Source organism: Ovis aries, chromosome 8, assembly GCF_016772045.2.
Source record: "Ovis aries strain OAR_USU_Benz2616 breed Rambouillet chromosome 8, ARS-UI_Ramb_v3.0, whole genome shotgun sequence".
In the NCBI taxonomy this organism is placed as follows: domain Eukaryota; kingdom Metazoa; phylum Chordata; class Mammalia; order Artiodactyla; family Bovidae; genus Ovis; species Ovis aries.
In genome coordinates, this window is record NC_056061.1 from 11,170,259 (window position 1) to 11,314,437 (window position 144,179).

The 144,179-nt window shown below is 39.3% G+C and overlaps 3 protein-coding genes and 1 non-coding gene across 18 annotated transcripts in view; 3 read left to right on the top strand and 1 right to left on the bottom strand.

Annotated features, from left to right (window-relative positions):
* The window catches only part of LOC106991542 (Y-box-binding protein 1-like), a 1,514-nt gene extending 88 nt beyond the window's left edge, over positions 1–1,426 (top strand). The window contains 2 exon segments of the mRNA XM_042253196.2: positions 1–92; positions 94–1,426. The exon segment at positions 1–92 is cut by the window's left edge and continues 88 nt beyond it. Of these exon segments, the coding sequence (XP_042109130.1) occupies positions 52–92; positions 94–1,009 (957 nt within the window). The 5' untranslated portion in view covers positions 1–51 and the 3' untranslated portion in view covers positions 1,010–1,426.
* Positions 1,427–36,587: 35,161 nt separating this feature from the next.
* Positions 36,588–106,781, top strand: ECHDC1 (ethylmalonyl-CoA decarboxylase 1). Of its 11 annotated transcripts, XM_060419413.1 has the most exons (8): positions 36,723–36,952; positions 37,116–39,970; positions 57,822–57,894; positions 59,365–59,586; positions 64,314–64,456; positions 72,334–72,386; positions 78,017–78,097; positions 91,788–93,142. In XM_060419413.1, exons 3-8 carry the CDS (start codon positions 57,867–57,869, stop codon positions 92,194–92,196), a joined length of 936 nt encoding a protein of 311 aa, XP_060275396.1. In that variant the 5' UTR covers positions 36,723–36,952; positions 37,116–39,970; positions 57,822–57,866; the 3' UTR covers positions 92,197–93,142. The 11 variants fall into 11 exon arrangements, with proteins under 11 accessions (XP_042109133.1, XP_060275396.1, XP_060275398.1 ...); XM_060419415.1 differs by lacking the exons at positions 57,822–57,894; positions 91,788–93,142 and adding an exon at positions 100,418–106,781; XM_042253197.2 differs by lacking the exon at positions 37,116–39,970 and having other exon boundaries at positions 36,723–36,975.
* TRNAS-AGA (transfer RNA serine (anticodon AGA)) lies at positions 85,888–85,969 on the top strand. The gene has a single exon. It is a non-coding gene; the product is annotated as a tRNA-Ser (tRNA).
* RNF146 (ring finger protein 146) lies at positions 93,606–116,075 on the bottom strand. 5 transcript variants are annotated; one of them, XM_060419410.1, is made up of 4 exons: positions 116,015–116,075; positions 106,878–106,977; positions 101,412–101,661; positions 93,606–95,343 (listed from the first exon to the last, which is right to left on the bottom strand). In XM_060419410.1, exons 3-4 carry the CDS (start codon positions 101,573–101,575, stop codon positions 94,287–94,289), a joined length of 1,221 nt encoding a protein of 406 aa, XP_060275393.1. In that variant the 5' UTR covers positions 101,576–101,661; positions 106,878–106,977; positions 116,015–116,075; the 3' UTR covers positions 93,606–94,286. The 5 variants fall into 5 exon arrangements, with proteins under 5 accessions (XP_060275393.1, XP_060275392.1, XP_060275394.1 ...); XM_060419409.1 differs by having other exon boundaries at positions 106,878–106,982; XM_060419411.1 differs by having other exon boundaries at positions 106,878–106,982; positions 108,017–116,075.
* Between the last annotated feature and the right edge of the window lie 28,104 nt (positions 116,076–144,179).

A 144,179-nucleotide genomic window follows, 5' to 3' on the forward strand; every position in this document is an offset into this window, starting at 1 on the left:
CGGGAGGAGCCGCAGCTGCCGCAGCCGGCCCCAGTCACCATCACCGCAACTATGAGCAGCGAGGCCGAGACCCAGCAGCCGCCCGCCGCCCCTCAGCGCTGCCGACACCAAGCCCGGCACGACGGGCAGCGGCGCAGGGAGCGGCGGCCCGGGCGGCCTCACATCGGCGGCGCCTGCCGGCGGGGACAAGAAGGTCATCGCAACGAAGGTTTTGGGAACAGTAAAATGGTTCAATGTAAGAAACGGATATGGTTTCATCAACAGGAATGACACCAAGGAAGATGTATTTGTACACCAGACTGCCATAAAGAAGAATAACCCCAGGAAGTACCTTCGCAGTGTAGGAGATGGAGAGACTGTGGAGTTTGATGTTGTTGAAGGAGAAAAGGGTGCGGAGGCAGCGAATGTTACAGGCCCTGGTGGAGTTCCAGTGCAAGGCAGTAAATACGCAGCAGACCGTAACCATTATAGACGCTATCCACGTCGCAGGGGTCCTCCACGCAATTACCAGCAGAATTACCAGAACAGTGAGAGTGGGGAAAAGAATGAGGGATCGGAGAGCGCTCCCGAAGGCCAGGCCCAACAGCGCCGGCCCTACCGCAGGCGGAGGTTCCCACCTTACTACATGCGGAGACCCTACGGGCGTCGACCACAGTACTCCAACCCTCCTGTGCAGGGAGAAGTGATGGAGGGTGCTGACAACCAAGGTGCCGGAGAACAAGGCAGACCAGTGAGACAGAACCTGTATCGGGGCTACAGACCACGATTCCGCAGGGGCCCTCCTCGCCAAAGACAGCCCAGAGAGGACGGCAATGAAGAAGATAAGGAAAACCAAGGAGATGAGACCCAAGGTCAGCAGCCACCTCAACGTCGGTACCGCCGCAACTTCAATTACCGACGCAGACGCCCAGAAAACCCTAAACCACAAGATGGCAAAGAGACAAAAGCAGCCGATCCACCAGCTGAGAATTCGTACGCTCCCGGGGCTGAGCAGGGCGGGGCTGAGTAAATGCCGGCTTACCATCTCTACCATCATCCGGTTTAGTCATCCAACAAGAAGAAATGAATATGAAATTCCAGCAATAAGAAATGAACAAAAGATTGGAGCTGAAGACCTTAAGTGCTTGCTTTTTGCCTGTTGACCAGATAACTAGAACTATCTGCATTATCTATGCAGCATGGGGTTTTTATTATTTTTACCTAAAGACGTCTCTTTTTGGTAATGACAAACGTGTTTTTAAAAAAAAAAAAAAAAAGCCTGTTTTTTTCTCAATACACCTTTAAAGGTTTTAAATTGTTTCATATCTGGTCAAGTTGAGATTTTTAAGAACCTCATTTTTAATTTGTAATAAAAGTTTACAGCTTGATTTTTTCAAAAAAAAAGTCAACAAACTGCAAGCACCTGTTAATAAAGGTCTTAAATAATTGTAAAAAAAAAAAAAAAAAGAGCTATGATAAGATCTCTATAACCTGCATACTGCACTAAAGAAATGAATTGGGTCAGATTGCAATTTCATTGTTCAATAGAATCAGGGTCTATTACTCTATTCCCAAATTTACCCAATCTTTGTATTCTAATGCTACTTAACTTAATATACACTATTGCATGCTGAGAAGCATAAAATCATGATTAAATCATGTGATAGAAAGATCACATTAAGAAAAACAACAGGTGGTGCTCCAAATTGTTTAAAAATCAGTGATGAAAGCCAATTTCAACAGTTGACAGTGGTGGCAGGTGCTAAGCTACATCACCAGAACTGTTGGGTGTACGAGCTAACGAGCCGCAGATGTCCAGCAGACAAATGAAGACACCACAGTTGCTCCCATAATGTGAGCAATATATATGATTATCACCTTAGTCCTGTTAACATGCTCTAGAGGCCAAGGAAAGTATTCTAATCCAGCATGTTATTCTCTGATTTACAAGTTCTATCAGAGATTTCTTAATGATTTTTTAAAATCATTGATTGAAATCATTGATTGAATCATTGGTTGATTTTTTTTTTTTAACCCACCAAAGTGTGATGATATTTTAAAACGAGACTCACATTTGTTAAAAAGAGAGCATTTTAGTATTTTTCCTTAGTGGCAGAGCAAGCAATAATGAGGAATAGATCCAGAATGCCAGAGTAAATCTTTCATTTATGTTTTGAATGTTAAAAAGTAAAATGTTTTAAATGGCTCCATGTGGGCTAAATCAATTCAGTTGTGTCCTACTCCTCGCAACCCTATTGACCATGTCAGGCTCCTCTGTCCATAGGATTCTCCAGGCAAGAATACTGGAGTGGATTACCAGTCCCTTCTCCAGGGGATCTTCCTGACCCAGGGACTGAAACTGAGTCTCTTGTTTCCCTTGCATTGGCAGGTGGGTTCTTTACCACTGGCACCACCTGGGAAGCCCCAAATGGCTCCATGGAGCTGATAAAATATGAGTTAACTGATTGCAGAGCTGGGGTAAGGAAGGTACAAGATGAATATGGAACCCATTGTTGTACCAGAAATTAAGGATGAACTCATGAAAAAGGGAAAAAAATAGAATAGGGGCACAAATAAATCTACAGAGGCCAGCTTCTTAATATGCTAAGTTGGTCATAGTTTTTCTTCCAAGGAGCAAGCATCTTTTAATTTCATGGCTACAGTCACCATCTGCAGTGATTCTGAGCCCAAGAAAATAATCAATAGATGGATATGAAAGCAGGGGTTATGGAATGAGTTTGATAGGTTTGTTGAACAGCAGAATGGTTTCAACCCCTTGGACTGTTTATTAGTCTCAAGGAGGAAGTTAGTAAGAATATAGTGGAGAAACCAGACAACAAATTGACCAGTGATTGAAATTAACATCACCAAGGAGGGATTAGTGGACATCATGTGATTCTAGATATGACACTCTGAAAAGAACACAACATCACTTTCTTAGCATTCTGGCCAGGAAGGCATTACCTGAATATGTGAAAAAAAACCTCAGGCAAATAAATATTTAGGAATATTCTATGGAATAACTTTGCTATAGCCTTCAAAATATCATAGACTAGTGAAATATTTCATATGATAGAATACAGAGATGTGACAACTTCTTGAAATGTATGAGCCTAGACTAGTCTTGGTCTTGCACTGAAAGGAAAAAGACTATATAAACATTATGAGAAAATTGTTCAAAGTGTAATACAAATTGTTGATTTGATAAAAAATGTTATATCAATGCTAAATTTACTGAGTGTGATATTGTAGCAATATAAGCTATTCACATTTTTCTTATAACTTTTCTGTAATTTGGAACTATTTTAAAATAAAAGGTTAGAAAAAAGAAAACTATAAGAAATACATTATATTATTCTATTCCAATAATTCATAGTACTTCATAATAGATTGCTACATGTAGATACATACATAGAAGAATACATATCTACACCACATTTACACCAAATTAGAAAACCAAGTTGGTAATATAAATCAGTTAACTTTTTAATATAATTAATAGATTTATTTCCCCCACCATGATCTAATTTATTTTTAATACGGGCATTGCAACTTTGTTCTGACCTATCCATCTGCATCCACTCTAATTTCAATTGTTTTAATAACTAGCATTTTAAGTTATGGGCTTCCTGGGTGGTGCGGTGGTAAAGAATCTGCCTGCCAAACTGGAGACCCAGCTTCAGTTCCTAAGTTGGGGGCGGGCAGTCCTAAGGTAGCAGAGGAATAGGATGGGGAGACCACTTTCTCCCCCACAAATTCATCAAAAGAACACTTGAACACTGAGTAAATTCCACAAAATAACTTCTGAATGCCAGTAGATGACCTCAGGCATCCAGAAAAGCAGCCCATTGTCTCCAAAAGGAGATGTTTTATCAATGGTGCTGTATAGATGGAGAAGTCTTGAGGCTACTGTAAAAATAAGACTGAAAACCAGAAGCAGGGGGCTTAAGTCCAAATCCTGAGAACACCAGAGAACTCCTGACTCCAGGGAACATTGATTGAGAGGAGCTCATCAAACGCCTCCATACCTACACTGAAACCAAGCACCACCCAAGGGCCAACAAGCTCCAGAGCAAGACATACCATGCAAAATCTCCAGCAACACAGGAACATAGTCTGAGCTTCAATATACAGGCTTCCCAAAGTCACTCCAAACCCACTGACATCTCATAACTCATGACTGGACACTTCATTGCACTCCAGAGAGAAGAAATCCAGCTCCACCCACCAGAACACCGACACAAACTTCCCTAACCAGAAAACCTTGACAAGCCACTCGTACCACCCCACCCACAGTGAGGAAACTCCAAAATAAAGAGAACTCCACAAACCACCAGAATACAGAAAGGCCACCCCAAACACAGCAATATAAACAAGATGAAGAGACAGAGGAATACCCAGCAGGTAAAGGAACAGGATAAATGCCCACCAAACCAAACAAAAGAGGAAGAGACAGGGAATCTACCTGATAAAGAATTCCAAATAATGATAGCAAAAATGATCCAAAATCTTGAAAACAAAATGGAATCACAGATAAATATCCTGGAAACAAGGATTGAGAAGATGCAAGAAAGCTTTAACAAGGACCTAGAAGAAACAAAAAAAGAGTCAATATATAATGAATAATGCAATGAATGAGATCAAAAACACTCTGGAGGGAACTAACAGTAGAATAGGATAGGATTATGAGGTAAAATATAGAATGGCAGAAATAAATGAATCAGAGAGGAAAAAAGAAAAACTAATTAAAAGAAATGAGGACAATCTCAGAGACCTCTGGGACAATGTTAAATGCCCCAACATTCGAATCATAGGAGTCCCAGAAGAAGAAGACAAAAAGAAAGACCATGAGAAAATACTTGAGGAGATAATAGTTGAAAACTTCCTTAAAATGGGGAAAGAAATAATCACCCAAGTCCAGGGAACCCAGAGAGTGCCAAACAGGATAAACCCAAGGCGGAACACCCCAAGACACATATTACTCAAATTAACAAAGATCAAACACAGAGAGCAAATATTAAAAGCAGGAAGGGAAAAATAACAAATACCACACAAGGGGATTTGCATAAAGATAATAGCTGATCTTTTAATAGAAACTCTTCAGGCCAGGAGGGAATGGCAGGACATACTTAAAGTGATGAAAGAAAATAATCTACAGCCCAGATTACTGTACTCAGCAAGGATCTCATGCAAGTATGAAGGAGAAATCAAAAGCTTTATAGACAAGCAAAGAATTCAGCACCACCAAACCAGCTCTCCAACAAATGCTAAAGGATCATCTCTAGACAGGAAACACAAAAAGGGTATATAAACTCGAACCCAAAACAATAAAGTAAATGGCAATGGGATCATCAGTTCAGTTCAGTTCAGTCACTCAGTCATGTCCGACTCTGCGACGCCATGAATCACAGCACACCAGGCCTCCCTGTCTATCACCAACTCCCAGAGTTCACTCAGACTCATATCCATTGAGTCAGTGATGCCATCCAGCCAGCTCATCCTCTGTCGTCCCCTTCTCCTCCTGCCCCCAATCCCTCCCAGCATCAAAGTCTTTTCCAATGAGTCAACTCTTCACATGAGGTGGCCAAAGTATTGGAGTTTCAGCTTTAGCATCATTCCTTCCAAAGAAATCTCAGGGCTGATCTCCTTCAGAATGGACTGGTTGGATCTCCTTGCAGTCCAAGGGACTCTCAAGAGTCTTCTCCAACACCACAGTTCAAAACCATCAATTCTTCAGTGATCAGCTTTCTTCACAGTCCAACTCTCACATCCATACATGACCACTGGAAAAAACATAGCCTCGACCAGATGGACCTTAGTCGGCAAAGTAATGTCTCTGCTTTTCAATATGCTATCTAGATCGGTCATAACTTTTCTTCCAAGGAGTAAGCGTCTTTTAATTTCATGGCTGCAGTCACCATCTGCAGTGATTTGGGAGCCCCCAAAAATAAAGTCTGACACTGTTTCCACTGTTTCCCCATCTATTTCCCATGAAGTGATGAGACCGGATGCCATGATCTTCATTTTCTGAATGTTGAGCTTTAAGCCAACTTTTTCACTCTCCTCTTTCACTTTCATCAAGAGGCTTTTAGTTCCTCTTCACTTTCTGCCATAAGGGTGGTGTCATCTGCATATCTGAGGTTATTGATATTTCTCCCGGCAATCTTGATTCCAGCTTCTGTTTCTTCCAGTCCAGGATTTCTCATGACGTACTCAGCATAGAAGTTAAATAAGCAGGGTGACAATATACAGCTTTGATGTACTCCTTTTCCTCTTTGGAACCAGTCTGTTGTTTCATGTCCAGTTCTAACTGTTGCTTCCTGACCTACATACAGATTTCTCAAGAGGCAGGTCAGATGGTCTGGCATTCCCATCTCTTTCAGAATTTTCCACAGTTTATTGTGATCCACACAGTCAAATAATTACCTTAAATGTAAATGGGTTGAATGCCCCAACCAAAAGACAAAAGACTGGCTGAATGGATACAAAAACAAGACCCCTATATATGTTGTCTACAAGAGACCCACCTCAAAACAAGGGACACATACAGACTGAAAGTGAAGGGCTGGAAAAAGATATTCCATGCAAATAGAGACCAAAAGAAAGCAGGAGTGGCAATACTCATATCAGATAAAATAGACTTTAAAACAAAGGCTGTAAAAACAGACAAAGAAGGACACTACATAATGATCAAAGGATCAATCCAAGAAGAAGATATAACAACTATAAATATATATGCACCCAACATAGGAGCACCACAATATGTAAGACAAATGCTAACAAGTATGAAGGGAAATTAACAATAACACAATAACAGTGGAAGACTTAATATCCCACTCACACGTATAGATAGATCAACTAAACAGAAAATTAACGAGGAAACACAAACTTTAAATGATACAATAGACCAGTTAGACCTAATTGATATCTATAGGACATTTCACCCCAAAACAATGAATTCCACCTTTTTCCCAAGCGCACATGGAACAGTTTCCAGGATAGATCACATCCTGAGCCATAAATCTAGCTTTGGTAAATTCAAAAAAATTGAAATCATTCCAAGCATCTTTTCTGACCACAATGCAGTAAGATTAGATCTCAATTTCAGGAGAAAGACTATTTAAAAATCCAACATATGGAGGCTGAACAACACGCTTCTGAGTAACCAACAAATCACAGAAGAAATCCAAAAAGAAATCAAAATATGCATAGAAACGAATGAAAACACAACAACCCAAAACCTGTGGGACACTGTAAAAGCAGTGCTAAGGGGAAGGTTCATAGCAATACAGGCATACCTCAAGAAACAAGAAAAAAGTCAAATAAATAACATAACTCTACACCTAAGGCAACTAGAAAAGGAAGAAATGAAGAACCTGAGGGTTAGTAGAAGGAAAGAAATCTTAAAAATTAGGGCAGAAATAAATGCAAAAGAAACAAAAGAGACCATAGCAAAAATCAACAAAGCCAAAAGCTGGTTCTTTGGAAGGATAAATAAAATTGACAAACGATTAGCCAGACTCATCAAGAAACAAAGGGAGAAAAATCAAATCAATAAAATTAGGAATGAAAAAGGAAAGATCACAACAGACAACAGAGAAATACAAAGGATCATAACAGACTACTATCAGCAATTATATGCCAATAAAATGGACAACTTGGAAGAAATGGACAAATTCTTAGAAAAGTACAACTTTCCAAAACTGAACCAGGAAGAAATAGAAAATCTTAACAGACCCAATCACAAGCATAGAAATTGAAACTCTAATCAGAAATCTTCCAGCAAATAAAAGCCCAGGTCCAGACGGCTTCACAGCTGAATTCTACCAAAAATTTAGAGAAGAGCTAACACCTATCCTACTCTAACTCTTCCAGAAAATTGCAGAGGAAGGTAAACTTCCAAACTCATTCTATGAGGCCACCATCACCCTAATACCAAAACCTGACATAGATGCCACAAAAAAAGAAAACTACAGGCCAGTATCACTGATGAACATAGATGCAATAATCCTCAACAAAATTCTAGCAATCAGAATCCAACAACACATTAAAAAGATCATACACCATGACCAAGTGGGCTCTATCCCAGGGATGCAAGGATTCTTCAATATCCACAAACCAATCAATGTAATTCACCACATTAACAAATTGAAAAATAAAAGCCATTTGATTATCTCAATAGATGCAGAGACGGCCTTTGACAAAATTCAACATCCATTTATGATAAAAACTCTTCAGAAAGCAGAAAAGGAACATACCTCAACATAATAAAAGCTATATATGACAAACCCACAGAAAACATTATCCTCAATGGTGAAAAATTGAAAGCATTTCCCCTAAAGTCAGGAACAAGACAAGAGTGCCCACGTTCACCACTACTATTCAACATAGTTCTGGAAGTTTTGGCCACAGCAATAAGAGCAGAAAAAGAAATAAAAGGAATCCAAATTGGAAAAGAAGAAGTAAAACTCTCACTGTTTGCAGATGACATGATCCTCTACATAGAAAACCCTAAAGACTCCACCAGAATATCACTAGAGCTAATCAATGAATATAGTAAAGTTGCACGGTATAAAATCAACACACAGAAATCCCTTGCATTCTTATACACTAATAATGAGAAAATAGAAACAGAAATTAAGGAAACAATTCCATTCACCATTGCAATGAAAAGAATAAAATACTTAGGAATAGGACTGGAAAAGGTCAGTTTTCATTCCAGTCCCAAAGAAAGGCAAAGCCAAAGGATGCTCAAACTAACGCACAATTGCACTCATCTCACATGCTAGTAAAGTAATGCTCAAAATTCTCCAAGCCAGACTTCAGCAATACATGAACTGTGAACTCCCTGATGTTCAAGCTGGTGTTTGAAAAGGCAGAGGAACCAGAGATCAAATTGCCAACATCTGCTGGATCATGGAAAAAGCAAGAGAGTTCCAGAAAAACATCTATTTCTGCTTTATTGACTATGCCAAAGCCTTTGACTGTGTGGATCACAATAAACTGTGGAAATTTCTGAAAGAGATGGGAATACCAGAGCACCTGACCTGCCTCTTGAGAAATCTGTATGCAGGTCAAGAAGCAACAGTTAGAATTGGACATGGAACAACAGACTGGTTCCAAATCAGGAAAAGGAGTTTGTCAAGGTTGTATATTGTCACCCTGCTTATTTAACTTCTATGCAGAGTACATCATGAGAAATGCTGGGCTGGAATAAGCACAAGCTGGAATTAAGATTGCCGGGAGAAATATCAATAACCTCAGATATGCAGATGACACCACCCTTATGGCAGAAAGTGAAGAGGAACTAAAAAGCCTCTTGATGAAAGTGAAAGAGGAGAGTGAAAAAGTTGGCTTGAAGCTCAACATTCAGTAAACAAAGATCATGGCATCTGGTCCCTTCACTTCATGGGAAATAGGTGGGGAAACAGTAGAAACAGTGTCAGACTTTATTTTTTTGGGCTCCCAAATCACTGCAGATGGTGACTGCAGCCATGAAATTAAAAGACGCTTACTCGTTGGAAGAAAAGTTATGACCAACCTAGATAGTATATTCCAAAGCAGAGACATTACTTTGCCAACTAAGGTCCATTTAGTCAAGGCTATGGTTTTTCCTGTGGTCATGTATGTGAGAGTTGGACTGTGAAGAAGGCTGAGTGCCGAAGAATTGATGGTTTTGAACTGTGGTGTTGGAGAAGACTCTTGAGAGTCCCTTGGACTGCAAGGAGATCCAACCAGTCCATTCTAACGGAGATCAATCCTGAGATTTCTTTGGAAGGAATGATGCTAAAGCTGAAGCTCCAGTACTTTGGCCACCTCATGCGAAGAGCTGACTCATTGGAAAAGACTCTGATGCTGGGAGAGATTGGGGGCAGGAGGAGAAGGGGACGACAGAGGATGAGATGGCTGGATGGCATCATAGACTCGATGGACATGAGTCTGAGTGAACTCTGGGAGTTGGTGATGGACAGGGAGGTCTGGTGTGCTGCGATTCATGGGGTCGTAAAGAGTTGGACACGACTGAGCAACTGAACTGAGCTGAAAAAAAAAAAGACCTATATATAGAAAACTATAAAACACTGGTGAAAGAAATCAAAGAGGACACTAATAGATGGAGAAATATACTGTGTTCATGGATTGGAAGAATCAATATAGTGAAAATGGGTATACTACCCAAAGCAATCTATAGATTCAATGCAATCCCTATGAAGCTACCAACGGTATTTTTCACAGAGCTAGAAAAAATAATTTCACAATTTGTATGGAAATACAAAAAACCTCAAATAGCCAAAGCAATCTTGAGAAAGAAGAATGGAACCCTGCCTGACTTCAGGCTCTACTACAAAGCCACAGTCATCAAGACAGTATGGTACCGGCACAAAGACAAAAATATAGATCAATGGAACAAAATAGAAAGCCAAGAGATAAATCCATGCACCTATGGACACCTTATCTTTGACAAAGGAGGCAAGAATATACAGTGGAGAAAACACAATCTCTTTAACAAGTGGTGCTGGGAAAACTGGTCAACCACTTGTAAAAGAATGAACCTAGAACACTTTCTCGGAGAAGACAATGGCAACCCACTCCAGTACTCTTGCCTGGACAATCCCATGGATGGAGGAGCCTGGTAGGCTACAGTCCTTGGGATCGCTAGGAGTTGGACACGACTGAGTGACTTCACTTTCACTTTTCACTTTCATGCATTGGAGAAGGAAATGGCAACCCACTCCAGTGTTCTTGCCTGGAGAATCCCAGGGATGGCAGAGCCTGGTGGGCTGCCATCTCTGGGGTAGCACAGAGTCAGACACAACTGAAGTGACCTAGCAGCAGCAGCAGCAGCAGCAGCAGAAGAAGAACACTTTCTAACACCTTACACAAAAATAAACTCAAAATGGATTAAAGATCTAAATGTTAGACCAGAAACTATAAAACTCCTAGAGGGGAACCTAGGTAAAACACTCTTTGACATAAATCACAGCAGGATCTTCTATGACCCACCTCTCAGAATATTGGAAATAAAAGCAAAAATAAACAAATTGGACCTAATTAAAATTAAAAGCTTCTGCACAACAAAGGAAACTATAAGGTAAAAAGATAGCCTTCAGAATGGGAGAAAATAATAGCAAATGAAGCAACTGACAAGGAATTAATCTCAAAAATATACAAGCAACTCCTGAAGCTCAACTCCAGAAAAATAAACGACCCAATCAAAAAATGGGCCAAAGAACCAAACGGACATTTCTCCAAAGAAGACATGCAGATGGCTAACAAACACATGAAAAGATGCTCAACATCACTCATCATCAGAGAAATGCAAATCAAAACCACAATGAGGTACTATTTCACACCAGTCAGAATGGCTGCTATCCAAAAGTCTACAAGCAATAAATGCAGGAGAAGGTGTGGAGAAAAGGGAACCCTCTTACCCTGTTGGTGGGAATGCAAACTAGTTCAGCCACTATGGAGAACAGTGTGGAGATACCTTAAAAAACTGGAAATAGAACTGCCATATGACCCAGCAGTCCCACTGCTGGGCATACACACCAAGGAAACCAGAATCAAAAGAGACACATGTATCCCAATGTTCATTGCAGCACTGTTTATAATAGCCAGGGCATGGAAGCAACCTAGATGTCCATCAGCAGATGAATGGATAAGAAAGCTGTGGTACATATACAGCTTTGCCATTCTTTTGCCATTAAAAAGAATACATTTGAATCAGTTCTAATGAGGTGGATGAAACTGGAGCCAATTATACAGAGTGAAGTAAGCCAGAAAGAAAAACACCAATACAGTATACTAACACATATATATGGAATTTAGAAAGATGGTAACGATAACCCTGTATGCGAGACAGCAAAAGAGACACAGATGTATAGAACAGTCTTTTAGACTCTGTGGGAGAGGGCGAGGGTGGCATAATTTAGGAGAATGACATTAAAACATGTATAATATCATATGTGAAATGAATCACCAGTCCAGGTTTGATGCATGATACAGGATGCTCAGGGTTGGTGCACTGGGATGACCCAGAGGGATGGTATGGGGAGGGAGGTGGGAGAGGGGTTCAGGATGGGGAACACGTGTACACCTGTGGCAGATTCATGTTGATGTACGGCAAAACCAATACAGTATTGTAATTAGCCTATAATTAAAATAAATAAATTTATATTTTAAAAAAGTTCCTAGGTTGGGAAGATCACCAGGTCAGGATGATCCCCTGGAGTAGGAAATGACAACTGACTCCTGTATTCTTGCCTGGGATAACACCATGAACAGAGGAGCCTGGCAGGCTATACAGTCTGTGTGGTTGCAAAGAGTTGGACACGACACCACTTAGCAACTAAACAACAACAACAGATTCCAAGTTATTTGTGTAACTGCTTCAACTAATTTAAAAATGGATAATACTAGAAAGCTGGACCACACTTCTCTTTAAGCCTCTGGGTTAATTAAATAAGTGTGGTAGAAATACGGTCCAGATTTCCAGTATTATCATCTACAGTCTATAGTGTATACTCTCACTCTGCCGTGTCCAATTCTTTGCAACGTTATGGGCTTTCCAGGCAAGAATACTGGAATGGGTTGCCATTTCCTCCTCCAGGGGTTTTTCCCCGCTCAGGGATCAAACCCACACTCATAGGTCTCCTGAATTGCAGGCGGATTCTTTACCGCTTTGCCGTACAGAAAGCCCTATTATTATCAGTAGCAGGAAATAAAGTCTTTCTTTTTTTTAAAAGCTAGTGGCTGCCACTGTATTTTCCTATTCTTTTATTTCCTGACTATTTAGAACAAAACAAGACCATCTGTATTGGTGGAAACTTCTTTTAACTACTGGAAAAGCAGAATAAGAATTGTTCTACAAATGACCTCAGGGTTTTATACATTCTCAGATGTTCCAAACTGAACTCTATGCTATATTCTTAGACTTGTTTAAACATATATATATATATATATATTACTATATGCTGTATTTATTCTATTTCCTGAGCTAGAAAACCTGGAGTTTCTTTTCCCAGTGTTCATCCAGTTAAACCTCTTGATTACATCTGAGGTTGATTACATCTTTATTCTGCCCACATGAAACTGTTCATCATTTCCCAAATACTTTAGAACTTTGTGCTTTTGTACATGATGTTACTTAGAAGGAAGGATTGTTTTTTCTGTCTGGCCAACTTTTCTCATCCTTTGTGCTCTGTCTCAAATGTCCACAAGCATACTATACAACACCCTCCCATGTATTCCAACAGCAATTCTATCATTTTTGTGGTATTCTGGTATTTTAATTTATCTATTTCCAGGCATGTCTGACACAGGAGATTGTGAAATCCTTCAGAATAGGGAAAGTCTCTTACACATCTTTATATCTCACCCAGGGTGTGGAATGTGCTTCATATAAGGCAAGTGTTCAATAACTGTGGAATGAATGAATGCAAGAATGAGTAAAAATAAACAAACAGATGGATAAACAACGCTAAAATGAAATTAAAGAGCTAACCTCTCTGGGGGAATCAGGGATGATGTAAGACTTTAGGAAATAAAGAGCTATAGGAATGTTTGGTTATTTTGAAATTTACAGAATATTAATATATGTATGTGTCTGGTCATATGTACACTGCATTTTTTTTTTGAATGGAAGTTCTCTGGGGCCCAGAAGAAGAGATTGTAGATCACACTTGAGAATGACTCAAGTTATTGGCAGAAAGAAGGCCTAAGAGTTTAGTTATGATGAGGTGAAATGTGTCACTCAGGTCCTGGAAGGAAAGACTCTTTTCAACAATGACACCCCTGTTGCACAGGAACTCGCTGTGAGCTGTCTTTCAGCCTGTGACAATTCTTACCCTCTGGGATTTTCCTGGTGGCTCAGATGGTAAAGAATCTGCCAGCAGTGCAGGAGACATGGGTTCAATCTCTGGGTCAGGAAGATCCCCTGGAGAAGGGAATGGCTACCCACTCCAGCATTCTTGCCTGGAGAATTGCATGGACAGAGGAGCCTGGTGGGCTATAGTCTATGGGATCGCAAAGAGTCAGACACGACTGAGCAACTGACACTTCCACACTTTACATGTTTCTATGGTGTAGATGATCTTTCTGTCATCATCCTTCTTTGTCCACCACTTTGAGTCCTGTGGCTAATAATTACATGGCCTTGTTCTGTATAAAACTCTATGATTTCACTTTGGTTCATGGGATAGACTTGTATGACCACCACTGGCCTGGACTCAAGTTCCTCCTATCTAAAATAAGAGAGAGGAACTCTAATAGCCCAGAAGCATCCTTCTAGGTCTCAAATTGTGTGATTCTAGAAATAATCATGATATTATCAGGCTATACTTGTGACAGGTTACCTGATGGGTTGCCAGTTGAAAATCACTAGTCCATCCCATGGATGAAAACTCTGAAGCTGGTAGTGACATCATAGCTCAAGGGGACTTTTTCAGTGGTTGAGCTGAGCGAAATCACCCTTCCAGTGAGCCTCCAGGGCTAGGTAGGCAGCCCTGTCACTGACAGCATGCCGAGCTTGACTGCAGAAGACTAACCTCTCAGATGTCCTTCAGCCCACGTGGCCAACAAAGCTAAAAATTCTAAATAGCTCCTAGGTCTCCTAGGCTCTGTTTTCACCAGTGTAAAAATAGAAGAACATTGTGGATGAGTTCTTTTATAAACCACAAAAATTGGAAAGACCAAGGCACAAGCTTCCACTGGAAAGAAAGAGTAGGAGTTTGTCATCCGCCTGGCCTGAGGGAGGCCACAGGATATTTGATATTCCCGTTATTTATAGCCAGGTGATGATATCAAGCTGGCCATTTGAGCTGTTTAAGAAAAGAATGTTTTTAATTCCTGAGTAAGTCCTGAATTGTATTTAAACGATATCAAGCATCCAAATGAGAAAAACAATCTTTGTGTGGTAAATGAATGGGACTATAAAGGAATGCCAATCAGCTTGATGTTATGCAGGCAAAATAGCTTATAATTTAATGGAGTGTTACACATCCACACAGATCATGCTTGACATTACACAGATGTAGCCTCCAGCTTTGTCAGAGGTGACTCACTCAGAAAATTAGGAGCTTTGGGAGACAGGGTGGTGAATGAGTTGCCTGTGAACCGGTTGCATTGTTCATACACATGCTATTTCTATGAAGTTTTCATTTAGCAGACCAAGCCAGCAGCCAGAAGACTGCAGAGCTTCCCACCCTTGTCCTGCCAATTAGTCTGTCTGTACATAAGGAGTTCCTGGCTGCATGATGACGCCAAGACACTGGACTGTTAGTCACGTAAATAGCTACAGAATTGCAAAAAATGGGTGATACTCTCTACCTCACATTATAGTTAGTGCTTTATCTGTTTTTATTCAGTCACATTAAAGTGTCCAGAGATTTCTTGGCCCTATAAAATGTGTGTTCTCATCCAAACACAATTTCTGGCTTGACTCTGTCCTCTTTTCACAAAAGGTATTCACTTATGGTATTAGTTCTAGTAGAGAAGAGAATATCAAAATCTGTCTACTCTGCTGAATTAAATTCTAAGGGGAGTGCTAATATTACATTTTTAAAATAACTTTATTTATTTTTGGCTGTGCTGGATCTTTGTTGCTACGTGGGCTTCTCCCTAGTTGCAGCAAGTGGGGGCTACTTCCTAGCTGCAGTGCGCGGGCTTCTCATTGCAATGGCTTACCTTGTCCTGGAGCGCAGGTTCTAGGGCACATAAGCTTCAGTAGTTGCAGCACATGGCTCAGTAGTTGTAGCTACTTAGGACTCTAGAGCACAGGCTTAATGGTTGTGGTGCACAAGCTCAGTTGCTTCACAGCATGTGAGATCTTCCTTGACCAAGGATGGAACCCTTATCTCCGTATTGGCAAGTGGATTCTTACCCACTTAACCATCAGGGAAGTCAAGTACATTTTTCTATAATGGAAATATTAAATAAATTAAGATGCCATATATCTCTTCTTCAACATCTTTAAAAAACTGGTATGTTGAAGTTTCCTTCTTCATTTTTGCTAATTTATGTCACCAATGATATAAAAATGCAGCTCTTAAAAATACTGCTTTATGAATTTGCATTTGCCTCTTACAGAGAATTACCAGTGAATTGGTAACCTATGAAGCTTGGAGATTCCTTTTTTTTTAAAAATGCATTGTCTGTTTTTATTTTGCTTTCCACAAAACATACATTCACCAGGGGCTGTGTGATGATGGTGAAATGGAGAATATATCTTCTTGAAGGCTATTTATAACTCGATGCTAAATAGTTTAATTACAGTGGAAATTCTGTAGTTTAAGGTATGGCTCTGAACTAGTAAATATGGACCAGATTTGGAAATGAAACACTTTTTTCAAGTAAAAAAGGAAACATTAATTTAAAAAAAAATACAAGGAAGGAGAAATGAAGAAAGAAAACAAGGAAGGAGAAATGAAGCTCAACTCAACAGGTTTTCCTGGAGTGAAGTTTCATCATTGCGGTAAACTAACAAAAACACAGGTGAAACCTGGAGATTCCTTTAAACTGAGTTTTTTTAGCTTTTGAAAGAAACTAAAATCAAAACTAAGACAAAATCTTTTAAGAAAAGCACATGGTTGAAAGAGTATGATTTTAAAACTTGACATCTCTAGTTGGAATTCTAAGTGTGCTCCTTACTAGCTTTGTGCAGTGGGAACAGTTGAATGTCTGTTCCCTCACCTTTGATATAGGTAAACACTTTGCATGGGGAATATCTTTTGAAAATTGAATATGATAACCTGTCCAGCTCCTAGCACAGAGAGTCACAGACTAGCCACCAGTAAATATTAGTTCCTTGTCTATTCCTCCTTCCTTCTTCATAAGCTTAGATTATATATATATATATATATATATATATATACACACACGTACATATATTATCCCTTTTATTTTCTAAATCCAGTAGAATATTAACTGTTTCTAGACTTTACCCATTATTTTATTCCGTTCCAAAATGCTTCACAGAAGCATTTAATTTTTTTTTCTACATCCCTTTTATTTTCTACATCAGTAGAATATTAACTGTTTCTAGGCTTTACCCATTATTTTGTTCACTTCCAAAATGCTTCACAGAAGAAATTGGTTTGAAGCAGATATCAAGCAAGTGAGCCTAGAGAACACGGAGTCACCATTCTATGGAGAACTTGCTCTGTGTTAGGGGTTCTTATACTTGCCCAGTCCTGATGTGCAGCTGCACAGTGAGAAGAAAGAGAATGAATTACAGTCTCTCCACTGAGAAAATTCTCAGAGGCATTTCCTTAAATGGTATTGTTATGGTTTCTGGCCCAACAGCTCTGTGAAGCCAGTTTCTTATGACTGAATTGCATAACTGAGAATCTCTTTCAAAAGGCATTTATTCAGCCTCCCATACAATGCATTCTTTATAAAGTTTTGCTGTCAACCTAAGCTCTGACCTGGGGAAACTAGACTAGGAAGGGTGTTATTTTCCCACACAGATATACTCAGTTCTACAGGAAAAGACCAGTTAGTGACCATTTTGCCAGAGTGTGGAGGTTAAGGATAAGAAGAGAGACTATTACTGCTTCTTCTGCTGGTACTACTATTCTTGATGCAAGCCAGAGAGCAAGACAGGCCCAGCTGACATGCCAATTCATCAGGTCAGTTCAGAAGCAGGAGATCTCTCTGAACTTCACCATTAAACACTCAAACTTTCTGATTTTCTCCTGAACAATAGAGGGGAGCTCTAAATCAGCTCAACTAAATTCTCTTTAAAATATATTTCTACCCGTTGAATGAGGATAGAAAATAAAATTTTGTAAATCCCAAAATATTGCATATATGGTATAAAACATATATGGAAATATGGCAATTTCAGTTTTCTGTCAAATCGTAACTAACCTGCACCTAAGGAATAGGGCACACTAACAAATCAAGGTAATTATTTATATTCAATTTAGTAAGGGTAAAAGGTTGAAAAGATTTCTTGCCTTTGAGTAGTGTATCTTGAGATGCTTTTTAACATGTGAGCATTATATGTAAGATGATACTTCCTTGCTCCCAGGTAAGGAGACTGATGCTGAGTTATATAGACTGGTAGGACAGGATTATAAAGTCTATCTATATAACACTAAACATTATTCTGAGGGGAACAGAGAGCCTTTGAAGACCCAACTAAATGTCACAGTATGGATATCCGACATGACAGATCTGGTATTTGACTATTTCAGGAAGGAATAATCAGTACTGTAGTCATTCATAAATTTCTGTCATTTTATATATAATACATAAAATCTGATTAGTCCAAACTAGTTCTTATCCCTGTGCTGTAGATGCAAAGAAGTTTGTGAGTGTGAATTTTCTGACATCTACCTTTGGAAAGCAGGACTCATAGTGTGAGGAATTACAAAAATAAACAGAGGTATTCAAAGGAGTTGGCCAACCACAGATGAATGTCCACTCAATAGCAGATTGGGGGAATAGGTGAAGTGGATTTTCAAGGCAAGATGAAATTTCATCTGGAAATATTACATTTAAATGTTAGGTTAAATAGATAGGAAGACATACTTAATAGACTCTTTGGAACCTAGGTGTGATGTCCGAACTACCGGTGTTATTGTCATTGTTTACTCTCTAAGTAAATGGACTCTTTGAGACCCCAAGGACTGTAGCCTGCCAGGCTTTTTCGTCCATGGAATTCCATTTCCTTCTCCAGGGGGTCTTTCTGAACCAGGAATTGAACCTATATCTCTTGCCTGGCAGGTGGATTCTTCACTGCTGAGCCACTAGGGAAGCCCTGAAGTACAGGTATAGAGGTGAGAATATTTGTATATAATCTACAAATGTTGAAGATAAAATGTTGCAGGTAAAGCTGCCTAGAAAGTGATTAAAAAAAAAAAAGGCAGGGGAGGGGGAGGGAAGAGTGGGGTGAAGGTGTGGGGAGCTAATAATGGAGCCTTATAGAAGAGTTGCTCCCAAAAGAAATTTAGCAATTAGTAAGAACAGTTTCACAATGGAGAGAACAGAACTCAACTTCCTTTGGAAGAACATAGGGAATATTAGGAGGTAAGGAGTTATGCAAGGAAGAAGAGAAAAAGTTTTACATTACCCGTGATTGTCTGAGGAGTTTTTCTGACCCTACACACCATGCAGAGGAAAGGACTTGGGCATTAGCTGAGTGGCCACTAGCAGGCCCACTGCACTGTTTAGAATGATAGCACAGGCAAAGATCTTAACAGCAGATTTGAAGAATTCACACCCCAGGTCCACACGGTTTAATACTGTTAACAGACATGAATTGTGTTTTACACAAGGGTTTTGTCTCTATAATTTCTTCTCTTCAAGTGTGTGTGTTGTTGCTTTTTGTTTTTTTTTTTTAATGTGAATTACACTCACCTGCAAAAAAAAAAAAAATAGATTGAATGAACTGAGTTGGTCTAAAGAACACAACTGCTATTGAGGAGGAGACACAATAAACTCTATAAGCTTGTTCTGCTTCTTCATTAAAAAACAAATGGCACCAGAAATTACAGCCTCAGTGACAAAGCCCTTGAACATGGCTAATTAACAGATCATTCTTGGGGGCCTAGGAATGAGAGTGCTAGTCATGGAGCCCTTCACATGTATTCAGGCTGCTTCAACTCCTGCTAGCTTACGGGTTTATCTGCCCCTTTTATCTGCATGCGTTTCTAGTAGTTTTGGAATTTCTGTCATGTTCCCAGGTGGTGCTAGTGTTGAAGAACCCACCTGTCATTGTAGGAGACATAAGAGACATGGGTTCAGTCCCTGGGTTGGGAAGATCCCCTGGAAGAAGGCATGGCAACCCACTCCAGTATTCTAGCCAGGAGAATCCCATGGACAGAGGAGCCTGGTAGGCTACAGTCCATAGGGTGGCAGAGTCAGAGATGACCGAAGTGACTTAGTACTCAGTCACGTGCTTATTACCAGACCCACCTTTCTCTGGGACCAACTCTAACACCAGGAAGTATGGGTTCCTAAGGGCCCTTATCTACTGAAAATGTCATTGGCAACATGCATACATGCATTCTCAGTCACTTTAGTCATGTCTGAATCTTTGCACCCCTGTAGATTGTAGTCTGCCAGGCTTCTCTGTCCATGAAATTCTCCAGGCAAGAATACTGGAGTGGGCTGCCATTTCCTCCTTCAGGGAATCTTCCCAACTCAGGGATCAAACCTGAGTCTCTTATGAATCCTGCATTGGCAGGCGGGTTCTTTACCACTAGCGGTAAAGACAATGGGGAAGCCCCCATTGTCAACATAGCCATAGCTATTTGATCCAAGGATGGATTCCACAAACTGGGATGTACTATAAAACCTTACATTTCCTGCCTCCCGTTTTTAATGCAAGTGCCTGACTTAAGCTTTGATTCCTGAGGCATCCACTTCAAAGACACTTTCTAGAATAAACACATTGGCATCCATAGGACTAGATAAAGAGCCGGGCCACCTCCTCCTACTAAGATCCCTTTGTTTTAAAGATCTTTGTTGATTTCAATAAGCGACTAATTGGACCATTTGTTTTTTTCTCTTCTCAAACTTTAAATTCCAACTCCTATATTTTAAATATTCTTCAATAAAGTGTATATCCCTGAAACCCTAGGCCCCCATCCTTGACCCCAATAAGAGGAGTTCTCCAGGTCCATTCTCTCTCTTTCTCTTCCTCTATCCCTCAAAGGACTTCACCATGAGGCCCCAGGGGTTCCATGTACTCTCCAGGAACCATGGTTAATAAACCTTTTCCCCCTCAAACTTTCCTGATGGTTATTGCTGAAGCGCCTCTTACAGTAGTAAGAAGAACCACAGGGCTGGTCCAGCCACATTGGTTATTGGTTTTTGATAGGCTGGGTTCCATACAAAACACCTGGTCAATCAGGAGGAAGACTAGAAGGCCTGAGAGTTTGTTGAGCTGAGTTCTTTAAATGGCACAAAACGTGTATAATCTCCTGCTCCTGGGTTTCTGGATCTGCCTTCTTCCTTTTTTTGCATCCTCATTTTCCTTTTGATTTTGTGAGAGATGTCCATCATCTTCCAACAAATTCCCCACTTTTGCTTATGCTAGTCAGAATTGGATCCAGTTGCTCCCAACCAAAAGAATTTAAAGAATGCTCTTTAAATTGAGATGACTTGATGTTACAGAAAGGCACATTTCTTGGAGACTGCATGGGAGCATTTGCAGTCTCTGGTTTTCCTAGGAAGCTTCTGGCAGTGCTTGTGTGCTGCCGCATCAGAGCACCTAACCATACCCTATACTTTGTCTATTTCACTGTCAGCTTCCCCAGAAGACTGTGAGTTTCATGGAGGTAGTGATTTGCACATCAACGAATCCCATGCAATCAGCTCAGAGCCTGACATTTCATAGTTGTGCCGATATTGAGTGAAAGAGTTAGTGATCTAGGTACCTCATCATCCTTACCATGGTCCATTTAGCAAAAGTGGGTAATTCATTTTGTATTACCACCAGATAACTGGTAATATTATTCTCTTTTGATATATTGTAGGGCTTCCCATGTATACTGACATACAGTTTTCTTCTACTAAATCTTAAACCTAGGGCAATTCCATCATTTTGTCAGGGGAGTTTGCAATTTCCTTGGTTCTGTCTCATCACAACAAAAATTTGAAGCGACAGATGGGCCGATGTTACAGCCCTATGTAATTTCCTCAGATGGACCAGTGTTATAGCTCCATGTTACAGCTCAGTTTTATTTAGAAAGCAAAGGAAAATACACCCTCAAGGCGTGAGGGTGGGCTGACCCAAAAGACGCAAAGAGAAGAGAAACCCCTGTTTCAATTTTGGCTCCTCTTTTTATGTGTGTGTTTTTTTTTTTTCTCTCCTCCCCCTGAGCCTGCCTTATGTAAACTGTGCTAGCCAGGAGGGCTGTTTGTTTTACCTGAGGTCCTCACTCCAGTCCTCAGATCTTTCTTTGTTCTGTTTTCATGGGCTTTTCCCTTCTTTGTCTTTTAGCCACCACCATTTTGGACTCCTTTTTCCTATTCTAACTACCTAACAGCTTTATAGGGCTAAATTCATCCTGAACTCATGAGCATAAGATCATGACTTTACTTGGAAACTGAGTTTCAAACATGGAAAATAAAGAAAATGAAGTGCTGACTGACAAAAAAATAACAAAAATGTAACTTGCAAGGAACTACGAACAGCTGACCCAACAGATTATTCATTCATGTGAGAAAGAGGAGCGATCCGTTTCCAGCTGAGCCTTTCATTCAATGGAAAGCCAGTAGTCATCTGCTGGTGGACATCTAGTGAAACAGGTATAATAATCTAATGTTAGTCTTTCAGTTGTGTCCTACTGTTTGTGACCCCAGGGATTGTAGCCCACCAGGCTCCTCTGTCCATGGGGTTTTCCAGGCAAGAATACTGGAATGGGTGGTTGCCATTTTCTTCTCTAGGGGATCTTCCCAATCCAGGGATTGAGCCTGGGTCTCCTGCATTACTGACAGATACATTATGTCTGAGCCAGCAGGGAAACCCCAAGTGAAGTGAGAGCAGTTTGCAAAGCATTAGAAGCAGAAACCTCACATCCTGGGCTTAACTCAAAGGAGAGAGGGAGGTTAATGTCTGGTGAGTGATCCAAGTCTAGTTTAAAACAGCTACAAGTCGAATTTTTGAAGAATCTAAGCTACTCCATTTTGTTAACAGAAAAACTCCATTTTGTAAGATTCTGGGAAAAGAGCCTTTGGAAATCCCCTGACCTCACCCCACCACCCATGAGCCAACTGGACCCCAGACCAGAATCTCCTGACTTAACGTTCAGGAACTTGTGGTCTACCTAACTAATAGGGATCAATAAAAAACCAACATACAACCCTTCGAAAGAAAGTGACCAATCAGATGTCCCCCTACCTAGAAATTCTTTTTTTCATGAACACTCCCTATATAAGCAATGTAATCCAAAACCCGGGGCTCCTCCCTATAGCCCCTGCGTCTGTAACGGTGGGAGCCCCAGCTCGAGCTTGGTAATAAAGACTCTCTTGCTTTTGCATCAAATATCGGCTCCCTGGTGGTCATTGGGAGATTTTGCAACTTGAGCATAACATTTTAAACCAGTTTTAGCCTAGTTTTAAACAGGATCCTGCCTTGCCTATTCACAAAATTTCCCTTCTTCCCAGGATGTAGCGTGTATTGAAGGGAATATGCTATGCACAGGCCTGTACTATAATTAACGGGGATTCTTTGAAAAATAAGAATGATTTTCTCATCACCCCCAGGCTGGGAGCAGTAAAAAGTACATCGTGGAAAGACATCTTGAAAACAAGATGTTGAAGTAATGATGTGACTGATGGAAAACCATTAGCGACTGTTACCATAACCAGAGCCTTGAAGGAGTTGCTGAGAAAGGCTAAACAACGTCATGAATGGCTTGAAGGTTTGACATTGAGGACTGTACATTGTATATCTTTATCCCCGATCTGAGACTGTAAAGAACAGATACTCTAGAGCATGAATAAGGAAGTAGAAGTTAACAATAAAAGTCATGCAAGGATTAAGATCTGGGCTTTTGCCTGTGAATGGCATCAGCCCCCTGCTGCTGCTGCTGCTGCTGCTGCTGCTGCGTCGCTTCAGTCGTGTCCTACTCTGTGCGGCCCTGATCCCCACTTTATTTCTGAGTCTTCTTTTTCTTTATTCTTCTGCGGCACCGCTCCCTCGGGTCGGTTCACTGTTGGGCTGGTCCTGACATGTATAAACATCTGAACTAAAAATTGGAGTTCTGAATGTGGGTGCTGGTAATTGCTTTACAATTGGTTTTCTGGGGGAAAAGAACCCGTAAAAAACAAACAAACAAATACTCTGGTTGTCGCATTTGCTGATTTCCATGGTCTACATTGTTTCTAACATGCCCAATTTCCAGATACCAGTATGATATCAAGTAGCTCACACAATTCCTGAAAATTTATCAGTTGATAAATTTATCAGCTCTCAGGAGCTGGTACAGGTGAACTCCTACACACCACTGATTCTCTTCCTTGGAGGGTGTATATCACATACCTCTGTCCATTTACTGACACAGGCATACTTATATGCATTTACTAAACTAACACCTATGAAGTAAGTGTCTTGGACTTCTCTGGTAGCCCAGCTGGTAAAGTAAAGAATCCGCCTGCAATGCAAGATGCCCCAGTTCAATTCCTGGGTCGGGAAGATCCCCTGGAGAAGGGATAGGCTCCAACTCCAATATTCTTGGGCTTCCCTGGTGGCTCAGATGGTAAAGAATCTGCCTGTAACGTGGGAGACCTGAGTTCAGCCCCCAGGGTTGGGAAGATCCCCTGGAGGAGGGCACGGCAACCCATTCCAGTGTTGTTGCCTGGAGAATCTCCATTGACAGAGAAACCTGGTAGCCTATAGTCCAGGGGCTCACACAGAGTCGGATACAACTGAATGACTAAACACAGCATGTGAAGTGTCTTGTGACAGAAATGGGAGGTAAAAAGGCTAACTCTACCCTTTCAGGGTTACTAGTCTAACAGAAACAATTTGAAAAAAAAAAAAAAAAAACTAGTACAGGTACTATTAGAGGTACAGTCTAAATGGGCCACAAACAGGAAAGTACTTAAGTCTGTATGAGGAGGCAAAGGAATATAATATTAACTATTTAGCCATTTACTGAGTATGCTTTCAGCAATGAATATGTACCAGGAACTGCAAGCATTTGATCACACAGAGGGAAATTAGTTGCTTCTAGAGAGACCTTCATCTATAGGCGACACAGAGTCGGAAACGAGTGAAACAACTTAGCAGCAGCAGCAGCAGAGAGACCTGCACACGACAGCAGGAAAGATTAGGAAGCAAATGATCAGATTCTGGTATAATTACAATAAATACAATTACAGAAGTGGATACTAGAAAGAAGGATGGCGTATAAAAAGCATAAAATCTACACTACTTAGTGTAGGCCACAAGACCCCAGTCACAAGGCCCATTTATGTTCATCTATACTCATTTCTGACATACCATGTAACCTATGCTCTAATCTAAGTGTCTTGAAGATGCTCAGATGCCTCTAAAATGCTCATTTCTTGCCATTGAAACTCATGCTTTCCTCTTCTGGATTCAAGTGGTCCTGAGCATTTCCATATAACTTTTTTGAAGGGAAATATACTAGAGCACGGAGGTTTTTCTGGTGTCTCAGGCAGTAAAGAATCCTCCTGCAATGCAGGAGACCCAGATTCGAACCCTAGGGCAGGAAGATCCCCTGGAGAAAGAAATGGCAGCCCAGTCCGGTATTTTTGCCTGGAGAATTCCATGGATAGGGATGCCTGGTGGGTTGCAGTCCATGGGGTCGCAAAGAGTCAGACATAACTAAATGACTAACACACACACACTTACTAGAACACTCTTTATCTTTTTGTTAGACACCACAGGGAGCAAGGAACCTTCTTTTTACCACCTACCATCCCCACCTATATTTCTATGTGTATCCACCTTTGGAAAATTAGACCCTAAGGGTATGCCTTACCATCTTCTATTTAGTCTTTCTTGAAAAAATATTCTCAAAGATTTCCAAAAGCCGAGGAAAAATTATGCTTTTTGTTGTTGTCATTATTATTCCATTTGTAATCTTTTTTCTTTCACCATTCCAAAACGTATATATTTTAGAATAAACTAAAATTATTTCTAGATAACAAGAATTTGTCCAGGGCCTATGATATCCAGATTTGTACAGGGTATCATGAAATTTAATAAAGCAATTAATAAAGTTCAATAAAGATGAAAAGTATACAAAAATAAGCAACCCAAATATAATTCTAGAGGTGAAGATATGCGATATAAGCAAGATAAAGAAGTATGTCTCCGGGCATGAAGTAAAATGTTGATGGGTGAGTTGGCATTAGTCAGAGAGTGTAGCATTTTAATTGATAGTGGAAAGGCAGGAGTTCAAAGAACAAGGACATCTCCCTCTCTCTCACTGGGAGAACAGGATGAGCAGAGAACATGCAGGGGAGAGAGAAGGAGGGTGATCTCTCTGAGAAGTCTGTCAGGGAACAAGGGATCACACACAGGCTACAGCAAGGTAAGGGGAGTGGACAGGGCCACAGCATAGTGGTTAAGAAGTTCAGCTCCATAGCCATGTAGCTTGACATAGAGTCTCCGAGGTGTATGAACAGAGGACTTGAACTTTAGGCTGGCACTTCTGAAAGATCATAAGGGATAATATTTCACTTAATTACATTTCAAAGTGGGTGGTGGTTATATTTTCTGTTCGTCTCTCCGTCTTTTAAAATATAAGTTGCTACAGTCACCTAAACAAAAACAGTTGGTGATCAATTTAAAGACATACGGCACAGACATTTTACCTTCCAAGTGTGACTTTTTTCCAATTGTGATATTTTCTTTCCTGAAATTCAAAGTTTAAAACTCTCAGTGGAAGCATTTCTAAAATATAAATGATGACGGCAGTGGAGAAAAATAAACATAGTGATTACTGAGCTTAATTATAAGAGCAAATGAGTTCTGGTGGGGTACAGATTGTGTGACGACATGTAATCTAGCCGTGAGGTCAAGAGGCCATGACGTCAAAGCCACCCTTACTTGTCTGAAGAGTCACTGGCTGCCTAGGCAATGTTCCTATAGGGACAACAGAAAAGGTGCCTGTCACTCAAAACAACTCCCCTGTCTACGGACTGACTTCCGACATCTTTAAAATTTCTCTAAAGAGAGGACTTTTAAGTGAATATCCTCTGTGAGATATGGGCTTCCCAGGTGGCACGAGTGGTAAAGAACCCACCTGCCAATGCAGGAGATATTAAGAGAGGTGGGTTTGATCCCTGGGTTGGGAAGATCCCCTGAAGGAAGGCATGGCAACCCACTCCACTGTTCTTGCCTGGAGAATCCCATGGACAGAGGAGCCTGGGGGGCTACAGTCCATGCGATCGCAAAGAGTCAGATACAGCTGAAGCAACTTAGCACACACACGGGCACTCTGCACAATATAAGGAGTTGGTTTACATTTACTTGAAGATACAAATGAATGAGGTTGTTTCGGTCATGCCAGTCTCATGAGTGCTCATTTTTTATCTAATGTGATAATCTGACCACATATCACGGCACTCTTTCCCCAGGGTGAGTTTGCATAGTATACTTATATACTCTGTATGGTGTGGAATAGCAGGATTCACTCTGGATCACTTCTTTACTTATGTAAATAACTTACTGAAGTACATTAGCAAATGCAGCTTCAGTTTTTCCTACCACTCTTCATGGTAGAATTTGTGTTTGGAGTAACATTTAAATTGCAACCCCTTCCATGCCTTCCGATTTAAAATAAATAAATAAATAAATTCACAATTCTAAAAAGTATAGTCTCTGATATTTAATAAGCACCATTTCTTGGATATCAAGGGCTTCATGCTATTTTAGGAAGATAAAACGTCATACAAGAAAGCATCTAATAGATTCTATATCTATTTCTGTAAAAGATAGTTACAGTAGTTATCTAAAAACCACACAGCTTTCAAACAGATTCCATCTGGAACTGTGAGTAGTTTCCTCCAGGCAAAAGAAATGAGGGGACAATTTAACAGAAGCAGCAGAGGAAAACAAGGAAAGTTATTGTAACAATAACACATGCATGTCCGTCAATTTGGGCTTCCAGGTAGCACCAGTAGTAAAGAGCCCATCCGCAAATACGGAAGACTTAAGAGCCGCAGGTTCAATTCCTGGGTCAGGAGGATACCTTGGAGGAGGGCATGCAACACACTTCAGTATTCTCACCTGGAGAATCCCAAGGACAGAGGAGCCTGGAGGGCTCCAGTGCATAGGGTCACAAAGAGTTGGACACGACTGAATTGACTTAGCCCGCATGCATGTTCATCAGTTTGGCAACTATCTTAGTTTCTTGTTACAACACAAATCTAGTATATATTTTATGAGCAATACCTGTACTTTGAGTATTGCAGGTTGCAAACATGAGTTTCTTTTTTAAAACTGAAGTAAACACACCCAGAAATTACAGAAGTGAGACAAACATGATCATGTACTGCTGGTGGAAGAGTAAATTGGTCTAATCTTTCCAGAAAACAAACGAGTCAAATATCAAATGCCTTTAAAACTTGTTCATGGGACTTCCCTTGTAGTCCAGGGAAGAATCCACCTTGCAATGTAGGGGATACAGGTTCAATCCCTGGTCAAGGAACTAAGATCCCACATGCCACAGAGCAACTAAGCCCACATGCTAGGACCAGAGAGTCCTTGCACCACAACAAAAGATCCAGATATGATACAATGAAGCCCCTGCATGCCACAACTAAGACCCGAGGCAGCCAAATAAGTAAACAAATATGGGGGAAAAACCACTTTATTTGTAATATTTTAACACTTTCAGCAATCTCTCTAAGGAACTTGTCAGTGATCTTTTAAAAAGAGAATATGGATGTTTTGCCCAGTACTCTTCTGAAGAGCAAAATTTAACTCTACAACAGGGGAATGGTTAAATAGATTGTTCCATTTCCACACATAATATTGTGGAGCCTATAACTATGTTTTGAAAACCTAGTCTTATTTTTAAAGGCTTATGAGTTAATGATAATTTTTTGCAATGTGAGTAAAATTTTACATATGTGACCATTAAAGTTTATTAAAAAAATAAATCGAATGATGATATTTCAGTTCTTCGTATTTTCCACTGCCAGACAACAGCTGTAATATTCACTGATGGATCAGTCTTAGTCCCGCTTATTTATGTCACGTAGAACAAATCTATTTCAACTTCTTCACCTTTCAAATATTCAAAACTAGGTAAAGACAGCTGTCAGATAATGTCTACTCATTCCCAATTCTAACAAAATGTCACAATTTCTCCAAGTTAAACATTCCTGACACTATCAGCCACTCCCTACATGACATTTTCTATTTATTTACTCGATTGTATTTATATGAAATGCTTTCTATCTGCTGGTCACTCTTTTGTGTGCTTTACAAAGGCGAGTTAAAGTAGCCTTTATGGTATTCGCTGATCTAGGTTACTAGAGATTTGTGTTTCTAGTTCTGGAATGTAAAGAGAAATGAGACCTTGGGACCATTCCAGGCGGAGAGTTAAACTGAGTCCTGCCCTCCCGCCCCTGCATGAAGTTGTGATCTTTGAAGGGCTGTGCCTTCTGAAAAATGATAAATGAGGCAAAATCTGTACAGCAAGAAAATGTGCCTGTCTTAACTTGAGCTATGAGTGAGGAAAGAAATTTCCCTTAAGAATTGGTAAACACAGGCATAAGTCAGGCCATCTTAAGGCTTTACCTTAAACAACCAGGATGGTTAAGTGCCAAATTGAGAAATATACTTGCACTAGCATCTTTCAGAGCCCAAGCAACATGCCCTGACAGTATGTCTTGCAAAACATAATCCATAAGGATATAAATTTAATGCAAGTTTGTGGATTAAATCTTGCAGTCTCAGAAGCCCTAAAGTTAAGCAGATAAAGTCAGAGTCAGCATGACCTCACATGTCATAATTACAAAACTCTCATAGTCAAAAGTGTTTCAAATGCTTGAAGAAATAGTAAGACACAAAAACTGAGTAATTAACCAGGTATTATGCATATACATGTCTATATACCCAAAAAAGACAATTTTAAGGATAGCATTCATAATAGCAACAAAACAAAAAATAGCAAGGAGGAGTAGCCCTAATAATATGAATGTATAACTTCAGTGGAGAAAATATGAACACTTTGCTGGAAGATATTGAAGAGATAAATCAAGTACCTGCAGGAAAGATTTCTGCTGAGCAGGAATAAACAAAGCTGATGAACAAAGCTGTTTATTATCATAGCTTAATTTATAATTCTAATGTGAACTCCTTTGAAAATTCCATACAAGTTTGTTATGCAATTTGACAAACTGGTTTGAAAATGCAGACGTATCAGCTAATGGCCATGCACAGCCCAGACAATTCTGGAAATGTAGAACTAGAAGAGGATTTGTCCACTTATATACCAATGCCTATTACAAAGCAATAATAATTGAGACAATGTTGTGCTGGCTCAGAAGTAAACCCAAAATCAAAGGAACAGAATAGTAAGCCTAGAAACTGAACCACACATAAACAAACTTCACACATGACAAGTGCCATTGCTAATCCATAGTGAAAATAGGGACAATTCAATAAATGGTGCTAAATAATTGGTTACAAACATGGAAGATAAATTATATCTGTATGTCACACCACACCCAAAACTCAACATCCATTTCTAGTCTTAAATACAAATAAGGAAAAGCATAAGACTTTTGAATAACAAGGCAGTATTGTATGAGTTCAGGACAGACAAGAATAAATAAAGAGGTTTATCTACTACTGTGGACAGGAATCTCTTAGAAGAAATGTAGTGGTCATCATGGTCAACAAAAGAGTCCAAAATGCAGTATTTGGATGCAGTCTCAAAAACGACAGAATGATCTCTGTTCGTCTCCAAGGCAAACCATTCACGATCACAGTAATGCAAGTCTATGCCCCAACCAATAACGCTGAAGAAGCTGAAGTTGAATGGTTCTATGAAGACCTCCAAGACCTTTCAGGACTAACACCCAAAAAAGATGTCCTTTTCATTATAGGGGACTGGAATGCAAAAGTAGGAAGTCAAGAAACACCTGGAGTAACAGGCAAATTTGGCCTTGGAATGTGGAATGAAGCAGGGCAAAGATGAATAGTTTCGCAAAGAAAATGCGCTGGTCATAGCAAACACCCTCTTCCAACAACCCAAGGGAAGACTCTACACATGGACATCACCAGATGGTCAACACCGAAATCAGATTGATTATATTCTTTGCAGCCAAAGATGGAGAAGCTCTATACAGTCAACAAAAACAAGACCAGAAGCTGACTGTGGCTCAGATCATGAACTCCTTATTGCCAAATTCGAACTTAAATTGAGGAGAGTATGGAAAACCGCTAGACCATTTATGAATGACCTAAATCAGTTCAGTTCAGTTCAGTCACTCAGTCGTGTCCGACTTTCTGTGACCCATGAATCACAGCACGCCAGGCCTCCCTGTCCATCACCAACTCCCGTTCACTCAGACTCACGTCCATCAAGTGAGTGATGCTATCCAGCCATCTCATCCTCGGTCGTCCCCTTCTCCTCCTGCCCCCAATCTCTCCCAGCATCAGGGTCTTTTCCAATGAGTCAACTCTTCACATGAGGTGGCCAAAGTACTGGAGCTTCAGCTTTAGCATCATTCCTTCCGAAGAAATCCTAGGGCTGATCTCCTTCAGAATGGATTGGTTGGATCTCCTTGCAGTCCAAGGAACTCTCAACAGTCTTCTCCAACACCATAGTTCAAAAGCATCAATTCTTCGGCACTCTGCCTTCTTCACAGTCCAACTCACATCTATACATGACCACTGGAAAACCATAGCCTTGACTAGACGGACCTTAGTCGGCAAATGTCTCTGCTTTTGAATATGCTATCTAGGTTGGTCATAACTTTTCTTCCAAGGAGTAAGTGTCTTTTAACTTCATGGCTGCAATCACCATCTGCAGTGATTTTGGAGCCCCCCAAAATGAAGTCTGACACTGTTTTCACTGTTTCCCCATCTATTTGCCATGAAATGATGGGACCAGATGCCATGATCTTCGTTTTATGAATGTTGAGCTTTAAGCCAACTTTTTCACTCTCCTCTTTCACTTTCATCAAGAGGCTTCTTAGTTCCTCTTCACTTTCTGCCATTAGGATGGTGTCATCTGCATATCTGAGGTTATTGATATTTCTCCTGGCAATCTTGATTCCAACTTGTGTTTCTTCCAGTCCAGTGTTTCTCATGATGTACTCTGTATATAGCTTAAATAAGCAGGGTGACAACATACAGCCTTGACGTACTCCTTTTCCTATTTGGAACCAGTCTGTTGTTCCATGTCCAGTTCTAACTGTTGCTTCCTGACCTGCATACAGATTGCTCAAGAGGCAGGTCAGGTGGTCTGGCATTCCCATCTCTTTCCGAATTTTCCACAGTTTCTTGAGATCCACACAATCAAAGTCTTTGGCATAGTCAATAAAGCAGAAATAGATGTTTTTCTGGAACTCTCTTGCTTTTTCCATGATCCAGCAGATGTTGGCAATTGGATCTCTGGTTCCTCTGCCTTTTCGAAAACCAGCTTGAACATCAGGAAGTTCACAGTTCATGTATTGATGAAGCCTGGCTTGGGGAATTTTGAGCATTACTTTACTAGATGTGAGATGAGTGCAATTGTGCGGTAGTTTGAGCATTCTTTGGCATTGCCTTTCTTTGGGATTGGAATGAAAACTGACTTTTTCCAGTCCTGTGGCCACTACTGAGTTTTCCAAATGTGCTGGCATATTGAGTGCAGTACTTTCACAGCATCATCTTTCAGGATTTGAAACAGCTCAACTGGAATTCCATCACCTCCACTAGCTTTGTTCATAGTGATGCTTTCTAAGGCCCACTTGACTTCACATTCCAGGATGTCTGGCTCTAGATTAGTGATCACCCCATCATGATTATCTGGGTCGTGAAGATCTTTTTCATACAGTTCTTCTGTGTATTCTTGCCACCTCTTCTTAATATCTTCTGCTTTTGTTAGGTCCATACCATTTCTGTCCTTTAACGAGCCCATCTTTGCATGAAATATTCCCTTGGTACCTCTAATTTTCTTGAAGAGATCTCTAGTCTTTCCCATTCTGTTGTTTTCCTCTATTTCTTTGCATTGATCACTGAAGAAGGCTTTCTTATCTCTTCTTGCCTTTCTCTGGAACTCTGCATTCAGATGCTTATATCTTTCCTTTTCTCCTTTGCTTTTCACTTCTCTTCTTTTCACAGCTATTTGTAAGGCCTCTCCAGACAGCCATTTTGCCTTTTTGCATTTCTTTTGCATGGGGATGGTCTTGATCCCTGTCTCCTGTACAATGAGGTCATGAACCTCATTCCATAGTTTTTCAGGCACACTATCTATCAGATCTAGGCCCTTAAATCTATTTCTCACTTCCACTGTATAATCATGAGGGGTTTGATTTAGGTCATACCTGAATGGTCTAGCAGTTTTCCCTATTTCTTCAATTTGAGTCTGAATTTGGTAATAAGTAGTTCATGATCTGAGCCACAGTCAGCTCCTGGTCTTGTTTTTGTTGACTGTATAGAGCTTCTCCATCTTTGGCTGCAAAGAATATAATCAATCTGATTTCGGTGTTGACCATCTGGTGATGTCCATGCATAGAGTCTTCTCTTGTGTTGTTGGAAGAGGGTGTTTGCTATGAGGGTGCATTTTCTTGGCAAAACTCTATTAGTCTTTGCCCTGCTTCATTCCACATTCCAAGGCCAAATTTGCCTGTTACTCCAGGTGTTTCTTGACTTCCTACTTTTGCATTCCAGTCCCCTATAATGAAAAGGACATCTTTTTTGGGTGTTAGTTCTAAAAGGTCTTGGAGGTCTTCATAGAACCATTCAACTTCAGCTTCTTCAGCATTACTGGTTGAGTCATAGACTTGGATAACTGTGATATTGAATGGTTTGCCTTGGAGACGAACAGAGATCATTCTGTCGTTTTTGAGACTGCATCCAAATACTGCATTTTGGACTCTTTTGTTGACCAAGATGGCTACTACATTTCTTCTGAGGGATTCCTGTCTGCAGTAGTAGATATAATGGTCATCTGAGGTAAATTCACCCATTCCAGTCCATTTTAGTTAGCTGATTCCTAGAATGTCGACGTTCACTCTTGCCATCCCTTGTTTGACCACTTCCAATTTGCCTTCATTCATGGATCTGACATTCCAGGTTCCTATGCAATATTGCTCTTTACAGCATCGGACATTGCTTCTATCACCAGTCACATCCACAGCTGGGCATTGTTTTTACTTTGGCTTCATCCCAAAACTTCTTTCTGGAGTCCTTTCTCCACTGATCTCTGTAGCATATTGGGCACCTACTGACGTGGGGAGTTCCTGTTTCAGTATCCTATCATTTTGCCTTTTCATACTGTTCATGTTCATACTGACCTAAATCAAATCCCTTAAAATTATACAGTGGAAGTGAGAAATAGATTTAAGGAACTAGATCTGATAGATAGAGTGCCTGATGAACTATGGACTGAGGTTCGTGATATTGTACAGGAGACAGGGATCAAGACCATCCCCATGCAAAAGAAATGCAAAAAGGCAAAATGGCTGTCTGAGGAGGCCTTACAAATAGCTGTGAAAAGAAGAGAAGTGAAAAGCAAAGGAGAAAAGGAAAGATATAAGCATCTGAATGCAGAGTTCCAAAGAATAGCAAGGAGAGATAAGAAAGCCTTCCTCAGCAATCAATGCAAAGAAATAGAGGAAAACAACAGAATGGGAAAGACTAGAGATCTCTTCAAGAAAATTAGAGATACCAAGGGAACATTTCATGCAAAGATGGGCTCGATAAAGGACAGAAATGGTATGGACCTAACAAAAGCAGAAGATATTAAGAAGAGGTGGCAAGAATACACAGAAGAACTGTATGAAAAAGATCTTCACGACCCAGATAATCATGATGATATGATCACTAATCTAGAGCCAGACATCCTGGAATGTGAAGTCAAGTGGGCCTTAGAAAGCATCACTATGAACAAAGCTAGTGGAGGTGATGGAATTCCAGTTGAGCTGTTTCAAATCCTGAAAGATGATGCTGTGAAAGTACTGCACTCAATATGCCAGCACATTTGGAAAACTCAGTCGTGGCCACAGGACTGGAAAAGGTCAGTTTTTATTCCAATCCCAAAGAAAGGCAATGCCAAAGAATGCTCAAACTACCGCACAATTGCACTCATCTCACATGCTAGTAAAGTAATGCTCAAAATTCCCCAAGCCAGGCTTCATCAATACATGAACTGTGAACTTCCTGATGTTCAAGCTGGTTTTCGAAAAGGCAGAGGAACCAGAGATCCAATTGCCAACATCTGCTGGATCATGGAAAAAGCAAGAGAGTTCCAGAAAAACATCTATTTCTGCTTTATTGACTATGCCAAAGACTTTGATTGTGTGGATCTCAAGAAACTGTGGAAAATTCGGAAAGAGATGGGAATGCCAGACCACCTGACCTGCCTCTTGAGCAATCTGTATGCAGGTCAGGAAGCAACAGTTAGAACTGGACATGGAACAACAGACTGGTTCCAAATAGGAAAAGGAGTACGTCAAGGCTGTATGTTGTCACCCTGCTTATTTAAGCTATATACAGAGTACATCATGAGAAACACTGGACTGGAAGAAACACAAGTTGGAATCAAGATTGCCAGGAGAAATATCAATAACCTCAGATATGCAGATGACACCATCCTAATGGCAGAAAGTGAAGAGGAACTAAGAAGCCTCTTGATGAAAGTGAAAGAGGAGAGTGAAAAAGTTGGCTTAAAGCTCAACATTCATAAAACGAAGATCATGGCATCCAGTCCCATCACTTCATGGGAAATAGATGGGGAAACAGTGGAAACAGTGTCAGACTTCATTTTGGGGGGCTCCAAAATCACTGCAGATGGTGATTGCAGCCATGAAGTTAAAAGACACTTACTCCTTGGAAGAAAAGTTATGACCAACCTAGATAGCATATTCAAAAGCAGAGACATTTGCCGACTAAGGTCCATCTAGTCAAGGCTATGGTTTTCCAGTGGTCATGTATAGATGTGAGTTGGACTGTGAAGAAGGCAGAGTGCTGAAGAATTGATGCTTTTCAACTGTGGGGTTGGAAAAGACTCTTGAGAGTCCCTTGGACAGCAAGGAGATCCAACCAGTCCATCCTAAAATAAATCAGTCCTGAATAGTCATTGTTTGGACTGATGCTGAAGTTGAAACTCCAATACTTTGGCTACTCGATGCAAAGAACTCATTGGTAAAGACCCTGATGCTGGGAAAGGCTGAAGCCGGGACGAGAAGGAGAGGACAGAGGATGAGATGGCTGGATGGCATCACCGACTCAATGGACATGAGTTTGAGTAAGATCTGGGCGTTGGTGATGGACAGGGAGGCCTGGCATGCTGCAGTCCATGGGGTTGCCAAGAGTCAGAGAGGACTGAGTGACTGAACTATAATGAAGCTTCTTGGTGGCTCAGACGATAAAGAATCTTCCTTCAATGCAGGAGACTCAGGTTTGAGCCCCTGGGTCCAGAAGATGCCCTGAAGGGAATGGCAACGGATTCCAGTATTCTTGCCCAGAGAATTAGATGGACAGAGGAGCCTGGCGGACTACAGTCCACGGGGTCGCAGAGTTGGACATGACTGAGTGTCTACTACTGACACACAGACACACAGAGACACACACACACACAATGCCCTTATCATATGTGGTATATATGCTCAGTCTTTAACAAATCAACAACAAAAAACCTCTTTCTGCTCAAGAACGCAGAAGAGATGTTTAAGAACGTACAGCCTCGGTGACTTCTCTCCCCTCCCCTTTGGAAATTCTCCTGAACTGTCTTCTCCTCCACGTTTACATGGAAACCTGAAAAAAAGCAGGACTGCAGGATTTCAGAGCTTAAGGGCCCCAGCCCTGCGTAGCGAAGCTCGGGCCCAGAGGCCCGCTTTCCGAGCTCGCTTACTACACGAGCACCTGCAGAGAGCGGGGCGCTCCGCGTCGGGGGAGGGGCTCCTGGGTCTGGGGTGCCCGCCGAGGAGCGGAAAACCCAGGCGCCGGGAGAAGGAGCAGACACTTAACACAGGAACCCGGACGCCGCGGGCCAGAGACAGCGGGGCCAGCGCGTCCCGGGCCAGGTGGGAAAGCGGAAGGGAAGCCGGGCGGAGCGGAGGAGGGGCATGACGGGGCGGAAGGGGAAGTCGTCGCCAGTGTGGTCTTCAGGGCCGTGTGGCTGCGGGGGCTGCACTTTAAGGACCAGGTCTTGGCGAACCCGAGCAGTCACTGTGTAATGGACTTTAGCGTTTCTTCACTGGAATTCCAGATGGCGACCCGCGGGGCTTCGGCGGCGCTGTCCGTGTGAGGCCGTGCCGCAGGTCCACTGCCCTGTGCTGGGCGCGGGGACGCTGTGCAGAGCGACGCAGAGCCCTTTGCCAGGTGAGGGAACGTGACGGAAAAAGGTCAGTGGAACTTTCCTGGGAAGGTGAAGAAATAGCTGATGTTGACGTTTTCAAAAGGATAGAGACGCGTGCTTTCAGTGCTGAATTTATTTATTTAAATTTCATTTAAATGCTGACTACTTCCCAATTCCTGTACTCAGTTGTTGTTCAGTGGACAAGTCGTGTCGGACTCTCTGGGACCCCGTGAACTGCAGCACACCAGGCTTCCCGGTCCTTCAGTATCTTCCTGCTGCTGCTGCTAAGTCGCTTCAATCGTCTCCGACTCTGTGCGACCCCATAGACAGCAGCCCACCAGGCTCCCCCGTCCCTGGGATTCTCCAGGCAAGAACACCGGAGTGGGTTGCCATTTCCTTCTCCAGTGCGTGACAGTGAAAAGTGAAGTCGCTCAGTCGTGTCCGACTCTTAGCGATCCCATGGGCTGCAGCCTACCAGGCTCCTCCATCCATGGGATTTTCCAGGCAAGAGTACTGGAGTGGGCTGCCATTGCCTTCTCCTGAGTTTGCACAATCTCACGTCCATTGAGTTTGTGATGCCATCCAACCATCTCATCCTCTGTCGCTGAATTCTTTTGCCCTCAATCTTTCTCAGTAGTGTTAAAAAGATGAAAGAAGATAATTTAGCTGATACTTTTAAGTTCATACTGCGGGCTCAGACGGTAAAGCGTCTGTCTACGATGTGGGAGATCCAGGTTCGATCCCTGGAATTGGGAAGATCCCTTGACGAAGGAAATGGCAATCCACTCCAGTACTCTTGCCGGGAAAACCCCATGGACAGAGGAGCCTGGTAGGCTACAGTCCATGGGGTCACGAAGAGTCGGACACGACTGAGTGACTTCAGGTTCTGCCATGAAGTGGGCAGCCTTCTTTTGGAGAAGTGCAAAATAAAGTGGAAGGCCTGAAGCTTTCAAGATAAAAATAAAACAGCCAGTTCTTTTACCAGCAAAATGGGCTTATTTCTGTGTAGCCAAGGAATTGGAATTGGGACAAGCCAACTATAGCAAAAGCCGTAGATAAGTTCAACAAACAAAGGAGAGTCCCATTATGTTAAAGAGAAGGAGGAAGTTGACAGGAGTTGTTCCGAAGAAAGTCCCTGGGTTGAGGTGAGAGTTCAGGTAGTGATGGTTTCTCATAGGCTAAGTAGCTAGGTACATAGGAAATGTTCCCTTCTAGTGGGTCTGTAAGTGATGCTCTCTTGTTGGAGCATGTAGTTAACAAGGAGTAATTGATGCCTCCTTTGGTAGTGTGTCCTTCCAACTATTTAAAATGATGTTTGTTTTATTCAGTTTGACGTTTTCTACTTTTCTCTGAAAGCATCACTGATCAAGAGGCAGGTTTTCTAGTTTCAGTGGCCTTTGTCCTTTGGTGCCAGGAAGGACTTCTTGCTGGGTGTTGTGCCCCACCTTGGAGGGAAGGTGCACCGATTGGAAACCTATTGAGAAAACCTAACAAGGATTAGGAGGGAGAAATTGTGGTCTGATCCTCTTAAGATCTTAAATCGTTTGAGATTGTTCTGATCATTTTGAAATGTGGAGCAAGCATCAGCTTGTTGGACAAACTGGTTTTACAAAGATTTGACAGGCAACAAAATACAGAACTTAAAATAGTTATACAAAGCAGAATTAGAAGTTTAGAACCAAATTGTGTGATGGTTCTAACCTAGGACCTTAAGCCTGAGAGTAGCCAATAGAAGAAATCATGTTGGGAAAGGGGGAGGTGACCCTTTTGCAAGTGGTCTTTCTCTCTGATTCTTCTATGCAATTGAGTTTCTGCTTCTCTAATCATGTTTTCTTTGACATTTACTCAGACCCAATGGAAAAAAGGCTCTTCCTACTGAGGCAAACCTGGAGTCAGATATGCTTCCTGGAAGTTCCCACTCAGGGTGACCATGCATGCATGCTAATTCGTTTGAGTTGTCTCTGACTCTTTGTGACCCTATGGACTGTAGCCTGGCAATTTCTTCTTATATGATTCTCCTGACAAGAATAGTGGAGTGGGTTGCCATGCTCTCCTCCAGGGGATCTTCCCGACCCAGGGATCTAACCCACATTTCTTACGTCTCCTTCATTGGCAGGTTTTTTATTACTAACACCACCTAGGAAGGCCATTAAAATAGTATTGTTATTTCAAAATAACTGTTCAGAACCAAATGTATTACCCAATAATACAGGCTGTAAGGTTGCAAATTCAGAAACCATGAATCTAGGTGAGAATCCAGAATAGTTAATAGTCCAGACAAAGAAAAACTTAAGTGAATTCCGAACCTTCTAACTCTTAAAATAAAGAAAAACAAACAAACAAAAACACTGGCAAGTGAAAAGATTAATTTGTCATGGAGATTCTGAAAGGCCATAATCAAAAGAAGAGGTTGTCCCCTTTCAGTATAATTTGAGAAATACCAGTAAGGGTGTTGTCTTTCTGTGAAAGAGAGAAAGAGAAAAGCAACAGTGACAAAATGGGTTTACAAGCCTAGTCAGGTCATCTTTGGAACGCTGTCTGCCTCAGTTATTAGCTGCTGCTTTTCCTACTCAGTTTGATTTGGGCGTTTCCATTGTTTGAAGTTTGGTTACCTTCCAGGTCGTGAGGAGGACCTGGTATAGACCGTTCTAAGGAAATTCAAGAGCAGTCTTTTTTTCTTACTGATTTCAAACCAGAAAAGTGGAAAAAAATTGAAAATATGAGTTTGAAGAGGAGTAGCCAGACATTTAAGGATAGTAAAAATATTTGACCAAAGAGTTACTTTGGCCACCTGCTGCCAAGAGCTGGCTCATTGGGAAAGACCCTGATTCTAGGAAAGACTGAGGACAGGATGAGAATGGGGCGACAGAAGTTCAGATGGTTGGCTTCAATCACTGACTCAATGGACATGAGTTTAAGCAAACTCTGGGAGGTAGTGAAGGACAGAGAAGCCTGGCGTGCTGCAGTACATGGGGTCACCAAGAGTCAGACATGGCTGAACAATAACAGCAGAAGAATTTGGAATCCAGTCCAGCGTACAGGTATGTAACAAAACCTTGAAGATCACCGGTAGGAATAGAACTTAATACCTGTGTAAGTGAAAACATAATTTATTTCTCCCATGCTTATCCTTTTATTAAAGACAATCATAGTAAAACTAACTTGTTGGTATTAAACTTGGGTTATTTACATAAATGCCATGAGAATAGTGACTGACCATATAAGCTGTTTTTCAGGTTTGTTTTGCTTGAACCTTGTAAACAAGATACCCGGCCCATTTCTTTATTTATTTTTCTTTTCTTCCTTAAAGCTGTCTGGTCACATCTGAGTCTATGTACACCTTTCCTAAGTATGATAATACAACCAAGGCCATGGTAATATAGCCAGTATTTCCAGTGGTGTCTTGTTATGAGGAGAACAGATTCCCAGTGAATTTATGCAAATACACATATTGTCATGAAAAAAAAAAATACTTAGGTTTTTAAATTCTGGAGGAATCAGGAAGGGAGGAAAAAAAATAAATGTTTTAACCCTTGTTGTAAAGATACATTTTCTTAAAGGAGAGGAAAAAAAGGGTCCTTTAAATCCAGTTCTGTGCAATATCTTAAATTTATCTAATACTGCTGGGGTCCAGCACCAGTGGATCCAGGGAATTCGAAGCGGGGACGGCGTTGGCGAGGAAAGACTTATTTATTTATTAAAATAAGATTAGATCAGGAAGAAATCGTGTAGTAGGAAAATTAAGTGGAGAAAAGAGGCTGATTAGCTTGGTTTATGTGGAAAACCAATAAAATTCCAGACAAGGAACTTGCATGTCTACGTTAGGCCGGCCACTGGCACCGGTTTGAATATCAGAGAGTGCCCCGCCTTGGGCTCTCTCTCTTACGGATCTTAGAAACCGGGACAAGTAAGTAGACACAGTGAGCCTCCACGTTCCAAAGGATCAGCCTTAAAAGGAGAGGGAGGGAGCAAGAGAAAGAATCGACAAGGGGGAGGCCAGGCTTGTGCAAAAACCCCCTCCAACTTTATTATTTAAAAGGTGTTTATATACCCTAAATTTTACATAATGGAAGGTATAGAGTCACGTAGGGGCAGCAGTCCTGACCCTTTCTGTACATCTTTTTCATATACAAAAGGTCTCAGGTGATTTACATTATCTTCTGGCCTGGAGGCTTGCTAACACTTTTTGGCTCTCTTTCTTAATGAATGTTAATCTGTTTCCTCTGAAGTGTTTTTCTTTAATCTGCATCTCCTTAAAGCACTAAAGTTACATCTCTATAGAACAAAGGTGCAGTGGGTTATAACATAACAAAGAAGGTACTTAACTCAAAGATCTAATGTTGCTAATACCAGGTCTACTACTTGTTTTTCTATATACCAACTATATCTAAAAATAAAGGATGTGAAAATTTGGCAGCAAGTATTGGCTCAACAAATGAAACTTTTAATCAGTCCTATTCTAATGATTTTGACTGCTCGGAAGCCCCTACATTCCTAGGATGTTTTAAGCTTCCTGTGCCTCCTGCAGTCAGGAGGCCTCAAACAATCACATGTGCAGCTGTACGAGTCCTGCAGGCAGGCTAGAAAGCCATCAGAGGGGTTTTTGGATTGAAACACTCTTTCAAATGCAGAAGACTAAAGCCCTGAATTAACTTTTTCCAGAGAATGTCAGAAGAGTGGAAAAGCAGGCAGATTCTTATTTTTGGGGGTACATGCTCAGAAAATGCCAGGGGGAAAACCTGAGATCTGACTCGACCCTGCCCATCAGATCTCTGCCGCATGACCTTGTCACGGGTGGAATTCCTCACGCTGGCTTCCGGCATAATACTTTCATCCTAGAGTATTTGTCAGGATCTTTTCCATGAATTTCTTTGAAGATAAATACATTTGCAAAAGCCTTGGTGTATAAACAATAATTGTCTATAAATGACAAAAGACTTAAAAATAGTAATAATTAAAGGTGAAGGTTCAATTTAATGTAATCGACAAGTCTATTTGGTCATTTCTGTGACCACATCTTTAAAACCATGGCTGTATATTGTCAGCCTGCTTATTTAACTTATATGCAGAGTACAGCATGAGAAATGCTGGGCTGGATGAAGCACAAGCTAGAATCAAAATTGCCAGGAGAAATATAAATAACCTCAGTTATGCAGATGACACCACCCTTATGGCAGAAAGTGAAGAACTAAAGAGGCTCTTGATGAAAGTGAAAGAGGAAAGTGAAAAGTTTGGCTTAAAATTCAGCATTCAGAAAACTAAGATCATGGCTTCTGGTCCCATCACTTCATGGCAAATAGATGGGCAAACAGTGGAAACAGTGACAGACTTTATTTTGGGGGGCTCCAAACACTGCAGATGGAGACTGCAGCCTTGAAATTAAAACCATTTGCTCCTTTAAAGAAAAGGTATGACAAACTAGACAGCATATTTAAAAGCAGACACATTACTTTGCCAGCAAAGGTCCATCTAGTCAAAGTTATGGTTTTTCCAGTAGTCATGTATGAATGTAAGAGTTGCATTATAAAGAAAGCTGAGTGCTGAAGAACTGATTCTTTTGAACTGTGGTGTTGGAAAAGACTCTTGAGAGTCCCTTGGACTGTAAGGAGATCCAACCAGTCCATCCTAAAGGAGATCAGTCCTGAATATTCACTGTTAGGACTGATGCTGAAGCGGAAACTCCAATACTTTGGCCACTTGATATGAAGAACTGACTCATTGGAAAAGACCCTAAAGCTGGGAAAGGTTGAAGGCGGGAGAAGGGGACGACAGAGGATGAAATGGTTGGATGGCATCACTGACTTGATGGACATGAGTTTGAGAAAGCTCCTGGAGTTGGTGATGGGCAGGGAGGCCTGGTGTGCTGCAGTCCATGGGGGTCTCAAAGAGTTGGACATGACTGAGCAACTGAACTGAACTGATAACATTATACTAGAACACATGAGAATTGTCAGAATTTTCATACAATATTTAGAACATTTATTTTAATAACATTCATTTTAATAACATTCATGTATACAAGATAACCTAGGAAAGTTTATTATAATTTCTTTGACAAAGCTTCCCATAAAATTTGACATATCAAATAAACCTAATTACCATCTCCTTTTATAAGAACAGAGAACATGTCCTTTAAGAAGTTCTAGGGGCCCCTCTGGACATTCCCAAAGTTATTTTCAGGTCAAAAAAACTTAATTTAGAGTTTGAATTTTGGGGGGAAACTTTTCAAAAATATCAAAAGGTTTTGAACAATTCAACAAATAAGATTACAGAAGATTACAAAATGCTAAGTATCTGTTTAATCAAAATGACAAAAAGATTTCAGAAGATAAATAGAGAAGGTTACATAGCTGCAAAACAAAAAAGCCAAACCAAACCCTTAGCTCTTCTTTATAAAAAAGACAACTTTTAACTTAAAGCACCTGAGATAATTTTGATTAATGCTTTGCCAAAAGTTTTCACTTTTGTCTCAGGTTCAAAGTGTTTGTTAACCTAATAAGCCACTCATTCTATACAAACTAAATAATACCAATATTTATTAGAGAATTTTCTAGCTTACTTTCAATATATAGTAACATTAAAAGAAAAGAGAAATAGAAATAGCAGAGGATACGTCATCAAATTGGGTTTTAACCAACATCCAGACTCAAACAGCGCTGGGAAGTCCCGTGACACAGCCCATCTGGAGTCCTAACTGGGAAAAGGTCCCAGGCAGCGCATCCACTCCGTGGAAGAGACTTCAAAGACTGCAGTTCAGGGTTCCTGCTTATAATCCTAGGATGCAAACTGATATCATCATTAACCTATGAGCAAGTTGCAGCTCTGAGTTCCTGTTTATTCTTTAAACTTGGAATGTTGTTAAGCCCGGGGCTTGATTGGCCACCCTGTCTTGAGGGGCTCAACAGTCTCAAGATTCTTCCCCAGTCTTATCTATGGTGCTGCAGTTCTTACAGTCATAGCTGTCACTCACAGCCAGGGCAGTGTCGAGGCAGGTTAGAAGCAACGTCATAGGTCTGCTCTGCTTTGTCTCTGAAGCCTAAACAAAACTAATTTCTCTAACAATGAAATGGTCTCTTGAGGAAAATGAGAGATACCAAGGGAACATTCCATGCAAAGATGGGTACAATAAAGGACAGAAATGGTATGGACCTAACAGAAGCAGAAAATATTAAGAAGAGGTAGCAAGAATACATGGAAGACCTATACAAAAAAGATCTTAGCAACCCAGATAACCATGATGGTGTGATCACCCACCTAGAGCCAGACATCCTGGAGTGTGAAGTCAAGTGGGCCTTATGAAGCATCACTACAAACAAAGCTAGTGCAGGTGATGGAATTCCAGCTGAGCTATTTCAAATCCTAAAAGATGATGCTGTTAAAGTGCTGCATTCAGTATACCAGCAAATTTGGAAAACTCAGCAGTGGCCACAGGACTGGAAAACGTCAGTTTTCATTCCAATCCCAAAGAAAGGCCATGCCAAAGAATGTTCAAACTACTGCACAACTGCTCATTTCACATACTAGCAAAGTAATGCTCAAAATTCTCCAAGCCAGGCTTCAACAATACGTGATCTGTGAACTTCCAGATGCTCAAGCTGGATTTAGAAAAGGCAGAGGAGCCAGAGATCAAACTGCCAACATCCGTTGTGTAGAAAAAGCAAGAGAATTCCAGAAGAACATCATCTGTTTCATTGACTATGCTAAAGCGTTTGACTGTGTAGATCACAACAAACCATGGAAAATTCTGAAAGAGATGGGAATTCCAGACCACCTGACCTGCCTCCTGAGCAACTTGTGTGCAGGTCATGAAGCAACAGCACCGGACATGGCTCAACAGACTGGTTCCAAATTGGGAAAGGAGTATGTCAAAGTTGTATATTGTCCCTTGTTTATTTAACTTATGTGCAAAGTACATCATGTGAAATGCCAGAGAAGATGAAGCACAAGCTAAAAGCAAGATTGCCAGGAGAAACACCAGTCACCTCAGATATGCAGATAATACCACCCTCATGGGAGAAAGCAAAGAGGAATAGAAGAGCCTCTTGATGAAGGTGAAAGAGGAGAGTAAAAAGGCTCGCTTAAAACTCAACATTCAAAAAACTAATATCATAGCATCCAGTCCCATCACTTCATGGCAAATACATGGTAAACAATGGAAAAGGTGAGAGACTTTATTTTGGGGGGCTCCAAAATCACTGCAGATGGTGACTGCAGCCATGAACTTAAAAGATGCTTGCTCCTTGGAAGAAAAACTGACTAGTCTAGACAGCCTATTAAAAGCAGAGACAAAGGATGAAACAGAAGCGTTTAGAAAAGACACATGTAGGTGGGAAATTAGTGTGTATGATAAAAACAATTCTAGTCAATCATGTAATTTATCTTAGCAAAACTCTGACATTTTAAGTTACCTCAAAAGATTTCAGTATGCTATTTTTAAGTACATATATCATAAAATATAATTGTCACACCTAAAAACTCTTATCCCATTTTCATCTACCTGAATTATTTGTTCCCAACATTTATGTTTAAGTTACTCACAAAAGCTTAATGAGTCATTAGACAAAGTCAGCCATCATCTCAAGCAAATTTTTTTTCTGACAGATTTGCAGCAGAGATAATATGAATTTATCTGACTAGTAAACGCATGTGGAATTAAAGTATTCAGTGCTGATGACTCTAAAAACGTTCCTGTTTCAGTTAGACTAACAAATTTAAACTATCACATGAACCACAAAAGCATTTGTGTGAGTTGCTCTTATATTTCTGATAATTTATGTAAGTAATATTTTAGACCAATTAAATGGAGCTCTTTTTATAAATTAATTTTGGCAGTACCATCTGGCAGTATAAAAATAAGACATACCTGTGACATAGCATATAGCCATACACAGAGATCTTTTAGCCTGGTACAAAACTCAAAGGAGAATATTTAGATACAAGTTGTTCTTCTGACAGATGAACTAAGTTAAGCCTACCTGTTTATTTGCATGCTATAAGGACCCTCTTAGAGCTCTTTTCAGACTCCTTTGTCTTTTTAGAAATTTCTACATGCCAGTGAAAGAAAGAATTCCATCGTCTTTGAGATCAGGTGCCCCAAATATCAAACCTGAGTTTGAGCAAAACTACAGTTGTTTTGAAGATTTATATCCCCTTGAGGCCAAATGTTTTAAAAGGTGCTGTCTTTCTATGAAGAAATTGAGAAATTTCAGGGGGTGGGGCGGGGTGGGAAAGAAACAGATTATTTACATAGTATAACAGTAGAGAATAGAAGACTTTATCGAAAAATTTGATCTCAGTAGGAATGGATGTCAGTAGCATGTAAAAGGTGGGAACAATCAAGTGTCAAGGGATAACAGTGTTATTTATTGCTCTGAGGTTCTGGGCAAACCTATCCCTCTGGCCTTGGATTTTTTCACGGGAAAAATAGATGTATTACAGGGAATGCGTTTATTGCTTTGAAAGATATTTATCTACTATCAAGTTCTGGAATTATTATTTCCTTTTTGGGGGAGAAAGAAATCCCAGCATGATTCTTTTCTAAAAAGTCTTGGCCTAATAAATGAACAGGGCTGAGGAAGTTAAGGAGAGAAGAGTGGGTATCTCTCAAATGGCCTGAAAAGGAATAGGCACAGAGGTAGGAACCTAGGGTACAGACTCCCACAGTCTGAACCATATTAGTACCTGTCCTGGAGAAGGGAAGGAGGAAATTGGGACTGGAGGCAGGGCCTGAGACAAAAGAAAGTGAAGGAGGGGAAAGAGACCACAGAAGACATGTTGTTTTTTTTAATTTGTTTGAAATGTTCATGAGGAAGAACTGCATTAAAAAAAAAATTATTGATTTGGCTGTGCCAGTCTTAGTTGCAGCACCCAGGGTCTTTGACCTTCATTGTGGTATGCAACTCTTCGTTGCAGATGTGGGATCTAGTGGCCTGACCAGGGATTGAACCTGGGCTCGCTGTGTTGGTAATGCAGAGTCTTATCCACTGGATCACCAGGGAAGTCCAAGGACTGTAATTTTTACATGTAACACCATCCAGCTATGATAGACCTAGACAGCATTCTAAACAGCTCAGACATCATTTTGCTGACAAAGGTCTGTATATTCAAAGCTGTGGTTTTTCCATTAGTCATCTACGGATGTGAGAGTTGGACTATAAAGAAGGCTGAGCACCAAAGAATTGATGCTTTTGAACTGTGGTGCTGGAGAAGACTCTTGAGAGTCCTTTGGACTGCAAAGGAGTTCCAACCAGTCAATCCTAAAGGAAATCAATCCTGAATATTCATTGGAAGGACTGATGCTGAAGCTGAAGTTCTAATACTTCAGCCACCTGATGCAAGGAGCCAACTCATTGGAAAAGATCTTGATGCTGGGAAAGATTGAGGGCAGGAGGAGAAGGGGATGACAGAGGATGAGATGGTTGGATGGCATCACTGACTCAATGGACATGAGTTTGAACAAACTCCAGGAAATGGTGAAGGACAAGGAAGCCTGGCTTGCTGCAGTCCATGGGGTCACAAAGAGTTGGACACGACTGAGTGACTGACAGCAACAAGAGTCCCTGAAAGGGGAAAATTCCTAAACAAATTGCAGGTCATAGCCCAGTACAGTTCCAGTGGGAATAGCTTAATTTCAAAGGAGTTGGGCCAAATGCTAAATGCGTGAGTGCTCACAGGAAGGATAAAGCCTTTAATACAGAAAGTTATCTACTGGAGGTTGTGTCAGTTTCGATTTGCTGAGGAGGCAGCCCTGGCAGCAGTAGCTCTATTTTGTGCCTAGAAATTGATTCCAACCATCAGTAATGTTCTCTGGGAACTCTATAATTGTCCTTCTCGCTGCCCATATTAAGTTATCTTAAGTAAAATTTGCATCATTAATTTCACACAGCCAGCTTTTCAACAACAAAAATGAAAAACTCATTTTTGGTAAATGTTCTTTCATTCTAGTATTCTTTTTGAGCCTCAACAATTCTTTTAATACTGCACACACACATGTAATTGTGAAATCAGCTGGGGGAGGGAGGAGCATAGTAATAAAACAGCTGAACTTTTCTTGATAGTTTATTGGTCTGACCTGAAAGATGAGTAGATCTTAGTTAGCTGGTGAGTTGGCAGTGATCAGCATTCCAAGAAGAGAGACCAGCTTGCATAGAAGAGTGGAACTGAAACAGGGTAGGTAGAGTTGACTTATGGACAGATTCTTAGCCTTGTCTCCTGGTGTGGATTCTCAAGCCTTGTGTGCCAGATTGTTATTGGCAAATATTATTTGTCAAGTACTGTACCAGGCATTGCAAATGTCCTCTTGCAGCTAAATCTAGTGGGAAGATTTTTTTAAAGGACTAGTTACAGCAAAGTGTGAGTGAGGGTTAATGAAGGATCTAAACATTGTGAGAGCAGACAGAGTATTTTGTGTAGTTGAGAGTATTAGAGGGGTTGATTTGGAGTTGCTCTGAGGAAGAAAAAGGTGTAATAGGGAGTCACATACTCAGAGGGTTGGAATGAATAGAGTGACTGAAGGATATGAACAACTGAAAGAAGTTCATTTTGGCTGGGAGGAAAAACGGTATGTGTGGCATACTCAGTACACACACAGTAGTGTATGACTTAAGTAGTGAAACTCGAAAGGTATGTTAATTAAGAAAGAAAGAAAGTGAAGTTGGTCAGTCTTGTCTGACTATTTGTGACCTCATGGACTGTAGCCTACCAGGCTCCTCCATCCATGGGATTTTCCAGGCAAGAGTACTGGAGTGGGGGGCCATTTCCTTCTCCAGAGGATCTTCCCAACCCAGGGGTCGAACCCAGGTCTCCCACATTGTAGGCAGACGCTTTACTGTCTGAGCCACCAGGGGAGTGAAGTGTTAATTAATGACCGCCTCAAACCAAATTCAAATGCCAAAAACGGGTCATATGCTGACAGTCTGAAACGGAATAGTTCTGATCTTTTGTTGTTTACTCCCTGCCTTATGCTTATTGTTTTCTTGCTCAGTATGTATTTGTGTTTACTTTCTGGATATTTCCAGCACCTGATGAAACGGGTTACAGCTTCTAAGAGAACAGAGAGCTTAGTCTCTGTGTAGGGAAGGGAGCTTACTTGTTTGCCTTTGAAAAAGTTAGAAAACATGGAGAGAGTGAAACCTTTGATCTCGGATCTCTTCTTTTTCCCCTTTCTGATGGCATGGTTGTGAGCTGGTTCAGCTGGGCTGAATCTGGTTGTGGTAGGACAGCAAAGCAACCAGCAGGATGGGTTAGCAATCCTGACAAGCTATGGGGTCAGGGGTCCATGCGGTCACAAAGAGTCAGACATGACTGAGCAACTGAACTGAACTGATCCATGTGATTTGTAATAAGTTGCTCAGTCGTGTCCAACTCTCTGCAACCCCAAGGACTGTAGCCTGTCAGGCTCCTCTGTCCGTGGGGATTCTCCAGGCAAGATACTGGAGTGGGTTGCCATGCCATTCTCCAGAAAGTATTCATAATAGGCTCTTATCCAGTGTCAAAGGATTGGACCCCTAATCTTGGAATCAGCAAACTTGAGAGGCTTAGCAGTGTACTTGAGTTTCTCAGGTACTGCTCTCTGGCACAGACAAGGCGATCTGTGGAGAGAAAAGAAGGGAGAGTTAGTGGAAGGAGGACAGGAGTTTGGGGGGCAAAAAAAAAAAAAAAAGGAATCAATAGAGAAAAGGATCCATGAGGTTTTTATTAAGAGGTTTCCATGGAAAAATGAGTATATCAAAGATGTCCAATGAGGCAAAAATATTAGTGACATAATGTTTAAATTTGGTAATGATTTAAGTGTAAAAAGGTACATCTGATGATGTCTATACTCATTGCCCTTGTTTTAGATATTGGAGTGGGGTGCCATGCTAAGTCACTTCAGTCATGTCTGACTCTTTGCAACCCTATGGACTGTAGCCCAGCAGGCTCCTCTGTCTGTGGGATTCTCCAGACAAGAATACTGGAGTGGGTTGCCATTTTCTTCTCCAAGGGATCTTCCCGAGCTCGCGTCTCTTACATCTCCTGCATTGGCAGGCAGATTCCTTTACTACTAGTGCCACCTGGGAAGCTTCATTGGAAGTGGTGGAGTGGGGGGGATGTATGTGAAGACGGAACAAACAGACTCCTTACAATGAGAAAAGATATGTTGTTTATTGATTCTATTATCCCTTCATAATAATTAAAAATGCTAATGATTTTACAAGTCTTACTCCTTATTTTCTAGTTTAATTCTTTTTTTTTTTTCCCTAAACAGAATACTATGGAAAACATAGGCAACTTTTTTCTTTTTCTTTTTTTTAAATAGCCATCTAAGTTCTCATCAAGTTTCTTTGGCACAGTTCTCTTACATTAAAGTCACGGTCAACGTGGAAAAGACCTCACCCCCAAATGAATTTTACATTTAATTGTTTCTTCTATATATGACTTATGCCTTGGGGCAAAACGTGCAGAGAGCATATTCTAGGTAAAAGCCAGCTTGGTCATGTTGTGTTTGGCTCTTTCTGTGTAGGCCTCTCAGTTTTGTGAACTGATCTGGCCAGGGACCTTGAGAGCTTATTTTTCCTAGACTAGAAGCAGGCCTAAGGAACCCTGAGCCCTACAGCTTTAATCTTCTTCAGATGCCTTCCCAAGATAAAGGCAGCCCCTGGTTCCATGTCCCACACAAGCTGAGAGGCAGAGAGGGGAATGTGAGAGAGAAGGCAGTGGAGACGAAAAGGAGGAAAGAAGGGAAATCAGAACAAAGAAGATTCAAAGTGGCAGCAGTACCAGTGGAAATAGTTTCACTTTGTTGCCTTCTATGGAAAGCTGTAGTGCTGTGACTGAATTGCTTATCTTGGCTCAAAACCAATAGTTTCGTTCTTTGGAAGAAGGACTGGGGAAAGTAGATCAAGTCATGGGTTCTCTGCTTGTTTGCCGCTAACAGTTACTAGGTCTTAGGCTCACTACTCCCTGGGTAAAATGCCTCTGATTCTGAGAAAGTCAGAGAACCGAACTGCCTCGCTCTACCCCTTGTGAGAGAAATCATTATATAGTTAAAATATGAAGTACGCTACTAACCAAATCCTTGTAAAATGTGAATCACTAACCATAGACATTATAAGTAGGTAATGTCTTATCTATAACTTAACCTCATTTCTTAAAAAGTGTCAGTACTTTTATTAATGATGTGATAAAGATTGTGTTGTATGCAAACCTGATTTGTATACCTGGAAAAAAATAAAAGACCCACAGCTCTTATCCTTCTTGTGAAGAGGGGTAGGGACTCCATGAGAGTGGAGTGGTGGTTCTGCATCAAACTGACCAGGGGCCAGTGAAAGGGAGACCTTCTTCTCTGGCTGACTCTAATACCTTTAAGCACTTGGAGCTACATATTCTGGACTTGGAATTCCTAAAATCCCTACAATGAAATAAAATTTTTCTGTCTGGAAGATAGAGATCTTTTATTTAGTTTGGGAAATGATGGTTAGATATACAGTAATCACTGGGCTTTCTAGGTGGCTCTGGGGGTAAAGAATCCTGTGCCAGTGCAGAAGATGCCAGAGATGCTGGTTTGGTCCCTGGGTGGGCAAGATTCCCTGGAGGAGGAAGTGGCAACCCACTCCAGTATTCTTGCCTGGAAAATTCCATGAACAGAGGAGCCTGGAGGGCCAACAGTCCGTGGGTCACAGAGTTGGACATGACTGAACATCAACAATAACAACAACTATAGTAATCCCTATACAGTAATAACCACATTAGGTATCATTTAGTACCACAAATGTTAAATGTAAAAACTCTGTGCGCTAAAACCATGAATAAGATGTGGTCCCTGCCGACAGCAGTTTTTAAATTTACTGGAGGCAGGAGCGTCATTATGGGTCATTATAATTTACTGGAGGCAGGAGCGTCATTATGAGTCATTATAATTTACTGCAGGCAGGCGTGTCTCTAATTCTTTCTTACCTGGTTTCTGGTCATACATCAAGTTTTAAGAAATATTATTACCTTTAATGAGGACACTTCTTAGTTTTCAGAACTTCCAGAGACTCCAGATACCTGTGTGGCCACCTATAGCAATATGTGTGTTCTTTATTAAATATCTTCTATACAAAAAACAGAATACTTAGAAAAATTAGTTTTGAAATTAGTGTTTTAGAAGATTGGGAGAGATTATTGGCAAAGGCAGAGATACCTCTCCATTCCAAATTTGAAATGGTATCATTTAATAAAAAAAAGTTTAATGAGAAATGTAGCATACTTGCACATAGTTTAAAAAGCATAAGAAGAGTTTAAAGAACAGCAAGAACAAAAATAAATAACCCGTGTATCCATTGTCTAGGTTAACAAATACAACACACTCATTCTGAAACCTAATTTTTTCAGAAGTAGGTTAGCTTTCTTCATGTCTACGTTTATTTAGCCGCTGTACTAAAACCTGATTTCAAGTTTAAGACAACAGTCTTTTATAGAAGTAATTTTGGAATAATAATATCATGGTTTCATAACATAAATATTTTTATTTCATCAGATATATATTTTATGTAAAATATATTCTTATCTATTAAAAAATTTAATTCTGGGCAGCTGTTTAGTTACTTGAAGTGATGCCTCAAGTTTTAAAGCTTTTGAATAAATTAATATTATGCTATAAAATATATGTATTTATTTAGAGAAAAAGAGTAAGAACTTTGAGATCTTTCCTGTTGCTTCAGAATTTGACAGTAAGTAGGTGACTCCCTAGAGGAAAGCTTCACATATAGGTAAGCTTTCATTACTTGTGAAATGGAAATATGGGCCTTGTTTCTTGTTTTCCTAGATTTGTTTTGGAAGGGAAGTGAGGCTGTATCATTCTCATTCTAATTGATTAGTGCTAATTTGACTGTGTGCATCACAATAAACTGTGGAAAATTCTGAAAGAGATGGGAATATCAGACCACCCGACCTGCCTCTTGAAAAACCTATATGCAGGTCAGGAAGCAACAGTTGGAACTGGACATGGAACAACAGACTGGCTCCAAATAGGAAAAGGAGTATGCCAAGGCTGTATATTGTCACCCTCCTTATTTAACTTACATGCAGCGTACATCATGAGAAATGCTGGGCTTTAAGAAGCACAAGCTGGAATCAAGATTGCCGAGAGAAATATCAATAACCTCAGATATGCAGATGACACCACCGTTATGGCAGAAAGTGAAGATGAACTAAAAAGCCTCTTGATGAAAGTGAAAGAGGAGAGTGAAAAAGTTGGCTTAAAGCTCAACATTCAGAAAATGAGGATCATCGCATCCGGTCCCATCACTTCATGGGAAATAGATGGGGAAACAGTGGAAACAGTGTCAGACTTTATTCTTTTGGGCTTCCAAATCACTGCAGATGGTGATTGCAGCCATGAAATTAAAAGACGCTTACTCCTTGGAAGGAGAGTTATGACCAACCTCGATGGCATATTCCAAAGCAGAGACATTACTTTGCCAACAAAGGTCCGTCTAGTCAAGGTTATGGTTTTTCCGGTAGTTGTGTATGGATGTGAGAGTCAGACTGTGAAGAAAGCTGAGCACCGAAGAATAGATGGTTTTGAACTGTGGTGTTGGAGAAGACTCTTGAGAGTCCCTTGGACTGCAAGGAGATCCAACCAGTCCATTCTAAAGGAGATCAGTTCTGTGTGTTCATTGGAAGGACTGATGCTGAAACTGAAACTCCAATACTTTGGCCACCTCATGTGAAGAACTGACTCACTGCAAAAGACCCTGATGCTGGGAAAGGTTGAAGGCAGGAGGAGAAGTGGTTGACAGAGGATGAGATGGCTGGATGGCATCACCGACTCGATGGACATGAGTTTGGGTAAACTCCGGGAGTTGGTGATGGTCAAGGAGGATTGAATATAGTTAGGTGAAGAACTGATACTCTGGAAGTATATAAGGTGAGAGTTTCTTAAGGTAGCCCACTCTGCCAATATTTTGGCCACAAGACACTGTAGAGAAAAGCTAATCTGAGTTTACTTTTTCCTTTCATTACTCCCCAGCAAATTAGGATGTTGCTTAATTTTTGTTCTACTTCTGCTTAAAATGTTAAAACTTGAAAAGATTGAAGGGAAATAAAATATCATAATCCTATGCACTGATTTAGTATCTTCAGGTCCTTTTCTGCCTATAGAAAATTCTTAGACTTCATAATAAAAGTTTACTGGTGAAGAGAGGAAAAAAATCAGGTCTCTGCTGCTGCTGCTACCAAGTCGCTTCAGTCATGTCCAACTCTGCAACCCCATAGACGGCAGCCCATGAGGCTCCCCCATCCCTGGGATTCTCCAGGCAAGAACACTGGAGTGAGTTGCCATTTCCACAAGGCATGAAAGTGAAAAGTGAAAGTGAAGTCAGTCAGTCGTGTCCGACTCTTAGCGACCCCATGGACTGCGGCCCACCAGGCTCCTTCGTCCATGGGATTTTCCAGGCAAGAGTACTGGAGTGGGGTGCCATTGCCTTCTGCACAGGTCTCTAATAAAGCTTAATAAAAGGAGGAATTTTGTTCTGTTTTCAATTAGAGAATTGAGTTATTTTTGCTTAGTACATACTTCATTTCTTTGATAAAACTGAAAATTTGTTGAGGGTAAAATTTTTTTTTCCCCTGAAATAGCTAGTTAATGAAGGGGAGATGACTAATAAGAACTCAGTTAATTTACATTGAACTGTTACCAATTATATCTTACCAAATATATCTTATCATATGCACATGTGTTTATATACTAGGACCCCAGTCCTATGAATTTCTTGACTATAAAAACCTACATGTAGTATGTAATTTACTTAATGGCTCTTACGCACAGAAACTCTTCAACCCATTTTTTATTCTTAGAATGAAACTATTGTCTATCTTAAATAATCCAATAAAGAATCTTGTCCTGTTTTAAAAGATTTATCTTAATTGCTAATCTAGTCATTATGTATGTATCTCAAATTTCATCTTCAAAAAAGCGAAAAGGCTTCCAAACTCATTTTGAAATGATGTACAGTAATTTGATCTATTTCTTTACTTTTCCCACAAACATTGATCACTGAACTTGAATCTGGGGATAGTGAAAGGGGAGATGAAAAAGAAAGAACAGTGTTTGGGGTCGAGATGGATTTTTTATGCACGTGGCTGGAGTTGTGAGCTTATGTATGTTGCAGAAAAGGGTCTGCAGCAAGGGAGATGCCTTCCAGGGTGCAAGAGTAGGCTCTTGTCTAACACTTAGAAATGAATTATTCCAGAAGATAAACGTGTTGACAAAGCAAGACACTTCATTGGGAAGTGGCTCCCAGGTGAAGAGCAGCAAGGTAAGGAAACCCAGAGCTGCTCTGCCATGTGGCTTGCAGTGTTGGGTTTTATGGTAATAGAGTTAGTTTCTGGGTTGTCTCTGGCTAATCATTCTGACTCAGGTTCCTTCCTCGTGGCCTGCACATTGCTCAGCCAAGATGGATTCCAGCAAGAAGGATTCTGGGAGGTTGGCAAGACATATGAATTGGTGTCTCACTCCTTTTGACTTTTCCCGAGTTCTTCTGGTTGGTGGTAGCTGCTTCCATGTTCCCTACCAAGGTCTCCTGTTGTAAGATAACTCATGCAAGTAGTTACTGTCTACCTTGGCCGGGGTAGGTGGTTTTGGGCAGTGGTTCCCCTAATATATATGTATATAGTATATAGGCATGAGAAAAGTTTTGTTTGCTAATTTAATTTGTTTCTAGCTCCATTGCTTGTCATTTCTCAACAACTCCTGAAATTTTTAGTGTAGATTTTCTCTGCTAGCTAAGAGACTCTTGAGAAAACTTGATATTTACATTTAGCCAATAATTTAGAAAGCCTCTAAAATCCTTTATTTTTTCATGGCTATTTCATATTTTAGTTAGTAAAAATATTATATTTTTGAACTTCACCTTCCATTTCCCATAGACCTAAGTTTATCAACCTTTATCACTTTATTTCTTCTTCATGTTCATTTTTTAGGTTCATGCTCAAGTCCTGAGAAGTCACCCTATTTAAAATCTTTTCAGTTTCTTTGAAAATGTGTTTGTAGATTTGTGCTTTTAGGAGCATACAGTAGAAAGATAGCTCTGATTTTAAGGACTAGTGTGAAACTAATGGTGGCCATTGTATTCATCCAGAGACAAAGGTTTGAACTTTGTTGTAGGGGAAACAAAGGATTGGGAAAATAAAAAAGGTAGGTTGCACATGAGATATGAAGGAGGGGAAGGAGGTTGGGTTTTCTGCTCTGGCTGTCTGTGTTGTTGATACTACAGATAGTTAAGGGAAGGAATAAAGTAGTTACAGGTTTTAGTAGGGCGAGTTCAGGTTTAAACTGATTTTGAGAAGCCCGTGGTACATCTAGAGGTGAGGAATACGGAAGTAGATTTTTGTTTGATTTAGGAATACACAAGCATAGCATTTCCAGTGGAGATGGAAATGCAGGATTTATTGTCATAAGAATTTTAAAAAGCTATAGGCAAATGAATAAAAGAATTTCTACAAGTTAGTAGTAAAAGGTTCAGTTCAGTTCATTGCAGTGCAGTTGCTCAGTCTTGTCCGACTCTCTGCAACTTGGAAGAGGCACTTTACAAAAGATGATGAGCTGCAGCACCCCAGGCCTCCCTGTCCATCACCAACTCATGTCCATCGAGTCGGTGATGCCATCCACCCTCTCATCCTCTGTCATCCCTTCTCCTCCTGCCCTCAATCTTTCCCAGCATCAGAGTCTTTTCAAATGAGTCAGCTCTTCGCATCAGGTGGCCAAAGTATTAGAGTTTCAGCTTCAACATCAGTCCTTCTAATGAACACCCAGGACTGATCTCCTTTAGGAGGGACTGGTTGGATCTCCTTGCAGTCAAGGGACTCTTAAGAGTCTTCTCTAACACCGCAGTTTAAAAGCATCAATTCTTCGGTGCTCAGCTTTCTTCACAGTCCAACTCTCACATCCATACATGACCACTGGAAAAACCATAGCCTTTACTAGATGGACCTTTGTTGGCAAAGTAATGTCTCTGCTTTTGAATATACTATCTAGGTTGGTCATAACTTTCCTTCCAAGGAGTAAGCGTCTTTTAATTTCATGGCTGAAATCACCATCTGCAGTGATTTTGGAGCCCAAAAAAATAGTCTGACACTGTTTCCACTGTTTCCCCATCTATTTGCCATGAAGTGATGGGACCGGATGTCATGATCTTCATTTTCTGAATGTTGAGCTTCAAGCCAACTTTTTCACTCTCCTCTTTTACTTTCATCAAGAAGCTCTTTAGTTCTTCACTTTCTGCCATAAGGGTGGTGTCATCTGCGTATCTGAGATTATTGATATTTCTCCCAGCAATCTTGATTCCAGCTTGTGCTGGAATAAAAGGTAAATAAATAGAAAAAATGGGTAAAAAAAACTTGGAAGAGGCACTTTACAAAATGTGATATACAAATAACAAATTAGCATATGAAAATGGAGCTTCACTTCATTAGACATCATAGAAATGCAAAGTGATACCATAATGACTGTACCACTATCTAGAATACTTAAAATGGAAAGAAAGGAAATAAAAAGACATTAGCAAATGATTAATAAGATCGTGGAGCAACTGGAATGTTCACTCTCTGTGGATATGAAAACTCTTATTAGCCAGTATCTCTTAAAGTGGAACAAATGAACAGATATGATCATTATGGCCAGTCCTTGGAAAATGGCAATATGTGTATGATGTGTGTGAGTATAAGAGGGAGAGATTGATATGTAGAGTTTGCTAATACTTTTCACCATGAGTAATTTCTGTTGGACATAAAGCCCACTGACCCAGACTGAAAGAATGAACTTGGAGACACTAGGTGCAGCTAGAAGAGAGGATTTAATGACGGTTTTGCAAGATCTGGTGTCTGGTGGGCAGGCATACCCAGTGTCATTAAAACAATTTTATCCCCTAGCATGCAAGCCCTTCCCCAAGTTCCTTCCTGGCTGAGTACTGTGGGATGAACAGTCTTCCTGGATGTTGCCTAGGTTTGTTCCCTCTCTCTTTATGGGCTTGCCCCTCCCTGACATCTTGTTTCTTCCTTTCCTGTGCACCCATTCCTGTTTTCTGTTTTGAATTCACCAGTAGAATGAGCCTCCATGAAAATCCTAAACATTCCACCCTCCCTTTGTTTTCCTGGACTTTCCAGTTTTATAACCCTTATGGTTATTGCATCAGTAAGCTTTTAGGCCACTTTGGCTGGTAGTAATTTTTCCACCCAAAGCCAGCACCCTTGAAAATGGACCATTTTAAGTTTTTTTATTTCTTACAATTTTCAAGTTACCAGTGGTTTAAAAAAAACAACTTGCAAAATTCTTCACTGTTTAACAATCAGTATCCACTACTTCTGTTTTTAGATATAGCCAGCAGAAGTGCATATGTGTTGACCCAAAGACAGATACTAAAATGTTCACAGCAGCTCTACTTGTAATGCCAAAACCCAGAAACAACCCTAATATCTATTTACATTGGAATTGATGAGTAGTGGTATATTCATATAATGAAATGCAACAATGAAAAGAATGGACTATTTAGAATCTCATTACACATGATAATAGTAATAGGTGTCACAAACATAGTTGAAACCAGACAAAAAAAGATATACCATGTTTTTCAATTTATATAAAGTTCAATAGTAGGCCAACTAATCTTGAAGAAGTCAAGATAGTTGTTATCCTTATTTGGAGTCATGACCAAAAAGTGGCACAATGAATGGTGGACCTTGTAAGGTTCATGTTCTGTTTCTTGATCTGAGTGCTATTTACTTGAATGTATTTGCCTTGTGAAAATTCATTGAACTGTAACTTATGATTTGTATCATTTCTGAGTGTATTATTTATGTCAGCAAAAATACTTACAAAAAAGCATTTGAACAAATAGGTGATTACTCGGAGATGAGATATATAAAATGAGAAGAGTTGACAGAACTTTGGGGGATGCAGAAACCTTACGTATGTGTTCCTATTTCTTTCCCTGTTTTCCTCAGGACTCCTTCCAGCTGTTTCTGTGAGAGCATTACATAAGATAAGGATAATACCAAGAATACTGCTCTGTTGTACTTCTGCCCCGAGGTTGTTTCCAAAGGGACTTTTGGACTGAATTTTTTCTTAGATTTAGAGTTAGGAGAACTGCCATCATGAAGAAGACTCCCTGAAGGCAGGAGATGGTGCAAACTACAGAACAGCAACAGCTTTCTTAACCCTCCTAGTGTGTTGGATCTCAGTAAATGTCCTGTAGCTATGTCATCATCTCCCAGTGATGTACTGAGATAATGTACTTTGTGAATTGTTTGGTTTGAGAAGCTGGGAGAAGGGAAGCAATCTGGTACTTAGGGTGCTTTGAGAAGGAGGGAAGTCCTTTCAGTAAACAGAAAGGTCTCTCGCTAAAGACCGTTAATGTATTATATTAGAAAAGTGTCTGTTTAGCTAGACTACTGCATACTTCTCTCTTTTTTCCAGAAATGGCAAGAAGTCTTTTGAAGACATCGCCTAACCCTGTAAAGACAAAATTGCTACATCAGATAGGATTGTCACTTTATAATACTTCTCATGGCTTCCATGAAGAAGAAGTGAAAAAAAAACTTGAACAGTTTCCTGGTGGATCCATTGACCTTCAGAAGGAAAACAATGGCATTGGCATTCTTACTCTGAACAATCCAAGCAAAATGAACGCCTTCTCAGGTATAGAGATCTTTCTTATGTTAAAGAATGATAACCAAACCTAACCTGCTATCTTGTGATTTTTATTCTTAAACTCTGTAGACAGAATCCTTGAAAGTCATGGTACTCTTTGTAGAACATGTAAAAACGAAAAGTTGTCACATGAACCAGGAATATTTTTAAAATTTATTTATTTCTAATTGGAGGATAACTATGTTGTAATATTGTGTTGGTTTCTGCCATACATCAGTCAGCCATAGGTATACATATGGCCCCTTCCTCCTGAACCCCCCTCCCACCTCCCACCTGACCCCCTCTATGTTGCCACAGAGCACTGGTTTGAGCTCCCTGCATCATACAGAAAATTCCCGCTGGCTGTCTGTTTTACATATGGTAGTGTATCTGTTTCCATGCTCCTCTCTAAATTTACCCCAGCTTCTCCTTCCCTCGCCGTGTCCACAAGTCTGTTCTCTATGTCTGTGTCTCCTTTGTTGCCCTGCAAATAGGTTCATCAGTACCATCGTTCTAGCTTCCGTGTATATGTGTTAATATATAATACTTCTTGTTCTCCTCCTGACTTAACTTCACTCTGTATATTGGGCTCTGGCATCCACCTCATTGGAACTGAACTGACTCAGATGCATTCCTTTTTATGGCTGAGTAATATTTCATCGTATGTATGCACCACATCTTCTTTATCCATTCGCCTGTTGATGGACATCGAGGTTGCTTCCACGTCCTAGCTCTTGTAAATAGTGCTGCAGTGGACATTGGGGTACTTGTGTCTCTTTCAGTTTTGGTTTCCTCAGGGTGTATGCCCAGTAGTACGATTGCTGGGTGATATGGTAGTTTTATTCCTGGTTTTTTAAGAGATCTCCATACGGTGCCCATAGTGGCTGTACCAGTTTACATTCCCACCAACAGTGCTAGAGGCTCTCCTTTTCTCCACACCCTCTCTTAACATTTATTTTTTGGTAGTTTTTTGATGATGGCCATTCTGACTTGTGTGAGGTGGTACCTCATAGTTTTGATTTGCATTTCTCTAATAATGAGTGACATTGAGCATCTTTTCATATGTTTATTAGCTATCTGTATATCTTCTTTGGAGAAATATCTGTTTAGGTCTTCTGCTCACTGTTTCATTCAGTTGTTTGTTGTTCTGGTATTGAGCTGCATGAAATGCATATCTATTTTGGAGATTAATCCTATGTTAGTTGTTTCATTAGCTGTTATTTTCTCCCATTCTGAGGGTTGTCTTTATACCTTGTTTATAGTTTCCTTTGCTGTGCAAAAACTTTTAAGTTTTATAAGGTCCCCCTTGTTTGTTTGTTTTGGTTTGTTTCCCTTAATCTAGAAGATGGGTCATAGAGGATCCTGCTATGATTTATGCCAAAGAGTATTCTGCCTATGTTTTCCTCTTAAGAGTTTTATAGTTTCTCGTCTTATATTTAGTTCTTTAATCCATTTTGAGTTTATCTTTGTGTATGGGTGTTAGGAAGTGTTCTAATTTCATTCTTTCATATGTGACTGTCCAGTTTTCCCACCACCACTTATTGAAGAGACTGTCTTCTCCGTTGTATATTCTTGCCTCCTTTGTCAAAGATAAGGTGCCCATAGGTATGTGGGTTTATCTCTGAGCTTTCTATCTTGCTCCATTGGTCTGTATTTCTGTTTTTGCGGCAGTACCATACTGTCTTGATGACTATAGCTTTGTAGTGTAGTCTGAAATCAAGAAGGTTGATTCCTCCAACTCCATTCTTCTTTCTCAAGACTGTTTTGGCTACTCAGGGTCTTTTGTGTTTCCATACAAATTGTGAGATTTTTTTTTGTTGTTCTAGTTCTGTGGAAAATGCCATTGGTACTTTGACAGGGATGCATTGAATCTGTAGATTGCTTTGGGTAGTATAGTCATTTTCACAATATTGACTCTTCCAATCCAAAAACATGGTATCTCTCTCCATCTGTTTATGTTGTCTTTGATTTTTTTCATCAGTGTCTTATAGTTTTCTGTATACAGCTGTTTTGTCTCCCTTAGGTAGATTTATTCCTAGGTATTTTATTCTTTTTGTTGCAGTGGTAAATGGGATTGATTCCTTAATTTCTCTTTCTGATTTTTCATTGTTAGTATATAGGAATGTAAATAATTTCTGTGTATTGATTGATTTTGTATCCTGTGACTTTACTAAATTCACTGATTGACTCTAGTAATTTTCTGATAATATCTTTGGGATTTTCTATGTATAGTATCATGTCGTCTGTAAGCAGTAAGAATTTTTACTATTTCTTTTCCAATCTGGATCCCTTTTATTTCTTTTTCTTCTCTGATTGCTGTGGCAAGTACTTCTAGAACTCTGTTGAATAATAGTGGTGAGAGTGGTCACCATTGTCTTGTTTGAACTAAGAACATTTTTTACTAATTGTGTATATTTTAATTTTTTTAAAATATATGAATACAGATGTTGATAAAATTAATCAAATTGAGCTTGGTTATTTTTTCCATGGAAATTTTAAGTGCTTAATAACTTCATTTGTGTTCAGCTGTCACTAGGAGACAAAAGGAAGGATATTTCAAAGATTAAAAACTAAAGAGAAAAGCCTAAAATGAAAAAAAAAATTAGTTTAATTTTTTTGTGAACTAAAATAGACTGTCATTTTAACCATGTAATTCTAATAATCAGTGAAAGCACTGCACTTGCCTATTTGCTGCCCCTTTTCTAACTCTGAAATACAGGTAAATACTTTGTATTGCTAGGCAACACTCTTGGCATATAAGAATTTTACATTTAAGAGACCTCAAAGTCCAGGACCTGGATAATTTGTAATTTTTTGCCAAAGCTCAAATTTGTGTTATTCTACCATGATGTAATACAGAAGCCAATGAATAACCTTGCTGACTGCCCAGCACTTATGTTTCAAGGTGATTTTGGCAGTCTCTGTTTATCAGTTATATGCTTCATGGAAGGAGGGGGTTGTGAATTATATTTTGTAGTAGCATTTGAAATGTTGGGTTCAAAAATATCCCAATAAAGTTTTATGTGTCTTTATATAATCATAACTATAGACATAATTCAATAGACTGTAAACTTTGTAAATTATCAATGATGAGTCTTTAAACATAAGATGACTTTTCTTTACACTCAGCAGAATTCAGAAATATCTCTTGCTATTAATGTTAACGAATAGAAATATAATGTAGGATACAAGCGTCAGCTATATATATCATTTAAAATTTTCTGGTAGCCCTATTTTTAAAAGGAAAAAGAAGGGTTAAATTAATTTTAATAATATTGTGTTTAATCAGTGTATTCAGAATATTGCAACTTGTGATTGATATAAAAAGTATCAATGAGATATTTTCCTCTTTTTTTCATACCAAGTCTTTGAAATCTGCTGTGTATTTTACACTACTGTTAGCAAATTGGGTCTGGCTGCTTGCTACTCAAAAATCAGCATTCAAGACAAGTGTTATTAGGAAAGAAAGTTGCTTTTAGTCAGAATGCTGGCAGTTTGGGGAGATGGTGGACTCAGTGTCCCACAAAAACCACCTCTGAAGATTCTGTTGAGCCATGAAAGTTTTAAAGGAAGAAGGGGACATAATCTCAGTCTCTGAGATAAGGTGTCTGAGTCATTGCCATCCCACACTGTGTGCTGGCTTGTTGACTTCTTGTGATTTTTCTTTAGATGCTCTCGTTCACTCAGTTTGTTTGCACAGATTTGTTCTTGAGATTTCTGAAGAAGCAGCTAGGGAAGAGATCTAGTCCTCTGTTACTTATTCTTCATCTCTACTTCTCTGATCTATGGAAAGAACCAACAGGTTAGGCAATGTATTGTGTCATCCAGAGATCTGATAGTTGTGCCTAAGGCCAGAGATGAGTAGAGGATGGGGTTGCCTGGCCTAAGGTTAGTGACAAGGCAGAAGGGGCTTCCTGTCGAGAGCTCTTTCCTACCATAAACTGTTTACACTACCGCACATCTCAGTTTAGACTAGCCATATTTCAGGTGCTCAGGGACTTCATGTGGGTGGTGGCTACTTCATTGGACAGTGCAGCTCCATACCTTCAATTGGTTCAGAGAATAAAAGGCAACTTTTACATGAGCCTAGAAAAAAATTAAATTAGAAAGGTAAGACTGTTGTAGAGATTTTAGAGTAGCTAGCTACTAATTTTTACTGACTACTGAATAGCTGTACTTTATGATTTATATCAGTAAAGCTTTTCATCCAAATGGAAACAAGTATTAATTTGATGCCTCATGTTTAAAACTAATACAAGCAGAGCTACTTTGATTAGAGTGATGGGGTTGGGTTAGGTTGAGAGATGATGAATGAGCCCTACACTCACAACTGTCAGGTCCTTGCCTGAAGATCACCCAAGCAGATACTCTTCATGGTCCATTTCATCTCTTATGTTTATTTCACAGAGTCAATAAGATTAGTTTAACTACTGGTATATGTCTCTCATACTCAGGGCCAGCGTTTTTTCCCTACCTAACCACATATTTATGTGGTTTCTTAATTAAGGGGGAGAGAGAGAGAGATCACTAACAAATTGTAAATTTTTAAAGCAGAGAGACTGTCATGCTTATCTTTTTCATATATACTCAGTACCATCATTATGGGCATTTGATAGACATTCAGTATTTGTAAAATTTGTGATCTTAAAGTCTTGTTTGACACCTTACAGTTTCTAAATTATTTTTATTTGTCCAATATTTTATGTGTCTGTGATACCCCCTCCCCTCTCTGACAGGTGTTATGATGCTACAACTTCTGGAAAAAGTGATTGAATTGGAAAATTGGACAGAGGGGAAAGGTCTCATTGTCCGTGGGGCAAAAAATACTTTTTCCTCAGGATCTGATCTGAATGCTGTGAAAGCACTAGGAACTCCAGAGGCAAGTATTATATCAGTTATGCAGTAGATTCTACATGTTTGTCAGCCATCTATGGCTAAGATATTTATATTCTACTTATTGGTTATTATGATGACAGCTATTTTCTAATAGTTTTCCAAAGATCAGAGTTTTTCTTTTGCATCTTAAAGATTAGCTTGTAATAGTGTGAAGAAATGGGGAAAAAATGAAGGATAGGAAGGTTAGCAATAAAACGTCCACTATTAAAACCAGCAAGGATGTGAATTTTTAAAGGGGGAGCCCTTTAGCATCTCATGATATGGAGTTTTGCACAAGGTACATATATAAAATACTTAGCAAGGCTTTGGCACTTGGTAGGCTCCAACAAATGCTGGGAGTTGAAACATTTGCTTTTGAATTATGGTGACAGAAAAGCAGTCTGAATCATCTGTCAGTATTTGTCCTCCACGGAAGCTGTTTTTCTTGAATTCAACCCTCCACTAACATTCCCTAGGCAGGAAAAAGTAAAAAAAAAAGCAGATGAGAGAGAGAGGAAAAAGGGAGAAAAATGTATCTGTTACCATTTAATGATAAATGTGAACTGTATGTAGGTAATAATGTTTTAATGTTATTGGACAGCTCTTGTACCACTCTGTGTAGTATAAGGATTTCAGTTTGCATAATATCTATGAGGAAAGATCTCTCTTTTTGTAATTTTGATAGATTTGTATTTGAAAGTTGGTTTCAGCATTTTCCGGCAGGCAGGAGGGTGCCAGCCTAAGAACCGAGTGGGCTACAGTTTTATAATCTAAGGAAAAGTGAAGACAGGGAGAAGACCCCCGTCTTCCTTATAGTTCCTCTTCCATGTTGGGTGGGGGATTTTTCTTGTCCCTGTGTGGTCAAACTGGCACTGTCATCGTGCAATGGAAATGAGCAAAAAGGTGCTAACATATGCTAAAGTATGGTAAATCATCTCAGGTTTCAGTGTAATATCACCTTTTCCTTATATTTTTGTTTTTACTGTGTATAGAGAACCGCATCATAGAAATCATTAACTTACTGAGCTTACTGGGCAGGAGGTGGGTCTCATTCCACCGTTATTTTATTATTTTGGGGCACATGTTATGTGTCTGTTGCATGGTTTTGCTGCTAAGGAATCCTGTTTGGTTTCGTGGTGAAGCAAAACTGCTGTGTTAAATGATCATTAACTTACTGGCTCTCCCACACTTTGGTCTTATTTACAATCCCCTCCTGGGATTAAATATTTAACCACTTGCTTTGTCCCTTTACTCTATCCCTATCAAGAATACTAAGCCGGCAATCTGAATATATGGATTCTTACCCAGGCTTTACAGGTAATTTTACTATGGGGCCTGCAGGTCATTTGATTATAATTTTTCACCTCTAGAATGATTCTGCAGAGAAGGCAATGGCACCCCACTCCAGCACTCTTGCCTGGAAAATCCCACGGATGGAGGAGCCTGGTGGGCTGCAGTCCATGGGGTTGCTAAGAGTCGGACACAACTGAGCAACTTCACTTTGCCTTTTCACTTTCATGCATTGGAGAAGGAAATGGCAACCCACTCCAGTGTTCTTGCCTGGAGAATCCCAGGGACCGGGGAGCCTGGTGGGCCGCCGTCTATGGGGTCGCACAGAGTCGGACATGACTGAAGCGACTTAGCAGCAGCAGCAGCAGAATGATTCTGTTGCTAGATATCTTATTCTGTTCACAAAAGACACTATAAAGATAGAATGAGATAGTAATGGTAGATAATTGTGGGTCTGGTATAAGTCAGTGTTGGGCTGTACTCTCAGGCCTGGAAAGCCTGCACTTGCCCAGCCACAAGACCAAAGAAAGAGCCTGGAGTCAGTGACAGCTGTCAGTGGGCCAGTGGAAAGGGGGAACTCACATGTCTGAAGCAAAGTCCTGAAGCAGCACCCCACCAGCTGTGGCAGACAGGGCAGGACAGTCTTTGCTTCATGGAAAAGGGGAGCCCCTTATAAGGGGAATTAGCTTCATGTTGGCTCATTGGTTACCAGGGAAACTAGCAGAATGCCTCTCACCACACCTTTGAGGACAGTGACTTGCAGGGATGCAGGAAGGCCAGCCATGTGAGTAGGGTGTAAGTGAAGCAGGCAGTGGTTGAGGAAGGGACGTACAGAGAGCCAGAGAAGAGCCACCTTGAGTGGCCTGACCTTTTCAGTCAGATAGGAAATCATCCCTAAAAATGCGAAAAGTTATTTTTATTTCTTCTAGTTAGAAGGTTGTTTCTGTCTCTTTAGATCATGTGGCCAGCATTTTTTTTTTCTGCTATATATGTAAAAACTACAAGTGGAAACATGCTAATTGTTTCACATATATATAGTGGGCCTGATGTAAATCAGGTAGGAAAATATCAGACTTCAGATGAGATATCACTTAATAAAGTTTATTCTTTCCAGTGAGGACCTTCTCCAGATAACTTGTTGAATGTTTGCAGTAGAGTGAGTGTGGATTTTGATCTACAGCTGGGAACTCGGGTGCTGTGACCCCAGTGCTTAAATAGCACTGCAGGTGTCCATCCCTTGTAGTCACGCACATCTGCCAATATCGATAAAAAACACACAAACAAAACCCACCTGGAATTGTGATTCTGCTTCACAGTGTGTTATTTTTCAGGCCTAGATTGGCTTTAAAATGCCTTATTTCAAAATATTGTCTTGTGTAGGTGAATCCTTTATTGTACTTCTATGAAATATCTTTAGTCATGGTTATAGGAAATATATAGCGTAGAAATAAATAATTTGAATAAATTCTCTTTATGAACAGTATTGGGCTTCCCAGGTGGCATGGTAATAGAGAATCCGCCTGCCGATGCAGGAGATGCAGGAGACATGGGTTCGATCCTTGAGTTAGAAAGATCCCCTGGAAGAGGAAGGGGCAACCCACGGCGGTGTTCTTGCCTGAAAAATTCCATAGACAGAGGAGCCTGGCAGACTACAGTCCATGAGGTCGTAAAAGAGTCAGACATGACTTAGCACACACGTGTAATGTACATGCATGCATGGTGTCTTTGTCACATGATGACTTTCAAATTAATGAGAACTAGAAACAGTTTAAATAAAATTCCTGATAACTGTTTCCATTTCTCGTATAGAGCTTATTCCTATATGCCTGAAAAGTAACTATGAATGTGTAAAACTGAAATCTTAAATGGCCTTGGGATTTTTGAGGCTCATACATGTTTATGAGCTGCAGCTGCACATATGGACATTCCTGTCCCTCACAGCTAAGAGATTCTGAGATGCTTAACATGACTTAAAGTTATAGACAGCCTTTTTCTGAACAAAGCTCTTTTTATCTCGCATACTTACTCTTTGTTCTCAGAGACATGTCACTGCATCTGCTTGTTTGGTGAATTCACTCTTCTGAGGATGGATAAGTACAATAGATGATGATTTTAGTAATTAAATTGCTTTTCTTTCAGATTATTAATAAGGCACTCAAAAGTGATTATTAAATGCTTTTTGAAAAAGATAATTATGTTGATGTTTTTGCCACTGTGTTTTTTCAAAGCTTTGAAAAATATTTTGCTAATGAAAATTACCAAATACTAAAAAAAGTAGACTTATTAACTGAAAGAAGATGGGCAACCTAGAAGTTGCGAGTTAACATTTTATTCTGCAGACATTCTTAGGACTTCAAACCTAAGGGGAGACAGTATCTCATAACCCTGAGAAATCGCTCTGAGGCTGTGAAGGGGAGCCAAGATATATGGGTGTGTTTGCAACAAAGTGCAAGTAGTCAGGAGATTCTTGTTAATTAAAGAAAGCCAGACATCTGAAGTTAAGGAATCCAGCGCTTTTCTGTGTATGGGTGGGTTCGAGAGTCTGGGCCCACTGAAATCATTTCCTTTAGTATGTACCTTCAGCTGTAGGGGCCAGTATCCTGTTTTCTCATCCTGCGCTCCCTCAAGCTGCACTGTTGGGAGTGGCGGCTGCTCGATGGGGGTACATTCCCTGTTCCCATGCTAAGCTCCCTCAGGGCTCACCGTCAGGGTTGACTGTAATCGCTGATGATTGCTCCATCCTTTGTTTACCGATAAGATAGGCAGTATTTTATTTTTCAGACTAATATGTTGAAACCCTCCTGTACTCAGAATCAACAGTCATCAGTATTGTATTTGCTTATCTATCGGTAGTTTTTTTCGTTTTTTTCTTTAGGACCTGGTCTCAAGAGGTTGGTTTCATTTTGATACCCTTTTGTTAATGAGCAGGGAAAAAAAGCTCTCATTGTTCCAGTGAAAGAAAGTGAAAGTCACTCACTCCTGTCCGACTCTTTGCCACTCCTATGGACTATACAGTCCATGGAATTCTCCAGGTCAGAATACTGGAGTGGGTAGCTGTCCCCTTCTCCAGGGGAGCGTCCCAACCCAGGGATTGAACCCAGGTTTCTCGCATTGCGGGCAGATTCTTTACCATCTGGGCCACCAGGGAAGCCCCTAAATATTCCTATTAGATAGTTAATCCTTCATTAAGATGGTCCAAGCAGAGAGATGAATTAGCCCTGAAAAGTTATGGAGCAGAAAAAAAGAATAAAAGAGGAAAAAAGTCTAGTGCAGTATTAACCCATTTCTCAGATGTGACTTGATGCAGCAGATGTGCTGCAGACTCTGAGAAGTCTTTTTTCACAGGGCAGAAATAATAAAAGTCCAGTTGAAGCTTTCAGATAGGGGGAAATAAAAACCTTCTTACTCTGCAGTGAATGGGTTTGATGCCTCGAGAAAAGTTTGGCCTTTTAGAAACCTGTATATTTCTCTATGTACCTTGAAGACAGTAAGTATCCTCCTTTGTCCAGTGACTTCCCTTGTTAAGTTTCTGCCAGTCTGTTGCCCCCTATTTCTCTGTTGCCTAAATTTTCGCAGCAGCCTCAAAGTTCTTGTCTAACTTCTTTGCTTTTGCTGTGGTTATTGTACAGTTCCGTTGTGGCCTTATTGACTTGTAGAGAAGCTGTTATAAATTTCTCAAAACCCTTCTGTGTATTTTGAGGAAATTAGTAAATTCATACAACAGGCACTTAGGGAAAAAAAGGAAGGCTCATTTATGGTTCTCTTACTGGAAGGGGGACCACTTCCAGAGCCCAAGAGTGGGCTCCTGTCTAGCACTCGGAAATGAATCGTCCAAGGAGACACACATACTGACAAAGCAAAATGCTTTATTGGGAAGGGATGCCAGGCAGAGAACAGCAGGGTAAAGGAACCCAGGAGAGCTGCTCTGCCACATGGCTCTTGGTCTCAGGTTTTATTGTAACTGGGAGTTAGCTTTCCAGGTTATCTCCGGCCATTCATCTTACTTATATCCATATTTGGTCTGATTCCTGGCAGCACATACATCTCTCAGTCTCAATAGTGTCCAGCAAAAGGATTTCTGGGAGATTGGCAGAACATATTATGGGCTGGCATCTCCTCCCTCCTTTTGGCCCTTCCCAAATTCTTCCCAGCTGTATCATACTGTTTTTTACTACTCATTGATTGCCTTTGTTTTGTGAAACAACGTAGTTCTCCATCTCAAATTCATCTGAGTCAGTTAACTTCAACAAGCACATACTATATGCAGAACGTTGATTACACTGCTAGCTTCTGAGGATAAAGAATGCGTTTTGTCAGTCTCAAATTATCTAGCAAATGCCATCTCCTCTTCTCCTCTATAAAGCCTCCTCAACTACTCCAACCCAGTGAATTGTTTCTTATTTGCCACTATTCTCAGCTTGTTTAAGCATTTCTCAGAATACTTAACGTACTATACCTTGATGCATGATGCATTTCTGTTTTCTCACAAGATTTTTGAAGACTGGGAACCAGGGCCACATTCTACTGATCATGTTCCCTATCTATCTTTATCTTGTATAGATGATGTGACTAATAATAAATCTAAATACAATGTATACAGTCTATAAATTCTCTAGTTAAGTTAGAAAAAGGAAAATACTACAGAAACACAAAGGGAAAAAGTTGTTACTCTGGGATTTAGAAAATCTTGTTGAAAAAAATGTTTGATTCAGGCATTCCTTGAAATAGGTAGAGAAAAGGACCAGCTATTCCAAATAGTGGGAATGATGTGAGCCAAGACATAGAACAACAATAAACGTGAGGTGTTAAAGGAATGGCAAAGAGCTTGTTGCAGAAGAAGTCAGGATGCTTGACTGAAGGGTACAGTAGTCAATAAAGTGGGTAAAATAGTTTGGGATCAATCCTCCCCAAGGAATTCTGACCTTGCTTTATTGGTGATATGAAATTATCATCCTATAAGGAGGTTTTTCAGGCAGGATGCAAAATACATTACAGAGGAAAAAGAAATTAAATACAGAGAGGCCAGTTAGGAAACAAGGCTGTTGTAATAATCTAAGCATGAGTAACACAAGTTCAAATGTGTGAAAATAGAAGACGAAGGGATTTAAATTGGAAATATTTCAAAAGAAGGATTGAGGAGACATGCTTGGTAACTCAGCAAACACAGGAAAACTGAAATGGAGGAGTTAAAGATAATGCCAAGAATTCTGAACCTGTTGGACTAGAAAAACCATTCCTGTTAATTCAGAACTCTGTGATCTATTACAAAGCATCTAGGTACATTTTCATCTTTCTAACCATTCTTTAAATCAAATGGAACAAGTCTTTAAAATTTTTCGTTCCTTCCTTATTGTGTAAGAAAACTGAAGTTCATTGTTATGACTTGCTCAAGTTTATTTTTTTATTATGTGGTGATACTCGGGTTAAAAGTCAGCTTTTTCATAACCGGTTGTTTTGCCATGCCAAATTTGAAACATTGGCAGAATGTGAAATCTCTTAGCAGGTTTTGGTACTCTAAAGGAAACACTAGTTGAAGCAATGGAATGGATGAGACTTCCAAGGAAGAAAGTGTAGATAAGGGAGAGAAAGAGGGTCATGGAGTGGATTTTCGGTAACATGTATTTAGCTGAATAAAAAAGACAAAGAAGAAAACTAGAATATAGTAATCAAAGAATTAGGAAGAGGATTGGGAGTTGAAGTGTCACTAGAAACTGAGACTATCCAAATGAAAAAACTGGTCAAAGGAAGATGCTATATGTTATGGAGATACAGAAGGAGATGAGAATAAGGAAAAGCCATTTAATTTAACAAATAGGAGATTGTTAGAAACCTTTGAGGAAAGTCTTTTGAGAGAAGGCTGAAGACCACATTATACTTGGTTTAAGAAAGTATATGAGGGTAAAAAGAAGAGGCAATGAGTTTATACTACCATTAAGAAATTTGTTTTTAATATGTTTATATTCTTAGGGGATCAGAATTTGGGATAATAGGTGGGTATGTCTTATGCCTTGTCCTTCCAAATTACCGTGAATAGAACTTTACACTTTTCTGAGACCTGACTCTTACACACCTACGGCTACGGCTAAGTCGCTTCAGTCGTGTCCGACTCTGTGTGACCCCATAGATGGCAGCCCACCAGGCTCCCCCATCCCTGGGATTCTCTAGGCAAGAATACTGGAGTGGGTTGCCATTTCCTTCTCCAAGGCATGAAAGTGAAAAGGCAAAGTGAAGTTGCTCGGTCGTGTCCGACTCTTAGCGACCCCATGGACTGCAACCCACCAGGCTCCACCGTCCATGGGATTTTCCAGGCAAGAGTACTGGAGTGGGGTGCCATTGCCTTCTCCATTACACACCTAAGTCCATGGCAATAACCTCATACAAAGCTGAATTCAAAAAACCCTTGAAGATCAACATAATAAATACAATATCATTTGCATTTCAGACAGCTTCAAAGAGTTTTTAAATGAAAACCTCATTTTAAAAATTTCATTATTTTTGTCTCTATTACTTTCTAAATCCTAAAAGTTTTTTTTTTTTAATTTCTTACGTAAAACATTTACATTGTGTCTTTGTGTTTATTCTTATTTAAAGGATGGAATGGCCGTATGCATGTTCATGCAAAACACCTTAACACGATTTATGAGGTAACGTATCTTTGTTTTTAAAACATGATTTCTATGCTTTCTTCTCTGTAACCACCCTCCGTGTTTTTTCAGTCTTCTAACTTTATTGAGGCTTTCAGTGGCTAAGTCAAAGATCTCTCTCGGTAAATGTCACATGGTACTTGAAAATACATGGGTTATTTTCAGATATCTTTTGATACTGATTTTTAGCATCATTCCACAGTGGTAAGAGAACAGACTTTGATTTTGATACCTTTAGACCTTGAAATTTTTGCACCTTGTTTTATGTCCCTCAATATGTCCCAGGGCCTCCTAGTTTATAGGCTGTGAGAACTTGAATAGAATTTGTATCCTCCTATTGTGTGAAAATTGTATAAATCTTAATTATGTTGAATTGGTTCATGGTGCCTTTCAGGTCTCCTGTATCCTTCTACTTTTTTGTATGTTCAGTCCATTAATTTTTGAGAGTTTGCTAGTGAAACTCCAACTAAAAACCTTTATCTATTAAAAAAATAATTGTAATATATAGTAGAACTGTATGTAACTTTGTTCTGTATTTTCGAAGTCTCCTATAAGAAAGTTATATTTTCATAATTTAAAAAATAAAAAAGGCAATAATTAAAAACAACACAATTTCTAAAAAACCCCAAATAACTCTTTATTAGTCTATGCTTTGCGCTAGTTAAGAAACAGTCACTGATAGTCTATTCATATTTAGAATATATGAATTCAATATTCATATATTCTGGTTCATATTTATTCTAATGATGAACTATTTATTTTTGCCATCAAGGACAGTCATATAATTAGGTGTTAGTGAGGTACATACAAATATTTTAAAAATAAGAACCTTGAGAGGTAAAAAGAGTTTAAGACTTAGCTCTTTTCCTTAAAGCGTTTGTATTTAGTTATAACCCGGATATATTTAAGATAGACATGTGAAAGTTAAATACTGATACTAGAGCGGAAAAGATGCATAAAGATAATCTAATATTCAGAATTAGCAGAATGTATAGTGAAGTGATCTACATCCGCAAGGAGAGAGAAAAAGAGAGGAGAGAGAGAAAAGAGAGAGAAAGCTTTTAGGAAAGATGGATTCACTTTGCACCTCGAAGAGGAAGAAAAGGGAAAAAATTTGGCTCCTGTTATTATGCATTTGGGGTTACAAACTATGACATGATTGGGGTGATTAGCTTTCTAGTTCCATATTCTGAATGTAAAAAAAGTTAAAATTCAGGGAAACTAAGGAAATTCATACTTGTTTAGCACACTTATTTATTGGACATGAATGTATTTTTGTTACTGTTTATATATGAGAGTCTAGAAAGAGTGATCTTCATTGTATTAGTTCCTATTCACCTACTTCTTACCACATTTGACCTTTTCTTAAGTAAATCTGAAAAGTTTTTTTCTTTAGGTAATCCTTTTTATTTGGAAGCAGTGTGTGTTAAGAAATGTGTAATTTCTTAAGACCTGTATCTTTTCATTTTGGTTAGACCTACAAAAAATTATATATTTTTGAAACATTTTAAATTCACCTTTTAATACACAGTTCTGCAAATGGGTCTTTGCAAACATGAAAGGTGAAGAGTATTTTTACTTCAGAACCATTCTTTTATGTAGGATCAGTCTCTGGATCATTTCAATGAGGAATGAAAGATTTTTGGTAGGAACCTTCCATACCACATTTCTTCCTTTTTGATACAGCCTTAATTTTCCTGTCTATAATTTGATATCAACAAAAATCGACTAAGACTGTAGCACACTGAAGAATTCCCAGTTGTCAGGTGCTTAGAAGTTCCAGGAGCTCTCTACAAGCTTGTTAGTCACTCAGTCATGTCCAACTCTTTGGACCCTGTGAACTGTAGCCTGCCAGGCTCCTCTGTCCATGGAATTCTCCAGGCAAGAATACTGGAGTGGGTTGCCATTCCTTCTCCAGAGGATTGTCCTGACGCAGGGATCAAACCTGGGTCTGCTGCATTGCAGGCACATTCTTTACCATGTGAGCCACCGGGGAAGCCTGTATACAGGCTTACCTCGGAGATACTGCAGGTTGGGTACCACAGCACCACAACAAAGTGGTATCAAAATAAAGCAAGTCACAGAATTTTTTGGTTTCCCAGAGCATATGAAAGCTATATTTATACTGTACTGTGTCTGTTAAGTATGTGATCGCATTATGTCTTTAAAATGTACATATTAGTTTAGAAACACTTTATTGCTAAAAATTGCCAATCATCGTCTGAGCCTTCAGTGAATCTTAATCTCTTTGTTGGTGCAGGGTCAGTATTGATGGCTGCTAACTGATCAAGGTGGTAGTTGCTGAAGGTTGGGATAGCTGTGGAAATTTCTTGAAATAGCCAACAGTGAAGTTTTCAGCTTCAGTTGACTCTTCCTTTCATGAATGATTTCTCTGTAACATCCAGTGCTGTTTGACAGCATTTTTACCCAGAGAAGAACTTCTTTCAAAATTGGAGTCAGTCCTCTCAAACCCTGTGGCAGCTTTATCAAATACGTTTTTTAATATTTAAAATCTTTTGTTATCATTCCAATCATTTTCACAACATCTCCAGGAATAGATTCCATCTCAAGAAACCACTCTCTTTGCTCATCCATGAGAAGCAACTCCTCATCTGTTAAAGTTTATCATGAGATTGCAGCAAAATCAGTCACATTTTCAAGCTCCACCTCTTGTTCTCTTGCTGTTTCCACCACATCTGCAGTTTCTTCCTCTAATGGTGTCTTGAACTCCTCAAAGTCATCCAAGAGGTTTGGAATCAGCTTCTTCCAAACTCCTGTTAATGGTGATGTTTTGAGTTCTTCCCATTAATCACAGATGTTTTTAATAGTGTCACCTGGCTCCTCTGCCCATGGAATTTTGCAGGCAAGAGTACTGGCATCGGTTGCCATGTCTTCCTCCAGGAGATCTCCCCAACCCAGGGATCGAACTCCAGTCTCCTGGGTCTCCTGCATTACAGGCAGATTCTTCATCTGCTGACCCATTGGGGAAGCCCCAAGAGCATCTTGAATGGTGAATCCTCTTCAGAAGGTTTTCAATGTACTTTGCCCAGATCCATCAGAAGAATCACTCTCTGTGGAAGCTAAAGACTAATGAATTGTATTTCTTAAATAATGAGACTTGAAAGTTAAAATTACTACTTGATCCACAGGCTGCAGAATGGATGTTGTATTAGCAGGCATGAAAAACAGCTTTTATTTCACTGTACACCTTCATCGGAGCTCTTGGGTGATCAGGTGCATTTCATTGTCAATGGGCAGTACTAGTTTGCAAGAAATCTGTTTTTTCTGAGCAGTAAATCAGCAGTGGACTTAAAATATTCAGTAAACCACGTTGTAAACCGATGTGCTCACCCAGCCTTTGTTGTTCTATTTATGTAACACTAAGTAGATTGAGAAATGCTGGGCTGGAAGAAGCACAAGCTGGAATCAAGATTGCCAGGAGAAATATCAATAACCTCAGATATGCAGACGACACCACCCTTATGGCACAAAGTGAAGAGGAACTAAAAGCCTCTTGATGAAAGTGAAAGAGGAGAGTGAAAAAGTTGGCTTAAAGCTCAACATTCAGAAAACGAAGATCATGGCATCTGGCCCCATCACTTTATGGGAAATAAATGGGGAAACAGTGGAAACAGTGTCAGACTTTATTTTTGGGGGCTCTAAAATCACTGCAGATGGTGACTGCAGCCATGAAACTAAAAGACACTTACTCCTTGGAAGGAAAGTTATGACCAACCTAGATAGCATATTCAAAAGCAGAGACATTACTTTGCCAACAAAGGTCTGTCTAGTCAAGGCTATGGTTTTTCCAGTGGTCATGTATGGATGTGAGAGTTGGATTGTGAAGAAAGCTGAGCACCGAAGAATTGATGGTTTTGAACTGTGGTGTTGGAGAAGACTCTTGAGAATCCCTTGGACTGCAAGGAGATCCAACCAGTCCATCCTAAAGGAGATCAGTCCTGGGTGTTCTTTGGAAGGAATGATGCTGAAGCTGAAACTCCAGTCCTTTGGCCACCTCATGCGAAGAGTTCACTGATTAGAAAAGACTCTGATGCTGGGAGGGATTGTGGGAAGGAGGAGAAGGGGACGACAGAGGATGAGATGGCTGGATGGTATCACTGACTCGGTGGACGTGAGTCTGAGTGAACTCTGGGAGTTGGTGATGGACAGGGAGGCCTGGCGTGCTGCAATTCGTGGGGTCGCAAAGAGTTGAACATGACTGAGTGACTGAACTGAACTGAACTGAGCAGATTGAGCATAATTCTTACTAGCCCTAGGATTTTCAGAGTGATAAATGAGCATTTAGTTTCAACTAGTAACAGGCTGCTCCTGAAACGAGAGTCAGCATGCCCTTTGAAGCTTTGAAGCCAGGCATTGATGTCTCTCTAGCCGTGAAGTCCTAGATGGCATCTTCTTCTAATATAAGGTTGTTTTGTCTGCATTGTCACCTTCATGAATTATCTTAGATCTGCAGGTTAACTTGCTGCAGCTGACATCTGGTCTGCATCAGCACTTGCTGCTTCACCTAGCACATTTAGGTTATGGAGACGACTTCTTTCCTGAATCCTCATAAACCAACCTCTGCTAGCTTCATACTTTTCTTCTATGTCTTCCACATCTCTCTCAGCCTTCATAGAACTGAAGAGAGTTAGGACTGCTCTGGATTAGGCTTTGACTTAAGGAAATGTGGGTAATTTGATCTAATATCTGGACCAATAAGACTTTCTTCCTATTAGCAATAAAGTTGTTTTGCCTTCTTATCTTTCATGTGTTCACTGGAGGAGCACTTTTAATTTCCTTCAAGAACTTTTACTTTGCATTCACAACTTGGCTAACTGTTAGCCAAAGCCTAATCCAGCACAATAAGTGAAAGTGAAAGTTGCTCAGTCGTGTCTGACTCTTTGGAACGCCATGGACTAGATATAGTCCATGAATTTCTCCAGGCCAGAATACTGGAGAGGGTAGCCTTTTCCTTCTCCAGGAGATCTTCCCAACCCAGAGATTGAACCCAGGTTTCCCGCATTGCTGGCAGATTCTTTACCAGCTGAGCCACCAGGGAAGCCCAATAAAGTGAAGCACAAAAAAATGAGGTGTGCTTGCATTATACAGAAACAGCTGTTTATTTGGAAGAAAGTTAATATGCCTGAAGTTTAAAATAAATAATGATTTGGGGAGGTATGTTGATCAGTTTGGGGCTTCCCTGGTGGCTCAGAAAGGTAAAGATGGCAATGCAGGAGACCCAGGTTCGATCCCTGGGTCAGGAAGTTCCCCTGAAGAAGGGAATGGTTACCCACTCCAGCATTCTTGCCTGGAGAATTCCATGGACAGAGGAAGCTGGCAAGCTACAGTCCATGGCGTGGCACAGAATTGGACACGACTTAGCTACTAACACCTTCACTTTGATGTTTCCATAGCATTTAGTGTGAATTATTATAATTTCGTTATTATACTATTTTGCTTCTCATGGTTTACAGGCTAATGATTCTACTGTACTTTGAGGTGTGCTTGTTTTTATAAACATAGATGAATAATTTTGTTTCTACTATATCTCAAGTTTTTAAAATATTTGTAGCTTAATATCAGAATTTAAAATATTAACATCCATTTTTCCTTCTTCCTTCAATATACAGACTTCCTTTAATAAGTGTTGCATTGGTTCAAGGTCGGGCGTTGGGTGGAGGAGCAGAAGTTACTACAGCGTGTGATTTCAGGTAGGGTAAAAATTGTATTACTCCTTGCCCAGTATAATTAACATGGGAAATTTATTTCTTTGCCTGAATTATAGGTATTTAATATATTTTTAAATAGATGATGATGAGCAAATATTTTTTTCTGCCAGTCATGTCATTAAAGTAGATAATCAGTCTAATATAACTCCATAATTACTTCATTGCTGTGCATTTCAAAAAGTTAAAATGATTTTGAAAAAAAGTCCATACTAACAAAGTCCCCGGGGAATGAAGCGAAGGCAATACATGAAACTTTAAGAGTCACAAGAATTATACAAGAAAAGAACCAAAAAAAAAAAAACCCCAAAGAAGTAACGAGAATGGGGAAAGGGTCTGCTTGGGTCTTCCTCTTACTAATGACAAGAGGTTTTCTGAGACCCTGTCTCTACTGTGATTTGTAGACACTTTGTGGGGATTTTGAGCTGATTAGAGAATTCATTTAGAGAAAATTATTTGGTATCAATTAACCCTTTAATCCTAGAATTCTTTTTAGTATTGGATAGCTGTACTTTTGGAGAAGGGAATGGCAGTCCACTCCAGTGTTCTTGCCTGGAGAATTCCGTGGATGGAGAAGCCTGGTGGGCTGCAGTTTGTGGGGCCGCAAAGAGTCGGACACGACTGAGTGACCAGCACATGCAGCTGTACTTTATAGGAATGATACAGTTTTTGTAAGGCTTTCTATATTTTGGTTTCCTGTGTATAAACCATAAATGTTTTATAAACATTTGTGTGTATAAACATAAATGTCAGTTTAATGACTTGCTACAAAATAGGAAGCTATGTAACCATCTTATAGGTCAAGAATTGAAACATTATCAGCATTCCTGAACTCCCTAAGTCATAACCCCTTCAGTTCCATCTGTAAGAAAGTATTACCCTGAATTTTATAATTACTTTCTCATTTTCCTTCATAGTTTTATAAGTTATAACCATTCTATAACCAGTATATTCTATTTATTTTCCTTTTGAACTAAATATAAGTAGCATACTTATAGAAATACTATGAGGAAAGAGTCAGTTAGCTAATTCATGCAAAAGAGGTAACTTTTAAAAATTTGTGACTCAGGTTTCAGTTTATAAGTTGAAACATGTCACTTTGTATTCAAATAAATTGAGATTTTAAAATAGTTTGGGTATATAAAACAAATAAATTGAGATTTTAAAATAGTTTGGGTATATAAAACAAATTACAAAGATCCTAGTCTCTTTGAAAACTGTGTTAAAGTTGCTTCAGTTGTGTCTGACTCTCTGTGACCCTGTGGACTGTAGCCTGCCAGGCTCCTCTCCATGGGATTCTCCAGGCAAGAACACTGAAGTGGATTGCTATGCTCTACTCCAGGGGATCTTCCTGACCCAGGGATTGAACCTGCGGCTCCTACATTACATGCAGATTCTTTACCTTTGAGCCACGCCCACCTGGGGAAGCCCCTTTCAAAACTAGTACTTGCTAATTGAGGAGCATTCTTATATACAACAAAAACTGGCCATTTCACATGACAGTGCCCTCTGCTGTCATCAATGCAGATTGTATTCAGTTCAGTTCAGTCGCTCAGCCCCATGGCCTGCATGCAGCACACCAGGCCTCCCTGTCCATCACCAACTCCTGGAGTTCACTCAAACTCATGTGCATTGAGTCGGTGGTGCCATCCAACCATCTCATCCTCTGTTGTCCCCTTCTCCTCCTGCCGTCATTCTTTCCCAGCATCAGGGTCTTTTCCAAGGAGTCAGTTCTTCTCATCAGGTGGCCAAGGTATTGGAGTTTCAGCTTCAGCATCAGTCCTTCTCATGAATATTCAGGACTGATTTCCTTTAGGATTTACTGGTTTGATCTCCTTACAATCCAAGGGACTCACAAGTGTCTTCTCCAACACCACAGGTCAAAAGCATTAATTCTTCAATGCTCAGCTTTCTTTATGGTCCAACTCTCACATTCATATATTACTACTGGAAAAACCATAGCTTTGACTATATGGCCCTAATTGCAGATTCTATCAGGAGGCTACATTTTCATTCTGTGAGGAGGAATCAGTTATATTGGCTTTATGGTCAATATGAGACTAAATAGAAAATGTGTGTGAAAGGACTAAATGCTTTTCTCAGTTTACCCTGAAATAAAGGTACTTGTGAAATATATCATTTAAGCATATATGATATATAAATATAAAGTATATATTTAGATATAATGTAATATATCTAAAGAATCCTAAGCTATATGTAAGTATACATTATTACACTTAAAAATCCTCTACATAAAAGTGAAAATTAATACTTTATAGATGTACTCTGGACAAAATGTACCCTCTAACACAGAGTTGTGTGTTCATCTTTAAGCACTTATTAGACTTTTGCTTCATCTTTTATACTCATTCCTGATCTGTGTTTGGGTGGAGTTAGGGTTTAGGACAAAAGGCAAAAATCACAGAAAAAATAATTAAAGATTACTTAGTCCTTAGTTAGTTAGTTAAGTTGCTCGGTCGTGTCTGACTCTTTGTGACCCGGTAGACTGTAGCCTACCAGGCTACTCCATCCATGGGATTTTCCAGGCAAGAATACTGGAGTGGGTTGCCATTTCCTTCTCCAGGGGATCTTCCCGACCCAGGGATTGAACCCAGGTCTCCTGCATTGCAGGCAGACGCTTTACCCTCTGAGCCACCAGGGAAGCCCTGAAAGTGAAAGAGGAGAGTGAAAAAGTTGGCCTGATGCTTAATATTCAGAAAACTAAGATCATGGCATCTGGTCCCATCACTTTATGGGAAATAGATGGGGAAACAGTGGAAACAGTGTCAGACTTTATTTTTGGGCTCCAAAATCACTGCAGATGGTGACTGCAGCCATGAAATTAAAAGACACTTACTCCTTGGAAGAAAAGTTATGACCAACCTAGATAGCATATTCAAAAGCAGAGACATTACTTTGCCAACAAAGGTCCGTCTAGTCAAGGCTATGGTTTTTCCAGTGGTCATGTATGGATGTGAGAGTTGGATTGTGAAGAAAGCTGAGCACTGAAGAATTGATGGTTTTGAACTGTGGTGTTGGAGAGGACTCTTGAGGGTCCCTTGGACTGCAAGGAGATCCAACCAGTCCATTCTAAAGGAGATCAGCCCTGGGTGTTCTTTGGAAGGAATGATGCTGAAGCTGAAACTCCAGTGTTTTGGCCACCTCATGCGAAGAGTTGACTCATTGGAAAAGACCCGGATGCTGGGAGGGATTGGGGGCAGGAGGAGAAGCGGATGACAGAGGGTGAGATGGCTGGATGCCGTCACCGACTGCATGGACGTGAGTCTGAGTGAACCCCGGGAGTTGGTGATGGACAGGGAGGCCTGGCGTGCTGCAATTCAAGGGGTCGCAGAGTCAGACACGACTGAGTGACTGAACTGAACTGAACTGACTGATGCTAGCTTGGCACTGCCATTCAAGAAAGTTGTGTCTTGGTTTGTCGTTTAGTATTTTTAGTAATGCAGTTTTACTACATTTTATAAAATTCTTGGTTCACAATTTACAAGACGTTTTAAAAACATAGAAACTGGTCCTTCACAATAGAAGTGTGAAAAACTCTCCTAGACTATTGAGCTCTTTTAAATGTACACACTCAATATAAGAGTTCTTAAAGATGAAGTACATTACTAACCACTAGTTACAAGATAGTGATAAACCAGTATAAATTACTCTAGCTGATCTTCCACCTAACTTCACCATTGCTCTGTTGGTTATTTTCTATAACAAACTGGAAACTATTTCAGGAGATGAGAAATACTTTTTTTTGAGAAATATTTTTAATATGAATATTCCTAATAAGTGAGCTTATACAGCATTCCAGCATTACCCCTCTCCCTGCCCTGAAACCCTTTAAGCACTAGCTGATAATACATGTCATGAATTAATACGTCAGAAACACTCAGGTCTACATAACATATATAGACTCTCATACTGAATTGCCTTCAGTTGAGTCATCATTTTCATGTAAAACTTGCTTAGAGAAAATGGCTTGTAAAAAACATTCTCTAAAGCTGGTAACTTAAAAATTGTCATTCCACAGTGTTCAAAAACTAGTCACTCAAACAATATGTTTCTCTTTAGTGACAAAATTGATGAGGAAATGAAAAGCTTGAACTGATAAAATAATCTGATTCTAACTTTTAAATTTGTCTTGATTAAATGAAGCACAAGTTAAGAAAATATGTATTTGAATATTACTTTTCTATTGCAGCCATAACAAATCACAAATTTAGTGGCTTATAACAGTACCTGTTTATCTCACAGATATATAGGTTGGAAGTCTGGCTGGGCTGAACTGGGTTCTCTAAACCTGGTCACGAAAGGTACAAGTCAGTAGGTTGACCGGACTGAACTCTAAGGACTCAGGGGAGTGTGCACTTCCAGGCTCATCCTGGTTACAGCTGGTAGAGTCCAGTCCCATGCACTTGTAAGGCTGAGGTCTCTGTTTTTCTGTCAGCATGCCAGCCAGGGGCCAGTCTTCGCTCTTAGAGGATGCCTGTATTCCTTCTCTTGTTTTCCATGTGACCCCCTTCAGCAGTGGTGGGTTAAGTTCCTTTCATACTTTAAATCTTTCTCACTTTTCCCTCTGCTTCATCTCTCTGACTCCAACTGGGGAAAGTTTTCTGCTTTTAAGAGCTCACTGGTTAGAATGAGCCCACTGAGATAATCTGGGATCATGCCTCTATATTGAGAGAGAGACACACACACACACACAGACACACAGACACAGACACACACACACACACACACAATCTTAATTAGATCGGCACAGTCCCTTTTATCATGTAAAGTAACATATGCACAGCTTCCTGGGATTAGGGCCTGGACGTCTTTGTGGGACTGTTCTACCTCCATCACAAGGGCTTATCATAGAGAATATAGTTGCCAGTTTTGGGTTGGGTTTTTTTTTTTGCTAGCTTTTATATTCCTATTTGATCACCAATTAAAATTGGTAACTTTGTTACTCTAAGTTACCATTGTGAACTGCATCTTTTTAAACTTGTTTAGATACACCAAATTGATAAAGGTTCATTGATCCAAAAATTACTTAATGTGTTATTATAGTTTCTTAGGTTGGTTTCAAGCTCAAGATTCTAGAGTGTGCATTAGGAGGTACTTAGAACACTCATTCCTTGATTCCCCTTGTCTTATGCCCTATCATTCAACAAAAGGAAGAGGGTGGGAGAGGGAAGGGGAAAGGAAGGAAAATCTCTCAGAAATATCCTAGAAAATAGGAAACTGCAAACTCAGACTGCTTGAGGTTTCAGCGTCAACTTTTGGCAGTCAGAAACATGTCATCCGTTTAATTGTCTGTTACTCAGTTTTTGCTACTTAATTTGGTATAAGAGAGAAATTGGAATTGTGCTTTTGCTCTGAAATTACGGTCAGCCCTCTGTATCTGTGGGTTCCAAATTCAGGATTTCAACCAAGGATTGAAAATATTCTGGAAAAAAATTCGAGAAAATTTCAAAAAGCAAAACTTGTATTTGCCATGTGCTTGCAACTACTGATGTTCCTTTTACACTGAATTAGGTATAAGTCATCTAGAGATATTTAAACTATATGGGAGGATGTGTACAGGTTATATAAAAATACTATACCATTTTATATAAGGAAATTAAGCATCTGAGGATTTTGATATCTGTGAGGGATCCTGGAACCAGTCATGGAATGGACAAAGACTCCCTGTACCTATTATAACGGAACTTCACCAATTTTTAACATTTTACTGTTCCTTTTTTCACCTCTTTTGTGTATGTATAGTATGTTTTATATATATATACACACACATATATGTAATTTTTTATGAGAAATTTGAGAGTAAGTTACAAACATCTTACCCTTTTACTCCTTTATACACCCAAACACACACATAAATATATATTCTTTTTTTTAAGAACTAGTTGTTCAGTTGTGTCTGAGTCTTTGCGACCCCATGGATGCCAGGCTTCCCTGTCCATCACCAACTCCCAGAGTTCACTCAGACTCATGTCCATTGAGTTAGTGATGCCATTCAATCGTCTCATCCTCTGTCATCCCCTTCTCCTCCTGCCTTCAATCTTTCGCAGCATCAGGGTCTTTCCCAGTGAGTCGGCTCTTCACATCAGGTGGCCAAAGGATTGGAGCTTCAGCTCCAGCATCAGTCTTTCCAATGAATAGTCAGGGCTGATTTCCTTTAGGACTGACTGGTTGTCTCCTTGCAGTCCAAAGGACTCTCAAGAGTCTTCTCCAACACCACAGTTTAAAAGCATCAATTCTTCAGCGCTCAGCCTTTTTTATGGTTCAACTCTCACATCCATACATGACTACTGGAAAAACCAAAGCTTTGACCAGATGGACCTTTGTCAGCAAAAAGTCCGTATAGTAACTTACTATACTCTAATGAAGAACTAGAGTGTTCTTTATATAACCACAGCACACAGTTGTCAAATGCAAGAAATTTAACATTGATGCCCTACTTTTATCTAATACACTATCCGTATTCTAGTTGTGTCAGTTTGGCAATGACGTCCTTACAGCACTCCTGGACATTTTTCCTCTACTGCAGGATCATGTACTGCACTTATCGTCAGAACTCTTCATGTCCAGAACTGAGATAATGTTTTTTAAGCCACTAAGTTTGTGTGATAACATCAAGAGAAAGTAATGCAGATAATGATACTTTAAAAATGTTTATTGTGCTTTCTAATTGTAAAAGGATATTGTGTGCATTCTGGTGAATATGAATCACCTGAGGATTTTGTTGAAATGCAGTTCTGATTTCATCTCAGGGGTGAAGCCTGAGCTGATGCTGATATTACTGGTTCACAGACCACACATTGAATAGCAACATTCTAGATTACTTTGTGTGTTGGTCATTGAGTCATGTCCAACTCTTTGTGATCCCATGGACTGCAGCCCACCAGGCTCCTCTGTCCATGGAATTCTCCAGGTAAGAATGCTGGAGTGGGTAGCCATTCCCTTCTCCAGGAGATCTTTCCGACCCAGGAATTGAACCTGAGTCTCCCACACTGCAGGCATATTCTTTACCATATAAGCCATGATGGAAGATTATTTTGAAAATAACTTATTTTGAACATATTGTAAATATTATAATAATAAAATATATGTTACTATATATTAAAATTTTTAAGAATCTAGAGTTAGCTATAGCATAAAAAAGTTGCAGCCAAAGATAATTAGCATTAGCACTGCAGTGTGCTTTCTTCATATCCTTTTTTTTTTTTTACAGTGGAGAGAAGACAATCTCTTTTTTTTTTCATTAAAAAAATATTTTATTGAAGTGTAGTTGGTTTACAATATTGAGCTTAATGCCTGCCGTACAGCACAGCGACTCAGTTATACACATACATGCATTCTATGTTTCTTTTTTTTTTAATCTTCATATCTTTTTAAAATAGACATATAATTTTCTTTTTTAAAAAATTAGGATCATATGACCTATAGTCTATATTTAAGGACAGTGTTCCCATATCACTTGCATACTTGAAAAATATGAATTTAAAATTTTTTAAAATATTCCGTCGGTTTGGATGTACTAAAATATCCCCTTTTGGCTGTTTCTAATTTTCCTCTATCATGATTAATGCTGTGATAACTGCCTTATATGTAAGGCTTTGTCATTTTGGAGTATTTTCTTTGATTTATTCTATAAATCCTAACACTTACTAACTGCTTCAGGTACTTAGTCAAAGAATGTGAACATGTTTAAGAGTTTTGATATATAGCGCCAAGTTACCCTCCAGGAAAGATTCTGCTAGTTTGTGACCGCATATGTAGTCGTGACCGAGTGGTTAAGGCGATGGACTAGAAATCCATTGGGGTCTCCCCGCACAGGTTCGAATCTTGCCGACTACACATTGGACTTCCCTGGTGGCTCAGATGGTAAAGCGTCTGCCTACAATGCGGGAGACCTGGGTTCGATCCCTTGGTTGGGAAGATTCCTTGGAGAAGGAAATGGCAACCCACTCCAGTACTCTTGCCTGGAAGATCCCATGGACGGAGGAGCTTGGTGCAGGCTACTGTCCATGGGGTCATAAAGAGTCAGGCATGACTGATCGACTTCAAAAAAAAAAAAAAAATCAAATGCTACGACCAGCAGTATGAGTGTCTATTTGAGAGCATCCTTTTTTACAATAAGTATTACTCTTTTAACTTTGATAATCAAAAATTAAATTTTATTTTGTGTTTTTTAAGGTTTTGGTGAGGCATACATTTTCATATGTTCATTGATGTGTATCTGTGTGAATTGTCTGCATTTTCTTTTTGTTTTTCTTTGGAATGTTTTAAGATTTTGCTGTTTATACACTGGATGAAAAGCACATTTTTATTCCATCATCTCCCTAGAGGAATAAAATTCTCAATTATGCAATTTAGAGCCTGCTATTTAATTTGTTTTCAATCTTGAACATTGATTTCATGAATATAAATAACTCTCAGCCAAAGGTATTAGCATTTCCAGCTGCTACCTATTAGTTCAAAGTATATTACAAAGAAAGGGAGCTGTAAACAGGCTTGTCCCAAGGGAGCTACTATACATAGCCCTTTTCTTAAAATACTAACCTAATAAGTCAAACAGGAAATACAACATAATATTCATACTTGCACAAATGTGCACACAAACACGCATAAACACCCGAACCAACACATCCCAGAGTCATTAAAAAGCAAGTCCCATTTTTGCTGTGGCAGTGCCTGTACTCTGAATATGAGATGTCCACCTCAGGAAGCAGTCACATTTCCTATGCATGCTGCTTTTTCTGTAGTTATCACTGTGTTATGTGGAAAGTCTTACTTCAGAGCCTGTGATATCAAGAACATCCTCTTCTCTGAGCATGCTAGGATTACAACTGAATGTTAAAATCAGACTTTATATTCCCCCAACATTCTCCTGTTTGTGTCTCTCTCACTGTACCACCACCATCACACACAAATGCACACACACATGCGCAAATAGAAAAAAACTTCATTCCACCACATACTTCCTTAATCAAGCAGTCTCTTTACATAAAGTACATGGAGCCTGATGAGACCAATCAGCTAAGAGAAGGAAATCAGAAAGGTGAGATAAGGGGAGGATCTTTGAGATCTTTCCATCTTCTTTAATTTGTCTTGTGATGTGATGGCAGGTAGACAACAGGAGGAAGAAAATGCCAGGAAGGTGCCCGCACAAACAAAGAAGTGACTGTGTTCAAGGCATGATTCTAAAAAGTGTTGTCTGTGATCAAAGATGTTGCTGCTTATGTACCATATTTCCCCATGTCACTACAGTTTGCTTTGTTGTATTTGGTTTGTTCTTAATGTCATGTAAATGACCAGCAATTTCTGACCCTAAAAGTTTATTTAAATCAATGATTCCAGACTTTAAATTTATGACATCATGTGATTTAATTTTATAACAGGACTGCTGTCTTTAAAAATTTAAATATTTATGCTTTTATTATATTGCACAATATTCCTTAAGTTAGTCTTAGGTATATGTCTGTTTTTTTAAAAAAAAATCAACTTGGAATCTTCCACTTCAGCCGTATCTATACGGAACACAGTATTATTTCTACCTTTATTTGGAAATTGAGAATTGTATATATTTTGCAGTCTCCATTAACAGATATTGAGGAAAGGTAGTGTATCATTATTTGCTGGGCTTCCAGTGCAAGAATAGCTCTTTTACATTTCAATACTTTTGGGATTGAATGACTTTAGTCCAGGAAAAAACTTTATAATGCCATTCTAGCAGAAACACTGCTATTATTTGTAGTGAACTTACCTATTAAGGCAACCAACTTGATAATAATGAAAGATAGTACACAGAGAGTGTAATATGTGTATGGTGAGGCTATAAAATACATAGTTTTTATATACCAAATAAAAGTATAAATAATACTCTGTTCTATAGATGTGGCAGAGGCAGAAAATTTCACACTTTTTTTTTTTTTGATGTGGACCATTTTAAAAGTCTTTATTGAATTGGTTACAATATTGCTTTTTTTAATATTTTGATTTCTTGGCCAGGAGGCATGTTAGAATCTTAGCTCCCTAATCAGGGATCAAAGCCACATACCCTGCACTGAAAGGTAAAGTCTTAACCACTGAACTGCCAGGGAAGTCCCACACTGATTTTTTTTTTTTTTTTAATATATATAAGCAAGTTTCTCTGGAATTAACAGAATTGTGGCATATATATGTCCTAAGTAACTTTCATATATTAACTCATTTATTGTAGTACTCATAGAAATTCTAAGGCATAAATACTGTCTTTATATCTATTTGCTGGACAAGCATACAGAGGCCTAGGGATGTTAAATAATCTACCCTTCCTCATCCTCCTTTATACCATTGAGTCTTTGGTCTCTTTTGTGTTTTACAAGGTGTGAAATGCAGCTGGTCTAGTGGTCAGGCCTGGTAGTCTGGCTTAAGCTATACTCTTCCCCAGTGCAATTATTTATGTGTTTCTCGTTTCTTTGCTATGGAGTTCATGAAAAGTACCTTTCTTTAATAATAAACACTTTTAAAAAATAACTTTTACTAAAAAGTTTCCTATTTTAGTACAATTTGGTAATTGTTTTTCTTGAATACCTTTGTTCAAAGTCCTGAAACTTATAGCTAAACTCATCAGAAATTAGTAGCAAAATGAACAGTCCTTTCAGGTATCAACATTGACTTTGCAACACCTGTCAAAAGATACTCTTCCAAGTTATGGTTAGTTTTTCCTGATATAGCCATACCACAACACCGGGTATATCCAATTTAGGTTAATTTCCTCATCACCCCTCTCAGTGGGTGTCACAGGAAATTTTCAATCTTGCCAATGATAATGATACTAACAGTCAGAGGATACTTACAATTCTTTTACTTGTCAAAATAAGAGAGTTAATGTGGTTTAATGAGTCTGCTGTAGGGCTTCAGAATCTTAAGGTTTGGGTCTTCCAGTTTTCTACATAGATTAATAGATTATCACTTGCAATAAACTACATGATAGGTGGTGCCAGATAACTGCATCTAAACTAGCAGGAATTAGTAGATAATCTTATAAGGGCTCTTAGGAAGAAGTTTCTAATTTTGGATGTATCCTGTTGATACGACATTTTCTTCATAAATTCTGATTATCACCATTGAAAATTTTATATTTAACCTTGAACTTTTAGATTAATAGAGTCTTGTGAAAGGTTCTTATCTAAATGTCCCATATTTCTCTCATTGTTAAACTACTTTGTGTTCTTTTGTCACTAATAAAATTTTTGGTCTTATTTACTAATGTAATATGCACTTCAGTTCACAAGTACACCCTAGGCATGACATAGAAAGAATAGATGTCAGAGTTTGATGGCAACAGGTACTTATACAAGGACAGCCTCCGGATTTGTTAGTGTCCTTTACAAGTGATACCTCACCTTATAAAACATGGCAAAAGGAAAACAACCACACATGGTATAAAGATGATAATAAATGTTATTCTTTAGAAGCAATTCCAAATATATATATGCTTTATACATAATAACTTTTGTTGTCATAAGTTCACCTGCATTAGCCCAACATCTAGGACTTTAACCAGCTTTTATGTTCAGATGATTTTAAGTGAATTTTTTCCTGACATAGTCCTTCTTTGTATTGTAGACATAGCTCTGAGCCATCAATGTCAGTTCCAGGGTATAATTAGGAACTGTGACAATTCTATCTGTGAAAAGCTTTATAGGATTTTCAATATAAATAATATTATTTCCAACTCTATTAGACATTACTGTAATTTCTACTTTCTTTTGACCTTGATTTCTGTTTAAGGAAGCTGTTCTTCCCTCACAATTTGGGGCTAGTTCAGATTCTCAAGACACTTGGTTCCTTCTTCCCTCCCATTTGAAAATTATTTATTGAAAACTACTACTTTCATGGCTGTTTGCTTCTAAAAGCAGTGGTCCATATTTGAGGCAGATTTTCCCTCATAGGAATTCACAGCTGCAAGGAGAACATCCTCTTTCCCAGTGGGTTAGTAAATAGGCTTCTGTGAGAATTCTCTATTGGAATATTTCTCTTGATTAAAGGGTCAAAGACTGAGAGTCTGTTGTTCTTGGTGCTAAAAGCACCAACCACCTGCAGCTGGGCATTGAACACTTGGGAAATGCAGAACTTACTTAGTCTTCATTTTTGTAATGAGTAGCTTGAAAGCAGTAATTTTTCTTAAAAAATTAAAATTCAGACATGACCTTTAGACCAAATTATATTTTAATAGTGAATGCATTGGGGCATGCAGTCAAAATACTGATAGGCTGCATTCCCCAAACACTGTGGCTTTATGCAGCCTATTAATAACAGCATACACATACTTAACAGGTAAATATGATTGCTGTGCCTACTCGTCTCTTTATTTATTCCCTTTTATTGTTCCACTTGATTAATCACTCTGTACATAAAAGTCCCAGTATTTGGGGAAAATGAATCCCTGCTGTAGGAAATCATCCCTCTCAAGTCCAACCGAAGCCGCTGTCAACTTTCTTCCTGGCATCCCCGCCTCCACTCTCCTCTAGCTACCTATTGTATGTAGTGGGAGGTTGAGAGGTTAACTTACTTGGATTTAAAATTCTGTCCCTGCTATAGCTGCATGGCCTTGGGTGCGCTATTTATTTAATGTTGCCTCTGTTTCCATCTGCAAAATGAGGATATTACTGTACCTCCAGGGTCGTTCTGAGGATTAGTTAACATAAAGTTCCTTAAATAGTTGGTGTGCTGTTAAATGCTAAATAGGCAACTCTTACAAAATAAATCAGATATTACTCCTTTGGACAGCCTTCTCCTAGAGCCTCACACTTAAAAAATAAAATCTGACCTCCTATCCAAGTGCCTATAAGCTCACTCTGATCTCATTGCCCATTTCTGTTGGCTCTCTTCCTGCTACATAAGCCTGGTCCCCAGATACTAAGCAGTTCTGCTTCAAGGCCTTTGCACTTGTAATTCCCTCTTCCTGGAATCCCCTTCCAGAATTTTGCATTGCTCACTCACTTGGGTAGTTGCTCAAAAATTCAGCGGCCTTTTCCATATAAAATGGCACACACCCAACACATGTATCCTCATTCTCCAGTCCCTTGCCCCGTTTTCTTTGTAGCATTTATCACCACTGACATTATATTGTTGTTCAGTGTCTTTTTCTGCTAACAGGAATGGAAACTGAGCAGACAGAGTTTATTTTGGTCATTCCTGTAGTCCTGCATCTAGACCACCTGGCATTGGTAGAGCTTAGTAAATACTTGTGGAGAGTGGAGTTAAAAAACAAATCCCAAGTTAGAAAAGAGTATTTTTACCCTGAGAACTACTGACTTTAACTTATTATACATTTTTTTTTATAGTATGCACCTAACATTTCCTACTCCCATATATTCACTTTAATCCAGGTTTTCTCATTCGGTTACCACTCAGTTTAGATTGGGTTTTCAGGATAAACGTAAAGATTAGATTTGTATATGCAAAGTAAAAGATAACACAAGATTGGGGACCTTGTTTTCAGACAGAAGTGTTAAATGCCGTGTAGTAAACTGAATTCTATACTTAGCCACGTTTTTTGAACATTATTTTTAATGACACAGCTACCTATAAAGATCTATGGAGATTTCAGGTCAGATTATGAATAGGTAGTACTTTGTGACTAAAGCATATATACTTTCAATTAGCTTTCTTTTCTCTTTTGCAGATTAATGACTACAGAGAGTGAGATCAGATTTGTCCACAAGGAGATGGGCATAATACCAAGCTGGGGTGGTGCCACCAGGCTGGTTGATATCATCGGCAGTAGACAAGCTCTCAGAGTATTAAGTGGGGCCCTTAAGCTGGATTCAGAAAAAGCATTACATATAGGAATGGTGGAGGACATCTTGCAGTCTTCAGACGAAACCGAATGTCTCAAAGAGGCACAAGAGTGGCTACAGCAGTTTATCAAAGGGCCACCAGAAGTAATCAGAGCTTTGAAAAAATCTGTTTCTTGCTGCAAAGAGCTTTGTTTAGAGGAGGCATTACAGAGTGAGAGAGATCTTCTAGGAACAGTTTGGGGTGGACCAGCAAATTTAGAGGCTGTTGCTAGGAAGGGAAAGTTTAATAAATAATTTTTTTAAATAGCACGTTAAAACCCCAGTGATGAATATGGATAAAAGTTGAATGATATCAAATATGAATGTCAAAACTACTTCGAAGGTAATATTAGTATTTGTAGTATTGACTACTTGAAGTCAGTTGGCCTCCTTTCAGTTTATTCAGGTAGTTGCTAAGTGATCCTGAACCTCTAAAACACACACTTTTGGGTTAAACAGTCATTAATTCCCAGATTCCCATGATAGTTATTAGGCTATAACCAGACTAGTTTTTGAAAGGAAAAACTACACAAAACCTATTCCTGGTGTTCTTTCTCATAAAGTCTTTGTCTTAACCTGGAAATAATTTACGAAAATGATGTAATGAAGCTTAGAGAACAAAAGTGGAAGGGGTCAGGGGACAGGAAGATTGTGATTAGTCCTTTTCTTCTCCTCCATGCAGCTGCATTAAAGAGGTCATGGACTGGCCCTTCTTTTAAGGATGCTCCTCACCCCACCCTTCTACAAATTTGGACCTTATTTGATGTTTCAAATAATTTCTATTTTTGGTTATCTATGAAACAATGATGGCCACCATACAAAGTCTGTTGACTCTACAAAATTGGCCAGTTGATTTGTATGCACCAGAATTTCCAAGCTAGCAGTTACTATAGTTTATGTAGTAATCAAATTTTCTTTAATCAGAGACTCATGAAGCATCATGTTACACATGAATCAGATTTCTATTTTTTTTTCCTGAGAAGTAGCCATCTTTTCTTCTTTTATAACTATATTTAAAAGTAAATTTAATAATAATGGATGACAAACTTCTATGATCTTAGTAATACAGACTTAAAAATCTAAGTCAAAGAATTGTCATGAGATAAAGTGATTTTATAAGGGACTGTTTATATTTGCCATTGTAACATTCAACTCATATTTGATAAATTGTATTAAAGACAATTTGCATATGCTTCATCAACATGATCCTGCTGTTTTGATTTAGGATAATATAGAAGATAAACTCATGTTTCTTTTCTGCAGAATCAAATTCTGGATTACCAAGTTAACCCAACATTTCCAACCTTGCTGTAGATTCTACATTTTGTGTTGAGTCAGTTTGTGTCTACTAAGGCTGTTTAGAAATAAACCTACCATTTAATTCATGTAAGTGCTAGCCATTAATGAAGACTGGCAAGGAAGACCCAGTATATATATAGCCTCTTCTATCAAGTTATTTAAGACAGGCTTTAGGTTTATTTCCACACATTTATTCCATGAAAATTCCCTGGAGACTGTTTTAAATCTTCTCTATGAAGAAATCAAAACTTTTCTGAGCAAGTGACCATGTAAGCTGAATACATACCAATTTAAACCACCACCATTTTAGTGATCTTTGGCCACAAAATGTTTCCATTTCCTTCCAGATTCAAACAAGAGACAGATTAATTTTGATAAATTCTAGTATTTATTAAATTATAAAGTCTTTAATCAAAAAAAAAATGTGGATCAAGAGAAACTTCTAACTACAAGGACTAGACAGCAAAGCCTATGAGAACGCCATGAAGTGTGTTACAGACAAGATTCTGAAACATAAGTTATAAGCTGTTTTCTTTACATTTCCATTTCAGTCACTTTACTATTAAGTAGTTGTTATTCGTCTATTTTAAAACCCCAAATTCACATTTGTTCTCACATTATTTAAGCTTTCTGTTCGTACTGATACCAGATATCTCATAGGTGCCAAATTTTAGTAATGGTTTTATGTCAATCCATGCAGAAAAACATGAACCAATGCAGTAGTCAGATGAGGACCATTAACGCACAGTTAATACACACACGCTGGCCGAAAGAACTGAAGGCATTTTAAAAAACTATAAAATAAACAGACCTCAAGAAAACTGCATTATTACTAAACAGCTCTCAACTATTAACACCCAAGTTCTTTATATTAAATAAATTTCTCAACAGAGATGTGTTAGACATTTTAATTACAGGGCTATCCTTCCCATACCCCTTCCCACCCCAACTCCCAAAATGCACTACTAGGGATGAGTATAATGTTACGTGGGCAGAAATTTACAGATAACCATTTTCATCTTGAGCATGGATCTGAAAACTTTTATTTAAACTTCTGTTACTGTGCACTGTCCATCAGGCCTTCGAGATCTGACACTCACTGTTCCACCTGCTGCCACTGATCGATCAGTTCCTGATCGATCAGATACTGTCTGATTTGGATTAGGAACCAAAAGTCTCTGTTGGGTCAAGGAGTGTTGTGCAACAAGTGCAGATACATCCTCACTGTCACTACTGGCATCGGATTCAGTTTCTTCAATCGAAGTGTCTGGTGCTGGCACCCTGCCTGAAGATGGTGATTCATGCTCTTCTTCTCCTTCCCCTCTATGACTCCTTTCCGCTATGCTGTCTCCACCAAGTTGTAAATGTGCAAAAGAGTCTTCCAGAGACGCGCTTGCATCAGGGGATGGCGTGGCGGGGCTTGTTAGCTGACCATCTACTGACGTCAGGGGCCTCACAGACGACGACTGAATAGAAGCTCCACTCTGAGCCGGTACACTGTCCGCTCCGTCAGCAGAGCTCTCTCTCGCTAGGTTTACGGTATTAGCATCACAGTCCAGCCTAAGTCCGGCTACTCCTTTCTTTGGTATATCTATTATATCCCGCTTGATCTTCCTGCGACGTCCATGTTCGTTTCTCCTATACTGCACCATATTTTCAAGATCGGCAACATACAGAAACCCGGCAATCAGCATCTCCGTGCTCTTCTTGCCTCTGGAGAAAGCATCTTCCAGCTCTCTGCTAGTGCGCTCGTCATACTGCCACCACCCGTTCCTTCCCTCGTAATACCACGCATATTCACCGTTTCCTCTGCTGGCTGCCTTGAGCTCTTCTGGTGACAACAACGTCGGCTTATCAAGGAAATCTTCAGGAATTTCTTGTCGACAGAGGGCACATCGCTTTCCAAGCCATGAAGCTCCCTTCACACATAGGTAGCAGAAAACATGCTTACAAGGCAGACTGACTGGGTGAACACATGTTTGCAGACAAATGGCACATTCAGGGACAGTTAGAGAAGGTGCAGTATTAGAACAGGACTCATTCGCTTTCCTGTTTGTAGGAAGCATGTTTATAGAGTGATCAATTTCTCCACAGCCAGCCATCCTGACAAAATGAGAGAAAAAAACATAATATTAAAATCTTGTTTTAACTCTTCTAAAATCTTAATTCAACATTCAGAAAACACTTATTAAACACCAATTATATGCAAGTCATGTCCTAGACACTGGGGACACAAAACTGAAAGTAGAGAAAAAACTTATGTAGAAAAATATTTTTGATGTGACTTTATTCTTATTTGTGGGATGGGGGGGAAATGAGGCACAAATAAAAAAGTACAACCAAAGTATAGATTTGAAATAAATATACCATTTCTATTCACAGAATAGAACTAAATGCTAAGATTTTAAAATGTACAATCCATCTAGACTTTTAAAATCAGTCTGGAAAGTAGAGAAAAACAAAATGGTTAAAAATAATTCAGATTACAATCACAGAAGGTAACCAATTTGTAGCCTTTTAGGGTACCACTAAGTGCAACTGTGCAATACCTCCATGCATTAATGTACTTCCGGTACTTGACAAGTAGACCATGTGAAACGACTAGAGCTGAGATCCTAGAAACTCCCTTTCTCTGCTGTATGACCTTAAAAACATTGGTTGCACCAGTCAGCTCATTCCCCCTCTGTGAGACGCCTTTCTTTCAACGGCCTTTTTGCTGTCGCTGGCTCTCTCTAACCACACGTGCGTTCCTCTTGCTGTCCTCTTTCAAGACGATCCCATCTACATTCAGGGCTTCAGTTGTTACTGACTCCTAAAATGATAATCACCAGCCCAGGCCTTTCGTTTTAGCCTTAGAACTACCTTTTAATTGCCTACTTTAGCTCTCTTCTTGGCTGTCTGAAAGGGACAAAAACTGAATTTATGATCTGTTTCCTCCTTACTTACTCCCTAAATGCCCCTCTAGAGACACCTCTATTCATTTGCTTTTCAAGCCAGAAGTCCATCACTGAAGCTGTCCTTCTCCTAACCCCTCCCCATTCAAAACTTCAGCAAGTCCTACACTTTACCTCCTCAATATCCTCTAAATCCAACTACAGTCCATCTCTGCCCTTCCCAAGTCATCAAGTAAACACTTTATTAAATTACTGCATATGCCTTTTAATGGGTCCAGCCTTACGTCTTGTTAATTAAGAGTCCAGGATCTATATGCCCTGCTCCCATGCCAGCTTCATCTCACATGTTTTGACTCAATTCCCTTTTCTAAGATATCTAATACACACTACATAATAAATACTTGCTAAACTGAAATTAGCTCTTCTCTTTTCTGTTTATTGGCAAAACCTATATATATATTGTTCTCAGAAAACAACTCTGAAAACAGTTGTAAGGCACTGACTGACTAGGTTTCATTCATCAGGTCCTATTGCTACATTTAAATCATAGAGTAACTTGAAACATTCTACTAAAAAAAACTAAAACTAGCTAGAGAAAGGGTGAAAATATATTCTTTTGTTCCTTTCAATTAAAAAAATTCACTGTCAATGAAATTCTGAAAAATCTTTTTTTTTAATTTCCACATTTAAGGCCCAATTAAAAATAAGGAAGTCCTTCATGAGCAAGTAATAATTTAACTGAGTTAACAAAATGTTTAAATGAGCTACTGCTCATCACTACTTTGGAGAAACAATAGCAACATCTCATATACACCTACATGATCTAGGTGCCTTCTGGACAAAAGAAAGGCCAATAAATTTAAAAATTTTAAAAAGAAAAATAGAAGTCTACTAAAATGTAAATAAAGTATCTAACAGTGCAACTTATATGAACGCCATACTTTTAAAAGATACACAGTCTCAGACCCTGTTGTATTAAGTAAAATTAACCCCAAATATCAATTTTCCATTAGATGCAGTTACCTTATCTATGAAAAAGAAAGTTTTCAACCTAAAAGCATTACTCTCCATCCTGACCAATGCAAGAGTCTTACTCTTGAATGCATAAATAAATGTAAACATATAATTAACAAATTAAAAAAAAAATGATAGCCATCCCAGGGGAAGACATGAACAGTCAAAGTAACATACTAGAAAAGGCAAAACAATTCTTTTGGGGCAGGTATTCTGGTTCCCTCATTAGAATGAGATAAAACTGGATAAACATCATCAGAAAACAGGTAGAAGATAGTTAAAGCTTCATTATTTCACCTAAAGAACTTTCAACAATCAGTTCAGCTCAGTTCAGTTGCTCAGTCGTGTCCTACTCTGCAACCCCATGAATCGCAGCACGCCAGGCCTCCCTGTCCATCACCAACTCCCAGAGTTCACTCAGACTCCCGTCCATCGAGTCAGTGATGCCATCCAGCCATCTCATCCTCTGTCGTCCCCTTCTTCTGCCCCCAATCCCTCCCAGCATCAGGGTCTTTTCAAATGAGTCAGCTCTCCACATCAGGTGGCCAAAGTACTGGAGTTTAAGCTTCAACATCAGTCCCTCCAATGAACACCCAGGACTGATCTCCTTTAGGATGGACTGGGTTGATCTCCTTCCAGTCCAAGGGACTCTCAAGAGTCTTCTCCAACACCACAGTTCAAAGGCATCAATTCTTCAGCACTCAGCTTTCTTTATAGTCCAACTCTCACATAGCCCTGACTAGACGGAGCTTTGTTGGCGAAGTAATGCTTCTGCTTTTTAGTATGCTCTCTAGGTTGGTCCAGAGAAGGCAATGGCAACCCACTCCAGTACTCTGCCTGGAAAATCCCTTGGGCGGAGGAGCCTGGTAGGCTGCAGTTCATGGGGTCGCCAAGAGTTGGACACGACTGAGCGACTTCACTTTCACTTTTCACTTTCATGCACTGGAGAAGGAAACGGCAACCCACTCCAGTGTTCGCACCTGGAGAATCCCAGCAACAGGGGAGCCTGGTGGGCTGCCGTCTATGGGGTCGCACAGAGTCGGACATGACTGAGGCGACTTAGCAGCAGCAGCAGCTAGGCTGGTCATAACTGTGCTTCCAAGGAGCAAGCATCTTTTAATTTCATGGCTGCAGTCACCATCTGCAGTGATTTTGGAGCCCAGAAAAATAAAGTCAGCTACTGTTTCCACTGTTTGCCCATCTATTTGCCATGAAGTGATGGGACTGGATGCCATGATCTTCGTTTTCTGAATGTTGAGCTTTAAGCCAACTTTTTCACTCTCTTCTGTCACTTTCATCAAGAGGCTTTTTAGTTCCTCTTCACTTTCTGCCATAAGGGTGGTGTCATCTGCATATCTGAGGTTATTGAAATTTCTCCCTGCAATCTTAATTTCAGCCTGTGCTTCCTCCAGCCCAGCGTTTCTCATGATGTACTCTGCATAGAAGTTAAATAAGCAGGGTGACGGTATACAGCCTTGATGTACTCCTTTTCCTATTTGGAACCAGTCTGTTGTTCCATGTCCAGTTCTAACTGTTGCTTCCTGACCTGCGTATAGGTTTCTCAAGAGGCAGGTCAGGTGGTCTGGTATTCCCATCTCTTTCAGAATTTCCACAGCTTATTGTGATCCACACAGTCAAAGGCTTTGGCATAGTCAATAAAGCAGAAATAGATGTTTTCCTGGAACTCTCTTGCTTTTCCATGATCCAGCGGATGTTGTCAATTTGATCTCTGGTTCCTCTGCCTTTTCTAAAACCAGCTTGAACATCTGGAAGTTCACAGTTTACATACTGCTAAAGCCTGGGCTGGAGAATTTTGAGCATTACTTTACTAGCATGTGAGATGAGTACAACTGTGTGGCAGTTTAAGCATTCTTTGGCATTGCCTTTCTTTGGGATTGGAATAAAAATTGACCTTTTCCAGTCCTGTGGCCAGTGCTGAGTCTTCCAAATTTGCTGGCATACTGAGTGCAGCACTTTCACAGCATCATCTTTCAGGATTTGAAATAGCTCAACTGGAATTCCATCGCCTCCACTGGCTTTGTTCGTAGTGATGCTTCCTAAGGCCCACCTGACTTCACATTCCAGGATGTCCGGCTCTAGGTGAGTGTGAGTGATCACACCTTTGTGATTATCTGGGTCGTGAAGATCTTTTTTGTACAGTTCTTCTGTGTATTCTTGCCACCTCTTCTTAATATCTTCTGTTTCTCTTAGGTCCATACCATTTCTGTCGTTTATCGAGCCCATCTTTGCATGAAATGTTTCCTTGGTATCTCTAACTTTCTTGCAGAGATCTCTAGTCTTTCCCATTCTATTGTTTTCCTCTATTTCTATGCATTGATCACTGAGGAAGGCTTTATCTCTCCTTGCTATTCTTTGGAACTCTGCATTCAAATTGTTATATTTTTCCTTTTCTCCTTTTTTTTCCTGGCTTCTCTTCTTTTCACAGCTATTTGTAAGGCCAACTATCAAGAGCTCTTCAAAAATGTTGAAGATATTAAGGGAACATTTCATGCAAGGACAAGCATGAAGGGCAGAAACACTAAGGACCTCAGAGAACAGATCAAAAAGAGGTGGCAAGGATACACAGAAATAGACAAAAAAGTCTTAATGAACGGACAACCTGGAGTGTAAAGTCAAATGGGTCATAGGTAGGAAGCATTACTACGAACAAAGCTAGTGGAGGTGATGGAATTCCAGCTGAGCTATTTCAAATCCTAATGCTGCTGCTGTTAAAAGTGCTTCAATCAGTATGTCAGCAAATTTGGAATACTCAGCAGTGGCCACAGGACTGGAAAAGGTCAGTTTTCATTACAATCTCAAAGAAGGGAAATGCCAAAGACTGTTCAAACTGCCATACGATTCTGTTCATTTCGTATGCGAGGAAAATTTTGCTCATAATCCTTCAAGCTAGACTTCAATAGTAAGTGAACCGAGAACTTCCAGATGTACCAGCTGGGTTTCAAAGAGGCAGAGGAACCAGAGATCAAAGTGTCAACATGTGCTAGATCATGGAGAAAGCAAGGGAATTCCAGAAAAAAATCTACTTCTGCTTCATAGACTATGCTAAAGCCTTTGGCTGTGTGGATCACAATGAATTGTGGAAATTCATAAAAGAGATGGGAATTCCAGACCATCTTACCTGCCTCCTGGGAAACCTGTATGCAGGTTAGAACTGGACATGGAACAACAGACTGGTTCAATGGTTCAAAATTGGGAAAGGATTACATCAAAGCTGTATATCGTCACCTTGCTTATTTAACTCTATGCAGAGTACATCATGTGAAATGCCGGGCTGGACGAATCACAAGATGGAATCAAGATTGCCAAGAGAAAGATCAATAACCTCAGATATGGAGATGATACCGATCTAAAGGCAGAAAGTGAAGAGCCTCTCGATGAGGGTGAAAGAAGACAGTAAAAAAGCTGGCTTGAAAATCTACATTCAAAAAAGCATATCATGGCATCCAGTCCCATCACTTCGTGGCAAATAAAAGGGGAAACAATGGAAACAGTGACAGATTTTATTTTCTTGGGACTCCAAAAATCACTGTGGACGGTGACTGCAGCCATGAAATTAAAAAACACTTGCTTGGAAGGAACGCTATAACAAACCCAGGCAGTGTATTAAACAACAGAGACATCATTTTGTTAACAAAGTCTGTATAGTTAAAGCTATGGTTTTTCCAGTAGTCATGTACAGATATGAGCGTTGGACCATGAAGGCGGCTGAGCACTAAAGAATTGAAGCTTTCAAACTGTGGTGCTGGGGAAGACTTGAGAGTCCCTTGGACAGCAAGGAGATCAAACCTGTCAATCTTAAAGGCAATCAACACTGAATACTCTTTGAAAGGAATGTTGCTGGGAAAGATGAAGGCAAAAGGAGAAGGGAGCAGAGGATAAGATGGTTAGATAGCATCACCAACTCAATGGACACGAATTTGAACAAACTCTGGGAGCAAGTAGAGGACAGCAAAGCCTGGCATGCTGCGGTCCATGGGGTCACAAAGAGTCAGATATAACTTAGGGACTGAACAACAACTTTCAACTATCAATTTGCCATAGCAAATACCAAATGCTGATTCTCTGTAGCTCACCAAGTATACTCCTAGTGTATCCCAAGTGAGACATGGGGAGGAAAAACTTTAAGTACTTTTTACATAATTCTGTATTAAGTACATGCAGTAGGCAAGATACCATTAAGATAGAAAACAAGATAAAGACAAAGCAACACAAACCACTAGCCTGCCCACCTATAAGACCCACCCCGTGCATGTGTGCTGTTGCTTCAGTCGTGTCCAATTCTGTGACCGCATGGACTGCAGCTTGCGAGCCTCCTCTGTCCATGGGGTTCTCCAGGCAAGCATACTGGAGTGGGTTGCCACGCCCGCCGCCAGGGGATCTTCCTGACCCAGGGATCCAACCTGCATCTCTTACTTCACGTGCACTGGCGGGCAGGTTCTGTACCACTAGAGCCACCTGGGAAGCCTTCGATGATCTTCAAATAGGCTGGAGGCTAAATTTGTGCAGAGGATTATACGAATATATAAGTAAGAAATGCTTTTTTTTTTTCCCTTTTGTAGGGCAAGAATTTGATAAAGAGTGCTAATTAAAGAGAAATATTTCCTAAGTAATGAATGTCTTAGGAAACTTTAGAGATCATTTTTTAAAAGGGAATTTATTTCCTGGTTACTAAATTAATATGAAGAAATTTGGAATGAAGTTAGTCCAACTCTACTGAAGAACATAAATGTATCACTCACTTCCCAAGACTTTTTTTTTAAACCAACTGAACCCTTAATGTGCTATTATTACTTATATGCATAAATTCCATTCTTCTAAATGATGTAAAATATTTCTGGAAGACAAAAAATGTCTATTAATGCTAGTTAAGACTTCTGTGCAACAAGATCAAATACAGAGAGATATAGGCAGATTCAGTGGAAATCTGTAAGTATTCAGATTTTGTCTAATCTTAAAGACATCTCATCAAAAGAAAGGTAAAATTACTATAAATGAGAAAGATCTTTAGCTTCCATAGTATTGAGGAACTTTCTGCCACCATTAAAAACTACAAATACTGAAAAACCGATTTTTTTAAAGTATGGGCTCAGATCCCAATTAAAAACATGAAAGAGAACAAAGAATAAAGTACTACAAGATCTTTCGTGGAGACCTATCAAAAAGAATGTCACCTTCCTTCCCAAAACTTTTTTTTTTAATTCCTCAAATCTTTACTTCTGTTGGAATATAGAGTTTGAACTTTAATACAAGTTAAAAATTTAACATTAAAATTTTAACAATGACCATTCCTAAGTCCTTAAGACAAAATTCTTAACTTTTCCTATCATACAGTGTCTTCTAATTGGTGGTGGTGATGGTTTAGTTGCTAAGTTGCGTCCGACTCTTGCAACCCCATGGACTGTAGCCTGCCAGGCTCCTCTGTCCATGGGATTCTCCAGGCAAGAATACTGGAGTGGGGTGCCATTTCCTTCTCCAGGAGATCTTCCTGACCCAGGAACTGAACCCGGTCTCCTACACTGCAGGCAGATTCTTTACCAACTGAGCTACAAGGGAAGTCGTTTAATTTCTGTTGGATGTCTATTGATGCATATTTTATTATAGTAAACTATTTAACAGCTAACAATCACTGATTGCATAATATGTGGCAGATATTTTGTGAAATATTTTAATCCCCCTATCACTCTATGAACTGGGTCTGTTATTTTCCTTTCTACAGATGAGGAAACTGAGGTACCAAAAGCTCAGATGATATACCCAAAGTCATAGTTCATTAAGTGATTGAGCCAGCCTCAAATCTAGGTTCCATAACCCAGATGATCTGACTTCAGAGTCTTTACTCTTAACTGCTACATATTGTTTCTAAAACAACCATGTCTATCCAAACAGAAGAACCACCATCAGTAATTTTAGGAAAGATAAGGCTTCAGGAAGTTACAAGAAATTTCAGACTGATAGAATAATGACATCTTATCACCCGCTGCAAGAGTTCTCACGTATTTCTCCTTATTCCTTTTCAATTTTGAACAGAGAACATGTTTGAGCATCTACCATGCCCATGACACTAGGAAGGGAAATGCATAATAAAGTCCGCCATCAAAGTTAAAGAACACTGCATTACCTAATGATTTTTTGATAAGTGTAACAGACACCAGGAAGTAAAAAGAAGAAATGGTAACTAGCAAGGAGGGGATAGATACATTTGAATAGATGAAAAGTACTGTGCAAAGAAGTACAACAGAGACCTTCTATATTATGGAATCTTAATAAAGTTAAAACATTTTAAATGCAAATGGTTTGTAAACACTTCTGGTCACAGCCTTATTAAAAATGTAGTGAAAACTTACATAGAATTTAAGGAGTTCAAGGATCTCTATGAAGTTGGTCTTTATACTAACTCCTAAGGAGTCAACAGGAATTCACTGAAAGGTTATGTTAGGAAGTGACAAGTCAGTTTACTAATTTATCAAGACCAGTTGGACAAAAGTTTGGAGGATGACTTGGCAGCATGAGGCCAAAAGGAAACTAGAATTTATAATAATCCAGGTAAAAGATAATGGGAAGGAAGGGACAGATGTAAGGTTCTAACAGTAGAACATAAGAAATACTAAGGAAATAGAAATGAAAGCACTTAGCTACTGATGGATGATCAAGATTCAGAATCTAAGCTGAGTTCTGACATTGTAACTTTGAGACATTTATAAAGTCTTCAAATGAAGACAGGCAGATGACAGTTGAGTTAACTGGACAGGTATGCTCAAGAAATCTAAGCAGAAAGAAGTGTCTTGAGCCACCAACACATACATGATTACTGAGACATGAAAATGGATGAATGCCCAAATTAAATCTGCACAGACAGCACACAAAAGGGCTAATCACAGAACCTTGGATTACTCCAACATTTGTAAGTGAGGCAGTGAACAAGAAGAATGGAAGAGAAAAATGGGGAATAAAGTGAGACTACCCCCTCAAAAGCCACAAGGGGAGACATTTGCAAAAAAAAAAAAGGATCAAGCAAGGAGCAAAGTTACAAAAGTTACTCAACTTATGAAAATTTCCACAATTGTTGTGAAATATATGGTGCAAAATATGTGAACACCACACACTGATTAGCTATTCTGAGTTCCCAGAACCCATTGTGCCTGGTATCAATTACTTTCTACTTAGCCAAGACACCTTTCTTTCCTTATTGTCCCAAAGACTGTTATAAAACTTACCCAACCTCTTAGTTAAGAGATATCCTGAACCCTCATATTAAGAAATTAGGTATGAGTGACTCCTCAAAATTTATCTTTATCTTCATTCTATCTTAATACTCTTGGCTCAGGATGGAGTACTGGTAGCTTTCCAAGCTAAAACATCCCATTTCCTCCAAGATTTCAATTAATATTCTATTCCTAAATTTCAAAATCAACTAACATGCTAAGTCTAATGATCTCTTTCAATCTTATCTATTTGATTCCATTGCACTAAATGATATTAACCAGGCTCTATCTAAAAATTTATATTATTCATTTCCATGACGGTACTCTCTCCCAGTTATCGTTTCCCCCTCTCCCCACCACCTTCCTTAGTTTCCCTGAAATAACAGTATTCCTCAGAGAGGCTCTGAGTGACCAAATTTTCAATATTACATTTTATGCCTAGACAATCTACAGGATATTCCAAATTTATATGTATGAATGTAAATCTCATATCCTCAAAATGTAATACCTGGAACTGCTCCAGATTCCTAAGAGCTATATTTCCAATTCTGTATTCAAAAGGTCTACCTCAATACTCTCCAGTCACCTGAAATCAAACATGACTAAAACCAAAATTATCTACTGCCTTAAACCCACATCCTCTTCTTTTGGTCTCTATCTTGGATAAAACTTAGGAGTTATCCTCAGTGCTCCCCTACTCCTTGGCCACTTTGCTTTTCTGCAAGAAAACCTTTATAGAATGTGCCCTTTGTTACTAAAGCCTGTGACCTTAATTTTGGCCTCCTGTGCACACTCTTATACAAAATACTGACCTCTCAAGTGGCCTTCCTGACCTCAGTCTTTTCTTCCTCTCATCTTTCCTCAGTTTAATTATGTCTAATTAGTCCTTCCTCCACTCTGTCTTCAGTAGTTTTCTACTGCCTACATAATGTCATCAAAATTGCTAAGCATTAACTTTCAATACACTGACATAGACTTCAGAGTAAAACAAGACTTAGTTAAAAATTCATCATTTATTCTTACTATGTTGACCTAGAACAGTGTTTACCAAACTTCTCCAAAGATAAGAATTAGCTGATGTGCTATCTCTTGGAAATTTAGACTCATCCACATTAAGAGTCTAAAAATCTGTTTTCAGTAAGTGCCCTAGCAGATAATTCTGAGAAATTTGGTAAACAATGACCCAGGGAAAATGAGTTTTATCTAATTCTGTTTCTTCATCAGTAAATAAGGCTACTACAATCTTGTGATTGAGTTCAATAATCCAAGTAAAATATCCAGTAAGCACCAGGCAACAAGTAGGTACAAATAAACACACACAACCCCTTTACTAACTGTGAAGTCTCTATTTCCCATTGACCTTCACACATAGGATTGCTCCCTCACTCCCCTAAGATGCCTGGATATTTAGGCAGCTGTGCCCTTCCCCATTCCCTTGGCTTGAAAAATAATTCCTAATTTCCTGATTGTTAAAATTCTATTCATTTTTTAAGACTGAACCAAAAGTTCCCCTGTTCACTCTGAACTCTTCAGATGGAATAAATTCTCTCATTTCTGAAAGTGTTTTACTGGAGCTTCAATATAGTATTTCTTCCACTGTATTAATTATACAGTGTGTCTTACTAGACTTACAGTCTAATTCCTTGATGGCAGGATAGTCTGATGGTTAAACTATCTGACCTACAGGATTAAAAAATATACAGAAGTATATAGACAGACAGGTAACATGTAAACAGGATTAAATTAAAACTATATTTGCCCCAATTTTAAAGAAAAATGCTTACTGGTTTCATTTGTCTTTTATTAAAATTCTCAACACTAAAAATGATATGGTAATACTTTTAATGGGAGTATGTAATCAAAGCATCATACTGGAAAAGCAGATGATAATAGTTACATGTCAAACAGGAGAACATGTGAAATAGTATCTATAAGGGTTACTCTTTGGTCAAGTACTTTAACTACTGTAATCACCGAAACTGTTAACTTGGAAGATGGAAATATGATGCTCATTGTGTAAAAAAGTTTCATCAATAACAGACTAAAGTTCAATATGGCCAAGAGAGAGGTAGTGTTAACATTTTGAAGTATATTTCACAAAAAGAAACTGATAGGAAAATAGAACTAGTAAAACTGGGGACTCCAATAAGAATTAAAATGCAATAATGTACTTAAAAATAAATTAACTTTGTTTATTTAAATAAATTACTATGTAAAGAATAAGTAGAACCTAGAAGACCTGGAGATCTTTCCAGTTTTTTAGCCTTCTATGTGCAAATTTCTGTCTTCAGTTTCACTTTTATAGGGATTACTCCCTATGAAGAGTTTTTTTTTTGGATGCCTATATTAATAGTAATTAAATGTGAATAAACTTGTCAATTCAATTAAAGATCTAAAAATCAATATAAAACATTTTGTTTGATTAAAACTGATACTTGATTTATTACATTTTATACCAGTCATTTAACTTGTTGCAGCTTTGTAAAAACCATGATGCCATACTTACATTTCTGTTACAGACCCCACAGATGCCTGCCACAAAAATAAAATCTCTTCATGAGTAATCAGCCAGTTTGCAGAATTTTCTCCTCCATTGCTGGATCATCCTGTGCTGCAAAAGAAAAATTTCAACATTAACTTCTCAACAAAATTAGTCAATTATGTATGATTCTTTCATTTAAAAAATTCAGTGGCAAATTTTATCTCAAAAGTGGAAAAATTTCAAGACAAGGATGCCAGCTTTCCCCACTGCTATTCAACAGTTTACTGGAAGTTTTAGCCAGAGCAATCAGATCAGAAAAAGATAAGAAAGGCATACAAATTGGTGAAGAAAAAGTAAAACCAGATCTATTTGCAGAGATAGTAAAATTGTCTCTGTTCTCTATACAGAAAATTCCAAAGAATCCCGAAGAAAGCTGCTAAAGCTAAAACAAATTTAGCATAGGTGCACTTTATAAGTTCAATGCACAAAAAGTCAGTTCTGTTTCTATGTCACCAATTCAAACCGGAAATCAAAAAAGCATTCCCACTTATAACAGCATCTAAAGGAATGAAATACCTTAACCAAGGAGGTGAAAGACTTACACACTGAAAAACTACAAAGCACTGCTTAAAGAGATTAAGAGCAAAAAAAGGGAAACACAACTGGTGTTCACAGACTGGGAGACTATGAAGATGACAGAACTATCCAAGGTGATCTACAGATTCAACAGAATTCTTATCAAAATCCCAATAGTTTTTTCCCTTTTTCTTTTTTCAGAAATGAAGAAACTCATTCTCCAATTCATATGGAATTGAAAGGGGCCCCAAATAGCCAACACAATTTTGAAAAGGAACAAAGATGGTGAATTCACACTTATAGATTTCAAAACTTACTACAAAGCTACAGTAATGTAAGCGTGGTTTTGGCATAAAAATAGACAAATACACCAACAAAAGAGAGAGTGCAGAAATAAACCCATCTCTATGCCCAACTGGTATTTTACAAGAAAAAAGCATTTTTTAAAGAAGTGAAACGAGTTCTATATGGATGCAGTATGTCTTTCACAGCCTCTGGCTTCCTACAGGAGGTAACGTACGGGAAGGCGAGGTCCTCACATTAACTAGGACCTCCTGGTACCCATATGAATGTCCCAGTTTACAAACCAATAAGATGGTTCCTGGACAGCAGACATCTTGAGGCACCAAGCAAAACATCATCTCAGTCATTAGTCCTCTCTCTTCACAGTTAGTGTTACCTCCACCCACTTCAGGCCCACAACAGGAGGCTCATTCACTGCAAAGAACGTACATGATGAGGACAGAGACAGGCTTTCCAGGAACAAGACAGAAGAGACAACTACTCTTTCAGTTCCATGCACCTCTTATAGTGAGGGAATCTATCTCCCTAAAAAACCCGGAATTTTAGTGTTTAAGATTTTTTAGATATATGCCCTTTTAAGGTAAGTCAGCATATCTCACCAAATGTTTAACAGAACAGACCAAACAATATGTAATCTACCTCAAAACTGAAGACCTTCCAGAAGTAACTGACTAAAAGTGTTTATAAACAACTTGACTTTTTATTTTACTCTGACTTTAGAACCTAGTCTTTCCATGACAAGGACTCCACTGTCCTGACTTCCCTCCACAACCCTTTCACTTTACTAAGTGCCTACAATTTCAGTGGCACCAAAGAGGACTCCATCATTCACTTCCCTTCTACAGTCTACTCAAAATATTAGAAACCGCCCACTTTTGCACACAGGACAATAGGAAACATTCTACTATTCTAACATCATTACTCTTAAGCACAAACAAACAAAACCCCACTTATTCTTCGAAGTCTCTAACCATTGGCTGTAATCCCCTAAAGCTATTCTCTTAACTCTTAAAATACTATCTATCTACTCACTACTGGTCATCCAATTCATTATAATTCCTGACACCTGACTATGAATTTATTAAATATCCTTGAGAATAAACCATTCAACACCTAACTCAGAGGTTCTCGAACTTCCCCAGAGACACACATCCTCAGACTCTAACTCAAGATACTGTAGGCCAGTAGACATGGGTTTCAGCCCAGGAATCTCACCTCAAGTGATGCTGATACAGGTAGTGCATCAAATACAATTTAAGAAACACTGTCCTTATTTTTCAATTCCTAAATTCAACAAACTTCACCCTCTGCCCCAACAAAATATAATGGCCACGTTTGGAACTAGATGCCACCTAAAACTGCTGCCTCTCTAAAATCTTAAACTCGCTCTCAGACCACAAGCTCTGGTTCTTCCAGCTCACTTATTCATTCTCACACCCGCTCTTTAATTCCAAGTGCCTCTCCAGTCTCTTGCCCACCTCCTCTCCTTTCTCCAATACCTGATTCCATTTCCTTTTCTGCCCAATCTGGAGTCCAACGATTTTAACTTCTTGAGAGAATGCTTGGTTCTCTCACATCTCTGTCTCTCATCTACACATACTCTACACACCCCCATCTCTGCATGTATCTTACAACGTGACATCTTGGCTTCTGTGCTTTAACCAATGAATGCCAATGGAGAAATACAAAATTATTTTCTCACTCCCCTTTCAACACATTACATCAAATTGTCAACTTTTAACCCTAACACCTTGGGACTCTATCCTCCATTCTCTTGCCATTGCTAGTGCCCTAGTTCGGACTTTTACCATCACTGGACTACTGCTCGATCTGATTATTTTGCTTCAGTATCACCCCTTAAATTAAGTCTCCGAATGTGATACACTTAAAAAGAAAAATGAACCCTCCATGCGTAAAGCCCTATATGGGCTCTCCAGCCTATATAATAAAGTAAAGCTCCTCAGACAATATTCAACAGCCTTAAAGACTTGAAACCTAAATAACTCTCTCCCACAACCACTCTCATAGATTAATACTCTAGTTATACCAAATTACTCAGTTCTCCAAATTTCCCTTTGTAATTCTGTATTTCCTCCTACCTGTATAGTCTTTCTTTTAAGGTTTATGAATGCTACTACCTTTCTCTGATTGCCTCTGGAAAAGCTGTTCCTTCCCCTATATTTTGTAATTCTTCTGTTACTGAATTTACCATATGCATTGCAATTATCTGTTTGCTCCTGACTCTTCCAGTAAACCATGAGACCCCTGAGATAAGGATTATTTATATCTCTAAGTGGCTAGTCAACTGCCAATCAGTTGTTGCTGTCTTGAGTCGGTATTCCTTGGATGAATGAAAAACTAAATTCATTTAAGTCACCTAACACAACATTTACATTCTAATTGTGAACAGGCACCCAGCCACAAAAGCTATAAAGTTATACAACTTTCAATCCTTTCTTTAAACAACTTAAAATCCAACAGAGGGAGTTAACACATTTACAAATATAAAACCGATGCCATCTTTATATCTTTTGACAAGTATATAATTTACCTAGCTATTCTTCACTGCAGTGAATTCTCCAGAATGCAGACAGAAATCCAAGAATAAAACAGATTTTAGTAAATCTTGTCAGCTACAGGGACCTTTTCAATCACTATCTCCCGTGGCTAAAATTTCAAAGCTAGCTGTAAATGGGTAATAGCTGAGGGGAAGAAAATGAACTAAAACCTACATAGTAATCTAGACTTCCAGATATGACAACTGTGGTCCTCAACCAGCAGTATCAGTATTACCTGAAAGTTCTTTACAAACAAATATCCAAAGCCCCACTCTCTGCCAAGAGAATCAGATCTCCAGGTATTTCATATGCATATTGAAGGTCACTAAGTAGACACATTATATCACTGAATTCTCAAAATGACTCTGTGAGAAATTTTATAAATGAGGAAACCCAAGCCCACAAGGATTTAGCACCAATTCACAAAGCTATCAATACTGGGAGATGAGATTCAAACTCAAGTATATCCTTAAAAAAATATTTTCCTCAATGTACTCTATCTCAAAGAATATCATTATTTAATAAAAATACCATGCAAGCCACATAGGTAATTTCACATTTTCTATTAAGACAATAATAAGAAACAAGCAAATTTAGAGAGTATATTTCATTTAACCCAATATATTCAAACCATTACCATTTCCACATGTACTTAGATAAATTATTAATGTGGTATTTTATACTTGTGTTTGTGTACGTGTGTGTACACTCCTTGAAATCTGATGCATGTTTTACTTTACAGAACAACTCAGTTCAGACCGGCCACACAGCTTGCTCAATAGCTCCATGTGGCAAGTGGCTAGCATGCTCGAGATGCAGGTTTAGAATGTCTTGCATACCAACAGTCTTAAAAAAAAAAGAACCTGCAATTTAGTCCAAGAATTGTTGAATAAAGAAAATGAACTCCATGTTACTTTACTCACACCTCTGCTTGCATAGATTTAAAAAAATTGTATATTCTACTGTGATCAAAACTGACTGGTTTAGGTATCCCAATTCCACCAATTAGATCCATCAACTCTAGCCTCTGAGAACTGTAATGCCAATTGGGCACAACATATGGTATGACTTGTGATATTCAGAATAGTCATGTGTAATACTCACAACAGTCGAGTGGCCCTCAGAAGATTTATACATTTGAAATCAAAGAATTTTTTTAAGGGAGGGAGGGGGAGTCTTACTTTTAACCAAAGATAAAAGAATAGTGTAATTCTAACTGCAGACCACAAATAATTTGGCAAACATAAATAACTCAAACATACATAATTCATTCTGCAATGAATGATTTGTAAATTATCACCAAACTAAATACAATTTATGAGTTATTCAGTAAAAATTTACCATTATATTCTGACATGCATCTATCAACTAGTTAATGGCTTAAGTTTCCTTCTCAAGGTGCAAATTTATACAGAAACAAACCATTAGGAAGGTAATATAAAAAGAGAAAAGATTTGAAACTAAATCAGTTATTTCTGCACCTTAACAATTCTAAAGGGAAAAAGTGGCAGACTATTTTTTAAAATATATAAAAGTTTAGAGATTATCATTTACCCATTCAACCAATCAAGTTTAACTGAAAACGAATATTGTATTATTTGTAATTTTGTGACCACTCAACAAATTCATGCGCCTATTATTTGCACCCACTGTTACTGTCTCTGAAAATATTTAGGATTAATTACGATTCTACTTTTCAAATCAGTCATGGACCAAGTTTTTTTTTAGATAAAAGATTCAAATAAATGATTATCTTTTTTAAAAAAATCAAAGAAAAGCATGTGACAGTTAAAATATCAAATTATAAAGATGTGAAGATTGCCCGTATTTTTCCAATTATTAACAGCCAATGTTTAATAAAAGTTATTACTCTTTATTCAAAATATACAAAACTGGAAATGTTCTACATAAAAGAGATCAGTGACAGAAAAGAAAAATACTACACATCTTACAACTTTTGTTATACAGTCAAAAAAGAAGAAGAAAAAAAATTAAGGACCAGTAAAAGAAACAGAGAGAGTGGGTGTAATTTAGCAGATATATCTTAATACTTCTTAAGAGAGAGTCCCAAATTGAAAGATGTAACTAAATGCCCTAACGTTTTTCCATTTTTAGCTTTCCTTCTCATCTCCTGTTAAAACAGCTTACCGAAAGCACAAGTCATACTAGGAAACAAAAGTCTTCAGTCAAAACTCACTTCTACCAAATGGGGTCCAATATTTTACACTACTCTGTGTTAAAGAATTATTTCCACCACTGCATTTAATATTTCCCATTAAAAAAAAAAAAAAAAGTTACTGCATGACAATCTCTGGGCTTCACAATCTTTATATCCAAGCTTTAAACCTTTACACTTCTCACCCAAATATGTGGGCTTTGCATTTTAACATTAAATGTGAAAGTGAATGAAAAATGTCTTTTAATCACATCAAACAGAAGTTGCATAGTCTGAAACCATTTTGTAAAGAAGAAAGGTTCTGCTGCTAATTATCTGTTTGACCTTGGTCAAGTCACAACTCCCATATCTTAGTTATTTCACCCTATTCTACACTTCCATAATTCTAAATGCTTAAATTAGTAGGCATTTAACAACAGGTTCTGTTTTAATTAACCCAAAAGGTAGTAAGCCCTGAACACTCAACACTGCATAAATAAGCACAGGTGGTTGTAGCAGAATGTAAATAAGATGGTTTCCATACCATGGAAAGACTGTTTCTAATCCAGCTGGTCGCACAAAATCAGATTCCTTGGGCACAATAAAAAACCAGGCAAGAGAATGGAAAAGGTTCGGTACCAGCCTTTGCTAACACTGACAGAGAAGCAACTATCCAACTGGCAGTCTATCAGGTGTTTCATGCTAGCAAATTTATAATACAGAAGAATGTTCTCTAAGCAGATCAGTATTGTGAAAAGAGTCAATACTTTTTTCTTCTTCTTCTATGGAGAAATCATTTTAGATCATGTCCAAAAAAGAAAAAAACCTGCCCTATCCTTCTGACAATTCAAAAGCAAAATACTTTACCAGTTAATACATGTTTCCTTTAAAAAAAAAAACAAAAAACTTTTCTTCCTCTTGTCTAATGACCAGCTATTTGGAACAACAGTATTCCTGATGACTGTAATTCTATCAGGTTTTTAACAATGAGTAAATAACAAAATTCTACAAATGTTTACTACCAGGTAAATATTTGCAGAATTATTTTCATTTTGCCCACAATTTACACTGGCCCATTTGAAACAAAATTCTAAATCAAAGACTGAGCTTAACGCTCCAATTTAAGATGTACAAGCAAAATAAACATCCAAAATCTATTTTTAGAGTGGGTTTTCACTCTTCGGGTTTGCTCTTTAAAATTAGATTTACTGGACATATTTTCATGTTTTGTTAGCGCACTCCACAGACTCCCAGACACTCAACACAAACAATATTTGCTGGTCACAAAAACAGCAAAGCCAACATCATAAATCCTGTTACTTGAGCAGGTGATTTTCTTCCAGTGTCCTATATGTCACGTCTTTTAAAAGTATGAATATAGACTCACTTATTAAAAAACAAAATAGCCTTAAGCCTTCCAATTTCTGGACATGTATACTGCTTTCAATGACATATCATATTTTCAAACCCTATATTAAAAGTACACATATTGTAAGTACTTCCACTTACCACATCACTCTGCTTGACCACCCAAATTGTATATACTTATTTTATAGTTAAGTTAATCATGTTCCCATTATGGCCTACAATTGTAATTATCTTTTATCTTGCTATTGATTGTGAAAACTGATAACATCTTTTATTATCGTGATTATGTAACTATTATTCACTTAATATTATTTATGATTGATCAACAGAAAAATAATAGAACTCAGTATCACCAAAACTATGATTTAACAGAAGAACCTGTATCACTTTTTAATATCCAGATGCATACCCGAATTATCTTGAAATTTTTTGAAAAACATAAATGCCCAGGTATCGCTTTTCTCCAGAGCTCCAGATGTTTCTAATGAGCAATAATGTTTAAAAACAACTGGACTATACGACGATCTTTTACTTTTATCTAGTCTGTTTCACTTTTTCTATTTCATATTCAGTAGCAGCAGCAGCTCCCATTTCATTTATATTTTCCAATTTCTCCATCTTTTCTTTTTGATGTTCTCAAATCAAGCATAGTAGAAAAGCTTTTGTATACATATATACAATATGCACATTTTAGAAAACTTGTGAATTTTTGACTAAAAAATTTAGGGCATTTTGATTCCACTTGCTTAACTCACTATGAATAGAATGCGGATTTCTAATTTAAAAAAATAAATACGCAACAAGAGACAAAAACTTCCTGTATAGCACAGGAAACTACAGTCAGTATCTTGTAATAACCTATAATGGGAAATAACTTCAAAAATAATCTATGTATAACTCAAATCACCTTGCTGTGCACCTGAAACAACGTTAAGTCAACTATACTTCAATAAAATATGTTAAGTGAAGAAAAAAAAGTAAACTTAATCAAAAAAAATAAAAGTACACACATTGGAGGGGCACCTGAAAATATCAATCACAAAGACTGCGTTTTTCTACCATTTCTTAGCTTTCTTCTCTCAATTCCAGTTTCACTATTAAACAAAATGTACCTTCTTTAGAAACTTGAGAAATAAGTGCTCAGTAAAATGGCACTTAGGGAACAGAAAGAAAGCCGTACTAAATCTGATATCAAAAGAAAAAGATCTAGGTGCCAGAAGTGTGTGTAACAACAATTTTTCTGCCTTTCTCTAGGTGCCCACAGGAAACAAAAAATAGCGGCCACAATGGAACATCCATTTACCCTTTCAGACGGGATGCGGGGGGAGGTGGAGGGGTGGTAGGGAGAGAACTCCGCACCCAGCAACCAGAACAAAGCAACGGCCCCGTCTTTTAAGACGCACTGAGGTTTTGGAGGCTCAGCGGGTACTGAGACACCTCTCAGTGGTTCTGATGCTTTAACAACAGTGCTGGGCTTTAACCCGGACAAGACAAGGGACTGGACTGCTCGTCGGATTAAGCAAGACCCAGGAACTGAGCAGGAGGAGGAGGGAGAGAGGGCAGAGAAAGATGCCAAAGACACTCCGGAAAAACAAAATGCAGGAACTGTACGTCCGGACCCAAGGCCCGAGTGGACGCCTCCGCACGGGATGCGGGGGGCGGGGGGATTACCCCTCCAACCATTGCCGCCCCTACATCTTGAGGCCCATAGAGTCCCCGAGGAGAGGCCTGACACCCGCGCTGAGCGGACAGGAAACGGACCCGGCTGCCACCGAGGGCAGCGACGAGGACCCCGGCGGAAGAGGCTGCGCAGTAATGGCCGCTGCTCCGCCTCTCGCACCCCGACCGTGACCAGCCCCGGGCTCTCGCCCAGGGCAGCGGCTGCGGCGGCCACAGGCAACGCGGCGTCCGTCACAGTCCTCCTGCCTCTGACAGCAACCAAGCTAGGGGCGGCGGAAAGGGCTGAGCTGTGCCACGCCGGCTAGGCTCCACTGCCGCGGCCGCGCCGGCCCAAGGGCGTCCACCCGCGTCCCAGCCCCTGACCCCGCCGCCGCCCCTCTCAGGCCCGGAGAGCAGGGCCGACCCGGGAGGTGCCGCGGTCGGAGGTGACGCCGCGGGCCATCACTCCTCTCCCCGAGTAGGAACCACGAGTGGCTTGACTTTCACCGTGCCCCTCGAGTGGGCTTCGCCCCGACTCCCACCTCTGTGGCCACAGCCGAAGCCGCCTCGCCGTCTTTTCTCTTCGGCCTCCGAGCCTGCAGCGGCCGGGAACGCGCGCGCCCGCGCGCGCGCGCGCGCGGCCGTCACGTGACCGCCGGTCGCGTCGCGGGGGCGGGGCCGCGAGAGGCGGAAGCCTCGCCGCGCCACGGGAGCTCGCGCCGGCCCGCCCCCGCCTTATTTCCCCGCGCCCCATCCGTGAAGCCCGCGCGGCTCGTCTTCTCGGATCTCTGGGGACGTGCAGTTTCGCGGCTTGGGTCTTTCTAACTGCTTTATATTTTGCTGTGCTTGTAATTAGGTGCCGAAGAATTCTGAAAGACTGCAAGTCCACCAGAGAGAGAGATTGGGGTCGAGGAAGTAAGACGCGTGTAGGGCCAGCAGGTGGTGCTGCTCAGAAACCCAGCCTCCGTACCCAGGAGAACCTCTTGGGCACCTAGCTGAATTTGAGGTTGAAGAGTCTGTAGCAACACTGCGCGTTCCCGTTCAAAAAAAGTCCAGTTTATTCCTATCTTGAACCATTGAGCGATTAATTTAATCGGCAAAAAAGAATTACTTTCCTTTTGGGCCCTTTTTTCTTAGCCTGGCTCATATGTGTGAATGTCGCTCAGTCGTGTCCGATTCTTTGCGACCCAGTGGACTGTGGCCCACCAGGCTCCTCTGTCCCTGAAATTCTCCAGGCAAAAATACTGGAGTGGGTTGCGGAATCTTCCAAACCCAAGGATCCGACCCAGGTGTCCCGCATTGTAGGGGGATTCTTTACCGTCTGAGACACCAGAGAAACGCAGAAACAAGAAAAAAAGATTAATCGGTATACAAATCTAAAAACTAAAGAAATGGTTTAATTTGTGGGACGTGTGTGGTTTTAAACATCAAACTCTTGGCTGTATCCTCCGTTTCATTTGAGCCTGTACGTTGTCTTTTGGAACTGATTGTACTTTCTTAATTCTTAGTAAAATGAAGGTGGAAGAGCATGGTTTCTTACCTTTAAAAGACCAGTATATATTTCAACATTCTTTGCCAGTATCTTCTTACTTGCAATGCTGTTGAATTTCCAACTCTCATTAACTGTTTAGTCAAGGTTCGAAAATGTTCATTTCTTATATGTAGAGAAATAAGTGCATTTTATTTTATTCTGTTTATCTGTCTGCTGATCTATCCATCTGCATGCAGAAACGGAATTAGTCTACAGGAATCTCACTAAAATGCCCTTATGGGCTTCGAGCTCTGTCTCAGCAGCACTGGTAGTGTTAGTCATTTCAGTGAATAGCTCTATCTTTCTTTGTTCAAACAGGCAGGATGTAGCTGCCCCACAGCTCCTCTTAAGGTAAAGGGATTGGTGAGTCATTCCCTGTGGTTGAAACTCCAAGAGGAGAATTTTGTTGTTGTTCGGTCCCTCAGTCATGTCCGACTCTTTGTGACCCCAAGAACTGCAGCATGCCAGGCTTCCCTGTCCTTCACCCATCTCCAGGAGCTTGCACAAGGTCACGTCCATTGAGTCAGTGATGCCATCCATCTCGTCCTCTGTTGTCCCCTTCTCCTCCTGCCTTCAATCCTTCCCAGCATCAGGGTCTTTTCCAGTGAATCAGCTCTTCCCATCAGGTGGCCAAAGTATTGGAGCTTTAGCTTCAGCATCAGTCCTACTAATGAATATTCAGGGTTGATTTCCTGAGACATTACTTTGGCCAAGATGAGAATAGCAGGACAACTGAGAGAGGAGGTTGGGGCCTGCCCAGACCCCATATTAATAATGCTCATTCTCTAAGGCAGGAGACGTCCCCGACCACAGGCAGAAAGGCTCCTTGAAGGTCAAAGGGCTATGATGGGAAGAGATGCTATACCCAGAGGCCTCTTAAGTAGAATCCTTTTTAGCAAAGAGATTTGAGTGCACACAAGAGAGGAACCTGAGATATACCAAATATGGACTCTGAACCAGGCAAATCAAAATGACTGACCAAAGGAAAATCAGACGAAATGACCCATAAAAGTAATTCAGTTTTCCATGAGGGTTTGACTCAGAAACTCTGAGTCTGCCCATGTGTCTATCCACACGTGCTATACTCTTTTTCCTCCCAATAAATACTGGCTTCACTACATTCCATCTTTGTGGGAATTCTTTTCTGCAAAGCCAAAAAGCCAGGGCCCTTGTCACTGACCACTGGTCCAGTGGTTAGGATTTGCTCCTCTCACCGCCACAACCCAGCCTCTATCTCTACTTGGGAACTCAAGCCCCTCTTCAAGTCATTGCAGGCTGAGGCCATCTGAGATAAAAACCTATCTTTAATTTCTCTCTCTTATGCCCCATATTCACTTTGCAAATAATCTGTTGGCTCTTCCTTCGAAACACATTCAGAATCAGACTCCTGACCTCCTCTGCTGCAACCTACCTTATCTCTTTCAAATGGTTTACTGAAAGACATTAAATCAGAGTCCAACAGATTCAAGATATTTTTGTAATAATGTTACTATCTTTGGCATTCTATTTTGCTTCATTGAATCAGAGAGAAAGGAGTGGCAACAGAATACTAGGATCTGCTCACTATTGATAACTCTTTCCCCCAAGCATATAAAATGTGTTCATAAATACCACATATCTCAGGCACCCCTTCTTCCCCATACTATCCCTCCAACATATAAAAATGTTTGATGTTGTTAGTTTAGTGATCAAAATATTCCGTTTGGTCAGTTCTGAAGACATCCATGAAAATGTGCTTGTGAAAATCATAAGTGTTTCAGTGGAAAATGTGTTGAAAACCATTGCTGTAACTAGTTTCAGGCAGTGAGTTTCAGAGTGTTTCCTAGTGTTCCCTGGGGGTTGTTCAGATCCTATCAGAGGGTCCTAGAGGTAAAAAATTATCTGGATAATAATACATACAAAAACTCTAGCTGCCGTGTTTCTCCTTCTCTCTCTTTCTCCCACCCCTTTCCTTTGACTTGACCGCAGTGGAGTTTTCCAGAGGTCCCGTGATGTGTGACCATCTGTGTGGCCAACAGATTGATATAGAAGTAGATTCTAGAATTTACCTATATTAATTAGGCCAGGCACTAAATAAATTTGTAAAACTTAAGATAATACTGTTCTTTCTCACTGTTAACTTTGCTTTGAAAAGTAGAGTTATTTTTCAGGGAATATTTATGTACTTACTTTAACATTAATGGATTCTTATTTTAAATGACTTAATTGTAATTGAATTAATTTTAATGAATGTAAAGTAGTCATGAATATTTTAAACAGTTTTCAGTTTTAGTTTGGTAACTATTGATAGATTCACATATATAAAACTTCTTTTGAGGCTTCTATAATTTTTAGGAGTATTAAATGTTCCCAAGACCAAGAACTTTGAGAACTCCAGCTCTAGTATAGTCTAGAATAGTCTGGGACCGTTTTGTGCACCAGCCCTAAGCTAGATTTCTTCCCACATGCCAGCAATCATCTGATAACTGTGGACACAACTTTCTCATGTGTTTGGAACCAGAACAAACCAGATTCAGGAATGCACCCAGTCATTATAGCTAGCAGATGAATAGAAATAAAGCCAAAAGGAAGTTTTGGAAACCAAACTTTTCCATTTCCAGTTGAAGATTTTGCTTCAAGAGCTGATAGGTAGCTTGATCTCTGTCCTACTATCTGACCTGTTGTTCAGTAATCAAAAATATCTACTCTTTGAGTAGAATTCCTCTGTAAATAGTAGCAGACTGGACAGTTTTCCTTGTGCTCATCCTTTACCTAACATGATAACCAGTGCTCTTCCTTTGGCTCATTCTTAGTGTTTCTACAGCAGCCCTGGAAGCTACAGCTGAGTTCTGACAATTGTATGCTTGGGAAATAGCCCAACACAAAACAGTCCCTGAGTAAGATGTTATAGTTTGACTGTAAAGGCAAGCACACCTTTCCTAACCTTGACTGTATGTGTACATTATATACAACATTAGCTATTATTTCCAAAGTTCATATTTGCTTCATTGGACATGACCTCATTGAGCATTATGTTGAATAACTACTCTATTTTATTTATTGGCAGAATTGCTTATTATTTTAAAGCTAGATCATTATTTTAATAGAACTGACACAGTGCATTCTGTTGCATAAAGGAAATAGCTTACAGTCATATGGGCAGCAAATATGTTTTGCAATGCCACATTTTCCTCCAAATGGTTAGGATTTAGAAAACCAATGTCAAATAGTTTTATAATTATGCATATTTGAATTTTTATTTATTTATTTAGGAATACACATATCAATGATCAGTTTAATGCAATTATAACCTAGAAGTTTGAAATATTTTTCACAGTGGTATATCCGTTAGGGTTCTGTTTGAAAAACTGACACCACCGTATTTCGAACAAAGGGACTTTAATGCAGTGAATTGGCTGCAATATATTATGAAACTGGAGGACCCAGAGAAGGAAGATGAGGATACCTTGAAATCAGTAACTGTGGACACTCACAAGTTTTCCTAAGGATGGAGGAGCAAAATTTTCATTGATGTTTCCAAGAGCTTATTCATATCCTCCCATAGGCTGCTCAAGCACCTCTGTATGAACTGCTGCAGAAGGAAGCCAGGACTCCTAAGCTCACTAAGCCTACAGGAACTCATGGTGATTAGCAGTCGCCTACCCTACCACTGCCAGAGCCAGGAACAAGAAAAGAATCACATTCTCCCTCCCCCTCCTTCCATTTCATATAAGTTCCTTGCATTACTAGAACCACACAGGAAACCAGTGGTCAGTGGCTTCTGGGAAATAACTTTTCCAGATCCCTTTGATATAAAATAGAATATGCAAGTGCCAGTGAGAGGCTGGGCATCAACAGACAAGGAATTTGCTGCTACTCTGACTAGAATTGAGTTCCCCCTTTTGTCCCCTGATATCCATCTCGGTCCCTGAGATTCCGGATTATATGACTTCATTCTTGCAAATGGAGAATATAAACTAGATGAAGTCATTGAGGACGCATGAAGCCCTGGCTAATGGCCCTAAGATGTGGACATTTGACCGAAGACAGTGCTATCATCTGAAATTTGAGGACATTTACAGAGAGTTTGGGGATAGGGAGCCTCTGCTTCTTCAGAGGGCATCAAGTGCAGATGTGACACGTGACCTGCCTCATCCATGTTGATATCCTGAGGAAAACCAGCCTGAAGGGGAAACTAATAGATAGAGGACAGAAGGGCTGGCAGAACAGCAAAGGCCTCACCAAAGCACGCAGAAAAGCTGTCCTTTGTCTGGACTTCTCCATTTTCAGAGTTCATATATAGCCCTTATATTGTTTGTCAGTTTGAGTTCATTTTTCATGTAGTATTTGCAACAAAAAACAATCTGATACATGATTCAGTTCCTGAATCTAGCAAAAAATGATTGCATACTTGAGCTATAAACTTTCATATTTCTGGCTCTCACACCTTCGTAATCCTTCTAAACTGTTAGAAGTTTAAGACAAGTGTGGGAAAAAAAACCTGTTTTGCACAACTGATTCATCTTTCAACCTTTCACAATATACACAGGAAAAAAGAAGATAATGATAAGGAGAAATTGCATGATCATGTAAGTCTGAATCAATGGATACATAATAAACTTTATGAGAAGATATACCTTATATTCAGATGGCCATGTAATAATTACTAAACAGAGAAAGAAGAAGAAAATTCATGAACTTAAACTACAAAGAATATTTCAATAAATTTCTCAATGCTTTATTGGACTATATTTTTTCTGATAGCAATGTAGTTAAACTGGGTATTAATAAGAAACTATTAAATGGGAAAAAATCTGGTATCATTTCAAAATTCCAAGTCTCTAAATCTTGGACCAATAATAAAATTAGTATTGTCATCTGAGACAATCTTAAAACAAGAATAACAAGAGCATAGTGTATTAGCACTTCTTGAACATGGGCAAAGCTAAACTCAGAGAAAATTTCATAGACTTAAAATGTTTTATTGCTAAAAATAAAGAATAAAACAAGGAATTTTTAAAAGGACAAGAATAGAGAAATAAAATTTTAGGTATAAAAATCAAAGAAGGATCAATAATCTAAAAGTTTTCTTTGATTTAGAAATAAATGCACAATATAACAGATAAAGTTAGACAAATTTTATTAAGAGATATAAAGTACAAATAATCATTATTATTCAGAATAAGAAAAAGAGCCACATATAATGGGAGAAGTTAGGATCATTAGACAATATATACTAATAAATCTAAAACTTCTAGTGACTTGAGTAACTTGGAACATACCAATCTCTGTGCGCACAGAAATTTTTCCTACATTTTGAACTAACTGTTCAAATAAACTAACTGATACAGAAAACTGTGTCTTCTACATAAAATCTTGCTATGGTCTGAATATTTGTGCATAGCCAAAATTCAGACTGAAATACTAAATTCACAAAGGCAATGATATTAGTAGGTGGGGCCTTTGAGGTCTTGAGGGTAGAGCTCTCTTGAATGGGATTAGTGCTCTTATAAGAGACCTTACAAAGCTCCTTAGAGCCAGACATGCTGGAATGCAAAGTTAAGTGGCCCTTAGGAAGCATCATGACTAACAAAGCTAGTGGAAGTGATGGAATTCCAGCTGAGCTATTTCAAATCCTAAAACACAATGCTGTTAAAGTGCTGTACTCAATTCGCCATCAAATTTGGAAAACTCAGCAGTGGCCACAGGACTGGAAAAGGTAAGTTTTCATTCCAATTCCAAAGAAAGACAATGCCAAAGAATGTTCAAACTACTGCACAATCGCAATCATTTTACATGCTAGTGTTCAAGCTGGTTTTAGAAAAGGCAGAGGAACTAGAGATCGATTTGCCAACATCCACTGGATCATGGAAAAAGCAAGAGAGTTCCAGAAAAACATCTATTTCTGCTTTATTGACTATGCCAAAGCCTTTGACTGTGTGGATCACAAGAAACTGTGGAAAATTTTGAAAGAGATGGGAATATCAGACCACCTGAACTGCCTCTTGAGAAATCTGTATGCAGGTCAGGAAGCAACAGTTAGAACTGGACAAGGAACAACAGGGCTGGTTCCAAATAGGAAAAAGAGTACATCAAGACTGTATATTGTCACTCTGCTTATTTAACTTATATGCAGAGTACATCATCAGAAATGCTGGGCTGGATGAAGCATAAGCTGGAATCAAGATTGCCGGGAGAAATATCAATAACCTCGGACATACAGATGACACCACCCTTATGGCAGAAAGCAAAGAGCAACAAAAAAGCCTCTTGATGAAGGTGAAAGAGGAAAGTGAAAAAGCTGACTTAAAACTTAGCATTCAAAACACGAAGATCATGGCATCTGGCCCCGTTACTTCAAGGGAAATAGATGTGAAAGCAATGAAAATAGTGAAAGACTTAATTTTCTTGGGCTCCAAAATCAGTGCAGATGGTGACTGCAGCCATGAAATTAAAAGACGTTTGCTCCTTGGAAGAAAAGCTATGACCAACCTAGACAGCATATTAAAAAGCAGAGACATTACTTTGCTAACAAATGTCCACGTAGTCAAAGCTATTGTTTTTCCAGTAGTCACGTGTGGACGTGAGAGTTGGACCATAAAGAAGGCTGAGCACCAAAGAATTGATGCTTTTGAACTGTGGTGTTGGAGAAGACTCTTGAGAGTCCCTTGGATGGCAGGGAGATCAAACAAGTCAATCCTAAAGGAAATCAGTCCTGAATATTCACTGGAAGGATAGATGCTGAAGCTGAAACTCCAATACTTTGGCTACCTGATGTGAAGAAGTGACTCACTGGAACAGACCTTGATGCTGGGAAAGATTGAAGGCAGAAGGAGACGTGGATGACAGAGGAGGAGATGGCTGAATGCATTAACAACTCAACGGACCTGGGTTTGAGCAAGTTTCTGGAGGTGTTGAAGGACAGGGAAGCCTGGTGTGCTGCAGTCCATGAGGTTGCAAAGACTCGGACATGACTGAGCGACTGAACAACAGAGCTCCTCAGCCCTTCCACCTGGGGGGCTACAAGGGAGAGGTTTGCAGCTTGTTAGAAGGCTCTCACCCAGCCATGCTGGCACCCTAATCTTGGACTTACAGCCTCCAGAACTGTGGGTGTAGGGTTCTGTTGTTTATAGGCTACCCTTTGGTATAGCAGCCCAGATGCTCTTCAGTTGCTAAGCTGTGTCCTGTTCTTTGTGACCCCATGGACTGCAGCATGCCAGGCTTCTCTGTTCTTCACTATCTCCCAAGGATTGCTCGAATTCATGTCCATTGAGTTGTTGATGCTATCTAACCATCTCATTTTCTGCCACCCTCTTCTCCTTTTGCCTTCAGTCTTTCCCAGCATCAGGGTCTTTCTTAATTAGTTGGCTCTTCACATCCACTGTCCAAAGTATTAGAGCTTCAGCTTCAGCATCAGTCCTTCCAATGAATGTTCAGGGTTGATTTCCCTTAGGATTGATTGGTTTGATGTCTTTCCATTGATTTTTGCTGGCTCTTTCTTGTCAATGATGTCTTAGCCTTAAATATTTGTCACTTGCTCATGGAAGCTTTCTTCTGACTCTTCAAAATTCTTCAGCATCCTTCAGCCTGTCATTCCCTATCATATCACATCCTTAATTTCACCAAAATATTTTTGTTAACTTGATATCTAAAAAAATTTGTCTTAATTTATTATGCTTTTCCTTCTGAGAATGTACGTGTTTTGAGATTAAGAACCTTGTAAACCTTTATTGCCCAAAGCTCATAGAACAGGGGCACAGATCTGGTATCAATAAAAGCCTTAAATAATTAAAATCATTTTTAGGAAAGTAAAAAATGATAAGAATCATAAAATATACATACAATAATCATGGTATTACTTTAAAAAATAATTTCAAGGCATGACAGTATTAGTATTGAACCCTTTAAATATTCGGTAAATAGAAACTCTCTGTGTTATATAAAACGTTTGATAGCCCGGAAAATGATGACCATTTATTCAGTTATACATTTGGAAAACCAAAAAAATAAAAATTTCAAAATACTTAGAACTAGAAAAAATTAAGTCAAATATTTAGATATAGAGCAGATTATAAAAAATTAAAATTTTATTAAAATAGCAAGAGAAATATTTATTTTATAAATATTGTTTGATTTAATAATGGTTTACTTTGAAATTAAAATTTCAATTCAAAATCTGGAAGGATGTTGTTGGAGATGGACAAGTTAGTCTTAAGTTTACCCAAATATGCTGGTAGCTCCGCTGGTAAAGAATCTGCCTGCAATGCGGGAGACCTGGGTTTTTCTCCCTGGGTTGGGAAGATCCCCTGGAGGAGGGCATGGCAACCTACTCCGGTATTCTCCTCTGGAGAATCCCCAAGGACAGAGGAGCCTGGTGGGCTGCAGTCCATGGGGTCACGAAAGGTGAGATACGACTGAGCAGCTAAGCATGCGTGCACGCAGTAAATAATAGACAGCGGCTGGTAAACAAGTGTACAGTGTGTGATGAAGCAAGAAAAAGATCTTAAGAAAGTCTGTTTTCAGCAACCAGTTTGGGAGGGAACTTGCGTACTTGAAGAAAAAATATCTTCTCTCCACCTCTTCTACTGTAAAGCCAAGATTACAAACTGGCCACCCTTTTACCATAATCGGGCCACAGACGTATATGTTTATTGCACTGTATTTTAAAAATCAGAAAATTTTACATCAAAATATAAAAGTTAAAAAAAAAAAAACAGCTTGGGAAGAAAAAGCAAATCGGAAGATAGAGCAAGGCTGGACCCACATTTCCAGATGGCACTAATTGGCAGGAACAGAGGAGTGGCGGCCCCCCTGGTGCTCAGCAATTTGGCACAACTCTTCCTGCCTCCTGTGCTGTGCCAGCTTGCCTCACGCGTTTATGTGAGTGGCTCCAGTCCTGTAGCCATTTGAGATGAAAAACGCCAGATGGATCAAGAGTTTGAGGTGAAAGATGAAACCATGAAATAAATCCGATGAAAACACAGGTGGATATTTAACTGGTTCTCGAGAGCTGGACTAACCCTTTGATTATTCTTGTTAATGAATGGTAGGCTCCAGGGGTTAGGGGTGAGTGAGGATTAAGTACTTCCTCACAACTCTCTATTAGAGACTAGAGAAAGCAATCCTCACACCAAATTCTTCCCCACAAGCAGCCATTTATCCAGCAGTTTTTATGAGAAAGTTGGCAAAACATCTCATTAGGATAAATGCTGTGCTGTGCTTAGTGGCACAGTCATGTCTGACTCTTTGCGACTCCATGGACTGCGGCCTGCCAGGCTCCTCTGTCCATGAGGATTCTCCAGGCAGAATGCTGGAGTGGGTTGCCATGCCCTCCTCCAGGGCATTAGAATATATAGGGCTTCCTAAATTGCCAGCATCCGCTGGATCATGGAAAAAGCAAGAGAGTTCCAGAAAAACATCTATTTCTGCTTTATTGACTATGCCAAAGCCTTTAACTGTGTGGATCACAATAAAGAGATGGGAATACCAGACCACCTAACCTGCCTCTTGAGAAATCTGTATGCACATCAGGAAGCATCAGTTAGAACTGGACATGGAACAGCAAACTGGTTCCAAATAGGAAAAGGAGTACGTCAAGGCTATATATTGTCACCCTGCTTATTTAACTTCTATGCAGAGTACATCATGAGAAACGCTGGACTGGAAGAAACACAAGCTGGAATCAAGATTGCTGGGAGAAATATCAATAACCTCAGATATGCAGATGACACCACCCTTATGGCAGAAAGTGAAGAGGAGTTAAAAAGCCTCTTGAGGAAAGTGAAAGAAGAGAGTGAAAAAGTTGGCTTAAAGCTCAACATTCAGAAAACAAAGATCATGGCATCTGGTCCCATCACTTCATGGGAAATAGATGGGAAACAGTGGAAACAATGTCAGACTTTATTTTCTGGGGCTCCAAAATCACTGCAGATGGTGATTGCAGCCATGAAGTTAAAAGACGCTTACTCCTTGGAAGAAAAGTTATGACCAACCTAGATGATAGTATATTCAAAAGCAGAGACATTACTTTGCCGACTAAGGTCCATCTAGTCAAGGCTATGGTTTTTCCAGTGGTCATGTATGGATGTGAGAGTTGGACTGTGAAGAAGGCTGAGCGCTAAAGAATTGATGGTTTTGAACTGTGGTGTTGGAGAAGATTCTTGAGAGTTCCTTGGACTGCAAGGAGATCTAACCAGTCCATTCTAAAGGAGATCAACCCTGGGATTTCTTTGGAAGGAATGATGCTAAAGCTGAAACTCAAGTAATTTCGCCACCTCATGCAAAGAGTTGACTCATTGGAAAAGACTTTGATCCTGGGAGGGACTGAGGGCAGGAGGAGAAGGGGACGACTGAGGATGAGATGGCTGGATGGCATCACGGACTCGATGGACGTGAGTCTGAGTGAACTCCGGGAGATGGTGATGAACGGGGAGGCCTGGCGTGCTGTGATTCATGGGGTCGCAAAGAGTCAGACACGACTGAGCGACGGAACTGAACTGAACTGAAATTCTTACCTAGGTGCTTCCCAGGTGGCTCAAGAATAAAGAATTCACCTGCCAATGCAGGAGACATGGATTCAATCGCTTGGTCTAGAAGATACCCTGGAGGAGGAAATGGCAACCTACTCCAGTATTCTTGCCTGGAGAATTCCATGGGCAGAGGAGCCTGACAGGCAATAGTCCATGGGGTTGCAGAGTTGAATATGACTTAGCAACTGAACAAGAAAATTCTTATATCCTAATTAAACAAAAGTAGGAAGTGTCTCTGAAATTTTTTATCCAATGTGCATATCTCAAATGCCATTAATTTCACCAAAGAGTTCACCAATAAGAACTCATCTCACCAAAAAAACCCCTTTTCCACAATTTGTATATTGATTAGCCAAAGCTCTAGCAGTATTAGAGACAAACTCGCTGAATCATTCAGAGTCTTTGGAGTGCGGCCTTTCTGATTGAGTGCTAGTTAATCACCATGTGGATGGGAAATTCTAATTAGGACAAATAGTTACACATAAGGAGTAGCTTAAGCCAAGGAGCGTGTACCTCGTAGCTGTCTATGCTCAGGTTCTTCAAAGTGAAGTATAAGCACCACCACTGGCATTTTGCAGAAAAAGCCCTTTCCAAGTATAAAAGAAATGGAAGAAATTACAAGAGAAAAGAAAATATTTGATGCCACAAAAATGACAAGTTTCTGTACATCAAAAATACCTTAAATTAAAAGGGGAATGAAAAACTGCTGGGATTATTAGGAGCAGTTATTTCTTAAGTGAAATACACATTTACATGTTACACACGTGTGTGTTTCTAGTTTCCTCTTTGTCTTTTTATATGAATCTCATTGTGCAAAAAACAGTTACAAGAATTTTCACTAAATGCTTGCTTCGGACTAAGCAGTTTCTTTCACGCCAGCATTCTCATCTGGCTTCTATGCTATATTGCTGCTGCTGATTCTCTTGAGTGTTACTCTGTTGGCCACAAACCATCTATTGGTCACTGTTGAGGAAACCCCTTCCTGATCTTAAGCAAAGAAAATACTCCTGCAGTCCAAATGACTGAAGTTTTTATTTTCTTTTTTTTGGAAAGAACAGTTTTGGGGGGATGTGTTTATTTTGTTTTTGAAGTTTTTTTTTGCCATGCACCAGTTATCGCTGACCTGATGGACATGAGTTGGAGCAAGCTCTGGAAGTTGGTGATGGATAGGGAAGCCTGGTATGCTGCAGTCCATGGGGTCACAAAGAGTTGGACATGACTGCAACTGAACTGAGTTATTACTCAGAGGTGCCGTCCATGACACAGAAGAATTCTACAACCTCGAAAAGCTCCAGAAAATAGCTTATCTTTCTTCACTGTTGCTATTGCACCTCACACAGCACACAGAGATTCCCAGAAGCCACCCCAGGCAAAAGTGGTTCTAGGATAACATCTTGGTGTCATCATGATGCCTTCAGCTCCAGAGAGTGAAGAAAGACCCTTCTTCTCCCAGACAGAGGCCCATCTCATTTCCTACTCTAGTATTAACCACTTCCTGGAATGACTGATCTTGAAAAATCCTTTCTGTTACTAAAAAATATCATGGTCACGCACCAAGGTTCAACTTGCATCACAGTGTTGTTCTGTATTGGTACAATTTCCAAAACCTGTGTTATTCAGTCATGCACTGGACATCTGTTGTTTAAGGCTGCCAAAAATCCACTTCCCCTTCTTTTGAAATGGTGCCCTGAGCTTAACACTGGGAAAACTACTCCTTCACTATTAGTTGCAACCCTGGAATGATCAATCAAGATGTCCCCATTTCCCCTGGCCAAGGGATGGACACATGACTCAAGCTATACCAACCAGATCCTTTCTCTCCTTGGAATTTGAAGTTCATGTGGAATGTGGGGAAAGGTGGAAAAAGCAGATGGATCCACTCCATCTGGCTGTGACTTTTCATTCCTTTTCATTTTCACCGTAGAAACTTTGGCTTCTGACTTTTCCAGGACTGACTCCGAAGTTGTGTAAAGATGTCCCATATTCATCAATCCTCCAATATATTCCTCTATGGTTTTTTCTTGTACCTAAAAGTCTAAGTAATACAAGTTCTACTCATGATTATATTTTTGTGTAAGTGTGCTTTTTCTCTAAACTTCCTGTTGTGTGTGTGTGTGTGTGTGTGTGTGTGTTAGTCTCCCATTCGTGTCCGACGCTTTGTGATGCTGTGGACTGTAGCTCGCCAGGTAACTCTGTCCGTGGAATTCTCCAGACAAGAATACTGTAGTGGGTTGCCATTCCCTTCTCTAAGGGATCTTCTCGACCCAGTGATTGAACCCAGGTCTCCTGTCCAATCCCAGGGGGATTCTTTACCATCTGAGCCACCAGAGAAGCCCAACTTCCTGTTACTCAGCTGCGTCTATCAGGATGGAATTCTACATTGATCTTACCAAGTCCATTCACCCATCTGGTCTACTTTTCTCTTGAGATGTTGGATCTATCCCAGCATGAGGTCAAGATCAGGTCATTCCTGGAATGTGGTTGGTAAGGTAAAATAACTCTCAGGATGCATTTTCAAATAATACTACTTTCATTTTTGATTTTCTATTGCTTCAAATCAAAAGCACTCTTTGTGTCCATGACTGAAAGAGAAGAAAAGAATGGAAATAATGACCAGAGATGTGGAAGGTCTTTCCCCTGTCCTTGCCACCTGGCAGGAATGAATAGGTCAATGCAAGTGTAATCAGAACTGAGGTTTATGAGTTCTGGGTGAAAAATTGAGTTTATCTTTGGGCAAGACAATCCCTTGTTTTGTATTAGACTTCTTAAAAATGTCTAAGTATTTCTTTACTCTCTTTGGCGGTGGTGGTCTAAAAGTTAAAGTGAAAGTGTTAGTAGCTCAGTTGTGTCCAACTCTTTGCTATTCCATGGGCTGTAGACTGCCAGGCTCCTCTGTCCATAGGATTCTGCAGGCAAGAATACTGGAGTGGGTTTCCATTTCCTTCTACAGGGCATCTTCTTAACCCAGGGATCAAACCTGGGTCTCCTGCACTATAGGCAGATTCTTTACCACCTAAGTCACCAGGGATGCCCCGCTGGTGGTCTATTGGCTAAGTCATTTCTGACTCCTTGAGAGCCCAACAACTGTAGACCACCAGGCTCCTCTGTCCATAGGGTTTCCCAGGCAACAATACTGGAGTGGGTTTCCATTTTGTACTCCAGGGGATCTTCCTGACCCAGAGATTGAACCCATGTCTCTTGCATCACAGGTGGTCTCCTGCATTGCAGACAGATTCTTCACTGTTGAACCACCAGGGAAGCCCTAATTGCTTTCATCACAGTTATAAAGCAAAAATCTGTCTGTGAGATAATAGAAAAAATTAAGTTTATGTGTCTGCCTTGGGTTCCTGGCACAAAGCTCCTAAAATTCTTATAACTTCCTAAGTGATAATGGAACTAGGATTATCCTTTGTTCCAATAGTTGGTGTTTGACCTTTTCCGAACTCAGAGTTCCTAAATCCCTTGGAATCTCCTGGGTGATAACAGTGTCTTTCACTCTAATGAGGTGACTCCTGACGGGCTCCTCAACGTGTTAGTGATGATCGTGTCTACATGATGAAGCCTTCATAAAAATCTCAAAGATACTAGGTTCAGGGATCTTCTGGGTTGCTAAACAAAGTGGAGGTGCTGGGAAAGTGGTGTGGCTGAGAGAGCTTGGATGCCCCACACTACTTCCCATATACCTTTCCTTCTGTATCTCCTCCTTTGCTGTTCTTCTGTGTTCTTTGTTATACTCTTTTAAAATAAAATGGTAAATAGTCATTAAACTCTTTTCCTGACTTCTGTTAAAAGCTGTAGAAAATGAATGGAGCCTGAGGAGGTGGTTACAGGAACTCTGATTTATAGCTGATCAGTCAGAAGTATAGGTAACAGCCTGGACTCTGGACTTGCTGTTAGCTTCTGAGGATGCGGGCAGCTTTGTGAGACTGAACCCTTACCTTGCGGCATAAGATGCTCTTAATAGATAGTGTCAGAATTGAATTCAATCGTAGGACACACAGATGGTGTCACAGAATTGCTTGGTGTTTGGAAAACCCCCACGCATCTGGTGTCAGAAGTGTTGAGAGTCTCATACATACTTCCCAGTATTCATTGCAGCACTATTTACAATAGCCAGGATATGAAACCAACTAAATGTCCATCCGCAGAGCAATTGTTTGTTACAGAGAAGAACTGATTCTGACTCCATGTTGGAACTGTTTCTTTGATTTGCCTTTTGTTGCTGTTGTTATTATAATCATACATAATGGACTGCCTCAAAAGACCCTGCCCTCTGCCTGACTTAAAGTGCCTGTGTTCACCTCCGAGAGAGAGAATCTGACCCTGCCCGCCTGTGAGTAGAAGGGATCACCACACCTTTCTAAAGGCTGGCCCTTCCCAAAGATGTCGTGCAAGACTGCAGACCCTTTTTGCTTCACCTCCTCACTGCCTCTTCCTCTCTATTCTGCCTTTTGACTTTAGTTCTGCATTGCCTCTCAAATCTCTAGTTCTGTGAAAGGACCTGCATCCAGTCCCAGACAAGATGATTTCTTTGAGACATTAGTCTGCCGTCTTCTTGGTCAGCCAGCTTTCCAAATAATGTATTCTTTGCCTCAACACCTCCGTCTCTTGGATTCATTGGCCTGTCATGTGGTGAGCAGAGCAAGCTTGGACTTGGTAAAAGAACGGATAAAGAAGAGGTGGTGCATATATACAATGGGATGTTTCTCGGCCATGAAAAGAATGAGATAATGCCATTTACAGCAACGTGGATGGATCTAGAGATTTTTGTACTGAGCGGAATAGACAAGAAATATACTGAGCGAAAAGACAAAGCCAAGTATGTGATATCACTTATATGTGGAATCTAAAAAAAAAAAAAATGCTACAAATGAACTTGTTTACAAAACAGAAATAGAGTCACTGATGTAAAAAACAAACTTGTGGTTGCAGGGGAGGGATAAATTGGGAGATTGGGATGGTCATATATACACTGCTATATATAAGATAGACGACTAAAAAGGAAGGGCCTACTGTAGCATAGGGAACCCAACTCAATACTCTGTAATGACATTTATGGGAAAAGAACCTAAGAAGGGTTGACTTATGTGTGTGCGTAACTGATTCACTTTGCTATAGAGCAAAAACTACAGAGCACTGTAAATCAACTATACTCTACTAAAAATTTTTAAATGTGAAATATTGTGAGTCTGATAGTAATATGAGAGTAAAGGAGAAACACAGGAATAGTATAGATTTTCTTTACCTTAGCCATTATTCTTAGAAAAGCCATGTTCATATTTAATATATTGCATGTTCTACTTCTCCATACGATTTTTAAGGTTATTTCTAAATTTCGTTTAAAACCTGTTGGGATTGTTTTGGATCATACTGGATCAATAGATGAATACGTTATAGAGTTACCTAGTAAAATCCAAGATATTCAGTTAAATTTGAAGTTCAGATAATCAAAATATATGTATATATTTGTATAATTCTTGTATGTATATAATTTTGTAGTATAAGTACAGCCCATATAGGGCTTCCATGTTGACTCAGATGGTAAAGAATCTGCCTACCATGCAGGAGACCCAGGTTCGCTCCCTGGGTCAGGAAAATCCCTTGGAGAAGGGAATGGCTACCCACTCCAGTATTCTTGCCTGGAGAATTCTATGGACAGAGGAGCCTGGTAGGCTACAGTCCATGGGATCACAAAGAGTATAGTACTTGGGACATATTTATACAAAACAGCCTTTTTATTATTCATTTGAAATTGAAGTTTAACTATTTTCTATTCTAATTTGATAACTCTGGCAATGTAATCTGGGAAGAAATGACATCTTTAAAATACTGTCACCATTTTCACAAATACTATATCCTCTCCATCTATTTAGTGTCTGTATCACTAAATTATTGTGGTTGTATATCTGTCTCATTTTGTTAGATTTATTCCTAGGTGACTTAAAATTTTTCAAGTTATTTTAAATGAGAAAATTTGTTACTGTCCAGAAATTCTACTAATTTTTGTTTAGTGATCTCATATTTAGCAGTCTTGTTGAACTTTATTAATACATTTGTCTATAAAATATCCTGAATTTTTGTATTTACAGTGCTGCTGCTGCTGCTGCTGCTGCTAAGTCACTTCAGTCGTGTTCGACTCTGTGCGACCCCATAGACCGCAGCCCACCAGGCTCCCCCGTCCCTGGGATTCTCCAGGCAAGAACACTGGAGTGGGTTGCCATTTCCTTCTCCAATGCATGAAAGGGAAAAGTGAAAGTGATGTCGCTCCATTGTGTCTGACTCTTCGCAACCCCATGGACTGCAGCCTACCAGGCTCCTCTGTCCAAGGGATCTTCCACGCAAGAGTACTGGAGTGGGGTGCCATCGCCTTATCTGTGTATTTACAATAACATCACTTAAAAAGAATGAGCTTTATTTGCTTCTTTCTAATCCATATTTTTTTACCGTGTTTTAAAATAAATATACATATACTTAAATTTGGCGACGCTGGGTCTTAATTGTGGCACGCAGGATCTTTAGTTGCAGCATGTGACTCTTAGTTGCAGTTTGCAAACTCTTAGTTTCAGCGTGTGTGATCTAGTTCCCTGACCAGGTATTGAACCCGGGCCCCCTGCATTGGAAGCTCTGTTTTAGCCACTGGACCACTATGTAAGTCCTTAACCCATATTGGTTTTTTTTTTTTTTTTAACTGCACAGAAAGGATCTCCAGTACAATGCTGGGAAGAAGTGGTCATAGCAGGTATCTTTGTCTTGTTTCAATTAAAAAAACATCATGTCTATAATTTTATCAAACTTTTATGTTTATTGAAGGTCTCTAATAGATAATTCCTATCAGGCTAAAATTTTTCTATTTCTAGTTTGCTAAGAGTTAATCATTATTACACTGAATGGGTATTTAAACATCAAAAATACTTTCTGTATCAATAGAGATCATCATATGGTAGTTTTCCCCTTTAATTTCTCAATGTGGTAAATATAGTAACAGATTTCCAGATATTCATAACTTAGTCAAGGCATACACAGAAACAAACACACATAAACACTGGTGGATTCCATTCATTAATCATTTGTTTAGAGGGGTTTTTATCCCATGTGACATCAGCTTATAATTTTTCTTTCTTGTAGTATTTGTATCTGACTTTGGAGTGAAGGCTTTCTTGCCTTTATACAATGAAGTCATTAGAGAGGGGTTTCTGTTTTTACTGTCTTTAAAATAGTTTGTATAATTTTAGATTGATCTTTTCCTTGAAACAAAATTCTCAAACCTCAGCGTGCCTTGTGTACAGACTCCTCAGCTCTCACTTGGGATAGCTCATTTAGTGGGTGTGAAGTGGAACTTGAGAATTTGTGGGTCTAACAAGTTCTCAGGTGATGCTCATGCTCATGTTCTAAGGGCTCAACTTCAAAAACTACTGTTTTAAGTATTTGGTAAAATTTATTTATAAAATCTGATGGGCCAAGTTGTTCAGTTTTGTGTTCTTGAGTAATGAGTGCATTTGAAACTATTAATTCATTATAGATCTAATTCTAGTCTAGTTTTCTTTTGGGTCTATATGGAAAGTTATGTCTCTCTAAGAAATCGTCCACAATTTCACTTATGTCAATAGAATTATTCACGATAGTCTCTTATAATGTTTTAAGTCTTGGAGTTTGGGCTCTAGTTTTCAATTCTTATAATATGTGTTTGTGACTTTTCTCCAGTGGTGTGCTGGAGCTGGTTAGTGCCAGCTGCCCAGAGCCACTTATATGGTCTCTTCCTAATGTGTACAGTGACATGATGTCAATAGATTAAAATCAGCAAAAGTGCAAATATTTACACTATAGGAATCAGAAATCTTACAACTTAGAGTCTACCTCCACCCCAGAGAGAGCTGATTAACCAGCATAACTCCCTCTCTCTTTCTTTGCCCACTCTTTTTGTTCCCCTTTCCCTCTCGTCTTCTCTCTTTTCCATCAAACTTATTATATATTTTTCTGTTTTATTCAGTTCAGTTCAGTTCTGTTCAGTTGCTGAGTTGTGTCCAACTCTTTGCAACCCCATGAATTGCAGCACGCAAGCCTCCCTGTCCATCATCAACTCCCGGAGTTTACTCAAACTCATGTCCATTGAGTCCGTGATGCCATCCAGCCATCTCATCCTCTGTTGCACCTTCTCCTCCTGCCCCCAATCCTTCCCAGCATCAGACTCTTTTCCAATGAATCAACTCTTCGCATGAGGTGGCCAAAGTACTGGAGTTTCAGCTTTAGCATCATTCCTTCCAATGAACACCCAGGACTGATCTCCTTTAGAATGGACTAGTTGGATCTCCTTGCAGTCCAAGGGACTTTCAAGAGTCTTCTCCAGCACCACAGTTCAAAAGCATCAATTCTTTGGTGCTCAGCTTTCTTCACAATCCAACTCTCACATCCATACATGACCACTGGAAAAACCATAGCCTTGACTAGACAGACCTTTGTTGGCAAAGTAATGTCTCTGCTTTTGAATATGCTATCTGGGTTGGTCATAACTTTCCTTCTAAGGAGTAAGCATCTTTTAGTTTCATGGCTGCAGTCACCATCTGCAGCGATTTTGGAGCCCCCCAAAATAAAGTCTGACACTGTTTCCACTGTTTCCCCATCTATTCCCCATGAAGTGATGGGACCAGGTGCCATAATCTTCGTTTTCTGATGTTGAGTTTTAAGCCAACTTTTTCACTCTCCTCTTTCACTTTCATCAAGAGTCTTTTTAGTTCCTCTTCACTTTCTACCATAAGGGTGATGTCATCTGCATATCAGAGGTTATTGATATTTCTCCTGGCAATCTTGATTCCAGCTTGTGCTTCCTCCAGCCCAGCGTTTCTCATGATGGAGTCTGCATATAAGTTAAATAAGCAGGGTGACACTATACAGCTTTGACATACTCCTTTTCCTATTTGGAACCAGTCTGTTGTTCCATGTCCAGTTCTAACTTGCTTCCTGACCTGCATATAGATTTCTCAAGAGGCAGGTCAGGTGGTCTGTATTCCCATCTCTTTAAGAATTTTCCTCAGTTTATTGTAATCCACACAGTCAAAGGCTAGTTTTGTAAAAAAATAATTTTTGATTATTTAATTCTCTGGTTTGTATCTTTGTTTCTTAGAGTAATAGATATTTGATCTTGGTTATAATTCTCCTTATCTAGTTTTAGGATTTATCCTATTATTTTTCTAAGTTCTTAGATGGATGATTGACTCATTCATTTTTAGTTTCTCTTGTTTTGTAACATAATAATTTTCCTCTGAAAACTGTTTAGATTGAACTCTACGCATTTTGTTTTATGGGAGTCTAGTCATAATTCATGACCTAATATTTGATAATAAACACTGTCCATTATGATTTCTTCTTTGACTCATGACTTATCTAGACTCCTGCTCATTTAAATGCCCAGATATTTGTTACTATGATTTTTATTTGTTTATTTTTTAGGCTATACATTATTGGTTTTTCATTTTGTAGCAGAGTAGTTATGGAACACAATGTATGTTATTCATTCTGGGGCATTTGTTGAGACTACTTTGTTGTCTGAAACCTAGTCAGCATTTGAAAATGCCTCATTTGAGCTTGAAAAGAATGTGCATCCACCAGTGTACTAATTTAGTACCTTCACTAAGTTATTAATTTTGTTGGTCACATCTTTTAAAAAATGTTTTAAAATTAACTATCAGTAGTAATAGTGTTAAGTCATTCAGTATTGTCTGACTCTTTGTGATCTCTTGGACTATAGCCTGCCACGCTCCTCTGTCCATGCAATTCTCCAGCAAGAATACTGGAGTGGGTTGCCATGCCCTTCTCCAGGGGATCTTCCTGACTCAAGAATTGAATCCAGGTCTCCTGCATTGAAGGCAGATTCTTTATTGTCCGAGCTACCAGTGAAGCTGTAACCATCAGTAACTATCCATAACTGTCAGTTTCTTGGAGACAGGTGTTAAAATACCTGTCTCCATTGTGCAGATACCTTGTCACACTTCACTTTTCCTTTCCACCTGCGAATTCCAACCTCCACTGATATATCTGATTGAATACTCCATGGGCTGAGACCTAGCTTCACCTTTGTTCTCTACTATCACTTTATTTCTATGTTTATGGCTCCTGGAGTTTTCCTATCTTCTTTTCAAGCTGAAAGTTGTGCTAAGCCATTAAAAAAATATTTCATTCAGAATTTCCTTTCTTGTCAGAGGGAAACCATCTACACTAGCTAGGTTTGCTGTGTTTGTTCCTGCTTTTCTTCTGCTTTCCAATTCTGCCTTGAATTTCAACTAAGATAAATATTCCAACGTTTATGTTTACTAATTCCACTCACCTGTGTCTCCCTTATTTTCACTTACTGCATTCTTTTTTCTAATTTCTTGGATTGGACTCCTTGTTTTCTTGTCATTATTTTGTACTAATTTTGTAAAAGCACTCAAGAATTTTGACTTTTCCATGAAGAATTTTCTAAGGAGAGGTATATGCCCTGAATATCAGTTTCTTAGTTTTCATTTGTAGCATTGCTTTTTGTCCCTCTGCATTAGAAACCTATCTTTCAGTTTTGAACAGGATACTATGGTGAAGATAGTGGTAGAGAACAATCTATTTGGCACTGTTGAATAAGAGATCTGAGTTTATTTTAATCTAGAGAGAGATATATGATGACAAGAATGCTGCAAGGCAAAATTGACAAAAAAAAAAAAAAAAGGAAAAAAAACCAAGAAATATCACATACACCTATTTAAAAAAAAATTTTGGGGGGGAGTATAGTTGATTTACAATGTTGTTAGTTTCAGATGTACAGCAGATTTAACCTGTTATACATATACATATATCCACTCTTTCTTAGCTTCTTTTCCCATGTAGGCTATTGCACAGTGTTGAGAAGAGTTCCTTGTGCTATTCAGCAGGCCATTATTAGTTATCTATCTTACATATGGTAGTGTGTATATATCAATCCCAGTCTTCTAAATTATCCTTACTTCCTGTTACTCCCAGTAACCATAAGTATATTTCCTACATCTGTAATTCTGTGTCTGTTTTGTATTTGTAGCTTTTTTTTTTTCAAGATACCATATGTAGGTGATATCATACGATATTTGTCTTTCTCTGTCTGACTTACTTCACTTGGTATGACAATCTCTGCATCCATTCATGTTGCTGCAAATGGCATTATTTTGTTCTTTCTTACGGCTGAGGAAATTTTCTATGGTATATACACACCACATCTTCTTTATCCATTCCTCCACGTTGATGGACATAGAGGAGTGGATAAATGTTGCTGGACATTTAGGTTGCTTCTATGTCTTGGTTATCGTGAATAATGCTGCAAATTGGGATGCATGTATCTTTTCAAATTATGGGTTTCTTTGGATATATGCCGAGGAGTGGTTTTGCTGGATCATATGGTAGCTCTATCTTTAGGTTTTAAGGAACCTCCATACTTTTCTCCCTAGTGATTGTACCAGTTTACATCCCTACCAACAGTGTAGGAGGGTTCCCTTTTCTTCAAACCCTCTCCAGCACTATTGTTTGTAGATTTTTTGATGATGGCCGTTCTGACCTGTGTGAGATGATACATCACTGTAGTTTTGATTTGCATTTCTCCAATGATTAGTGATGTTGAGCATCTTTTCATGTGTTTTTTAGCCATCTGTATGTCTTCTTTGGAGAAATGTTTATTTAGATCTTCCTCCAATTTTTTGATTGATTTTTTTTGGGGGGGGGATATTGAGCTGTATGAGCTGTTTGCATGTTTTGGAGCTTAATCCCTTGTCAGTTGCCTCTTTTATAAATTAAATATCACATAAATCTTGATGAAAATCAAGTTTCCAGAGTTTCAAAGTAAATCTTTAAAATTTGTACTTCATACATCTATAAATTTTCAAAATTTAAAAGGGAAAATTGGCTTTTATTTATATTTTAAAAATTTTGTGAGCACATAATTTTTAAAAACTACAATTTAAAATTTTTAACTAGAACTTTCTCTTTCGGTCACAATGAACTAATAGAGAACAGATTGCCTTCAAGACCAGAAACCCACACCCCTTGCCTTAAACAACTAGAAAAAGAGACATATGGGAAATACATGGTTTTGGACATTGGACAGCAAATAGCACAGGACCATGACTCCTGATAGAAGGGAAATAAACAGTGCAAGACTTATGTTTTTACCAGTTTATTCTCACAGATAGTTTTCATGCTGCAATATAGTTAGAGGAAACTGAATAACCAAGGCCTTACTAAATTGAAGAGAGAAAAAGTAAGAGTTTGGGAGCCTAAATTGACTAGAATTTGCTAATAAAATTTCTGAAGAGATAAAAAGCTGCACAAAAAGAGTTCCATAGATTTTTCAGAGGGATCTCTTGAGGTTTTAGCTGAAAAGCAACCTACGCATAAATAAGAAAAACTATCTGAGGATCATAGAAAGAACTGTCATGAAGAAGTAAGCAGAATAATTCCTAGAGATCACTCACGGTTGGGAATTGTTCATGTTCTTACCAAGTGTGTAAATACCATACAATACAAAGTTCATCAGATGATATTCTCCAAAGAGCATCACGTTAGTGGGACTACTTTAGCTCTAGACTGAAGCTACTTTGGACATTGTTCTGATGACCTCCTATTTAGCCTGTTGATGAAGGAGGGTGACTTAACCTTAAATAGTACGAAGTGGCCGAACACATGGCACTCAGCAATGGACAGAGGAGATTGGCAGAGGTTTACGGGCCACATACGCTCACAGCTTGGGAGTGGACGTGTGTGCATGCTCAGTTGCTTCGGTTGTGTCTGACTCTTTGCAATGCTATGGATGTGTAGCCCACCGGGCTCCTCTGTCCATGGGTTTCTCTAGGCAAGAATACTGGAATGGGTTGTCCTCCTCCAGGGGTTCTTCCCAACCCAGGGATTGAACCCAAGTCTCCATATGCCATAGAGGAATACATGGAGGGGGGGTGCATGTGGGGGCAAAGGAATCCCAAAGGGCCAGGGGAAGCAGTTTCCAGGCTGTGGAGAGGGAGGAAATCGTTAAATTGAAAGACGTCAATTACCAAAGCTCTCTCAAGCAGGAACAGATAATTTTAATGCTCCTACATCTGTTAAAGAGATAACAATTATATAACTTATATAATTATATAACAATTATACAACTTCCCACAAAGATAGTAAAGCTACCACTAAATTGATACCAAAACCAAGCAAAGTTGTGCCAAGAAACAAAATAAAACAATTAAGAAAACTATGGAGCAACATGCCTCATAAGCATCTATAAAAAACTCCAAACAAAAGTTTAGCAAACTGAGCCCCTAAATATATTAATTGGATAATATATCATAATGAAATGGGTTTTAGCCTAGGAATAGAAAGCTGGTTTTACAGAAAATAAAACAATGTATTCACTAAATTACATGTTAAAAAAGAAAAATCATATCAAAAACATCTCAACAAATGGAAAGAACGCTTGAGAAAATTACATCTAGTCCTTGTAAAAATACTAGCAAAGAAATAACAGAAGCATACTCCCACAACCTGAAAAAGGAAATCTGTAAAAAAAAACAAAAACAAAAACAAAACCTACAGCTGATGTAATACTTAATGGTAAAAGAACAAATGTTTTTCCTCTAAGGGCAGGAACAAGGCATAAATGTTGGCTCTTCCTAAATTCGTCATTGGGAGGAAGGGCTACATCATGACAGAGCTGCATATCTGAAGTGAAATTTCCCTTGTTTATATCTGTAAGAATACATGCAAGTGACTAACTGTTTATTGCTCAGTGATAGTATGAATAGGGAGGTCACGAATAGGGAGGTCACGAATAGGGAGGTCACGAATAGGGAGGTCACATATAGGACGATTCTTTCCCAGAAGCCAAAAGAATACAACCTTTCCATGCTTTTTAAGAACTTTTGGTTACCCTGACAGTTTTTAACAAATGATGATTTTATTTTCAGTCCCAAATTCTACCTCACATTGATTCAATTTGAATTCAGTTCAACCAAATTCTACATAGTATTAGCCCAAAGTCTTTTTGTTTTGCTTAAGAGGTGATGATTTTTTTAGGGAAGTTACATTGGAAAAAAAAAACAAAACAAAACACTTGTCTGGAAATGAAAGTTCTGATTGTGATCTTGGTTCTGCCATTTAGGCAATTACCTTATCCCTTCTTAGCCTCAATTTCTCATCCAATAAATAAGTAAAAGGCTAAACTCAAAAGATTCTCTAACTTTCTTGCAGCATAGAGTTTTTCTTTCTTTCTTTTTTTTTTTAAAAAGAAGTATTTAACAGTATCTTTCATACTTTAACAGGCAACAAAATCACCCAGTGAATTTGTTAAAACATAGATTCCTGATTTCTGCATTGAGAATTTCTGATTCAGTGGATCTGTGGTAAAGCCAGATACTTTGCATTTTTGACAAATTCTGAGGTCAAGATTCTATTATGGTCTTCAGACTATACTTGGAGTAACACTGGTCTAAACTTTAGACATTATAGTTGCAATTCTGTTTCAAGACAATAGATGATAAATTTTTGGATTAAAACTAGTCAGAAATACTCCAGTAAGGACAGTGTTTTGAAGAGTTCATCGTATAAATATTTCTGTTGCTATAAAAAGCCAGTATTTATTGTTTTATATTATCATCTGGTTTTGGTTGGTTAATGAAGTACATGCTTAGTTTACGTGTATGCTTTAGCAAATTTAATCCCTTTTAGTGAATAACTTTTATGCACAAAGATTCTTGACTTGTATTTTGGGCTATATTTTAAGCATAGGTTAATGTCTTTAATCTTTCATGAACTCATTAGTAAGTGAGGGAGGCAGGCAGAAAACAAACAACTTTATACAAAGCATCAAATAAAAATGTTAAAATAGTTCTTTAAAAAATACAACATACCCCCTTTAAAAACAGAGGAGGATGAAGGAGAGATTAATTCTAACTGAAGTATACAGAGAAGAGCTAACAAATAATATGTTATAAACTGGTAACCAGATCCTGGTCATAGAGAAAGTAGAAAATTCTAGTGTAAGGGAACCTATAAAATAGATATGGGGAGGCCTGTTAATATTTGCTTGACTTTATCGGGTCTTGGTTGTGGTACATGTTACGTCACACAGGATCTTCCACTGCAGAGCAGGGGCTCAGTAGTTCCTCTGTCACGTGTTCCCCAACCAGGGATTGAACCTTCATCTCCTGCATTGCAAGGCAGATTTTTAACCACTGGACCACCAGAGAAGTCCCTATAGGGACCTATTTTAAAGTCTCTTCTATATTAGAAGACTCACTTTTTGGGGTCTTTCTTTTGTAGTGCTACACAGATTTTTAAGTGTATTCCTTTTAAATATACTGGGAATGATCTAGAAATAATCCATCAAGCAGTCATTATGATCTTAAAAAGTCGCTTTTAAATCTATTGCTTCTCATTAACAGTAATATCTTCTACATTTTCATGTTAATGAAGAATGGATAAGCAAATAGATAACACTAGTCAAATCAAATTTGCAATAGAATGAACAATATTTCAAAAAATAAATTTTGGTGAAAACTTCAATGTAATGTATGGTTTCTGATTTAAGGAGAGTACATAATCATATGAGTTATACATATAAACTATCCACATAATATTCATGTAATTATATGAGTTGAACTATAAAATAAGTAAAATATTAGAAATTAAAGTTCCAGAGGTGAAGAGGTTTAACTGGATTCAAGGGCTACACCTGTAGGTTTTATTGTTTTATTTTAGTTCCCTACTGGCATTGTGATATTGAATTGTTATGGTATTCATAATGATTGGTATAATATGTTGAATGACTATGATGTGCTATCCACATAACATGCATTTTCTTGAATAATCCCAACAATCCTGGAAAATAAATATTACTAACTTCATATTAAATATAAAATTAAAAAGTTACCTTTGAAATGGCATGGTAGATTTATATGACTCCAGAGTGAGTACTTTGCCCATACCACTTACTTTGTTTCGAATTATTCTATTTTCACCTTGGAAGAAGAAAATCCTGCTGATTTAATTACTAATTGGTCAGTACTATCAGCTTCCCTGGTGGCTCAGTGGTAAAGACTCCACCTGCCAATGCAGGAGACACAAGAAGATGCAGGTTTGATCCCTGAGTCATGAAGATCCCCTGAGCAAGAAATGGCAACCCACTCCAGAATTATTGCCTGGAAAATTCCATTGACAGAGGAGCCAGGCAGGTTACAACTACAGTTCATGGGCTTGCAAAAAGTTGGACATGACTGAGCAACAGTACTGTTATCAGGCATGTATCCACTTTGTGTGTGACTTCAAAAAAAAAAAAAAAAAGTCTTTGCTTGTTTGGCTGCACCGGGTCTTAGTTGAGGCATGCAGGATCTAGTTCCCAAGCCAGGGACCGAACTCCAGCCCTTGCATTAGGGGCGAGGAGTCTCAGCCCCCAACCACTGGACCAACCACCAAGGAAGTCCTTGTCTGTATCTTCCAATTAACAAATCAAGCAGGGACAAGGGGAATAAGAGGGTGGAGGAATTGGTGGACGTGGAGCACATCTCTCTCCTTGGATACATCAGGACCAAATCAAGCAGAAAAGCTATCCTGATGGTGCTATATGTGGGTGCGTGCATGCATGCTAAGTCTCTTCAGTCGTGTCTGACTCTTTGAGACCCTATGGACTGTAGCCAGCCAGCC

Bases quoted from the DNA above. Each gene is read 5' to 3' on its own strand.
- ECHDC1 (XM_060419412.1), top strand. From the start codon at position 39,781: ATGAGAATGGGGCGACAGAAGTTCAGATGGTTGGCTTCAATCACTGAC. The intron at 72,387-78,016 runs GTAACGTATCTT...TTCAATATACAG, and splicing joins ACCTTAACACGATTTATGAG to ACTTCCTTTAATAAGTGTTG. The intron at 78,098-91,787 runs GTAGGGTAAAAA...TCTCTTTTGCAG, and splicing joins ACTACAGCGTGTGATTTCAG to ATTAATGACTACAGAGAGTG.
- RNF146 (XM_060419410.1), bottom strand. From the start codon at position 101,575: ATGCAGGTTGGATCCCTGGGTCAGGAAGATCCCCTGGCGGCGGGCGTG. The intron at 95,344-101,411 runs GTGGGTCTTATA...TCATTTTGTCAG, and splicing joins CAACAGCACACATGCACGGG to GATGGCTGGCTGTGGAGAAA.